The sequence below is a fragment of the Bufo gargarizans genome, chromosome 2, assembly GCF_014858855.1.
Source record: "Bufo gargarizans isolate SCDJY-AF-19 chromosome 2, ASM1485885v1, whole genome shotgun sequence".
NCBI lineage: Eukaryota > Metazoa > Chordata > Amphibia > Anura > Bufonidae > Bufo > Bufo gargarizans.
The window spans coordinates 535,029,838-535,174,016 of record NC_058081.1 but is presented as its reverse complement, the minus strand read 5'-3'; the positions used below and the strand labels follow the sequence as shown (position 1 = coordinate 535,174,016).

The window sequence follows — 144,179 nt, the reverse complement described above, 5'->3', positions numbered from 1 at the left end:
TGTATATAATTCCACATGTGTTAATTCATAGTTTTGATGCCTTCAGTGTGAATCTACAATTTTCATAGTCATGAAAATATAGAAAACTCTTTGAATGAGAAGGTGTGTCCAAACTTTTGGTCTGTACTGTATGTCATTTCCCATCAAAAAATGACTTGCTGGTTGAATAAAAGAAACTCAGTTGTTAAACAAACACCCTTTTGGGCACAAAAAATTTAGTTTGCAGCCTTTGATGCAGATGTCATTGTGAGATACACCCTTAATACATTTGGGTTACATTCAGAGATTTTAAATACCGCCATTTGGTGCACCAATATTGAATTCAGGTCTACACTGGTTCAGGCCATGTGAGATACACCCTCTACATACAGGGGTTTAATTCAGGGATTTGAAATACAGCCATTTTGGACAAATAAATATTTGGGCCTACACTGGTTCAGGGCCTGTAAGATACTCCCTGTACATACAGGGGTTTGATTCAGGCATTTGAAATACAGCCATTTGAAATACAGCCATTTTGGGCAAAGAAATATTTACTTCAGGCCAACACTGGTTCAGACCGTCTGAGATACCCCCTCTACATACAGGGGTTTGATTCAGGCATTTGAAATACAGCCATTTTGGGCAAATAAATATTTACTTCAGGCCTACACTGGTTCAGGCCCTGTGAGATACTCCCTCTGCATACAGGAGTTTGATTCAGGGTTTTGAAATACAGCAATTTGAAATACAGCCATTTTGTTCAAAGAAATATTTACTTCAGGCCTACACTGGTTCAGGCCCTGTGAGATACTCCCTCTACATACAGGGATTTGATTCAGGGATTTGAAATACAGCCATTTTGGGCAAAGAAATATTTACTTCAGGCATACACTGGTTCAGACGGTGAGAGATACCCCCTCTACATACAGGGGTTTGAATCAGGCATTTGAAATACAGCCATTTTGGGCAAATAAATATTTACTTCAGGCCTACACTGGTTCAGACCGTGTGAGATACCCCCTCTACATACAGGGGTTTAAATCAGGCATTTGAAATACAGCCATTTTGGGCAGATAAATATTTACTTTAGGCCTACACTGGTTCAGGCCCTGTGAGATACTCCCTCTGCATACAGTGGTTTGATTCAGGGTTTTGAAATATAGCCATTTGAAATACAGCTATCTTGTTCAAAGAAATATTTACTTCAGGCCTACACTGGTTCAGGCACTGTGAGATACCCCTTCTACATACAGGGGTTTGAATCAGGCATTTGAAATACAGCCATTTGAAATACAGCCATTTGGGGCAAATAAATATTTACTTCAGGCCTACACTGGTTCAGGCCCTGTGAGATACTCCCTCTACATACAGGGGTTTGATTCAGGGATTTGAAATACAGCCATTTGAAATACAGCCATTTTGTGCAAAGAAATATTTACTTCAGGCCTACACTGGTTCAGACCGTGTGAGATACCCCCTCTACATACAGGGGATTGAATCAGGCATTTGAAATACAGCCATTTTGGGCAAAGAAATATTTACTTCAGACCTACACTGGTTCAGGCTCTGTGAGATACTCCCTCTACATACAGGGGTTTGATTCAGGGATTTGAAATACAGCCATTTGAAATACAGCCAATAATTTTGGGCAAAGAAATATTTACTTTAGGCCTACACTGGTTCAGACCGTGTGAGATACCTCCTCTATATACAGGGGTTTGAATCAGGCATTTGAAATACAGCAATTATGGGCAAATAAAAATTTACCTCAGGCCTACACTGGTTCAGGCCCTGTGAGATACTTCCTCTAAATACAGGGGTTTAATTCAGGGATTTGAAATACAGCCATTTGAAATACAGCCATTTTGGGCAAATAAATATTTAATTTAGGCCTACACTGGTTCAGACCATGTGAGATACACCCTTTACATACTGTTGTTCTATTCTACTAATTATTAAACACCTATTTAGGGCAAGATACTAAATTTGAAAAATATGAGGAGAGCGTCAAATAAGGGAAGTGGCCCAGGTCGTGGTGCTGCTGGTGGAGCTCCTGTTGCAGGGAGAGGACGTGGTCGATCTGTGCCAGCTACACGCACAAGTGAAACCCCTTCCTCAGGTGCGAGTAGGCGACAAAACCTGCAGCGGAATTTGGTCGGGCCTAATGCTGCTCTATGAATGGTGAGGCCTCAACAAGTACAGGCGATAGTAGATTGGGTTGCTGACAGTGGATCCAGTTCCTTTACATTGTCTCCCACCCAGTCTCCTGCTGAAAGACCACAGTTTGCACCTGCAGCCGATGTCCTTCAGTATTTCACCTCACCCGCTTGCAAATCAGCCAAGCCGTCTGAGCCCCAAGTCATGCAGCAGTCTCTTCTGCTTTTTGATGACTCTGTTAGCAGGGTTTCCCAGGGCCATCCACCTATCCCTGCCCCAGAAGTGGAAGAGATTGAGTGCACCAATGCCCAACCACTTATCTTTCAAGATGAGTACATGGGAGGACTATCGCAGCACGTCTCGGATGATGACGAAACACAGGTGCCAACTGCTGGGGCTTTCGAAAGTGTGCAGACTGACAAGGAAGGCAGGGGTGAAGACTGGGTGGAAGATGATGTAGAGGACGATGAGGTCCTCGACCCCACATGGAATCAAGGTCATGCGAGTGACCTATGTAGTTCGGAGGAAGAGGCGGTGGTCGCACAAAGCCACCAGCACAGCAGAAGAGGGAGCAGGGTGCAAAAGCGGAGCAGCCGTCCTCTAGACAGTACGCCTCCTACTGCCCACCGCAGCAAGGGACCGAGCACACCAAAGCCAGCTCCAAGGAGTTCCCTGGCGTGGTAGTTCTTCAGACAATGTGTTGACGACAAGACACGAGTGGTTTGCACGCTGTGCAATCGGAGCCTGAAGCAAGGCATAAACATTCTCAACCTGAGCACAACCTGCATGACCAGGCATCTAAGTGCAAAGCACGAGCTGCAGTGGAGTAGACACCTCAAAAAACAAGAAATGTCTCTGGTTCCTCCTGCTTCCTCTTCTGCTGCAGTCGTGGCCTCTTCATCCACCTCTGGAGTGACAGTGCCACCTGGCACCCCGAAAATAGAGGATCTGCCAGCAACACCAACACCTGGGTCACCAAGCATCTCCACAATGTCCCACGGAAGCGTTCAGCTCTCCATATCCCAAATGCAGGAGAGGAAGAGGAAGTACCCCCCTACCCACCCGCGATCCCTAGCTCTAAATGCCAGCATTTCTAAATTACTGGCCTTTGAAATGCTGTCATTCCGTCTGGTGAAGATGGATAGTTTTAAAGGCCTTATGGCGGTGGCTGTCCCACAGTACGTCATGCCCAGCCACCACTACTTTTTAAGGCGAGCCATCTCTTCCCTTCACAACCAAGTAGGGGACAAAATCAGGTGTGCACTGCGCAACCCCATCTGTGGCAAGGTGCACTTGACTACGAATACGTGGACCAGTAAGCACAGTCAGGGCCGTTATATCTCCATAACAGCACACTGGGTAAATGCATTGGAGGCTGGGCCTGAGGCGGATAGCAGTTTGGCGCATGTCCTTCCACCACTGAGGATTGCAGGGCGCTTTAGTTTGCGTCCTGTTGCTTCCTCCTCCTACTCTGCTTCTTCATCCTCTACCAGCTCCTCATCCGGTCAGCGTAACACCTTCACCAACAACTTCAGCACAGCCAGGGGTAAACGACAGCAGGCAGTTTTAAAACTTATCTGTTTGGGGGACAAACCCCACACCGCGCAGGAGCTGTGGACGGGCCTTGAACAACAGACTGATAAGTGGTTGGTGCCAGTCAGCCTCAAGCCCGGCCTGGTGGTGTGTGATAATGGGTGAAATCTCGTAGCAGCTCTGGGACTAGCCAGTTTGACGCACATCCCTTGCCTGGCGCATGTGCTGAATTTGGTGGTGCAGAGATTCCTTAAAAATTACCCCGATATGTCAGAGCTGCTGCATAAAGTGCAGGCCATCTGTGCGCGCTTTCGGCGTTCTCACTCTGCTGCTGCTCGCCTGTCAGCGCTGCAGCGTAACTTCGGCCTTCCTGCTCACCACCTCATATGCAACGTGCCCACAAGGTGGAACTCCACCTTGCACATGCTGGCCAGACTGTGCGAGCAGCAGCAGGCGATAGTGGAGTTTCAGCTGCAGCACGCATGGGTGAGTCGCTCGGCGGAACAGCACCACTTCACCACCAATAACTGGGCCTCCATGCGAGACCCGTGTTCCTTGTTGCGCTGTTTCAAGTACTCCAACATGGCCAGTTCTCATCGTTACTATCCCACTTCTATGCCTCCTTGAAAAAACGCTCCTGGCGATGATGGAAGAGGATGCGGCACAGGAGGAGGAGGGATCATTTCATAGGGTTTCCGGCCAGTCATTCCCAAGTGGCTCCGAGGGTAGGTTCCTGCACCCACAAACCCAAGATACACAATTGTCCAGTCAGGGCATAGTTCTGGAGGATGATGAGGTGGAGGATAAGAAGGCGGAGATGGAGGAGGAGGAACCATGTTCACAGCAGGGTGGCACCCAGACCAGCTCATGGCCATCACTGGTGCGTGGATGGGGGGATACAGACGATACACCTCCCACAGAGGACAGCTTTTTGTTGCCTCTGGGCAGCCTGGCACACATGAGCGATTACATGCTGCAGTGTCTCCGCAACGACCACCGAGTTGCCCACATTCTAACTTGTGCTGATTACAGGCTGGCCATGCTGCTGGATCCCCGTTACAAGGACAACGTACCGTCCTTAATTCCGTCACTGGAGCGTGATCGTAAGATGCGCACGCTGGTAGACGCGCTGCTGGTGGCATTCCCACCTGACAGCGGGGACACAGTGGAAGCACAAGGCCAAGGCAGAGGATGAGGAAGAGGTCGCAAACGCAGCTGGGGCACCGCCAGCACCTCAGAAGCCAGGATTAACATGGCCGAAATGTTGAAAAGCTTTGTCAGCACGCCACAACAACCATCTAAGCAGGATGCACACGCCTACGCTGTACTGAATGACGGGTCTGCCCCCTTCAACTTCTGGGTCTCCAAATTGGGCATATGGCCTAAGCTTGCCCTTTACGCCGTGGAGGTGCTGGCCTGCCCTGCAGCCAGTGTATTATCTGAACATGTGTTTAGCACGGCAGGGGGCGTCATCCCAGACAAGCGCAGCCGCCTGTCCACAGCCAATATGGACAAGCTCACGTTCATTAAATTGAACCAAGCATGGATCCCTCAGGACTTGTCCGTACCTTCTACAGAATCGACATGTATACCGGCACTAAGCAGCCATTGTTATACTGCAGCGCAATTGCTCTTGTTTGTATTTTGGATATTTCACACTCTTTTGGAGTGTACCTTAATTTTACAAAATTAAATTAAAACCAAAAACCTGTGTTGGCTATCTCTTCCTCCTCCACCTCTGCTTCCTCCTACTCCGCTACGTCCACCGCCTCCTTAAACTCCTACTCCATATGGAACTCCACCTCATAAATCCATTTTTTTTGTACGTGTTTTATTTTATATAATTTCACTACTTTGTCATTTACATTTTCGGGTGAAATTCACCAATTTTTGGGTGTATAGTACCACTGCTATACCTAGTAGGCAGGTTAAAAAAAAGAAAAAATTGTCATTAACATTTTCTGGTGAAATTAACCAATTTTGGGGTGTATAGTACCACTGCTATACCTAGTATGCCGGAAAAAAAATATTTTTGTCATTATCATTTTCTGGTAAAATTAACCAATTTTTGGGTGTATAGTACCACTGCAATACCTAGTATGCCGTTTAAAAAATAATAATTGTCATTAACATTTTCTGGTGAAATTAACCAATTTTTGGGTGTATAGTACCACTGCTATACCTAGTAGGCCGGTTAAAAAAATAAAATGTCATTAACATTTTTGTGTGATAGTCACCAATTTTGGGGGTTTATAGTACCACTGCTATACCTAGTATGCCAGTAAAAAAAAAAAAAATTGTCATTAACATTTTCAGGTGAAATTTACCAATTTTTATGTGTATAGTACCACTGCTATACCTAGTATAGCAGGTTAAAAAAAAATTGTCATTACCGTTTTCTGGTGAAATTAACCAATTTTTGGGTGTATAGTACCACTGCTATACCTAGTAGGCTGGTTAAAAAAATTAAATAAAATTGTCATTAACATTTTCTGGTAAAATTCACAAATTTTTGGGTGTGATGTACCACTGCTATACCTATTAGACCGGTAACAAAAAAAATAACATTTGTCAGTTACATTTTAGGGTCAATTTCACCAATTTTTGGGTGTAATATACCCCTCCTCTACCTAGTTGACAGCTTAATAAATTTCAATAATTTTTATTTTACATTTTAGGTTAACAATAAACAATTGTTTTCTGTCATAGACCCCTGCTCTACCAAGTAGACAGGTTAATTAATTTCTGTAATTTTTCTGTTGCATTCTTGAGTTGACATTATACAATTTTAGACGTGAATAAACCCCTGCTCTGCATAGGTGACAGGGAATAACATTTCTGAAATGCTTCTTTAATTGATGCGTGCCACCTCCTTTGATTCAATGCTTAAACTTAAACAAGTTGTACCACATTTAAGCTTCAATACTTTGTCCCACATTTCCGCTATACTCTTTTGGCCAGCATTTGCGCCTCAATAGCTTTTCCCACAATTCTGCTTGACTCTTTTGGCCCATATTTGGGCTTCTGTAATTTGTCCCACATTTGCGCCTCAATAGCTTTTCCCACATTTCTTCTCAATGCCAAATTTTTAAAATAAATGTATCTCTCTTAAATTTAGTCTCTTTTTCTCACGCTCCCTCTCCGGCCTCGAACCCTGATTCCCCGCCACCCGTAATCACCATGGTAGGCACATAAAAGAACATCCAAAGTTGATAGAGCAGATATCAAATCGGATCGTGAACATCACGGGGACGTGCAACATGCTGGGGCAGTAAATATGCACACGCCTACACGAACTCCAGCCCCTGCAACTTCTGGGTCTCCAAATTGGGCACATGGCCTGAGCTTGCCCTTTATACCTTCGAGGTGCTGGCCTGCCCTGCAGCCGGTGTATTGTGTGAACGTGTGTTTAGCAGGGCTGGAGGGTTATATTTCCAAATATTTTGGGTGTACCATAATTTTAAAAAAATAAAAAGAAGTGTAGGCTACCTCCTCCTCTTCCACCGCCACTTCCACCTACACCGCTGCATCCACCGCCACCTTAACCTCCTACTCCATATGGACCTGGTCCTCCTAGATCAAGATTATTCATTTTGATTTTTACATATTTTATGTTATTTTAAGTCATTTCCCTATCCACATTTGTTTGCAGAGCACTTGCCATGCTCTTAATCACATTTTGACGACGTTTGCAGCCCTCTAGCCCTTTCCATGACATTTTTACAGCCATTTAGTGCTCAAAAGTTCGGGTCCCCATTGACTTCAATGGGGTTCGGGTCAAGTTCGGGTCAAAAGTTTTCGGGTCCCGAACTCGAACTTTTTTCCGAAGTTCGGCTGAACCCGTCAAACCCGAACATCCAGGTGTCCGCTCAGCTCTAGTAGGCACCTGGAAAGACTATATCCACGTTAGGATCCAAACTCCTGAAATTGTGGCCTATCAACCATGGAAACCGGATTGGTTGTCTGTCCCAATTCTGGACAATTGTGTAACATTCCGGGATAACAATTTCCAGTGCGATGGTGATCAGTTTAACTATGATGCGACTAACGCATTGTGTGGTCTCGATTACGAGAAGCATGGATCAGAGAAGTGCCAGGTGACCCTGTCAAAAATCAAGGAGGGAAACGTGGTAAATGCCATCTTGATAAACGATAAGTGGCTTGTTAGCACTCTATTACCAGACATGACTGTCTTTTCAAATGACCACGTAATGGCGAACATCATCGCTCTGCCTTCTCGTGTCTCCATTATAAAAGTACCCCATAATTCCAGGATTATGATTGGGAATCGTACCCTATATCCTGTTTATATAGAAGATGTTGAGGGGAAGTGGAGAGTATTGATGCCTTCCAAAGTCAGAAGATTGTCATAAATCCAGACTTAAAATTTCTGCTGGATAACAAACCTAGCTATACAGTCCGTAGGGTAATCAGGAAGGACAACGTCACTATAGACACGTTACAGTATTCGCCGGCAGACAGCAATATATTATATCCCTCCATTTGGGAATGGGGGGAGATTACGTATGAGGTATATTATTTATCGTCATCCTGGGATGGTTGAGTTTGCTGACCATCCAAACAGTGCATTAGATAAGGTTCTTCAAAAAGACTTTAGGTAAACTATGGCTAAAACACCATAGACAAGGTCTACGCGCCGTGACCCATGAAGAAGACATATGAAAAGCCCCTTTGAACATCCCAAATATATTCACATTTCATGGAACATTTTGGAATGAAGGGGGATTTGTCATGCATTTTCATAAGTGTACAGTCTTGACTAAAGATATTATAGTCTAAATATCAATGCTCATTGCCTTTAAGTGTAAAGTCAGACTGAACCAGAAACTAAAATCTTTCTATAGGATTGAAATAGGCCGAGATGAGGTTATGCTGAGTTCGGTTTGGGTAAAATGTTTGTAGCGGACATAGAATGTATTGTCTCTTAAAAATTATTGTGTGCAGATGTGGTGTATCTGTTAATACTATAATGGGTCCTACAGACATGTGTCTTCATTACAATGTCATTAAGGAAAATCATGCCTTATGGGAAACATTTGGTGTGTGAATGTACCATTCATGTATGCATGATTATGTTCTATATATTTCTGTGTGGTGAATTTAGATTTGCAACATATCTTAACCAATGATTTATATAATGTGTCATTTTTGTGTAACAGTGTGTCGATATATATATGTATATATATATATATATATATATATATATATATATATATATCGTACCATGTATGTTTCATTTACTTAAAGTATTGAAGTTGTCTTCTTACTAATTGGATTTCATGAGGAGAGCTGAATGTTATTAGCCAGCCATGTGGCCAAATTAAAAGGCCCATTGTTCCATTGTCCATTATCATGAATTTAAAAAGACAGTAGAAGATAGTGACTCCAACATGTCTAGATTATGGGCAATTAAAATGTCAGGAAGAAACCCTTAATACTGATGTATATTGGAGAGGTTAAGAAGGTCATGTGAACGTATTTGGTATTTAAAATTAATGTTTGAAATTCTTATGTGGTACAACAGTGCCATCTAGAGGTAGATGGATAATAATATGTCATTTTCACCAGTATTTCGAGGGTTAAAATGACATCATTATTATCTGCATACGAATACACCCACCTTGTCTGATTGGAGATCCCTAATCTAGAAGGGGATGAGTTCTTAGATAACATGGGGTATAAAGTGTGCATTTAAAGGTTAGAGGGCACACTTCAACTACTCTCTTTAACTGACAGAACTTTCAACTAGAACTTTCAACTAACAACTTACTTCAGCAATTAAAATAGAACTACAACACAAGAAAATCTTGCTACAAAGAAACATTGGCACAGAGAAGATTGCCCATAAGAAGGATTCATTACAAAGAAACTTGGATTATTTTTTGTCTACTGGAAGAGTTTTTGAGAACTGATCACACCCGAAACCCTGTTCATCCTTGACCCGGTAACGTATATTTGTACTCACTGAATGTGGTATTAATAAGATATTCCTCTTGGCATATAGTCGAGTCCCCATACTGAGGGAACATGTAGTGTCAAACACCTCCCTAAGGCTGAGTTCACACGGGCGAGATTTCCGCGCGGGTGCAATGCAGTAGGTGAACGCATTGCACCTGCACTGAATCCTGACCCATTCATTTCAATGGGGCTGTGCACATGAGCATTTTTTTTCATGCATCACTTCTGCAATGCTTTAAAATCGCAGCATGTTCTATATTCTGCGTTTTTAACGCAGCCCTGGCTCCATAGAAGTGAATGGGGCTGCGTTAATAACGCATTGCATCTGCAAGCAAGTGCGGATGCAATGCGTTTTTCACTGATGGTTGCTAGGAGATGTTGTTTGTAAACATTCAGTTTTTTATCACGCGCGTGAAAAATGCATCAAAACGCATTGCATCCGCGCGGAAAAAACTGAACAACTAAACGCAATTGCAGCCAAAACTGACTGAACTTGCTTGCAAAATGGTGCGAGTTTAACTGAACGCACCCTGAACGCATCCGGACCAAATCTGTCACGCTCGTGTGAACTCAGCCTAATGCTAGTTGTCCTCTTAGCAAAGATGCATATTGCTAATGGGAGATTGGACATTATCTGAGTAGAGGAAAAACCCTTGGGAAATTATATTTCCATAGTATGATTGCCGAGTGGGGTATAATATCATATTAATATCATATATATTTTTGATTGGTCATAAGGAGACAGTGGATCAGTTATGCTTCCAGTATTAATCCATGTTTGTCCTTTTTATATTCAATTTTGTATGATATATATTTCATTGGTCTTCGGACAATTTTATAGCTGGTGAGAAAACAATAGTGGGTTACACCACCATCTAGTGGTGGTTTTTTGGTACTGCGTCAATTTGTCAATCCATTTATCTTATGTCTGTTTTATATTGGATTTTACTCATTTATAAAAAAAAATATTACATATATTTTTACATAAGTATCCGTCCCTTGTTTCACTGATTGCACAAAACAAATTAAGATTTCTTATCAAAGAACTTAGAGGTGATGTGTCAGCCTAGAGGATCCGATCATTTTTATATTTTCTAAGATCTTCTCTTTTATATGAAGATTCATTTTATATAGAAGATAATTCGACAGTCTTAGAGGGCGAATAATACGGTCCTCAAACAGCGATTGTCTGAAGCAGAGAGAAGATACCAGGACCACACAGAGGAGAAGCCAGCTGCTGCAGACGGGGCCAGGGCCAGGTGACCTGCGAGGGGTGGGGGTCCTTCTGCGTGCGATCTGTATTTTTCTCACACCCATCAATTGCAAAGGCTGTTATCGTCTGAAAGTATGAACAAGAATAGGACTTGCTCTGTAATTTGCAGAACAGCTGCAAAAATTCAGCCCCATAGAAATGAATGGGTCAGAAAATGGCGGTTGTGTGCATGCGCTATTTGCCTTCTTAGGCTGAGTTCACACGAGCGTGACAGATTTGGTCCGGATGCGTTCAGGGTGCGTTCAGTTAAACTCGCACCATTTTGCAAGCAAGTTCAGTCAGTTTTGGCTGCAATTGCGTTTAGTTGTTCAGTTTTTTCCGCGCGGGTGCAATGTGTTTTGATGCTTTTTTCACGCGCGTGATAAAAAACTGAAGGTTTATAAACAACATCTCCTAGCAACCATCAGTGAAAAACGCATTGCATCCGCACTTGCTTGCAGATGCAATGCGTTATTAACGCAGCCCCATTCACTTCTATGGAGCCAGGGCTGCGTTAAAAACGCAGAATATAGAACATGCTGCGATTTTAAAGCATTGCAGAAGTGATGCATGAAAAAAAACGCTCATGTACACAGCCCCATTGAAATGAATGGGTCAGGATTCAGTGCGGGTGCAATACGTTCACCTACTGCATTGCACCCGCGCGGAAATCTCGCCCGTGTGAACGCAGCCTTAGGCTGGGTTCACACGGGCGTGTCCGGATTAGGTCCGGATGCGTCCCGGTGTATTGCGGCAAACCCGCGCGATTGGGTACGCAATTGCAGTCAGTTTTGACTGCGATTGCGTTCCGATGTTCAGTGTTTATCACGCGGGTGCAATGTGTTTTGCACTCGCGTGATAAAAAACCGACTGTGGTACCCAGACCCGAACTTCTTCACAGAAGTTCAGGTTTGGGTTAGTTGTAGTGTAGATTGTATTATTTTCCCTTATAACATGGTTATAAGGGAAAATAATAGCATTCTGAATACAGAATGCTTAGTACAAGGGCAATTGAGGGTTAAAAAAATAAATTAACTCACCTTGTCCTCTTCATCGCGCAGTTCCCGGTCTGGTAGATGAGCTGTCGGCTAAAGGACCTTTGGTGACGTCAGATCACATGCTCCAATCACATGGTACATCACCGTGGTCACCAAAGGTCCTTTAGCCGACAGCTCATCAGAAGAGACCGGGAACTGCGCGATGAAGAGGACAAGGTGAGTTAATTTATTTTTTATTTTTTTAACCCTCAATTGCCCTTGTACTAAGCATTCTGTATTCAGAATGCTATTATTTTCCCTTATAACCATGTTATAAGAGAAAAAAATACAGTGAATAGACTGTCACCTAGCAACCATGAGTGAAAATCGCACCGCATCCGCACTTGCTTGCGGATGCTTGCGATTTTCACTCAGCCCCATTCATTTCTATGGGGCCTGTCCTGTGTTACAAACGCAGAATATAGAGCATGCTGCGATTTTAAAGCATTGCAGAAGTGATGCGTGAAAAAAATCGCTCATGTGCACAGCCCCATAGAAATGAATGGTGCCGGATTCAGTGCGGGTGCAATACGTTCACCTACCGCATTGCACCCGCGCGGAAATCTCGCCCGTGTGAACTCAGCCTTATAGTTCTTTACATTGATTTTGGTTTGTTTGTTTTTTAATTGTGCCTTTTATCTTGCTTACTTTTAAACCATATTTACATAAAACATGAAAACCTCTCTGCTTTCACATGGCCGAACTATTGGAGCATTTTAGCGGCTGCAACAAACGGACAACAATGGGTCAACTGAACCATGGAGTTCACCTTCTGGGGCAAGCAGGGGGGGGGGGGGGTTTCGCCAAAATGTAGCTTCGCTTGTGTTGGCAAAAATTCTTGCACCGGCCCTGGCTCCAAGCCTTCATAAGGATCAGCCTGTCAGCGCTGCAATAGAAGGGGGAGGGGGAAATACACTATTTCATTTTATTTATTCATTTTATTTATTCATGGTATCTTTCATCCTTGAGTGTGGAAGGTTGTTGAACTACAATTGTGACATCTATTTTTATAGATATGAACTATGGACTGAGCTTCAGCATATGATGCTGGAAATGATTATCTAACTTTCTGTTAATATATTTATACATACATAATAACTAGAGACCAAGCGCAATTATATATATATGTTATTATACATCCATGGAATGAATTTATATATAGGCCTAAATAAACTACAGTACATACAAACTTGGCAGATTTGGATTTTGGACACTATATTAGAACTATACATACAAGTCCATATATAAGGCTGCTAGCCAATTGGACTATATATTACATTTCTATGAAGTATGAATTATTAAATGCAGAATCTCACACATGGATTCATATTTTGCAATTTTTTTTATTTTAACTTTTTATTTTTATAATTATTCCTATTTTACTTTTATGTGTATTTTTATGTGTATTTTTATATTATATGGTATATGTACAATAACTCTATAGCTCTATATGCAAAACCAGAAGGAGGAGTGCTTACCTATTTTTAGTACATTTTTTTCTTTCAAATATACTGGGACTGGGTGGCTCAGTAAGGTGTTGAACCCTCAATATTCATTGTGCTTTTGATGTCAGCACCTCTACGCAATCTAATACACAAGTTCATACCAATATCTGTTTATTAGATTGGACTCGCTGCCATGCAGCTACCGTATATTACCGGTTTGATGTTTTCACCAGTGAAAGATACCATGAATAAATAAAATAGTGTATTTCCCACTATTTTGGGAAATACACTTTTTATTTTATTTATTCATTTTATTTATTCATGGTATCTTTCATGTGCAACTGTGGTTGCGTTACCCTATATTTTTCTGCAGTACCCATATAACTATCTACATACTGACACATATGGATTAAGCGCTGATATTAGCGAAATATACTGTACGGATTAGCACAGATATATGGATTAATGCAAATGTAAAAATATACTCATTGAATGAATATGCATACTAATCATTAATACTGTATGTTTCAACACTGAGTGCTATATTGAAACCCAGGATATTAATTCATTATAGCGGGACATGTACAGTTCAATATTTCTGATCTATACATTGTGATTTTTGTCTGTCAGTATGTGTACGCAGAATCTCAGATATGAATGAATAATGGAAGTCCACTGTGAATCCCAGGATTATTATATCTGATATTATTCTGTGACATATAGGTTTATATTTTATACCCTAAGATATCAGATACCCTATCTCTATCCATATATTTTCTAACTTTTATAATTTTTTTATTGCTTATTATTTTTTATTGTCTATATTTATTTTCTACATATTATGAACATTTATAGTGTATATGTATAAATAAATATACAGTTTTGCATGCTAAACCAGTAGGAGAAGTGCACACCTATTTCATTATTTTATCTTTTCGTCAAAATTACTGGGATTGGGTGGCTCAGTAAAATGTTGAACCCTCAAAATCCATTGTTCTTGGTGTGAGCCCCTATACGTATTTTACCAGCAATGTTTAGATGCTTTGTTCTTGTGAGCTTTCTTACATGCAAATGGGAAATTTATAACTGTCAGACACTAGTGTTCCTATAGTTGAAATTAATGTATTTATTTTCTTGTTCTTCAATTATATAAATGTTAAAAAGTATAAATCTGAAGGCGTCGGCCCGTTAAAGAGTAATGAGGGGGGAGTCGTAGAGAGCGACGAGGAGAAAGCAAAGCTGTTAAATATTTTTTTCTCCAATGTATTCACTGAGGAAAATAAACTGTCAGATGACATGCCGAATGTTGAAATAAATTCCCCATTAAAAGTGTCCTGTCAGACCCAGGAAGAAGTACAACAGCGACTTAAAAAGATTAAAATAGACAAATCGCCAGGACCGGATGGCATACACCCCCGTATCCTAAGGGAATTAAGTAATGTCATAGCCAGACCCTTATTTCTGATATTTGCAGATTCTATATTGACAGGGAATGTCCCACAGGATTGGCGCATGGTCCAAAAACAGAGCCTGGAAACTATAGGCCGGTAAGTTTAACATCTGTTGTGGGTAAACTGTTTGAAGGTTTTCTGAGAGATGCTATGTTAGAGCATCTTAACGGAAATAAGCAAATAACGCCATATCAGCATGGCTGCGTGAGGGATCGGTCATGTCAAACAAATTGAATCAGTTTCTATGAGGAGGTAAGTTCTAGACTTGACAGCGGTGAATCAATGGATGTCGTGTATCTGGACTTCTCCAAAGCATTTGACACTGTACCACATAAAAGGTTAATATATAAAATGAGAATGCTCGGACTGGGAGAAAACGTCTGTATCTGGGTAAGTAACTGGCTCAATGATAGAAAACAGAGGGTGGTTATTAATGGTACATACTCAGATTGGGTCACTGTCACTAGTGGAGTACCTCAGGGGTCAGTATTGGGCCCTATTCTCTTCAATATATGTATTAATGATCTTGTAGAAGGCTTGCATAGTAAAATATCAATTTTCGCAGATTACACTAAACTGTGTAAAGTAATTAACACTGAAGAGGACAGTATACTACTACAGAGCGATCTGGATAGATTGGAGGCTTGGGCAGATAAGTGGCAGATGAGGTTTAACACTGACAAATGTAAAGTTATGCACATGGGAAGGAATAATGCAAGTCACCCGTACTTATTAAATGGTAAAACACTCGGTAACACTGACATGGAAAAGGATCTAGGAATTTTAATAATCAGCAAACTAAGCTGCAAAAACCAGTGTCAGGCAGCTGCTGCCAAGGCCAATAAGATAATGGGTTGCATCAAAATGGGCATAGATGCCCGTGATAAGAACATAGTCCTACCACTTTACAAATCATTAGTCAGACCACACATGGAGTACTGTGTACAGTTCTGGGCTCCAGTGAACAAAGCAGACATAGCAGAGCTGGAGAGGGTACAGAGGAGGGCAACTAAAGTAATAACTGGAATGGGGCAACTACAGTACCCTAAAAGATTATCAAAATTAGAGTTATTCACTTTTGAAAAAAGACGACTGAGAGGAGATCTAATTAATATGTATAAATATATCAGGGGACAGTACAGAGATCTCTCCCATCATCTATTCATTCCCAGGACTGTGACGAGGGGACATCCTCTGCGTCTGGAGGAAAGAAGGTTTGTACACAAACATAGAAAATGATTCTTTACGGTAAGAGCAGTGAGACTATGGAACTCTCTGCCTGAGGAGGTGGTGATGGTGAGTACAATAAAGGAATTCAAGAGGGGCCTGGATGTATTTCTGGAGTGTAATAATATTACAGGATATAGCTACTAGAGAGGGGTCGTTGATCCAGGGATTTATTCTGATTGCCTGATTGGAGTCGGGAAGGAATTTTTATTCCCCTAAAGTGAGGAAAATTGGCTTCTACCTCACAGGTTTTATTTGCCTTCCTCTGGATCAACTTGCAGGATGACAGGCCGAACTGGATGGACAAATGTCTTTTTTCGGCCTTATGTACTATGTTACTATGTTTTGGTCCAGTCCATTTATTTTTTTTACATCTCCTTTAATCGGGTTGTTTCATCACATATAGCCCCTTTTACAGGCGTACTGTTACAGCTCCTAAGTAGAGTTGAGCGAACACCTGGATGTTCGGGTTCGAGAATTTCGGCCGAACTTTCCGAAAATGTTCGGGTTCGGGATCCGAACTCGACCCGAACTTCGCCCCGAACCCTAACCCCATTGAAGTCAATGGGGACCCAAACCTTTCGGCACTAAAAAGGCTGTAAAATAGCCCAGGAAAGGGCTAGAGGGCTGCAAAAGGCAGCAATATGTAGGTAAATCCCCTGCAAACAAATGTGGATAGGGAAATTAATTAAAAAATAAAATAAAAAAATTAACCAATATCAATTGGAGAGAGGTCCCATAGCAGAGAATCAGGCTTCATGTCACCCACCACTGTAATGGGCCACTGTGAGATATTTAGGTCCCAGCACCCAGACAGAGGAGAGAGGTCCCATAGCTGAGAATCAGGCTTCATGTCATAGCAGAGAATCAGGCTTCATGTCATCCACCACTGGAACAGGCCACTGTCAGATATTTTTAGGCCCCGGCACCCAGACAGAGGAGAGAGGTCCCATAGCAGAGAATCAGGCTTCATGTCATAGCAGAGAATCAGGCTTCATGTCACCCAGCACTGGAACAGGCCGCTGTCAGATATTTTTAGTCCCCGGCACCCAGGCAGAGGAGAGTGGTCCCATAGCAGAGAATCAGGCTTCATGTCACCCAGCACTGGAACAGGCCACTGTCAGATATTTTTAGGCCCCGACACCCAGACAGAGGAGAGAGGTCCCATAGCAGAGAACCAGGCTTCCTATCACCCACCACTGGAACAGGCCACTGTCAGATATTTTTAGGCCCCGGCACCCAGACAGAGGAAAGAGGTCCCATAGCAGAGAATCAGGCTTCATGTCATAGCAGTGAATCAGGCTTCATGTCACCCAGCACTGGAACAGGCCACTGTCAGATATTTTTAGGCCCCGGCACCCAGACAGAGGAGAGAGGTCCCATAGCAGAGAATCAGGCTTCAAGTCATAGCAGAGAATCAGGCTTCATGTCACCCACCTGTCATGCCCCACTCTGACCATGTGCTGAGGTCAGCCAGGATAGCAGCACGAGTTTAGTGATTGCTTTGGAGCCGTGCTGGATCCGCCTCTCTCAGGTGCACTGGGTGGGGTCTTTAGGTTAAATCGCACACTGCCCAGTGCCCTGAGCGGATTATACTGTTCATTCTGTCTGGGAAGTTTGGAGAGAAGGTTGGCTGTCTGTTCCTGCTCTCAGAGATAAGTGTCATTGCTTGTTCGGTTGCTTGTGTCTTCTTGTCCATCCAGGTTCTGTGCGAGCAGACTGCTCCTATCTCCCCACTTCACCATCTTAGGGAGTTCAGGGTTTTTGTTAGCCCAGGCTGGAGGACACTAGTACACCTACCCTCAAGGTCTACTGTGGGCTGAGCAGTGCAGGGAAAGAGGTCAGGGATAAGCTATGAGGTGACCCTTCCCCTGTCTCTCGTACAGAGCCTGGTTGGTGTGTTGTCTTTGATACTGGGTGTACGTCCGCCATGACATTATAATCCGCCAGACTGTGACGGCCATTGCTCAGCGCTTTTGTGATGGCGTCAATTGATGCACTGGTTGACCGCATGCAGGGTTTATCCCTAGAGGTTGCGGATCTGCGTAGTTCGGTCACACAGTGTCAGAAGGTGCTGGCAACAGGTACAGGTCAAATTGTTGGGGAGCCTAAAGTCGCTCTTCCTGAGAAATTTGCAGGGGGTACTGATGATTTTTTTCGCTTCAAAGAATCATGTAAGTTGTACTTTAGATTGTGCCCATTTTCTTCAGGTAATGAAGATCAGAGGGTGGGTATCATCATGTCTTTGCTTAAAGGGGACGCGCAATCCTGGGCTTTTTCTCTGCCGCCCGGTTCTCTGGCCCTCCGGTCGGTGGAGGAATTTTTTAAAGCCCTGGGATTGATTTACGATGACCCAGATCGAGTTTCGATGGCAGAATCAAAATTACGTAACTTACTACAGGGTAAACATTCTGCTGAGGTTTACTGCACAGAGTTTAGGAGGTGGGCTACTGAGTCGAGGTGGAACGACCCCGTGTTACGTAGTCAGTTTTGTCAGGGCTTATCTGAAAGATTGAAAGATGCCCTGGCTTTTCATGAATACCCAGATACTTTGGAGAATGCAATGTCTTTGGCTATACGCTTGGATAGACGTATCAGAGAGCGGTGTAAGGGTCCCTCGGTGCAGGGGATTCCTCCCGCATGTGGTTTTGTTTCACCAGCTGCCCAGGGTGATATTGCTTGTTACTCTGGGGTAGGGGAGGAACCCATGCAGTTAGGTCAGATTTCTGGCCATTCTGATAGTAGAGACTTGAAAAGTGCACAATCTATGTTTCTATTGTGGGAAGAAGGGTCATTTAATTTTTTCTTGTCCTTATGTTAAACCACAGGTAGAAGAGAAAAAGAAAAAAGAAAAGAAAACTCCCCTCACACTTGATTGTATTGTGTGGTGGAGCAGACGAGTATGCAAGCTCCCTGCAGTTCCCGTTTTCTCCTTTCAGCTATGGTGGCGCTAGAGTCCAGAAATGTGTTTGTTGATGTTTTCCTTGATTGTGGTGCTGGGGTGAATTTAATTGACTTTCTTTTTCTTCAGGACCTGGGACTAAGTACTTGCACGTTAGAGAACAAGATTCCTGTTTTTGCAATTGATTCTTCCCCTCTTTCTCAAAGGAGCCTTACTCACATTGTTCATGGTATTCATTTAAGGGTGGGTGATTCAAATGCTGAGATTATTTCTTGTTTTGTCATGAAGGATTTGTCAGCGCCAATAGTGTTGGGGTTGCCATGGTTGTCTAGACATAACCCAATTATAGACTGGCAAGCAAGACAAATCATTGGTTGGAGCAAGTTTTGTTCGGATAATTGTCTTGTCACATCTATCGCTGAAGTGTCCATTACGGCCTTGCCTCAGTATCTCTCGGATTTTTCGGATGTCTTTTCGGAGGTTGGGGCTTAGGAATTGCCCCCTCATCGATACTATGATTGTCCAGTGAATCTTATTCCGGGGGCTAAGTTGCCTAAGTCTCGACTTTACAACCTCTCTCAACCCGAGAGAGAGGCCATGCGAAAGTATGTCGCCGAGAGTTAGGGGAAGGGTCACCTTCTAGCTTATCCCTGACCTCTTTCCCTGCACTGCCAATATCGTAGTTCTTTTCTGCTGCAGATAGTATTTTCGAAAAGAAAGCACAAGGACGCCATTTGCCAGGAGACGGACCCTGAGACAGCACCGCCCCCACTCCCACCTCTGACGCATCGACTTCAACAATAAAAGGCTGAGAGACATCAGGTTGGACTAGTACAGGTGCTGAGGTAAACCTCTCTTTTAGAGAGGAAAAAGCAACTTTAGCGGCGTCAGACCATTTAGAAAAATCAGTCCCCTTCCTATTAATGTCAGTAAGCGGTTTTACAATAAGTGAATAATTTTTAATGAATTTCCTATAGAAATTCGCGAAGCCCAAGAACCGTTGTAGTGCTTTGAGGTTCTCAGGAAGATCCCAATCTAAAATTGCCTGGACCTTCCTAGGATCCATACGGAAACCTGAAGCAGATAAAAAATAACCCAGGAATTGTATTTCCTGAACGGCGAAGACACATTTTTCAATCTTAGCATATAATTCATTCGTCCGTAGGACCTGCAGTACTTGTCTGACATGCTCCTCATGTGTTCTCAGATCAGACGAATAAATTAAAATATCATCTAGGTATATTACCACAAACCTGCCGATTAGATGACTAAAAATGTCGTTAACGAAATGTTGAAAGACGGCAGGAGCATTGGTCAGACCGAAAGGCATAACTAGATTTTCATAATGCCCCTCAGGGGTGTTAAACGCTGTCTTCCACTCATCCCCCTCCTTAATACGAATCAGATTGTAGGCCCCCCTAAGATCAAGTTTGGAGAACCACCTAGCACCCGCAATCTGATTAAACAGGTCAGGAATGAGAGGAAGAGGGTATGGGTCTCGGATGGTTATCCGATTTAATTCGCGAAAATCTAAGCAAGGACGCAGGCCCCCATCTTTCTTTTTAACGAAGAAAAACCCTGCAGCCACGGGTGAAGAAGAGGGCCTGATGTGTCCCTTAGCCAAGCTCTCGGAGATATAATCTTTCATGGCTTGTCTCTCTGGACCCGAAAGATTATATAACCTGGTCTTGGGTAATTTTGCGCCGGGAATAAGGTTAACCGGGCAATCATAAGGATGATGAGGTGGTAACTTCTGACAACCCTTTTCAGAAAAAACATGCTCAAAATCCGAAATAAATGTAGGTAGGGTAGTTATGGAGGCGACTAAGCAATTGCTATTTAAGCAATTTTCTCTGCACTGCTCACTCCACTCCAATATCTCTCTGGCCTGCCAATCCACTACTGGATTGTGCGCTACCAACCAGGGAAGACCCAGCACCACCGGAGTGGGAAGCCCCTCCAGAACATAACCTGAAAGCATCTCGTAATGGTGGTCCCCTACCCGAAGGTGTATATTATGAACAATGTGGGTGAGGTTTCTCTGAGACAGGGGAGCAGAATCAATAGCGAATATGGGAATGGGTCTCTGTAACGTACAGAGAGACAAACCCAAAGTGCGGGCAAAATGGGCATCTATCAAATTTACCCCTGCTCCACTGTCTAAAAAGAAAGAAATAGTCTCCGTCTTATCACCAAAAACAATAACCGCTGGCAACACAAATTGCGATGTACTTATGGAGGAGATGTATACCCCCCGGCTGACATCCTCCACACAGCCTGGGGTTAGAAGTTTTTCTGACGGTCTTTTGTTTCTGAGGAAAGAAGGACAGACATTAATGAAATGACCCCTCTCCCCACAAAAAAAACAAACCCCACGCCTACGGCGAGCCTCAGGAGGACGGACCTGACGAGTAGTTCCTCCTAGCTGCATAGGCTCGTCTAAGTCCGTACAGACTAACTGCTGCTTGAGAGGAGTTACCAATTTCTCCGGTTCTTTCAACCTGTCCCTAAGGCGTCTCTCTATACGGATAGAAAGGGACATAACCGCATCAAGGGAAAAGGGGGTCTCATATAATGCAAGCGCATCCTTAACCCTTTCGGATAACCCAGAGCAGAACTGACTCCTGAGAGCCGGGTCGTTCCATTGGGTATCCGTAGCCCACCTACGGAATTCAGAGCAATACTCCTCTACCGGCCGTTCTCCTTGTAAGAGTCTCCGTAATCTTGATTCAGCCAGTGCTACTCGGTCAGGGTCGTCATATATGAGACCCAAGGCCCCGAAAAACTCATCCACTGACCGAAGAGCCTGGGAATCAGTAGGTAAAGAGAACGCCCAGGACTGCGGGTCCCCCTGCAGCAGGGAAATAACAACCCTCACCCGCTGATCTTCATTACCAGAGGAGTGAGGGCGCAGTTTAAAATATAACTTACAGGCCTCACGGAATGCCAAAAACTTGTCCCTTCCCCCAGAAAATCTGTCAGGGAGAGGGACCTTGGGTTCCGCAACAACCTGGTTACCAGTAGCAACCGCTGGGCTTGCGGTCAGTTGTAATTGCTGCTGTTGCTGGAGGACCGACGCCTTCAATCCTACCACCTCCAAAGACAGGCCATGAAATTGTTTGGACAGAGCAGCAATTTGATCCATACTGGATTCTAAGTAGGTAAAAAAAGAATAATAATATAAATATATATATATTTTTTTTTTTACCTACACAAAATAAGGGCCAGAGATAATGTAATGACCGGTGTCACGCACAGGGAGGAAAACAGGGAAAGCCCTGCCTAAGGGAGAGGGAAAGGTGGTGACCCCTAACTCACCTTGCCGCTGGCACCTGACTGCCCTGACGTCCCTAGACGGGTTCCTCACCCGTGCGGCGATCACGTGCCTAAACCCTGGCTTTCCCTGAAATGAGCCCTAGATAGTGAACGGGCCGGTGGGATCGCTAGTCCTCACCACTGCACTAAGAGGGAAACACCAGGGAGAGGACAGTCAAACACAGACAAACACAAACACCCAGGTGGACGACAACAACTGTCCACAAAGGTCCAACAGGGATCCGGAGGGTAGCGTTCTGAATCAACAGTCAGAGAACGCAGCCACACAGCTCCAGTGGGTCAGGATAGATGTCCAGGCAGGAAGCTCTATCTCTGGCAACCAGAGAAGTGTGAGAGAGGAATATAAGGAGGTTTGGGAGTGCTGGACAAGGAACAGCTGAGGAGAAGGAGCTACGGATCCCTGAGTGAGCCAAAAGGGTTTGCAAAGCAAACCCAGAAAGCTACCATAAGGAAAACAGCCCTATCTTAAATAGAGCGTGCAGCCAACCGCTGCGACTTCCTGACCCCGGGTATAACGGAGTCAGGCGTGGTTCTCGATACCCTCGTGACACAGGGCAGGCCAGTACCTCCAAGGGGTAGAGCGCCAGTTCGTGCCACGTGTCCAGCTTGGACACCCAGTAGTTATAAGTCACAGAGGGATCATTGAGGACGCTGACACGGTCTGCTGTGTACTTCTTCACCATCTTTCCAAATTTTTCCCTCCTTGTGACGGTAGGCCACGCATCAGGGTGAGGATACTGGCGTGGTGTCATGAAACTGTTCCAGGCTTTGGAGAGTGCTGCCCTGCCTCTGTTGGAACTGCTGTGTGTTTCCCTCGTCTCCCCTCCTCGGTTGCCCAAGGAACTACGTACTCTGCTGCCAGCGTTGTCAGCTGGAATTTTTTGGAGCAATTTTTCCACAAGGACCTTCTGGTATCGCACCATTTTACTCGTCCACAGGAATGAGATATGAGAAATAGCCAAGTGTCGAGGTTTGACTACCCAGTAATCGGTGTTGTCCAAAATGCGTAAAATGCGAGGGGCAACGGGAAAGGCAGCCTAACATAAAGTCAGCTATGTGTGCCAGAGTCCAAACAGGCAAGACTTTGCTGTCGTCATCAGGAGGATGACTCTTAATCGCCTCATCCTCTTCCTCCTCTTCTGCCCATCCATGCTGAACAGATAGAATTAAACTTCCATGGATATTACAGTCTGTAGCAGAGGCAACCGTCTCCGGCTCCTCCTCCTCCTCTACCTCATCATCATCCAATTCATGCTGAGAAGACGAACTGAGGGTGGTCTGGCTATCACCCTGTGTAATGTCTTCCCCCATTTCCACCTCTTCCACATACAAAGCGTCGGCCTTAATTGTGAGCAGCGAGCGTTTGAGTCTCTTATCCCCTGTCACAGCTCTGCAGCGGTGTGCTGATTGTCACCTCAGATCAGCTTAAAGAGGACCTTTCATCGGTCCAAACATTGCAAGATAATTATCAGACTACATACAGCGGCGCCCAGGGATCTCACTGCACTTACTATTATCCCTGGGCACCGCTCCGTTCGCCCGCTGTGTCCTCCGGTACCTTCACTGAATTGGTTCGACTAGGCAAAGTCTGCCCTGTTTCACGCTGGGCGTTCCTTCTCCCAGGCTGTAGCGCTGTCCAATCGCAGCACAGAGCTCACAGCCTGGGAGGCTTTTTTTCTTGCCGCTAGTGTGAAAGTACCCTTAGCTGACATTCCGCCAATGAACTTCTCCCCCAGCTCTGTCTTATGTTTCCAACCGAATGCCATGGACTGCATGACTTCACGCAAACTGTTTCTCTCTGTCAACTGGAAAGCAGAGAAACCTCAACCAAAATACTCTAAAAGACTAAAACCTCCACCAAATTATTTTCCACTAAAAATGACCTGTTTTCTGCTACTGTTGGCGGGTAGAATATAAAAATAATAATGAAAAATTTCCTCTCTGGCCCTCAAGTACAAATATGTATGGCCCTGCCCTTAAGAATCCAGCGATTTTCAGTTTTTTATTTTCTACTCCTGGCCTTCTCGGAGCCTTTATTTTTTTTTTACTTTTCCTTTCACATATCTTATTTCTTGATTACTTTCTAAGGGTACTTTCACACTAGAGTTAAAGTTTTCCGGTATTGAGTTCCGTCACAGGAGCTCAATACCGGAATAAAAAGGCTTCAGTTATAGGCCTCATGCACACGACCGTTTTTTTTTAAGGTCCGCAAAAACGGGATCCGTAGGTCCGCGATCCGTGACCGTTTTTTCGTCCGTGGGTCTTCCTTGTTTTTTGGAGGATCCACGGACATGAAAAACGAAAAGAAAATCTAGTCAAGTTTGCCATTGAAATGATAGGAAAAAACGGACACGGATCACGGACGCGGATGACAAGATTGTGTGCATCCGTGTTTTTTCACGGACCCATTGACTTGAATGGGTCCGTGAACCGTTGGCCGTGAAAAAAATAGGACAGGTCATATTTTTTTCACGGCCAGGAAAAACGGATCACGGATGCGGCTGCCAAACGGTGCATTTTCAGATTTTTCCACGGACCCATTGACCCATGCGTAGACCTTCAAAAATGCAACAAAAAAAATTACTGCATTTGTTTTTCCGGATGACACCGGAGAGACGGATCCGGAATTTCAATGCATTTGTAAGCCAGATCCGGATCCGGAAACAAATGCTATCTGTTTGCCTACAGATTTCCAGATCCGGCAACACAAGTGTGAAAGTACCCTAATAGCACCATTTAATAAAAAGCAATAAAATGTTGTGAGAACTGGATTTTTTTTTTTAAATGGTGTGGAATTGGAAAAAGATGCCATTCTGCAATAGTTTTATGGGGGTTTTGTACAGCGTTCCTTGTGCAGTAAAACTAACCTATTAAGTTCATTATCCACATCAGTACCATTACAGCAATACCACAATTTCACAGTTGTTCTTGTTTAAATACTTTAAAAATAAAATAATACTTTTTTTTTCCATTGCCATATTCTGACCCTCATAACTTTTTTTAATATTTACGGGCTCATTTTCTGTGGGACGACCTGTAGTTTTTATTGATACCATTTTGGAGTGTGTATGATTATGGCGGAGGAAAAAAAATTTTTTTTCCATGGTTTTTATTCAAAAGTATTAAAAGAAAAACTATATATATGAGGTATGGCTGTAATTGTATGGACCCAGAGAATGAAGATCAGTTTTACTGCATAGGGAACACCGTAAAAACCAAACACATAAACCAGACTAAGGGTTATCTGCAAATGATTCATATGTATTGTCAGTTTCAGACTGGGGTACCTAGGGTCCACCAGTAAAATGTATTTTGGGGGCCCACCGTATGGATACATTTGAATAAAATAAATAAATGAACAAGTTTTTTTTATATGAACATAGGCTGGTTGAGGTGCTGTACATTGAATATACACTCACCTAAAGAATTATTAGGAACACCTGTTCTATTTCTCATTAATGCGATTATCTAGTCAACTAATCACATGGCAGTTGCTTCAATGCATGTAGGGTTGTGGTCCTGGTCAAGACAATCTCCTGAACTCCAAACTGAATGTCAGAATGGGAAAGAAAGGTGGGCTACAACAGCAGAAGACCCCACGGGTACCACTCATCTCCACAACAAATAGGAAAAAGAGGCTACAATTTGCACGAGCTCACCAAAATTGGACTGTTGAAGACTGGAAAAATGTTGCCTGGTCTGATGAGTCTCGATTTCTGTTGAGACATTCAAATGGTCCGAATTTGGCGTAAAGAGAATGAGAACATGTATCCATCATGCCTTGTTACCACTGTGCAGGCTGCTGGTGGTGGTGTAATGGTGTGGGGGATGTTTTCTGGGCACACTTTAGGCCCCTTAGTGCCAATTGGCCATCGTTTAAATGCCACGGGCTACCTAAGCATTGTTTCTGACCATGTCCATCCCTTCATGACCACCATGTACCCATCCTCTGATGGCTACTTCCAGCAGGATAATGCACCATGTCACAAAGCTCGAATCATTTCAAATTGGTTTCTTGAACATGACAATGAGTTCACTGTACTAAAATGGCCCCCACAGTCACCAGATCTCAACCCAATAGAGCATCTTTGGGATGTGGTGGAACGGGAGCTTTGTGCCCTGTATGTGCATCCCTCAAATCTCCATCAACTGCAAGATGCTATCCTATCAAAATGGGCCAACATTTCTAAAGAATGCTATCAGCACCTTGTTGAATCAATGCCACGTAGAATTAAGGCAGTTCTGAAGGCAAAAGGGGGTCCAACACCGTATTAGTATGGTGTTCCTAATAATTCTTTAGGTGAGTGTATGAATATAGTGCAGTAAGTCTACTGTGTTATGTGCCACTTGTGCAGGGGGTGGTAGACTAGGGGCCCACTGGGGGATTCCCCTGTACCCCTGTGGGCCAGTCCGAGCCTATGTATTGTTATGTATTTTCATGTATTAACCTTTCATTAGAGCAGAGGAATAGTTGTCAGGAACAGTGTCAACCACCCTATTCCACCCCTCTTGGTAGGAGTAGACTTGTTCTACATCCTGCCAGGAGAGTGAGTTCCAGTTCAGACATAGAAGGGAGAGGAAGTACATGACAGAGCTCCTACTCATTGAAACCCTATCTGATTATCCTGTGAGACTAACACTCTAGAGAGAATCAAGAACACTGCTTCCAGAAAGCATCAGTGTGACAAGACAGCAGAGTGGTCTGCAAAACTACAGCTTTAGGCCCCATGCACACGGCCGTGTTTCACAGTAATACACTGGTATGGTCTATACCAGTGTATTACTGTACTGTGTCGGCAGCAGGGAGTGCACGGCGTCATAGCAACCAGTGACGCCGTGCGCTCCTGCTCTCAGGAGGGATCCAGGCCGCGGTTCCACGGCCCGCACACGGCCGTGTGCATGGGGCCTTACAGACACTGCTGCAGGTGAGGGACTACGGCTCAGATACCCATCACCTAAAACAATCACCAAGCCAGACAAACATCAAGCTTGTTTTTCAGATAGAACACCTTTATCCACAAGTGCCTTCTAGCACCATTAGATTGTCATCCAACCTGCCACCATACCTCCTCATCTAGTGTCAGAAACCGCATTTTGTAATTAATACTGGAGGATGTGCCACAAGCAGTGGCGTACTGCCCATATAGGCAGACCACACAGCTGCGGGCCCGTGGGAGGAGGGGGCCAAGAGCGCATGGAAGGTCACACCCCTTACATCTGGATTAGGAGTCATGCACACGAGCGGGCAGTTTTTTGCGGACTGCAAATTGTGGATTAGCAAAAAACGGATGCCGCCTGTGTGCCTTCTTCAATTTGCGGAACGGAACAGGAGGCCCCTTATAAAGATGCCTATTCTTGCATGCAAAATGGGCAAGAATAGGACATGTCTCTTAGCGGGGTCACGGAACGGAGCAACGGATGCCAACAGCACACAGAGTGCTGTCAGCATCTTTTGCGGAACCATTGAAATTAATGGTTCTGTATACAGACTGTATATGGAATCAAAATACGGCCCATATATGGAATGCAAAAAAAGCTTGCGTGCATGAGCCCTTATAGTTATATCAGGCATTGAAGCGGCCCACTTGTCTTCCGTCCCGGCCCCTGCTTTTCCTCTATTTGGGTAGGGGTGCAGGCCCCTTCATCCTCCCTCCCCTGAGGGGTTAAAATAATTTAAAAAAATCACCTCATCCACTTGATCGCGCAGCCGGCATCCTCTTATTTCTTCTTTCTGCAGGACCTGCAAAAGGACCTGCGATGACATAATCGTGCTCACCACGTGGTGAGCGTGATAACGTCATTGCGGGTCCAGCAGAAAGAAGAAAGAAGAGGATGCCGGCTGCGCGATCAAGTGGATGAGGTGATTTTTTTAAAATTATTTTTAACTATTACTAATTAAAATGTGGCTAGCTGCCAAAAGTCAATATATCTAGATGGGGACTTTCACCCAGCTATGGATACTGTGCAGCATACAGTTATAGCTGCTGTAGCTCAGTGATATATATCGAGACACTGTCCCCCATTTGTTGGAGGGTGGGGAAGTCAGGTGCGCCTTATTGAGATATAGCACCACTGCTATTAGCATTCAGTAATCCCCTGAGCCTAACATACGGCTCACCTGGGTCCCTTCTTTGAAGTGTGCTCTACAAAGAGGTTCCATCTGCTTAACAATCCCTACAAGCCAGCAGTTCCTCAGGAGTCAAGCACGGGGAAAAGAGCACCAAACAATAATGGATGTGCTGCACGCTGCTGATATTGAGCGTACAGCAATGCGTAGCCTCCGGCACTATGATGGCCGTCTCGCTGTACACTCAATATCAGCAGCGTGCAGCATCCATTATTGTTTCTTTGGTGCTCTTTTCCCCACGCTTGACTCCTAAGGAACTCCTGGCTTATGTCCAACAGAGAAACGCATCGAACAGGATGCGAGTTAGGGAATCAGTATATCTGTAGCCAGCCTCAAAGGAGGGTATAGGCATTGTTAAGCAGGTGGCACCTCTTTGTATAGCACACCTCAAAGCTGGGACCCAGGTGAGCCATATGTTAGGCTCAGGGGATTACTGAATGCTAATAGCAGTGGTGCTATATCTCAATAATATTCATATCAATGACCCTTTTGGACCCGGGATAATAATTATTATTAGGTTCGGTAGCCAAAGGCTAGATAATTCCCGTTTATGGTCTGTGTTTAAAACATAACATTTAATAAAAGCATTAAAAGTGTGGCAAAAGAGAAAGAAAAAATATTTAAAATTATATATGGCTGAACTCTGCGACAGGAGAACTTGTTATACATGACTCATATGGGGATAACCTTAGGGATTATATCTCGTGTCTCCAAGGCACACTGCGCATGTCTGGGGACTTAGATTCCACTCCTATTTTGCCAGTTCCCTACTGCGCATGAATTCTAACTTTAGCCTTCAGTGTGCTTTTGTAGGATCTCATGCGCACGCGGCCAGAGATAGATTACATTTTCCAGGTATCCTTCTGCGCATGGACGCTGGCTTTAACTCATAATGCAAAGTTCCTCTTGTTTGCTCAGGCGTCAGGACTTTGATTCATTTGATATATCCAGGATACTATGCGCATGTCTTTGGACTTTGATTTCACCTCTTATCTCAATACTTATTCCTACTAAGCATGGGTACTATCTTTTGCTTCGTTTTGCCCACATATAGCTTCAAGCGCATGCGCCGAACTTGAATTCAATTTCTCAGGTGCCAGTTATCTTCTGCACATGAGCTCTGACTTAGACTAATATTCCAAAGTTACTATTTTCCTGGGAACGGAACAATGAACATTTAATTATATCACTTGTATCCGACATGATATACGCATGTCTTTGGACTTTGTTTTTGCTTTTCTATTATCTATATCTTTGCTTCGTATGAATACTGAATTAGATGATTAGGTGAGATATAAGGTAAGATATGAAGTGTGTCCTTCTGGACTTAGGTCCTACTTCAATTGCACCAATTTCCTTCTGCACATACTCATTATCATCAGAACCTAGGTTATATCTACTAAGCCCTGGATATTTTCACAGGTATCAGTCAGTATCTTCATATAAGTGCAAACAATAGTTCACAAGGTTCCTGTATTCTACAAATATTTTCAGACTTAGGCTACTTTCACAGTTGCGTTCGGAGCGGATCCGTTTGGTATCTGCACAGACGGATCCGCTCCTATAATGCAAACGATGGTATCCGTTCAGAACGGATCCGTCTGCATTATAGTTCAGAAAAAAGTCGAAGTCTAATTGTTAGTCAGACGGATCCGTCCAGACTTTACATTGAAAGTCAATGGGGGACGGATCCGTTTGAAATTGCACCATATTGTGTCAACGTCAAACGGATCCGTCCCCATTGACTTACATTGTAAGTCTGGATGGATCCGTTTGGCTCCGCACGGCCAGGCAGACACGAAAACGCTGCAAGCAACGTTCTGGTGTCCGCCTGATGAGCGGAACGGAGGCCAAAAGGAGCCATACTGATGCATTCTGAGCGGATCTGCATCCACTCAGAATGCATTAGGGCAGTACGGATCCGCTCGGGGCCGCTTGTGAGAGCCTTCAAACGGAACTCACAAGCGGAACCCCGAACGCAAGTGTGAAAGTAGCCTTAGTTATTCCTAAATCCAGATTCATTATCACGTATTTTCAGACTTAGATATTCCAGAGTTCAGATTAGTTATCCCATGTCACTTCCGCGCATATTAGATAGATATCAGCCAATATTTTTCCTTTTTCTTTTGACACACTTTTAATGCATTTATTAAATGTTATGTTTTAAACACAGACCATAAATCGGGAATTATCTAGCCTTTGGCTACTGAACCTAATTATATCTCAATAAGGCGCATGTGACATCCCCACCCTCCAACAAATGGGGGACAGTGCCCCGATATACTGTATATCACTGAGCTATAGCAGCTATAACTGTATGCTGCACAGTATCCATAGCTGGGTGCAAGTCCCCATCTAGATATATTCACTTTTATACAGCTAGCCACATTTTAATTAGCAATAACTAATAAAGTTTTTTTGTTTTCATTTTATACCTGAGCTCTATAGATTTATAATTGGGGTTAAGCAAACCCGAACTGTAAAGTTCGGGTTCGTACTGAACTTTAGGATTTTTTGGACCCCGAACCCAAACATTTCAGTAAAAGTTCGAGTTCGGGTTCGATGTTCGACGATTTCTTGCCGCTTTTTGAAAGGCTGCAGAGCAGCCAATCAACAAGCGTTTAACTGTGTGACCTTAGAAGCCATCACAGCCATGCCTACTAATGGCATAGCTGTGATTGGCCAGAGCAGCATGTGACCCGGCCTCTATATAAGCTGGAGTCACGTAGCGCTGCACGTCACTCTGCTGTTACTAGTGTAGGGAGAGGATGCTGCTGATGATTTCAGGGAGAGAATAGGACTGAATCTGTGATTAGAACTCCAATATAACTTAGCAATCTACATACATTTAGTTGTGTAGGTGCAGTGCACAATGTTTTTACCCTGCCCTGAGCCCAGTGACAGAAAAAAATAACTTTTATCCATCTGTTAGTTAGGTGGGCGGCGGCGGCGGCCATTTTATGCAAGCTCAGTGCACCAGCACTGCATCTGAGCTTTTGTGACATTGAAATCCAATCTTGAAATTCTGAACAAATAATCTTTTTTTTTTTTTTAAACACAGTTTTTTGCCAATATACAACATCTGGTGCATTTGCAGGATTAATCAGTGTGCAATTTAAGCTAGAAATACAGTCATAATTTGCTAGGTTTTTAAAAACACCCTTTTTGTGCAAAATACACTATTTTACAGCCCTAGCTGCATCTGCACGTGTGAAATTCAATCGTTATATACAGCTTTCATATTCTGTTATAAAAAATGCTAACTTTTTTTGCAAAATACTTAATATTGCAGCCCTTGCTGCATCTGTGATTGTTAAAAACAAGTTTTAAAAATTTTAATAATTTTCTGGCTTTGAAAAAACACCAATTTTTGGCAATATCCAACATCTGCTGCCTTTGCATGATTATTGTGTGCAATTTAAGCTAGAAATACAGCCATAATTTTCTGGGTTTTTACAAACAACCTTTTTGGGCAAAATACACAATTTCACAGCCCTTGCTGCATCACCACGTGTGAAATTCAAGGGTTATATACGGCTGTCATATTCAGTTATTGAACAAGCACCCGTTTTGGTCAAAAAAGTTAATTTTGCAGCCTTTGCTGCATATGTCATTGTGAGATACACACTTTAGATACTGTGGTTCTATTCAGATATTTGCTAAACAGCCATTTTGTGCACAAAATTTAATTTCCGGTCTAGTCTGGATCAGTACATGTGAGATACACCCTTTAGATACTGTGGTTCAATTCAATAATTTGAAAATCAGCAATTTTTGGCCAAAAACTTTAATTGCGGCCTAGTCTGGATCAGTACGTGTGAGATACACCCTTTAGATACTGTGGTTATATTCATTTATTTGAAGAAAAAAAACATTTTGGGCAAAAATCTTTAATTGCGGCCTAGTCTGCATCTGTACGTGTGAAATACACCATTTAGATACTGTGGTTATATTCTTCTATTAATAAAACACCCTTTTTGGGCAAAAAACACAATTTTACAGCCCTTGCAGCATCAGCACGTCTGAAATTCAATGGTTATATACTGCTGTCATATTCTGTTATTAAACAAACAGCCATTTTGGGCCAAAAACTTTATTTTGCAGCCTTTGCTGCATATGTCATTGTGAGATACACCCTTTAGATACTGTGGTTCTATACAGATATTTGCAAAACAGCCATTTTATGCAAAAAAATTAAATTCCGACCTAGTCTGGATCAGTACGTGTGAGATACACCCTTAAGATACTGTGGTTCTATTCAATAATTTGAAAAACAGCCATTTTTGGCAAAAAACTTTAATTGCGGCCTAGTCTGGATCAGGGCGTGTGAGATACACCAATTAGCTACTGTGGTTATATTCAGTTATTTGAAAAACACCCATTTTGGGCCAAAAACTTCATTTTGCAGCCTTTGCTGCATATGTCATTGTGAGATGCACCCTTTAGATACTGTGGTTCTATACAGATATTTGCAAAACAGCCATTTTGTGCACAAATCTTAAATTCCGGTCTAGTCTGGATCAGTGCGTTTGAGATACACACTTTAGATACTGTGGTTCTATTCAATAATTTGAAAAATAGCCTTTTTGGGCCAAAAACTTTAATTGCGGCCTAGTCTGGATCAGGGCGTGTGAGATACACCCTTTAGATACTGTGGTTATATAAAAAAAATTGAAAAACAGCCATATTTGGCAAAGAACTTGAATTGCGGCCTAGCCTGCATCTACACATGTGAGATACACCCTTTAGATACTGTGTTTATATCCTTCTATTAATAAAACACCAGTTTTGGGCAAAAGACACAATTTTACCGCCCTTGCAGCATCAGCACGTGTGAAATTCAAGGGTTATATACTGCTGTCATATTCAGTTATTAAACAAAAACCCATTTTGTGCAAAAAAGTTAATTTTGCAGCCTTTGCTGCGAATGTCATTGTGAGATACACACTTTAGATACTGTGGTTATATTCAATTATTTGAAAAACAGCCATTTTGTGCACAAAATTTAATTTCCGGTCTATCTAAAGGGTGCGATACACCCTTTAGATACTGTGCTTACATTCAAAAATTTGAAAAACAGCAGTTTTTGGCAAAAAACTTTAATTGCGGCCTAGTCTGGATCAGGGCGTGTGAGATACACCCTTTAGATACTGTGCTTATATTCAGTTATTTGAAAAAAAAAAACATTTTGTGCAAAAAACTTTAATTCCGGCCTAGTCTGGATCAGGGCGTGTGAGATACACCCTTTATAAAATGTGGTTATATTCAGTTATTAAACAAACACCCATTTTGGGCAAAAATCTTTAATTGCGGCTGTAACGGATCTCCTGGCACCCCGACCGGGTACCTCCGTCGATAGATGCTCCTAGTGCTTTCCGAGGACTCCAAGCACTCCACTTGACACCGTACGCACTGCAAACCCCACGAACCGCCGAAGCTTGTTTGAGGTCTCACCGTCTCCTACCCACCCTGGACCTACGACAAGAGCTCCAGGCTCCAGTGGGTGAACCTCTCCTAAAACCAGAGAGCAGGAACAGCTCTTACAAGAGCTAGAAGTTATGCCAGGGGAGTATAGCAAATCTTCAGCGTATAGCAATGCCCCAGTGTCGATCAGTTACCCAAACACCAGCCTCAACTTGGTAAAGGGTAAAAACAGGAACGCTTTATTTGGACACACAAGCATTGATTTATACACATCTTCCAACAAGGTTACCACCCACAGGGTTTTGTAAAAACAGCCAATCACATGCATTTACAGTATTGAAACCTTCCCAGCAATTGTACACAAAATCCCCTTCCCTCTGTCTGTAATGCAATCAACAAAATACAATGAGCATTGTCTGTGACGCAATTAACTAACACACTGGCATTGTCTGAGACACAATTAACTAACACACTGGCATTGTCTGAGACGCAATCAACAAAATACAATTACCAAACGTAATGGGCTAACTTAATCACTCACAGACAGAAAACACAAATTTTTCCCAAAATACAGAAAACACCTCAAAACCCCACATATCCCCATAATGTATACTTTAGATACTGTGGTTATATTCAATTATTTGAAAAACAGCCATTTTGTGCACAAAATTTAATTTCCGGTCTATCTAAAGGGTGAGATACACCCTTTAGATACTGTGCTTATATTCAAAAATTTGAAATAAAGCAGTTTTTGGTAAAAAACTTTAATTGCGGCCTAGTCTGGATCAGGGCGTGTGAGATACACCCTTTAGATACTGTGCTTATATTCAGTTATTTGAAAAAAAAAACATTTTGTGCAAAAAACTTTAATTCCGGCCTAGTCTGGATCAGGGCGTGTGATATACACCCTTTATAAAATGTGGTTATATTCAGTTATTAAACAAACACCCATTTTGGGCAAAAATCTTTAATTGCGGCTGTAACGGATCTCCTGGCACCCCGACCGGGTACCTCCGTCGATAGATGCTCCTAGTGCTTTCCGAGGACTCCAAGCACTCCACTTGACACCGTACGCACTGCAAACCCCACGAACCGCCGAAGCTTGTTTGAGGTCTCACCGTCTCCTACCCACCCTGGACCTACGACAAGAGCTCCAGGCTCCAGTGGGTGAACCTCTCCTAAAACCAGAGAGCAGGAACAGCTCTTACAAGAGCTAGAAGTTATGCCAGGGGAGTATAGCAAATCTTCAGCGTATAGCAATGCCCCAGTGTCGATCAGTTACCCAAACACCAGCCTCAACTTGGTAAAGGGTAAAAACAGGAACTCTTTATTTGGACACACAAGCATTGATTTATACACATCTTCCAACAAGGTTACCACCCACAGGGTTTTGTAAAAACAGCCAATCACATGCATTTACAGTATTGAAACCTTCCCAGCAATTGTACACAAAATCCCCTTCCCTCTGTCTGTAATGCAATCAACAAAATACAATGAGCATTGTCTGTGACGCAATTAACTAACACACTGGCATTGTCTGAGACACAATTAACTAACACACTGGCATTGTCTGAGACGCAATCAACAAAATACAATTACCAAACGTAATGGGCTAACTTAATCACTCACAGACAGAAAACACAAATTTTTCCCAAAATACAGAAAACACCTCAAAACCCCACATATCCCCATAATGTATACTTTAGATACTGTGGTTATATTCAATTATTTGAAAAACAGCCATTTTGTGCACAAAATTTAATTTCCGGTCTATCTAAAGGGTGAGATACACCCTTTAGATACTGTGCTTATATTCAAAAATTTGAAATAAAGCAGTTTTTGGTAAAAAACTTTAATTGCGGCCTAGTCTGGATCAGGGCGTGTGAGATACACCCTTTAGATACTGTGCTTATATTCAGTTATTTGAAAAAAAAAACATTTTGTGCAAAAAACTTTAATTCCGGCCTAGTCTGGATCAGGGCGTGTGATATACACCCTTTATAAAATGTGGTTATATTCAGTTATTAAACAAACACCCATTTTGGGCAAAAATCTTTAATTGCGGCTGTAACGGATCTCCTGGCACCCCGACCGGGTACCTCCGTCGATAGATGCTCCTAGTGCTTTCCGAGGACTCCAAGCACTCCACTTGACACCGTACGCACTGCAAACCCCACGAACCGCCGAAGCTTGTTTGAGGTCTCACCGTCTCCTACCCACCCTGGACCTACGACAAGAGCTCCAGGCTCCAGTGGGTGAACCTCTCCTAAAACCAGAGAGCAGGAACAGCTCTTACAAGAGCTAGAAGTTATGCCAGGGGAGTATAGCAAATCTTCAGCGTATAGCAATGCCCCAGTGTCGATCAGTTACCCAAACACCAGCCTCAACTTGGTAAAGGGTAAAAACAGGAACTCTTTATTTGGACACACAAGCATTGATTTATACACATCTTCCAACAAGGTTACCACCCACAGGGTTTTGTAAAAACAGCCAATCACATGCATTTACAGTATTGAAACCTTCCCAGCAATTGTACACAAAATCCCCTTCCCTCTGTCTGTAATGCAATCAACAAAATACAATGAGCATTGTCTGTGACGCAATTAACTAACACACTGGCATTGTCTGAGACACAATTAACTAACACACTGGCATTGTCTGAGACGCAATCAACAAAATACAATTACCAAACGTAATGGGCTAACTTAATCACTCACAGACAGAAAACACAAATTTTTCCCAAAATACAGAAAACACCTCAAAACCCCACATATCCCCATAATGTATACTTTAGATACTGTGGTTATATTCAATTATTTGAAAAACAGCCATTTTGTGCACAAAATTTAATTTCCGGTCTATCTAAAGGGTGAGATACACCCTTTAGATACTGTGCTTATATTCAAAAATTTGAAAAACAGCAGTTTTTGGTAAAAAACTTTAATTGCGGCCTAGTCTGGATCAGGGCGTGTGAGATACACCCTTTAGATACTGTGCTTATATTCAGTTATTTGAAAAAAAAAAACATTTTGTGCAAAAAACTTTAATTCCGGCCTAGTCTGGATCAGGGCGTGTGATATACACCCTTTATAAAATGTGGTTATATTCAGTTATTAAACAAACACCCATTTTGGGCAAAAATCTTTAATTGCGGCTGTAACGGATCTCCTGGCACCCCGACCGGGTACCTCCGTCGATAGATGCTCCTAGTGCTTTCCGAGGACTCCAAGCACTCCACTTGACACCGTACGCACTGCAAACCCCACGAACCGCCGAAGCTTGTTTGAGGTCTCACCGTCTCCTACCCACCCTGGACCAACGACAAGAGCTCCAGGCTCCAGTGGGTGAACCTCTCCTAAAACCAGAGAGCAGGAACAGCTCTTACAAGAGCTAGAAGTTATGCCAGGGGAGTATAGCAAATCTTCAGCGTATAGCAATGCCCCAGTGTCGATCAGTTACCCAAACACCAGCCTCAACTTGGTAAAGGGTAAAAACAGGAACTCTTTATTTGGACACACAAGCATTGATTTATACACATCTTCCAACAAGGTTACCACCCACAGGGTTTTGTAAAAACAGCCAATCACATGCATTTACAGTATTGAAACCTTCCCAGCAATTGTACACAAAATCCCCTTCCCTCTGTCTGTAATGCAATCAACAAAATACAATGAGCATTGTCTGTGACGCAATTAACTAACACACTGGCATTGTCTGAGACACAATTAACTAACACACTGGCATTGTCTGAGACGCAATCAACAAAATACAATTACCAAACGTAATGGGCTAACTTAATCACTCACAGACAGAAATTTTTCCCAAAATACAGAAAACACCTCAAAACCCCACATATCCCCATAATGTAGCTATTTTCAGTTATTTGAAAAACACTGATTGTGGGCCAAAAACTTTATTTTGCAGCCTTTGCTGCATATGTCATTGTGAAAATGCACCCTTTAGATACTGTGGTTCTATACAGATATTTGAAAAACAGCCATTTTGTGCACAAAACTTAAATTCCGGCCTAGTCTGGATCAGTACGTGTGAGATACACCATTTAGATACTGCTGTTCTATTCAATAATTTGAAAAACAGCTATTTTGTGCAAAAAACTTTAACTGCGGCCTAGTCTGGATCAGGGCGTGTGAGATACACCCTTTAGATACTGTGGTTATATTCAGTTATTAAACAAACACCCATTTTGGGCAAAAATCTTCAATTGCGGTCTAGTCTGGATCAGGGCGTGTGAGATACACCCTTTAGATACTGTGGTTATATTCAGTTATTAAACAAACACCCAAATTGGGCAAAAAACTTTATTTTGCAGCCTTTGCTGCATATGTCATTGTGAGATGCACTCTTTAGATACTGTGGTTCTATACAGATATTTGAAAAACAGTCATTTTGTGCAAAAAAATTAAATTCCGGCCTAGTCTGGATCCGTACGTGTGAGATACACCCTTTAGATACTGCTTTTCTATTCAATAATTTGAAAAACAGCCATTTTTGGCAAAAAACTTTAATTGCGGCCTATAAAAGAAAGTGTGATATAGTGGGCACTCAATATCTGCAGTCACACACAGGGTACAACACATTTATTAAATGACATTTTATAATATTTAAATACGACTCTATAAAATCACATAAAATTTTTGCAGTATTAGAGAATGACAATTATTGTAAATTAATAAAATAAAAATTAATATCCTGCATTGGAAATTCAAAAATCAAATATCCATGTGCTCTCCTACAAGTTCGTTTAAGATATCTTCACACCGGTTAATGGTATGTAAACAATAATAAAATCCATCTGATGCCAATGTTCAATGTGCTATGTCCAAGTTATTCACTGGTACAGATTATCAGGGTGGTATTGATAAATCAGGGATCAGTTAGATGCAGTATACCAATTGTACTTACTGCTAGTAGTCCGGTCTTTTTCTATTCCTGACTGTAATGGCGTCCCACTACAGATCAGGTCATTCACCCTTCTTCTTTTGCCCGATAACGTGTGCAGGTCTGCGGCTAGTTCTGGTCTCGATTACCGCGTTGCTTGGTGGCGTTTTTCCCGATTCTGTTCAGCGTCCCACGTGTTGAAAATATCCCACGTGATCGGAGCTTGGGAGACTTCCACGTGATCTGTGCTCTGTTCCGGAGGCGGTACCAACCTCTATACGGACAATTACTCACAGATATTCCATGCAATTTTTCGCAATACTGCCAGTAGTTAAGGTGCTGTACAGTGTCTTCTTAATGTTGGGATCTCATCCGCTATCGCTATACGCGTTTCGGGGTTACGTACCCCTTCATCAGTAGCTGATTTTGCAGCCTTTGCTGCATATGTCATTGTGAGATGCACTCTTTAGATACTGTGGTTCTATACAGATATTTGAAAAACAGTCATTTTGTGCAAAAAAATTAAATTCCGGCCTAGTCTGGATCCGTACGTGTGAGATACACCCTTTAGATGCTGCTTTTCTATTCAATAATTTGAAAAACAGCAATTTTTGGCTAAAAAGTTTAATTGCGGCCTAGTCTGGATCAGGGCATATAAGATACACCCTTTAGATACTGTGGTTCCATTCAGTTATTTGAAAAACACCCATTTTAGGCAAAAATCTTTATTTGCGACCTAGTCTGGATCAAGGCGTGTGAGATACACCCTTTAAATACTGTGGTTATATTCAGTTATTTGAAAAACACCCATTTTGGGCAAAAAATCTTTAATTGCGGCCTAGTCTGCATCTACACGTGTGAGATACACCCTTTAGATACTGTGGTTATATTCTTCTATTAATAAAACACCCTTTTTGTGCAAAATACACAATTTTACCGCCCTTGCTGCATCAGCATGTGTGAAATTCAAGGGTTATATATTGCTGTCATATTCAGTTATTAAACAAAAACCCATTTTGGGAAAAAATCTTTAATTGCAGCTTAGTCTGGATCAGGGCGTGTGAGATACACCCTTTAGATAATGTGGTTATATTCCATTTAAAAAAAAAACATACTGTGGTTATATTCTGCTATTAATTAAGCACCCATTTAGGGCAAGATCCTAAATTTGAGAAATATGAGAAGAGCGTCAAATAAGGGATGTGGCCCAGGTCGTGGTGCTGCTGGTGGAGCTCCTGTTGCAGGGAGAGGACATGGTTGATCTGTGCCAGCTACACGCACAAGTGAAACCCCTTCCTCAGGTGCGAGTAGGCGACATAACCTGCAGCGGTATTTGGTTAGGCCTAATGCGCTCTATGAATGTTGAGGCCAGAACAAGTACAGGCGATAGTAGATTGGGTTGCTGACAGTGCCTCCAGTTCCTTCACATTGTCCCCCACCCAGTCTCCTGCTGAAAGATCAGAGTTGGCACCTGCAGCCGATGTCCATCAGTCTTTCAACTCACCCCCTTGCAAATCAGCCAAGCAGTCTGAGCCCAAAGTCATGCAGCAGTCTCTTCTGCTTTTTGATGACTCTGTTAGCAGGGTTTGCCAGGGCCATCCACCTATCCCTGCCCCCGAAGTGGAAGAGATTGAGTGCATCGATGCCCAACCACTTATGTTTCAAGATGAGTAAATGGGAGGACCTATCGCAGCACGTCTTGGATGATGATGATGAAACACAGGTGCCAACTGCTGGGGCTTTCGAAAGTGTGCAGACTGACAAGCAGGGCAGGGGTGAAGACTGTATGGAAGATGATGTGGAGGATGATGAGGTCCTCGACCCCACATGGAATCAAAGTCATGCGAGTGACCTGTGTCGTTCGGAGGAAGAGGCGGTGGTCGCACAGAGCCACCAGCACAGCAGAAGACAAGACACGAGTGGTTTGCACGCTGTGCAATCAGAGCCTGGAGCGAGGCATAAACGTTCTCAACCTGAACACAACCTGCATGACCAGGCATTTAAGTGCAAAGCACGAGCTGCAATGGAGTAGACACCTCAAAAACCAAGAAAGGTGTCTGGCTCCTCCTGCTTCCTCTTCTGCTGCAGTCTCAGCCTGTTCATGCACCTCTGGAGTAACAGTGCCACCTGCCACCCCGCAAACAGAGGATCTGCCAGCAACACCACCACCTAGGTCACCAAGCATTTCCACAATGCCCCACGGAAGCGTTGCGCTCTCTATCTCCCAAACACTGGAGAGGAAGAGGAAGAACCCCCTACCCACCCTCGATCCCTAGCCCTGAATGCCAGCATTTCTAAATTACTGTCCTTTGAAATGCTGTCATTCTGTCTGGTGGAGACGGATAGTTTTAAAGGCCTTTTGGCGGTGGCTGTCCCACAGTACGTCGTACCCAGCCGCCACTACTTTTCCAGGCAAGCCAACCCTTCCCTGCCCAATCAAGTAGGGGACAAAATCAGGTGTGCACTGCGCAACGCCATCTGTGGCAAGGTGCACCTCACTATAGATACGTGGACCAGTAAGCACGGTCAGGGACGTTATATCTCCATAACAGCACACTGGGTAAATGCAGTGGCGGCTGGGCCTGAGGCTGATAGCAGTTTGGTGCATGTCCTTTCACCACCGAGGATTGCTGGGCACTTCAGTTTACCTCCTGTTGCTTCCTCCTCCTACTCCGCTTCTTCATCCTCTACCTGCTCCTTATCCGGTCAGCGTAACACCTTCACCACCAACTTCAGCACAGCCAGGGGTAAACGACAGCAGCCTGTTTTAAAACGTATCTGTTTGAGGGACAAACCCCACACCACGCAGGATCCTGTGGACGGGCATTGAACAACAGACCGATGAGTGGTTGGTGCCAGTGAGCCTCAAGCCTGGCCTGGTAGTGTGCGATAACGGGCGAAATCTCCTAGCAGCCCTGGGACTAGCCGGTCTGACGCACATCCCTTGCCTAGCGCATGCGCTGAATTTGGTGGTGCAGAGATTGCTTAAAAATGACCCCGATATGTCAGAGCTGCTGCATAAAGTGCGGGCCCTCTGTGCGCGCTTTCGGCGTTCTCACCCTGCTGCTGCTCGCCTGTCAGCGCTGCAGCGTTACTTCGGCCTTCCCGCTCCCCGCCTCATATGCGACATGCCCACAAGGTGGAACTCTACCTTGCACATGCTGTGCGAGCAGCAGCAGGCGATAGTGGAGTTTCAGATGCAGCACACACGGGTGAGTCGCTCTGCGGAACAGCACCACTTCACCACCAATGACTGGGCCTCCATGCGAGACCTGTGTTCCTTGTTGCGCTGTTTCGAGTACTCCACCAACATGGCCATTGCCGATAACGCCGTTCTCAGCGTTACTATCCCACTTCTATGCCTCCTTGAAAAAACGCTGTTGGCGATGATGGAAGAGGATGTGGCACAGGAGGAGAAGGAGGAAGAAAGATCATTTTGTAGGGTTTCTGGCCAGTCATTCACAAGTGTCTCAAAAAAAATTTGCCTGTTACATTTTTGGGTGAAATTCACCAATTTTTTTGTGTAATATACCCCTCCTCTACCTAGTTGACAGCTTAATTAATTTCAATAATTTTTCTTTTACATTGTCAGGTAACAATAAACAATTGTTTTCTGTCATAGACCCCTGCTCTACCCAGTAGACAGGTTAATAGATTTCAGTAATTTCTCTGTTACATTCTTGGGTTGACATTTTACAATTTTGGACGTGAATCTCTGCATAGGTGACAGGGAATAAAATTTCAAAAAATTCTTCTTTAATTGATGCGCGCCACCTCCTTTCATTCAATGGTTAAACTTTAACAAGTTGTCCCACATTTGCGCTTTACTAATTTGTCCCACATTTGCGCTTCAAAAATTTGTCCCACATTTGCGCTTTACTAGTTTGTCCTACATTTGCGCTTCAATAATTTGTCACACATTTGTGCTTTGTTTATGTTTTATGTTGCACTGAATTTTCTGCGAAATATATATTTTTTAATTTTTTTTGAGGGGGGGGGGGGGGTCGGGGTGGCAGTGGATCTTGGGTGAGTTCCCACACTTTTTTCCCCAGGAATTGACCCCTGGAGTGGTCCCGCAGTCGGGCGGCAGTTCTGACTAGTCCTACTTTAATAGACAGACATTTAGATTCATACATTTCCTACACTGGCACAAATGCGTTGCCAGTGACCAACTGTCTGTGCTCAGTCCTACGCGTAACTGTCGCAAGTGCATGAGGAGCTGCGGATGTGGCGGGGAGGTCGGAGAGTTAATGTGGGGGTGGGAGATCCAGGGAGGGGGGCCCATAAATTTCTAGCTACCCCCCCTGTCACTAACTAAACCTTCTGGGTAGTAGTGAAAGCCAAAAACCGTTCTAGAAGAGTTTCCTGCCTGATCTGTCAGAACAGAAAAAAACAACAACAAAAACGGATCCTGTATTTTAAGCATCTGTTGCGCTAATTTTGCATCCGTTTTATCCATTTCCATCTGGGATCCGTTATTTTAGATCATGGTTTTGTTTTCCTTTTTTCTGATCCATCAGAAGAACAGAGAAATAAGGCTACTTTCACACTGGCATTTTGGCTTTCCGTTTGTGAGATCCGTTCAGGGCTCTCAAAAGTGGTCCAAAACGGATCAGTTTTGCCCTAATGCATTCTGAATGGAAAAGTATCCGCTCAGAATGCATCAGTTTGCCTCCGTTCAGTCATCATTCTGCTCTGGAGGCGGACACCAAAGCGCTGCATGCAGCGTTTTGCTGTCCGCCTGTCGAGGCGGAGCCAAACGGATCCGTCCTGGCACACAATGTAATTCAATGGAGATTGATCCGTTTTCTCTGACACAATATGGCACAATAGAAAACGGATCCATCCCCCATTGACTTTCAATTGTGTTCAAGACGGATCCGTCACAGCTATAGAAGACGTAATACAACCGGATCTATTTAGGATGGATGCATGCCGTTGTATTATTTTAACAGAAGCGTTTTTGCAGATCCATGACAGATCCGCAAAAAACGCCAGTGTGAAAGTAGCCTAAACCAAAAAAAGGTTCCCTTATTTTGAGCAGCCATTGTGCTCATTTTACATTCGCTTGCATCCGTTTTTGTCACTTCCGTTAGAGATCCATAGATTTTTTTTTTACACAAGAGAGAAAGTCTTTTAGACGAGAGAAAAAGTGGACTGAACTAAATTGACAAAAACTGATGCAAAATGAGCAAAACAGATGCTCAAAAAAAGGATCCTCTTTTTGTTTATTTTTGTTTTAATTTTTGTTCTTAAGAAAACGAAACTGTGATGTGAACCCGGCCTACTCCGCAGCTTCTTACTCTTTTTCTACTGAAGCTGACATGTTAGTGCCCTGGCCCGCTGTTGTCCATGAGAAAAGTTTTCCTTATTTTTTTTGAGGGGGGGGGGGGGTCGGGTGGCAGTGGATCTTGGGTGAGTTCCCACACTTTTTTTCCCAGGAATTGACCCCTGGAGTGGTCCCGCAGTCGGGCGGCAGTTCTGACTAGTCCTACTTTAATACACAGACATTTAGATTCATACATTTCCTACACTGGCACAAATGCGTTGCCAGTGACCAACTGTCTGTGCTCAGTCCTACGCAGTTAATGTGGGGTTGGGAGATCCAGGGAGGGGGGCCCATACATTTCTAGCTACCCCCCCTGTCACTAACTAAACCTTCTGGGTAGTAGTGAAAGCCAAAAACCGTTCTAGAAGAGTTTCCTGCCTGATCTGTCAGAACAGAAAAAAACAACAACAAAAAACGGATCCTGTATTTTAAGCATCTGTTGCGCTAATTTTGCATCCGTTTTATCCATTTCCATCTGGGATCCGTTATTTTAGATCATGGTTTTGTTTTCCTTTTTTCTGATCCATCAGAAGAACAGAGAAATAAGGCTACTTTCACACTAGCATTTTGGCTTTCCGTTTGTGAGATCCGTTCAGGGCTCTCAAAAGAGGTCCAAAACGTATCCGTTTTGCCCTAATGCATTCTGAATGGAAAAGTATCCACTCAGAATGCATCAGTTTTCCTTGTGCAGCGAGCCAGACCGCAGGGGCAACACATGAGTTACGGTGGGCCGATGGGAGTAGTAGTTCATTTACTCACGGTTAGCAGAGCCTCCCTGGGCTGGCAGTGCAGTGAAGGGGAAGACAGCACAAAATCCTCTGGGCCACTCTCTATTAAAGGGAACACCAGCCAGATGGAAACTGAGGTGCCCTTGATGGTATAGGTCAGGGATCGACAACCTGTGGCTCTCCAGCTGTTGTAAAACTACAACTCCCACTATGCCCTGCTGTAGGCTGATAGCTGTAGGCAGTCTTTGGCATTCTGGGTTGGCTATCCCTGGTATAGGTGTTTAACCCCTTAAGGACTGGGCTCATTGTCACCTTCAGGACCAGGCCATTTTTTGCAAATCTGACCAGTGTCACTTTATGTGGTGATAACTTTAAAACGCTTTGACTTATCCAGGCCATTCTGAGATTGTTTTTTCATCACATATTGTACTTTATGACACTGGTAAAATGGAGTCAAAGAAATTCATTTTTATTTCTAAAAAAAATACAAAATTTTCCAAAAATTTGAAAAAATTAGAAAATTTCCAAGTTTCAATTTCTCTACTTCTATAATACATATTAATATCTACAAAAATAGTTATTACTTTGCATTTCCCATATGTCTTCTTCATGTTAGGATCATTTTGGGAATGACATTTTATATTTGGGGGACGTTACAAGGCTTAGAAGTTTAGAATTAAATCTTGAAATTTCTCAGAAATTTTCAAAAACCAACGTTTTTCAGTTCAGGTCTGAAGTCACTTTGTGAAGCTTACATGATAGAAACCACCCAAAAACGACCCCATTCTAGAAACTACACCCCTCAAGGTATTCAAAACTGATTTTACAAACGTTGTTAACTCTTTAGGTGTTCCACAAGAATTAATGGAAAATAGAGATACAATTCCAAAATTTCACTTTTTTGGCAGATTTTCCATTTTAATATTTTTTTTTTCAGTTACAAAGCAAGGGTTAACAGCCAAACAAAATTTATTATTTATGGCCCTGATTCTGTAGTTTACAGAAACACCCCATATGTGGTCGTAAACTGCTGTACGGGCAAACGGCAGGGCGCTGAAGGAAAGGAATGCCATACGGTTTTTGGAAGGCAGATTTTGCTAGACTGTTTTTTCTTTACACCATGTCCCATTTGAAGCCCCCCTGATGCACCCCTAGAGTAGAAACTCCAAAAAAGTGACCCCATCTAAGAAACTACACCCCTCAAGGTATTCAAAACTGATTTTACATTTGTTGTTAACCCTTTAGGTGTTCCACAAGAATTAATGGAAAATGAAGCCCCCCTGATGCACCCTTAGAGTAGAAACTCCAAAAAAGTGACCCCATTTTAGAAACTACGGGATAGGGTGGAAGTTTTGTTGGTACTAGTTTAGGTTACATATGAATTTTGGTTGCTCTATATTACACTTTTTGTGAGGCAAGGTAACAAGAAATAGCTTTTTTGGCACCGTTTATTTTTTTTGTTATTTACAACATTCATCTGACAGGTTAGATCATGTGGTATTTTTATAGAGCAGGTTGTCACGGACGCGGCGATAACTAATATGTATACCATTTTTTTTATTTATGTAAGTTTTACACAATGATTTCATTTTTGAAACAAAAAAATCATGTTTTAGTGTTTCCATAGTCTAAGAGCCATAGTTTTTTCAGTTTTGGCGCGATTATCTTGGGTAAGATATGATTTTTGCGGGATGAGATGACGGTTTGATTGGTGCTATTTTGGGGTGCATATAACTTTTTGATCGCTTGCTATTACACTTTTTGTGATGTAAGGTGACAAAAAATTGTTTAGCACAGTTTTTTTTTTTTTTTTACGGTGTTCATCTGAGGGGTTAGGTCATGTAATATTATTATAGAGCTGGTCGATACGGACACGGCGAAACCTAATATGTATACTTTTTTTTTATGTTTTACACAATAATATAATTTTTGAAACAAAACAAAAATCATGTTATAGTGTCTCCATAGTCTGAGATCCATAGTTTTTTTTTTTTTGGGCCATTATTTCATGTAGGGGCTCATTTTTTGCGGTAGGAGGTGACGGTTTGATTAGTACTATTTTGGCGTACATGCGACTTTTTTGATCACTTTTATTACCTTTTTTGGTAAGTAAGATGGGCAAAATTTCAATTTCCTCATAGTTTTTTTTTTTTTTTTTATGGCGTTCACCGTGAGAGGAAAGTAACTTGACCGTTTTATAGATCAGGTCGTTACGGACGCGGCGATACCTAATATGTGTAGTGTATTTATTTATTTTTTATTCAGTGATAAATGTGTTTTTTTAATCTTTACTTTTTTCAATTTTTTTTAAGTTTTTTTGACCCAGAACCACTTGGTTCTTGAAGATCCAGTGGGTCTGATGTCTGTATAATACAGTACAGTACACTATATAGTGTATTGTACTGTATTTTACTTACATTTGATCTGAACAGATCTATGCCTTTAGCACCATGAACAGCAGGATGCCTGAAAAGGCGTCCTGTTGCCATGGGAACCTTCCCCGTCTGCCACAACTGAGCAGATGGGGAAGGAGGGGGGCTCCCTCCCTCTGTGACACCATCCTGTCTGGGGGCTGCAAAGGCACAGCAGCCCCCCGATGGGAGAGGGAGTGAGCTCCCTGACTGTTTACCCTTTCCATACCGCGGTCCGTACGGATGTCAGCCGTTTATACCAGAGTGTCCGCAATGTGCTGACACTCTGGTATACCCACTGGACGCCAATGAATATTCAAGAGGAGGCGGGCGGGGGATCGCAATCCTGCCTGCCGCATCGCCCGCCTCCCGCCCTGCCCGCACCGCCTGCAACCCCCCCTAAACCACTCACCGGCATAAAATCATTCAGGGGTGCAGGGGGGTGAATACATTTTTATTTTGGGCATTTTAAAGTTTCTGATCCCCGCGGTCCCTGACTGATCAGAAACTGCAGAAAGCGCTGCAAACCGCAGGTCTGAATTGACCTGCGGTTTTCTGCGATCGCTGATACGGGGGGGTCACATGACCCCCTTGGCGTTGTGACAGGATGCCCGCTGAATGATTTCAGCGGGCATCCTGTTCCGATTAAACCCTGCCGCACCGCAAACGCGTTTTAAACCCATTATGTACCGGTACGTCATGTGTCCTTAAGGACTCGGAAAACATGCCATACTGGTACGTCATGTGTCCTTAAGGGGTTAAGGTGCTTTGGTGGTTGGGCCTCTGAGTTCATTACGCCAGCACCGTAAGGTGCAAATGTTGAGAGTAGTAGAAAGGATGAGGAGTCAGTTGTAGTAGAAAACAGTTGAACATTTACTGAATCAATCATCTTAGGGCAGTTGTTACAGTTCATCAATACAGCAAAAGCAATAATCCAGATGTTGGTTTAACTGGAATTCCTTATAATAGGTCTGGCAATTGTCAGTTGAGGAGTTTTCCTAATGCTGTTGCTATACAGGCAAGACAAAGTTCTCTTCTTAGATAGTTCTACTTTAAGTCCAATCTCTAGCACTCAGGTACTGAATATAATGGTTTTCTTATTTTATATTGAGTAATCAAATAAGGGTGTTCTTCCTTGTGGCAGGCAAACTCTCTGCTACATTATTTCTTGCAGGATGCTTTCCTGAAATATTCAGGTTTACTATGTCCCAGAAGGCATTTAGTGAAAATGAATAATTCTGTGTGCTAATCATCCAGTTGTGTCCAGGCACCTTTAAGTTCCTCCTGGTCACTGGTGCTTGTGAAGTCCCTTGGCTAGACTCCGCTCTAATTTTCACTAGACTTGCTTTATATTTGTACATAGACTCACTTGTCTGTGCTGGGCTGCTGTGACTACTTGGTGTGTCCTCTCCAGGCTTGATCAGGGCCCAGAGGAAAGAAAGGCAGCTATATCTTGGACTGAGCCTGCTCTCCTCCTTCACACACTTCCTTCTCCTCTCTTAACTTGAATTTCAACTCTATTTCCATCCTAAGCCAGCACACCCCTGGCCATATATATTATGTGGTGCCAGCACCACATAGGGGCGAATAGATGTAATGGCAATGCTAGCCTAATATTAGGAAATACAATACATTAAACATGACAGTTAGCAGCACAAGTTTAAAGTGCCCACATATACCACATATTGAGACACTGCACTTGTTTTCAGAATCCAGTAAAAACTGTGTTAAAACAGAAATTGCAGCAACCATAGAAAGATCTGTGCAGCATGTGATCACTTCTATCAAAACTGCTTCACCAGCTCCGCCTCTCAGTTTTTGAAGCTGTAGTGAGATTGGCTGGGGCTCTTCACTCCCACTGTTACATGGGAGGGAGGGTGGTTAAATAGCAGCTAAGAGGACAGCAGCAATGCAACACAGTAAGCTGTGACACATTTCACTATGGCACTCAAGTCAGACGCCTGTGTTGTGCTGAATGATGGGCATAAAATGCCAGTGATTGGATTTGGCACCTATGCCCCAGAAACGGTGAGTGCTTATAGGGTAATGCCAGGCTTTGCTGTAGTACATTTAGATGTTTCCACACTGCTGCATATAAAAAAAAAGTTGCTGGTAGGTGGCACCAAGTGGTATTTGGGCATGGATTGCACTGATGGAACGCCACATGCTGGGTGGGGCACTCACCATACAGCAGATGGCTGGTAGTTTGTATTGATAGGTGTAATGTCATAGTAAGAATGCTGGTGACTTAAGCTGAGTTTACACTTCAGTTATTTGGTCAGTTATTTCCATCAGTTATTGTGACACAAAACAAGGTGAGGGTCAAAAACATTGAACAGGCACAGATCTTTCCCTTATACCTTATCTTTGTGTAGGCTTCTCTCCTGGTTTTGGCTCACAATAACTGATGAAAATAACTGACCAAATAACTGAAGTGTGAACTTGGCCTAAGAATGAATCGAATGTTGGATGCTGGATTACAGGGTCAGAGAGCATTTACTTCCATGCTTTTCACCCTAGGTCTGCACGAAGCATCTGCCAAAGCTAGGTCTGATCCTCCTGCCCAAATAAATCACTGTTGCTGGGCAGAACATAAATTCACTGAAACTTACTTCAGATCAGTTTCATATCTCCCAACCTTTAAAAAGCCCTAGAGGGAGGTGAAGTTCACACAGCAAAATCGGCAGCAGATTAGTAGCTGAAAACGGGTTGTTTTTGGTGGCAGATTTCTAATTTGGCGTCGGTTTTAGAGGAGTTTTTTCCAGAGTGTTAGAAGAGTATTTGGTTTCAGTTTTTCTGCTTCCCTGTTGACTTCTATGAAAACCTCACTCAAATCTGCTTCCAAGAAGTAACACGTCCCTTCTCAATTGTTTTTCAAATCAGCTACTGAACAAAACATCTACAATTTGTGCACAAGCTGGAGCCTTTAATATTGACCCCTAATGCATAATGCTGTAAATGTGCGGCATTATGCGCGGGTAATTATATGGAGCGGGCTGCTGCGCTGAACCTGCTGCATACATGGTGGAGGCTAACTGTATAATACACCATGAACCAAGCCGCAATGACCGGGATCAGCAAAACCACTCATTTAACCCTTCAGGTGATGTGTTCAATAGCAATTGCGGCATCTGTGACGTTAGGCAGAGGAATTTGCAACGCGCCGATCCCAAGGGCTCCTATTGTGTCCCAGGTGTAGTAGGAATTCCGAGTGGCGTAGTGCGGCCTAAATGTCTCTTTATGTGTCACGGTGCTCCTACCTGGATACAGCGGGACCCCAGGCTTTGTCTCCAAAGCATTAAAAAGGGGATTAATTAAGGGGTTGAAGGAAAAATAACTTTAATCCAGACCTTGTGGTGAAATTCAATGGCAGCTTTACTTGAATAAATGTTCTTCCAAACGATTGGCAGGCTTTGTCTTGATTCCAGCAGTCTTTAGCATAAACTGGCAGGCAAACCCAACTCTGCTTTCTCTCTTTCTCTGCTGTACTGACAGGCTTACTTAAATACTTTGCTTTATTTCTTTATGCTGCACTAAACTCTGCTTAAGTCTGGTTTCTGCACTTCAGGTCTGTTCTGGTATCCTTGGATGGGGTGCCGTCGACTGTTTTTCCCCTCCTAACACTTAGTAAACAACTTATTTTCAGCCGAAGAACAATTTCCTCTGGCTGCTACTTCTTTCAGATATTCTCGGCACCAACATGGAGTCTAAACCTGGAATAATCTAGAACTGCCGCCCTTCCTTCTGGTAGCAAGCAGGATTGGCCCAAATGGGGAAGAATGGAATGGTGAGTTTCATTCTGTCTAAGTATAGCTCTGCCATTTACTCTGCCACCTGCTGGTGAACCAGGCATATTACATGTAATAATTAGGAATGCACAGTGTAGAGGACCTGGACAAAAATACATAAGATGGCATTTAGGTTAGACCATAAAAGATTGTAGCATGGTGTAACACTCTGGGGTGTTACAAATGTAGCTCCCTCGGCCTTCCAATCGGAGCCCCCACAGTGAAATTGTGGGGTTCCAATCAGTTACCATAACAGCATGGAGCCTGCTGAAGATTCCCAAGCCTGTCATGGTAAACTGCCTGTAAAGCTGTGGACAAGGCACAGCTTCACAGGCAGACAATCAAAATCTCATAGACCATAATAGTTCTCTATTTTAGTCTATGGGACAAGCAATCGGAAGGACACGGGTTATAGCTCCCTGAAGGGTCTAAAAGTTATTGAGTAAAAAATAAATAAAATTCAAATCCCCAATTTTACATATAAAAATAAAGAATTTAAAAAAATAACCAGTATCGCTGCGTCTTAAAATGTCTTAACTATTAAAATCAAAAATATTTTTCCTGCATGGTGAACGCTGTAACAAAAAAGAAATAAAAGCACACAGTTCGCCATTTTTTTGGTCACTTTGTCCCTCTCAAAAAAAGTGATCCAAAAGTCATAAGTACCCCAAAATGGTATCAATAAAAATGCTGCTTGGTAAATGGAAATATTGAAAAGTTATGGCTGTCAGAAAATGGCAATTTTTTCCCCCAAAGGTTTTAATTTTTTTTTAAGTAAAAGATTAAAATAAAAAGTATACAAATTTGGTATTGCCGAAATCGCATGACCTGCAGAATAAGGACATCATGTAATTTTTACCTGAATGTCGCAATTTAAAAAATCTTGGCAGAATTTTCACCCCACAAAGAATTGAAATGGTGTCATTAAAAAGACATCTTGCCCGACAAAAATAAGCCCTCATATGCCTATGTGAACAGAAAATTTTAAGTTATGGCTCTTGGAATGTGGGGAGAAAAAATCCAAAGTACAAAAATGAAAATGGACCCAGTCTCTAAGGGGTTAAATTCAATGAGAAAACTGGGACATTCACATGACAACAGAATTTTGACTCTTCAAAATGTCACCAACACCCCCCCCCCCCTTCCCCACACACACACATCCTTTCACCAGGCAGAAGCATCCATTCTGCTTCCCATACATCTCAAGGGAGGCAGGGCTGAGGATAGTGGCGCAGCGGCTTATAACCAATGCAGATTTTTTTTTTCACACTAAGCCATGCCAAATCTTACCCACTTCCGCTTAGTGTCGCCTCAGTAGTAGTATTGCTCCCTCTAAGTGCACCTGTCTCAGTAGTGTTGCTCCCGTTAGTGCTACCTTCACAGTAGTGTTGCCATTGTATTCAACTGTATCTGGGCCCTCAGGACAAAAATACAGGTGAAATTGGGAAATGCTATAGCCCTCCCAGGACCACTGGACACCTGTTGGAATTCAGGACTTTTCTGCTTTTATAAATGGATAACACATCCACATTAATAGGAACATTTTACTGATGGTTCTCGCCTGTGTCAGATCGTATACAATCATCTCATTACCAGTTGAACTATGAAGTGGCCATTGTTGGAGCTGCTGAAGCAGTTGGAGGTGCTGAAGTATCTGGCAAGATCCATCATCCAGCTTATCTGTACTAGCTACTGTGCATATCTCCTCATCCTTTCTTCTGAGGTAGAATCAATACATTGAGAGCAAATGGGGTCTGGACAGGAGCTGCCAGGATGTTTGGAAGTTTGATGTTCAAAAGCCTGTTCAAAAGCACAGTTGCTGGTGCTCTCCATCCAACTGGTAAGCCAACATTCCAGCCAATATTTACAACCAGTGTCTATAAATGGTGATGCAGCTGTTAACTCAGTTGTCTTTCTTCTCAAGGATTCACTTGAGGGCTTTATCAAATTATTTCTCAGTGGAGAACCTCTTTAGGAGCAGGAGCTCTGTAGTGCGCTTCCTTCCTCCTTCCTATCCAGACAGGAATTCTCCTTCCTGGCAGGTAGGAGGACCAGCCCAATCCTACCAAGAGGGGAGGAACAAGGTGGTTATCCCTGTTTCTTATTAACCCTTGCCATCCACTACTTACTGGAAATAACTGACAGAAGGTAAAATACATAAAAAAATACATAACAATATAAACAATACCAAACTATTTACAAATTTGTAGTATCCCCCAGGTCTGGGCTACTACACATATACTTCAACTGCATCCATGTCCTTAGGAACCATAGTTGACTGTAATGGTGGAGCAGAGAGGCATCACCAGGTGGCACATTATACTGTGTGGGGTACTACTATTCAACAGAAAACTAACAGCCCTCCTACAGGGATAGTGGTTTCTCCCTGTCCATTTTTTAAATGGGTAGAGAAACTTGGCTTATACCTGGTGATCTAGAGCCCTTGTTCTGGGAGATATAGTGGTGGCTTTGTTTCCAGGGTATGGTGTGTGTGTGGTGTTTTTTTTTTTTTTTTTTTTGGGGGGGGGGGGGTTGTTTAGTTGCTAAATAGCATTATATGGGTTACTGGGTTATGGATCTTTGCTGTACAGCACTTCTTTTGTAAAACTGAGGCCATGTGTACAAGAGATTATTCAGATATCCCTTATGGCTAAGGCTGAACTGATTTTGTGTCCTTCTCTGTGTTGAGGAATTCAATTAACACAGAACTGTATTTGATTATGTTAAAGGGTCAGCTAGGCATTTTGTACCCCCAGGGAATGCATATGACACTAGATAAAACATACTTGGAGAAATCTTGTTATCACACCACATTTTCAACATACTCCAGAGGGGGTAGGAGCCTGGTTCATGACTGTGTACCCTTTGACTATATAGCCAGTGATATTGACAGCCTAGCAGTGTTAAAATATAAACAAACAGTTCTTGCCCTGCACGATTCAGCGCAGGGCAAGGGAGAGCATCGGAGCATGAAATACTCCAATGCTCATCACTGGGACCCGAGGGGTGAAAATAGGGATATGTCAAGGTTCTTTTTGTTCAAAAATTTCAAAAACAAAGATATTTTGCGGAAGGTGATTGAGCTGGTCATCTTCTTGGGGTGATGCCAAAGTCACAGCGGGGTTCTTCCTTTTGTTGCTGAAATAAAAAATATGATTGCAGAAACTGTATATACCTATGGAGATTTTGGGTGTCTTTGTCTGATTTCAATGCAGATCTCTATTGCTCCAAAACACAGCCCAATATGGATTAGCTCTTCCTTTGCCAAAATTATCCCGGGAGATGACAAAGGAGTAAGATTCACTGCTTACACTAGAAAAGTTGGAAGTTGCATAGCGGGCCGCAACAATTTTTTCCAATACTAAGCCACGTCGCTAACTCTGCCGATTTATACATGCCCAATCCCGCTCAATCCCCTAAATCTGTCAGAACAATAACCCACAAAAAATGGATCCTGTCTGTGGAGCATGCGCCTTCACTTGGTCAGCATTTGCTCTATAATCCATCAGTATTGCTAATGCGAAAAAAAAACCAGGAGTGGATCTTAAACAGAGATGACACATGAATGGAATATTTGCATGTCTTCTGTGTTTTGTGCCTACTCCTGCTTTTGGCTACCAAATCATAAGCCAATTCTGATGGGACCATACAGGTCTTATAGCTGTTGCACAGACAGGATCCATTGTGTGTCTCAATTTTCCTTCCTTCTGACAGATCAGAAGAAAGATCCAATAAATGATGATGTCAGCCAGGCCGAAAGGCAAAATAGTGGCCAAGTCATGGGGAGGGTGGGAACAGCATGAAAAGTCCACAGAGTGACCTATGACATATTGATGAGGTGACCACAGAGTGACCCAATGACAGAGTGTAGAGGTGGCGGCAACAGCAGCAGCATCAGGAGGATACCCCAGAGTGGCAAGGTGACATAGTGTGGAGATGGCAGCAGTAACAGGATATTACAGAATAGCAAGGTGACATAGTGTGGAGATGGCAGTAGCAGCAGCATAAGGAGACCACATAGTGGCAAGGTGACATAGTGTTGAGATGGCAGTAGCAACAGCATCAGGAGACCACAAGGTGGCAAGTTGACATAGTGTTTAGATGGCAGTAGCATCAGGAGACCACAGAGTGGCAAGATGACATAATGTGGAGATAGCAGCAGAAGGACACCACAGAGTGGCAAGGTGACATAGTCTTGAGATGGCAGTAGCAGCAGCATCATGAGACCACAGAGTGGCAAGATGACATAATGTGGAAATGACAGCAACAGCAGCAGGAGGATACCACAGAGTGGCAAGGTGACATAGTGTTGAGATGGCAGTAGCAGCAGCATCAGGAGACCACAAAGTGGCAAGGTGACATAGTGTTAAGAAGGCAGTAGCAGCAGCATCAGGAGACCACAGAGTGGCAAGATGACATAATGTGGAGATAGCAGCAGCAGAAGGATACCACAGAGTGGCAAGGTGACATAGTGTTGAGATGGCAGTAGCAGCAGCATCAGGAGACCACAGAGTGGCAAGATGACATAATGTGGAAATGACAGCAACAGCAGCAGGAGGATACCACAGAGTGGCAAGGTGACATAGTGTGGAGATTACAGTAGCAGCAGCATCAGGAGACCACAAAGTGTCAAGGTGACATAGTGTTGAGAAGGCAGTAGCAGCAGCATCAGGAGACCACAGAGTGGCAAGATGACATAATGTGGAGATAGCAGCAGCAGAAGGATACCACAGAGTGGCAAGGTGACATAGTGTTGAGATGGCAGTAGCAGCAGCATCAGGAGACCACAGAGTGGCAAGATGACATAATGTGGAAATGACAGCAAAAGCAGCAGGAGGATACCACAGAGTGGCAAGGTGACATAGTGTGGAAATAACAGCAACAGCAGCAGGAGGATACCACAGAGTGGCAAGGTGACATAGTGTTGAGAAGGCAGTAGCAGCAGCATCAGGAGACCACAAAGTGGCAAGGTGACATAGTGTTGAGAAGGCAGTAGCAGCAGCATCAGGAGACCACAGAGTGGCAAGATGACATAATGTGGAGATAGCAGCAGCAGAAGGATACCACAGAGTGGCAAGGTGACATAGTGTTGAGATGGCAGTAGCAGCAGCATCAGGAGACCACAGAGTGGCAAGATGACATAATGTGGAAATGACAGCAACAGCAGCAGGAGGATACCACAGAGTGGCAAGGTGACATAGTGTGGAAATGACAGCAACAGCAGCAGGAGGATACCACAGAGTGGCAAGGTGACATAGTGTTGAGATGGCAGTAGCAGCAGCATCAGGAGACCACAAAGTGGCAAGGTGACATAGTGTTGAGAAGGCAGTAGCAGCAGCATCAGGATACCACAGAGTGGCAAGATGACATAATGTGGAGATAGCAGCAGCAGAAGGATACCACAGAGTGGCAAGGTGACATAGTGTTGAGATGGTAGTAGCAGCAGCATCATCAGGAGACCACAGAGTGGCAAGATGACATAATGTGGAAATGACAGCAACAGCAGCAGGAGGATACCACAGAGTGGCAAGGTGACATAGTGTGGAGATTACAGTAGCAGCAGCATCAGGAGACCACAGAGTGTCAAGGTGACATAGTGTTGAGAAGGCAGTAGCAGCAGCATCAGGAGACCACAGAGTGGCAAGATGACATAATGTGGAGATAGCAGCAGCAGAAGGATACCACAGAGTGGCAAGGTGACATAGTGTTGAGATGGCAGTAGCAGCAGCATTAGGAGACCACAGAGTGGCAAGATGACATAATGTGGAAATGACAGCAACAGCAGCAGGAGGATACCACAGAGTGGCAAGGTGACATAGTGTGGAGATTACAGTAGCAGCAGCATCAGGAGACCACAGAGTGTCAAGGTGACATAGTGTTGAGATGGCAGTAGCAGCAGCATCAAGAGACCACAAAGTGGCAAGGTGACATAGTGTTGAGAATGCTGTAGCAGCAGCATCAGGAGACCACAGAGTGGCAAGATGACATAATGTGGAGATGGCATCAGCAGCAGAAAGATACTACAGAGTGGCAAGGTGACATAGTGTTGAGATGGCAGCAGAAGCAGCATCAGGAAACCACAGAGTGGCAAGGTGACATAATGTGGAAATGACAGCAACAGCAGCAGGAGGATACCACAGAGTGGGAAGGTGACATAGTGTGGAGATGGCAGCAGCATCATCATAAGACCACAGAGTGGCAAGGTGACATAATGTCGATATGGCAGCAGCAGTAGCTGCAGGAGGATACCACAGAGTGGCAAGGTGGCATAGTGTGGAGATGGCAGCAGCATCAGGAGGATGCCACAGAGTGGCAAGGTGACATAGTGTAGAGATGGCAGCAGCATCATCAGGAGACCACAGAGTGGCAAGGTAACATAATGTGGATATGGCAGCAGCAGGAGGCTACCACAGGGTGGCAAGCTAACATAATGTGGAGATGGCAGCAGCAGGAGGATGACACAGAGTGGCAAGGTGACAGTGCGGAGATGGCAGTAGCATCAGGAAACCACAGAGTGGCAATGTAACATAATGTGGAGATTGCAGCAGGAGAATATCACAGAGTGGCAAGGTGACATAGTGTGGAGATGGCAGCAGCAGCATCATCAGACCACAGAGTGTCAGGGTGATATAATGTGGATATGGCAGCATCAGTAGCAGCAGGAGGATACCACAGACTGGCAAGGTGACATAATATGGATATGGCAGCAGCAGGAGGAGGATATCACAGAGTGGCAAGGTGACATAATGTGGAGCATCAGCAGCATCAGGGGACCACAGAGTGGCAAGTTCACATAATTGTGGAGATGGCAGCAGAAGCTGCATTAGGAGACCATAAAGTGACCCGGTGACAGAGTGGGACGGTGGGTGGCAATACCAGTACCTGCTGATGAAAGTGGCTGAAAGAAGGAGCACTTGGTATCAGATGTGTGGCATCAGGTGGGTGACAGCATCAGAGTAGTAGCTGAGGCAGATAGTCAGAAGAAACTGGTATCTTTTGTCAAAGTGTTGGTGTGGCACCATGGATGATCTAGTCTGATGCATCAGTAATTGGTGGTTGGAAATCCTGGCTGATCCACACCTGATTCATCTTGACAAAGGTCAGTCTCTCCACATTTTGGGTGGACGGGCGAGATCTCCTTGGGGTAACTATGGCCCCCACCGCACTAAACATCCGCTCTGATGCCACACTACTGGCCGGGCAGGACAGCTTTTCCAGGGCAAACTCTGCTAGTTGCAGCCACAAATCCAGTTTGGCTACCCAGTAGTCCAGCGGATCTTCAATGTGGGGTGGCAGGATGCTGTCCAAGTATGCCTCCACCTGATGGTTCAGGTCCTGCTCAGGTCTACCTGCTGCTGCTGGTGATTAGTTTCCTCACTAGGCGGGTGAAGAATGCTGCTCATTAGCTACTGTAGACTCAGGCTGCTGCTTATGGAGCTGGTACTGCTCCTGCCACCCCACCCCTCCCAAGCAGCCATGGCAGTGGAATGTGATGGCCCTCCGGTCAGACCGGCGAGAGGATGGACGATAGGGCAGATAGGCAGCGGCCAACTGACTACATAGGATGTCTCTGTAGTAGTTCAGTTTGTCCTCCCTCTCGATGGGTGTAAAAATGGCCCCCATTCTGGACTGGTAGTGAGGGTCCAACAAGGTGGAGAGCCAGAAGTCATCCCTCTGCCGAATGGTGACAATTAGAGTTGAGCGAACACCTGGATGTTCGGGTTCGAGAAGTTCGGCCGAACATCCCGGAAATGTTCGGGTTCGGGATCCGAACCCGATCCGAACTTCGTCCCGAACCCGAACCCCATTGAAGTCAATGGGGACCCGAACTTTTCGGCACTAAAACGGCTGTAAAACAGCCCAGGAAAGGGCTAGAGGGCTGCAAAAGGCAGCAACATGTAGGTAAATCCCCTGCAAACAAATGTGGATAGGGAAATGAATTAAAATAAAAATTAAATAAATAAAAATTAACCAAAATCAATTGGAGAGAGGTTCCATAGCAGAGAATCTGGCTTCCCGTCACCCACCACTGGAACAGTCCATTCTCAGATATTTAGGCCCCGGCACCCAGGCAGAGGAGAGAGGTCCCGTAACAGACAATCTGGCTTCATGTCAGCAGAGAATCAGTCTTCATGTCATAGCAGAGAATCAGGCTTCACGTCAGCCACCACTGCAACAATCCATTGGCATATATTTAGGCCTAGCACACAGGCAGAGGAGAGAGGTCCCGTAACAGACAATCTGGCTTCATGTCAGCAGAGAATCAGTCTTCATATCATAGCAGAGAATCAGGCTTCACGTCAGCCACCAATGCAACAGTCCATTGTCAGATATTTAGGCCCAGCACCCAGGCAGAGGAGAGAGGTCCCGTAACAGACAATCTGGCTTCATGTCAGCAGAGAATCAGTCTGCATGTCATAGCAGAGAATGAGGCTTCACGTCAGCCACCACTGCAACAATCCATTGGCATATATTTAGGCCTAGCACACAGGCAGAGGAGAGAGGTCCCGTAACAGACAATCTGGCTTCATGTCAGCAGAGAATCAGTCTGCATGTCATAGCAGAGAATGAGGCTTCACGTCACCCACCACTGCAACAGTCCATTTTCATAAATTTAGGCCCAGCACCCAGGCAGAGGAGAGAGGTCCCGTAACAGAGGATCTGGCTTCATGTCACCAGAGAATCAGTCTGCATGTCATAGCAGAGAATCAGGCTTCACGTCAGCCACCACTGCAACAATCCATTGGCATATATTTAGGCCTAGCACACAGGCAGAGGAGAGAGGTCCCGTAACAGACAATCTGGCTTCATGTCAGCAGAGAATCAGTCTGCATGTCATAGCAGAGAATGAGGCTTCACGTCACCCACCACTGCAACAGTCCATTTTCATAAATTTAGGCCCAGCACCCAGGCAGAGGAGAGAGGTCCCGTAACAGAGGATCTGGCTTCATGTCACCAGAGAATCAGTCTGCATGTCATAGCAGAGAATCAGGCTTCACGTCAGCCACCACTGCAACAATCCATTGGCATATATTTAGGCCTAGCACACAGGCAGAGGAGAGAGGTCCCGTAACAGACAATCTGGCTTCATGTCAGCAGAGAATCAGTCTGCATGTCATAGCAGAGAATGAGGCTTCACGTCACCCACCACTGCAACAGTCCATTTTCATAAATTTAGGCCCAGCACCCAGGCAGAGGAGAGAGGTCCCGTAACAGAGGATCTGGCTTCATGTCACCAGAGAATCAGTCTGCATGTCATAGCAGAGAATCAGGCTTCACGTCAGCCACCACTGCAACAATCCATTGGCATATATTTAGGCCTAGCACACAGGCAGAGGAGAGAGGTCCCGTAACAGACAATCTGGCTTCATGTCAGCAGAGAATCAGTCTGCATGTCATAGCAGAGAATGAGGCTTCACGTCACCCACCACTGCAACAGTCCATTTTCATAAATTTAGGCCCAGCACCCAGGCAGAGGAGAGAGGTCCCGTAACAGAGGATCTGGCTTCATGTCACCAGAGAATCAGTCTGCATGTCATAGCAGAGAATCAGGCTTCACGTCAGCCACCACTGCAACAATCCATTGGCATATATTTAGGCCTAGCACACAGGCAGAGGAGAGAGGTCCCGTAACAGACAATCTGGCTTCATGTCAGCAGAGAATCAGTCTGCATGTCATAGCAGAGAATGAGGCTTCACGTCACCCACCACTGCAACAGTCCATTTTCATAAATTTAGGCCCAGCACCCAGGCAGAGGAGAGAGGTCCCGTAACAGACAATCTGGCTTCATGTCAGCAGAGAATTAGTCTGCATGTCATAGCAGAGAATCAGGCTTCACGTCAGCCACCACTGCAACAGTCCATTGGCATATATTTAGGCCCTGGCACCCAGACAGAGGAGAGGTTCATTCAACTTTGGGTAGCCTTGCAATATAATGGTAAAATGAAAATAAAAATAGGATTGAATGAGGAAGTGCCCTGGAGTCCAATAATATATGGTTATGGGGAGGTAGTTAATGTCTAATCTGGACAAGGGACGGACAGGTCCTGTGGGATCCATGCCTGGTTCATTTTTATGAACGTCAGCTTGTCCACATTGGCTGTAGACAGGCGGCTGCGTTTGTCTGTAATGACGCCCCCTGCCGTGCTGAATACACGTTCAGACAAAACGCTGGCTGCCGGGCAGGCCAGCACCTCCAAGGCATAAAAGGCTAGCTCTGGCCACGTGGACAATTTAGAGACCCAGAAGTTGAATGGGGCCGAACCATCAGTCAGTACGTGGAGGGGTGTGCACACGTACTGTTCCACCATGTTAGTGAAATGTTGCCTCCTGCTAACACGTTGCGTATCAGGTGGTGGTGCAGTTAGCTGTGGCGTGTTGACAAAAGTTTTCCACATCTCTGCCATGCTAACCCTGCCCTCAGAGGAGCTGGCCGTGACACAGCTGCCTTGGCGACCTCTTGCTCCTCCTCTGCCTTGGCCTTGGGCTTCCACTTGTTCCCCTGTGACATTTGGGAATGCTCTCAGTAGCGCGTCTACCAACGTGCGCTTGTACTCGCGCATCTTCCTATCACGCTCCAGTGCAGGAAGTAAGGTGGGCACATTGTCTTTGTAGCGTGGATCCAGCAGGGTGGCAACCCAGTAGTCCGCACAGGTTAAAATGTGGGCAACTCTGCTGTCGTTGCGCAGGCACTGCAGCATGTAGTCGCTCATGTGTGCCAGGCTGCCCAGGGGTAAGGACAAGCTGTCCTCTGTGGGAGGCGTATCGTCATCGTCCTGCCTTTCCCCCCAGCCACGCACCAGTGATGGACCCGAGCTGCGTTGGGTGCCACCCCGCTGTGACCATGCTTCATCCTCATCCTCCTCCACCTCCTCCTCATCCTCGTCCTCCTCGTCCTCCAGTAGTGGGCCCTGGCTGGCCACATTTGTACCTGGCCTCTGCTGTTGCAAAAAACCTCCCTCTGAGTCACTTCGAAGAGACTGGCCTGAAAGTGCTAAAAATGACCCCTCTTCCTCCTCCTCCTCCTCCTCCTGGGCCACCTCCTCTTCCATCATCGCCCTAAGTGTTTTCTCAAGGAGACATAGAAGTGGTATTGTAACGCTGATAACGGTGTCATCGCCACTGGCCATGTTGGTGGAGTACTCAAAACAGCGCAACAGGGCACACAGGTCTCGCATGGAGGCCCAGTCATTGGTGGTGAAGTGGTGCTGTTCTGTAGTGCGACTGACCCGTGCGTGCTGCAGCTGAAACTCCACTATGGCCTGCTGCTGCTCGCACAGTCTGTCCAGCATGTGCAAGGTGGAGTTCCACCTGGTGGGCACGTCGCATATGAGGCGGTGAGCGGGAAGGCCGAAGTTACGCTGTAGCGCAGACAGGCGAGCAGCAGCAGGATGTGAACGCCGGAAGCGCGAACAGACGGCCCGCACTTTATGCAGCAGCTCTGACATGTCGGGGTAGTTGTGAATGAACTTCTGCACCACCAAATTCAGCACATGCGCCAAGCAAGGGATGTGCGTCAAATTGGCTAGTCCCAGAGCTGCAACGAGATTTCGCCCATTATCACACACCACCAGGCCGGGCTTGAGGCTCACCGGCAGCAACCACTCGTCGGTCTGTTGTTCAATACCCCGCCACAACTCCTGTGCGGTGTGGGGCCTGTCCCCCAAACATATGAGTTTCAGAATGGCCTGCTGACGTTTACCCCGGGCTGTGCTGAAGTTGGTGGTGAAGGTGTGTGGCTGACTGGATGAGCAGGTGGAAGAAGAGGAGGAGGAAGCCGAGAAGGAGGAGGTGGCAACAGGAGGCAAAGAATGTTGCCCTGCGATCCTTGGCGGCGGAAGGACGTGCGCCAAACAGCTCTCCGCCTGGGGCCCAGCTGCCACTACATTTACCCAGTGTGCAGTTAGGGAGATATAGCGTCCCTGGCCGTGCTTACTGGTCCACGTATCTGTGGTTAGGTGGACCTTGCTACAGATGGCGTTGCGCAGTGCACACTTGATTTTATCGGATACTTGGTTGTGCAGGGAAGGCACGGCTCTCTTGGAGAAGTAGTGCCGGCTGGGAACAACATACTGTGGGACAGCAAGCGACATGAGCTGTTTGAAGCTGTCTGTGTCCACCAGCCTAAATGACAGCATTTCATAGGCCAGTAGTTTAGAAATGCTGGCATTCAGGGCCAGGGATCGAGGGTGGCTAGGTGGGAATTTACGCTTTCTATCAAATGTTTGTGAGATGGAGAGCTGAACGCTGGCGTGTGACATGGTTGAGACGCTTGGTGACGGAGGTGGTGGTGGTGGTGTTGGTGGTACATCCCCTGTTTGCTGGGCGGCAGGTGCCAACGTTCCTCCAGAGGCGGAGGAAGAGGCCGAGGCGGCAGCAGCAGAATAGGCCGAGGCGGCAGCAGCAGAAGAGGTAGCAGGGGGAGCCTGAGTGACTTCCTTGGTTTTAAGGTGTTTACTCCACTGCAGTTCATGCTTTGCATGCAGGTGCCTGGTCATGCAGGTTGTGCTCAGGTTCAGAACGTTAATGCCTCGCTTCAGGCTCTGATGGCACAGCGTGCAAACCACTCGGGTCTTGTCGTCAGCACATTGTTTGAAGAAGTGCCATGCCAGGGAACTCCTTGAAGCTGCCTTTGGGGTGCTCGGTCCCAGATGGCGGCGGTCAGTAGCAGGCGGAGTCTCTTGGCGGCGGGTGTTCTGCTTTTGCCCACTGCTCCCTCTTTTGCTACGCTGTTGGCTCGGTCTCACCACTGCCTCTTCCTCCGAACTGTGAAAGTCAGTGGCACGACCTTCATTCCATGTGGGGTCTAGGACCTCATCGTCCCCTGCATCGTCTTCCACCCAGTCTTGATCCCTGACCTCCTGTTCAGTCTGCACACTGCAGAAAGACGCAGCAGTTGGCACCTGTGTTTCGTCATCATCAGAGACATGCTGAGGTGGTATTCCCATGTCCTCATCATCAGGAAACATAAGTGGTTGTGCGTCAGTGCATTCTATGTCTTTCACCGCTGGGGAAGGGCTAGGTGGATGCCCTTGGGAAACCCTGCCAGCGGAGTCTTCAAACAGCATAAGAGACTGCTGCATAACTTGAGGCTGAGACAGTTTCCCTGGTATGCATGGGGGTGATGTGACAGACTGATGGGGTTGGTTTTTAGGCGCCATCTGTGCGCTTTCTGCAGAAGACTGGGTGGGAGATAATGTGAACGTGCTGGATCCACTGTCGGCCACCCAATTGACTAATGCCTGTACCTGCTCAGGCCTTACCATCCTTAGAACGGCATTGGGCCCCACCATATATCGCTGTAAATTCTGGCGGCTACTGGGACCTGAGGTAGTTGGTACACTAGGACGTGTGGATGTGGCAGAATGGCCACGTCCTCTCCCAGCACCAGAGGGTCCACTAACACCACCACGACCATGTCCACGTCCGCGTCCCTTACTAGATGTTTTTCTCATTGTTATGGTTCACCACAACAACAAATATATTATTTGGCCCAATGTATTGTATTCAAATTCAGCGGGATATAAATTTGAGGCCTAGTATTTAGGCGCTGGGTGACCGGTATGGATTTACTAACAGAATTAGACTTGGAAATGCACAGTAGCGTGTGTGTGAAGTTATTCTGAATGACCCTATGTGCACCTTGAATATTATATACCCTTTTTGGGATAGATTTCAAATAGCTCTGATATAGCAGGAACCACTAAATTATGAAATTGCTAAATTGGGAATTGTACTTCAACCCAGAACAAAAAATGTGCTTTGACGGACACTAAATAACTTTCCCAGCTACAACAGGACAGCGGTAACGAGAGATTTAGCGGGATATAAATTTGAGGCCTAGTATTTAGGCGCTGGGTGACCGGTATGGATTTAGTGACAGAATTAGACTTGGAAATGCACAGAAGCGTGTGTGTGAAGTTATTCTGAATGACCCTATGTGCACCTTGAATATTATATACCCTTTTTGGGATAGATTTCAAATAGCTCTGATATAGCAGGAACCACTAAATTATGAAATTGCTAAATTGGGAATTGTACTTCAACCCAGAACAAAAAATGTGCTTTGACGGACACTAAATAACTTTCCCAGCTACAACAGGACAGCGGTAACGAGAGATTTAGCGGGATATAAATTTGAGGCCTAGTATTTAGGCGCTGGGTGACCGGTATGGATTTAGTGACAGAATTAGACTTGGAAATGCACAGAAGCGTGTGTGTGAAGTTATTCTGAATGACCCTATGTGCACCTTGAATATTATATACCCTTTTTGGGATAGATTTCAAATAGCTCTGATATAGCAGGAACCACTAAATTATGAAATTGCTAAATTTGGAATTGTACTTCAACCCAGAACAAAAAATGTGCTTTGACGGACACTAAATAACTTTCCCAGCTACAACAGGACAGCGGTAACGAGAGATTTAGCGGGATATAAATTTGAGGCCTAGTATTTAGGCGCTGGGTGACCGGTATGGATTTAGTGACAGAATTAGACTTGGAAATGCACAGAAGCGTGTGTGTGAAGTTATTCTGAATGACCCTATGTGCACCTTGAATATTATATACCCTTTTTGGGATAGATTTCAAATAGCTCTGATATAGCAGGAACCACTAAATTATGAAATTGCTAAATTGGGAATTGTACTTCAACCCAGAACAAAAAATGTGCTTTGACGGACACTAAATAACTTTCCCAGCCACAACAGGACAGCGGTAACGAGAGATTTAGCGGGATATAAATTTGAGGCCTAGTATTTAGGCGCTGGGTGACCGGTATGGATTTAGTGACAGAATTAGACTTGGAAATGCACAGAAGCGTGTGTGTGAAGTTATTCTGAATGACCCTATGTGCACCTTGAATATTATATACCCTTTTTGGGATAGATTTCAAATAGCTCTGATATAGCAGGAACCACTAAATTATGAAATTGCTAAATTGGGAATTGTACTTCAACCCAGAACAAAAAATGTGCTTTGACGGACACTAAATAACTTTCCCAGCTACAACAGGACAGCGGTAACGAGAGATTTAGCGGGATATATATTTGAGGCCTAGTATTTAGGCGCTGGGTGACCGGTATGGATTTAGTGACAGAATTAGACTTGGAAATGCACAGAAGCGTGTGTGTGAAGTTATTCTGAATGACCCTATGTGCACCTTGAATATTATATACCCTTTTTGGGATAGATTTCAAATAGCTCTGATATAGCAGGAACCACTAAATTATGAAATTGCTAAATTGGGAATTGTACTTCAACCCAGAACAAAAAATGTGCTTTGACGGACACTAAATAACTTTCCCAGCTACAACAGGACAGCGGTAACGAGAGATTTAGCGGGATATAAATTTGAGGCCTAGTATTTAGGCGCTGGGTGACCGGTATGGATTTAGTGACAGAATTAGACTGGGATATGGCCAAAAAATAACCACACTATTGCTGGTTAAATGCACTTGGTGACAGGCGCAGCTTGCCCCTGATTTAGTATATGGCCAAAAAATGAACAGACTATTGCTGGTTAAATGCACTTGGTGTGACAGCTTCACCCTGATGTAGGCTTTAGCCAAAAAACAACCACACCATTGAGGGTTAAATGCACTTGGTGACAGGCGCAGCTTGCCCCTGATTTAGTATATGGCCAAAAAATGAACAGACTATTGCTGGTTAAATGCACTTAGTGTGACAGCTTCACCCTGATGTAGGCTTTAGCCAAAAAACAACCACACCATTGAGGGTTAAATGCACTTGGTGACAGGCGCAGCTTGCCCCTGATTTAGTATATGGCCAAAAAATGAACAGACTATTGCTGGTTAAATGCACTTGGTGTGACAGCTTCACCCTGATGTAGGCTTTAGCCAAAAAACAACCACACCATTGAGGGTTAAATGCACTTGGTGACAGGCGCAGCTTGCCCCTGATTTAGTATATGGCCAAAAAATGAACAGACTATTGCTGGTTAAATGCACTTGGTGTGACAGCTTCACCCTGATGTAGGCTTTAGCCAAAAAACAACCACACCATTGAGGGTTAAATGCACTTGGTCGCAGCTTGGATGCACTTGGTCGCAGCACCGCACAAGACACAAAATGGCCGCCGATCACCCCATAAAAAAGTGACTGACAAACAGTCTGGGCAGCCTAAAAACAGTGAGTGAGCATTTGAGTATCAGCAGCTCAATGATGCACAGCTGCAGATCGATCGATTAATCAAGTGAAGTCCTTTGGAGGAGTTAATCTGCCTAATCTCGCCCTACTGTCGCATCCGCAACCTCTCCCTACGCTAATCAGAGCAGAGTGACGGGCGGCGCTATGTGACTCCAGCTTAAATAGAGGCTGGGTCACATGGTGCTCTGGCCAATCACAGCCATGCCAATAGTAGGCATGGCTGTGACGGCCTCTTGGGGCAAGTAGTATGACGCTTGTTGATTGGCTGCTTTGCAGCCTTTCAAAAAGCGCCAAGAAAGCGTCACAAAAGCGCCAAGAAAGCGACGAACACCGAACCCGAACCCGGACTTTTACGAAAATGTCCGGGTTCGGGTCCGTGTCACGGACACCCCAAAATTCGGTACGAACCCGAACTATACAGTTCGAGTTCGCTCATCCCTAGTGACAATTCATCTGTCACTACGCAAGCAAGTGAGCATGCATCGGTCCTCTGTCTCGTCTTCCTCATCACCCTGTAGCTCCTCTGGCTGCTCCTGCTCCTCCTGTCCTGTCAGGGTAGGAAAATCCACGATTGCTCCAGCATTGCTCCCTCCCTCCTGCCACCAATGAGATCCCGCTGAAAAAGGTCTAATTACAGACCGAAACGTCCGGGGAAGATAATGTGTCTATAATATTTTTTCTATTCCTGGATATGCACTATATTGTATGGAAAAATAAGTGATGTTAACTTTTCCTTGATTATTAAAATAATTGAATATATTTGAACTAGAGTGCCGTAGATATTCCTACCCTTAGATGATTCCTCTATCACGAGCACCCAGACCACTACATTGGAGTGCAGATCACATATTTGTATAATTGCAGACCTCCTGTCTTGTCAGCTAAGTAGAAAAACCACCCATTTCTCTACACATTGCCTGTGCTCCAGTGTATTCCTCCTCCTTCTCCTCCTCTTCCAGTTCAGCCCCCACAGGGCTCATGTAGCCTTAAGATCTAGGTGCCACGTCTCCTGTCCTCTGACCGGCCGGGATGGGGGCCCGCTGCAGCCGTGCTAAAGAGCTATTTTTCACTGTGTATTTCACGTTCCCGCGTCACGTGACCTATACCTCCCAGGGGCCCATACATTAGCGGCTTTTTCTAGTTGGAGGTGGCTAAAAGACCTTTCATGATGTCACGACCACGTGATCCTGCGTGTTCGGAGTTAGTCTCCAGGCTGTTAAGAGGGAGGAGGTAAAGGACCTGTGTTGATGTCACGACCATGTGATCCTGTGTGGGAGGAGTCAGGTTCACAGGCTGTGCAACTGGAGGAGGTAAAGAACCTGTGATGACGTTGCGACCCTCTGATCCTGTATTGGCGAGGTCAAGCGGATCACATGATCATGTGCTGCTGTACTGGTTGGATAGTGACTAGAATAGAGTCGCTGCTGGTAGGTGTGATGTCATGCCGTGTACAGAAATGCAGGTGGAGGTATGTGTGTAGTCTCCCCCATTTTCTGTCATTAACCCCTTCACTACCAGCTCTCTGCTCTTGAATTACCTCCTATTCCTTATTAACACAAGGAGGCAGTTAAAGGGGGTTCTCTGAGAACAGACCTCCTGGGAGTATTATTTCTATACTGTGTAATAGAGTTATACCCAGATAGCAAGTAATTGTGCTGCAATTTTGAAAATGACTTGCTAAGCTTCACAAGTATGTTGCAAACTTGCAGAAAGTCTGCTTTGCAAGTCTCCAGATTAACTTGCTTTTGCAAACTTGATGCAAGTTCTCGTTAAGTTATTATGCTCTTGCTAGAGACTTTCCAAGCAAATTTACTGCAAGTTGAAAAAGTGTCAACTAGAATTTGTGCTGCAAGTGCTCTGCAAGTGTACAACTTGCCAGAGAATGTGTGCAGCAAGTTAACAAGACTTATAATTTAACCCTGCCACAAGTTTGTGGCAAGTTATCCTTGCTATCTGGGTATAAGAGGCCACATGACCCTGAGGCTGGTCCTGCTCCTGTGTGTGTCCTCCTGCCCCTTACCTCATCCTTGTGGTGGTCCCAACCCTTCTGTACCTTGCTGCCTCCATTACAGCACCCGCGTTACAGTGTGTCAGCACACAGAGAGCCCTGCATACAACCTGCTGACTCTACATCTAACAAGCTTTTCCAGGGTGAGCTCCACCTGAAACTGATCGGTTCTTTCTTTCAGCCAGATGTTCTGTGATTTCTGCGATCTGTCTACAGATGAGCTGTCGGGACCGTACTCTGTGAGAGTCTGTCCCTGTGTGTATCTCTACCTGTGTGTGTGTGTGTGTGTCTCTGTCCATGTGTGTGGGTCTCTCCCTGTGTTTGTGTCTGTCTTTCACTGTGTGTGTGTCTCCCTCTGTGTGTCACCATCACCATGCCCATAGTGTTCCTTTGTCTTGACGCAGCTGCATCAGGACATGGCAATGCATAGCACATGCTCACCAAAAACACATAATACATTTTAAACTATAGCATTAATGAAATAAAAACACAAGACCAGAAAGTGGAGATAAGCCTAGGACTGTTTATTTAAACTCAAACCAACTTTAATATATAATCATAATATTAACCATATAAAAACCATGAGCCTAGTCATAAACTAGGACTCGTTTAACCCCTTAAGGACACAGCCTTATTACACCTTAGGACCAGGCCATTTTTTGCAAATCTGACCAGTGTCACTTTAAGTGGTGATAACTTTAAAACGCTTTGACTTATCCAGGCCATTCTGAGATTGTTTTTTCGTCACATATTGTACTTCATGACACTGGTAAAATAAAGTAAAAAAATATTATTTTTTTTGCATAAAAAAATGCCAAATTTACCAAAAATTGAGAAAAATTTGCAAATTTCAAAGTTTCAGCTTCTCTACTTCTGTAATACATAGTAATACCCCTAAAAATTGTGATTAATTTACATTCCCCATATGTCTACTTCATGTTTGAATTATTTTGGGAATAATATTTTATTTTTTGGGGATGTTACAAGGCTTAGAAGCAAATCTTGAAATTTTTCAGAAATTTACAAAAACCAAATTTTTAGGGACCACTACAGCTCTGAAGTCACTTTGCGAGGCTTACATAATAGAAACCACCCAAAAATGACCCCATTCTATAAACTACACCCCTCAAGGTATTCAAAACTGATTTTACAAACTTTGTTAACCCTTTAGGTGTTGCACAAGAGTTATTGGCAAATGGGGATGAAATTTGAGAATTACTTTTTTTGGCCTAATTTTCCATTTTAACCCATTTTTTCCACTAACAAAGCAAGGGTTAACAGCCAAACAAGACTGTATCTTTATTGCCCTGACTCTGCCGTTTACAGAAACACCCCATATGTGGCCGTAAACTACTGTACGGCCACACAGCGGGGCGTAGAGTGAAAGGTGCGCCGTTTGGTTTTTGGAAGGCAGATTTTGCTGGACTGTTTTTTTGACACCATGTCCCATTTGAAGCCCCCTGATGCACCCCTAGAGTAGAAACTCCATAAAAGTGACCCCATCTAAGAAACTACACCCCTCAAGGTATACAAAACTGATTTTACAAACTTTGTTAACCCTTTAGGTGTTGCACAAGATTTAATGGAAAATAGAGATACAATTTCAAAATTTCACTTTTTTGGCAGATTTTCCATTTTAATATTTTTTTTCCAGTTACAAAGCAAGGGTTAACAGCCAAACAAAAACTCATTATTTATGGCCCTGATTCTGTAGTTTACAGAAACACCCCATATGTGGTCATAAACTGCTGTACGGGCACACTGCAGGGCGCAGAAGGAAAGGAATGCCATACGGTTTTTGGAAGGCAGATTTTGCTGGACTGTTTTTTTTACACCATGTCCCTTTTGAAGCCCCCTGATGCACCCCTAGAGTAGAAACTCATAAAAGTGACCCCATCTAAGAAACTACACCCCTCAAGGTATACAAAACTGATTTAACAAACTTTGCTAACCCTTTAGGTGTTGCACAAGATTTTATGGAAAATAGAGATACAATTTCAAAATTTCACTTTTTTGGCAGATTTTCCATTTTAATATTTTTTTCCAGTTACAAAGCAAGGGTTAACAGCCAAACAAAACTCATTATTTATGGCCCTGATTCTGTAGTTTACAGAAACACCCCATATGTGGTCGTAAACTGCTGTACGGGCACACGGCAGGGCGCAGAAGGAAAGGAATGCCATACGGTTTTTGGAAGGTAGATTTTGCTGGACTGTTTTTTTTGACACCATGTCCCATTTGAAGCCCCCCTGATGCACCCCTAGAGTAGAAACTCCAAAAAAGTGACCCCATTTTAGAAACTACGGATAGGGTGGCAGTTTTGTTGGTACTAGTTTAGGGTACATATGATTTTTGGTTGCTCTATATTACACTTTTTGTGCGGCAAGGTAACAAGAAATTGCTTTTTTGGCACCGTTTTTTTTTGTTATTTACACCATTCATCTGACAGGTTAGATCATGTGGTAATTTTATAGAGCAGGTTGTCACGGACGCGGCGATACCTAATATGTATACAATTTTTTTTATTTATGTAAGTTTTACACAATGATTTCATTTTTAAAACAAAAAATATGTTTTAGTGTCTCCATAGTCTAAGAGCCATAGTTTTTTCAATTTTTGGGTGATTATCTTAAGTAGGGTCTCATTTTATGTGGGATGAGATGACGGTTTGATTGGCACTATTTTGGGGTGCACATGACTTTTTGATTGCTTGCTATTACACTTTTTGTGACGTAAGATGACAAAAAATGGCTTTTTTTACACCGTTTTTATTTTTATTTTTTTACGGTGGTCATCTGAGGGGTTAGGTCATGTGATATTTTTATGGAGCCGGTCAATACGGACGCGGTGATACCTAATATGTATACTTTTTTTTATTTATGTAAAATCATGTTTTAGTGTTTCCATAGTCTAAGAGCCATAGTTTTTTCAGTTTTTGGGCGATTATCTTGGGTAGGGTATTATTTTTGCGGGATGAGATAACGGTTTGATTGTTACAATTTTGGCGTACATGCAACTTTTTTGATCACTTTTATTACCTTTTTTGGGAAGTAAGGTGGGCAAAATTTCAATTTTATCATAGTTTTTTATTTTTTATTTTTATGGCGTTCACCGTTCAGGTAAAGTAACATGACCGTTTTATAGATCAGGTCATTACGGACGCGGCGATACCAAACATGTGTAGGGCATTTTATTTTTTTCATTTTTAATCAGTGATAAATGTGTTTTTTGATTTTTACTTTTTTTGACCCAGACCCACTTGGTTCTTGAAGATCCAGTGGGTCTGATGTCTGTATAATACAGTACAGTACAATGTATATTGTACTGTACTGTATTTTACTTACACTTTGTCTGAACAGATCTATGCCTTCAGCACAGATCTGTTCAGAACCATGGACAGCAGGACGCCTGAGAAGGTGTCCTGTTGCCATGGGAACCTTCCCCGTCTGCTCAGTAGTGGTCAGAACTGCGCAGACGGGGAATGGTAAGGACGGGGCTTCGGGGGGCTGCCTGGGAGCTCTCTCCCTCTCCATTCGGGGGGCTGCAAAGGCACAGCAGCCCCCCGATGGGAGGGGGAGGGAGCTCCCTGAGCTGTTAACCTTTTCCATACAGCGGTCCGTACGGACCCCTGTATGGAAAGGGTTAAACGGCTGACATCGCATCACCGATGTCAGCCGTTTATACCAGGGTGCCAGCAATGTGCTGGCACCCTGGTATACCCACTAGACCCCAACGATTATTCAATGGGAGGCGGGCAGGGGATCGCGATCCCGCCTGCCGCACCTCCCGCCTCCCGCACCGCCCGCAACCCTCCGCCTGCACCTCCCACCGGGCTCAAATAACTCAGGGGTGCAGGGGGGAGGGATACAGGAACATTTTTGGAATCCTAAAGTTTCTGATCCCCGCGGTCAGGGACCGCGGGGATCAGAAACTGCAGAAATCGCAGCAAACCGCAGGTCTGAATTGACCTGCGGTTTGCCGCGATCGCCAACATGGGGGGGTCACGGGACCCCCCCGCGCATTTAGCCTAGGTGCCTGCTCAATGATTTGAGCAGGCACCTGGTTCCGATCACTTCCAGCCGCACGGCAGTGATCGAAAATACACAGGGCGTACATGTACGCCCTGTGTCCTTAAGTACCAGGGCACAAGGGCGTACCTGTACGCCCTGTGTGCTTAAGGGGTTAAACCATCAATACATAAGAGTCCATTCCATCCTGGGATGACTATATCAACCACCCACCAGGCCCGCAGAGCCTTCAAGAAGGCAGCAAGGGGCCCACCCCACCCACAGCTATCTCTACCATAGCCTGCAGGTTGAGGTTGAAAATATCATAACCGATATCCGACAAGTGTATACCATCACTGAAAAACAGGCCTGCCTCTCCACTCTCCAAATCCACATGTCTGAAGGAAAAACCCCATAATAAAGGCATAAACTTTGACATTGCACGGTTAATCCGCTTCCGGACCTTGTCTTTTAACCTTAGGGCAGGATAAACCATCCAACACCACCTGGAGATGATTTCAGAGAAAACGAGCCTCATGTCAGGGAAGAGGCGACACAGATCTGACATAGTTTTCTTTATTTAAAAAATAAACTCCATGGTGTCTCCGCCACCTACATCAATACCACCTAGATGAATAATGACAATGTCCGGATTAGGAAACACATAATGTAGGTGTAAAATTAGATCGATCAAACCTGACCAGCGAAGCCCCAAACTCCAGCCCTGCAGATCTTGACAGAATCTATAGGTAACGATAAATTTAGTCCGTAGCAGCGCTCTGCGGCCCTCCTATTCGCCCAGTGGACATAAGAATGGCCCAGAATCCATACCGTACGACCTGTAAAATCTAAAAACATATTAATCAATCAGCAAATAGGGTCTGACATACAGTTGATATCTATTACACGACCATCTCCCTATCCATCTAATGACCGACTCATTTAACTCTGCAAGAGCAGCAGAAGTTGCCGATCCAATTCGAATAGAATGGGAAGAAAAGAAATGAGCACCCAAACCAAGTCTCTCCAAACATTTAGCTAGCACTGCTCTAAACTGAAAATTTGTGTTGCCAACCCTGGGACGGATAGCCAAATATTTCAAAACCGCATTAACAGGACATATCCTTTTATCAACAATTGAACCAATTCTTAAATAATAACCCCTTACCTGCCTGATCCGTTTTAGACCTCTCAATAAAAATAGACAATATAGAACCTCTAACAGAGACATGACTCAAACTTAAACCAGACTGGTCAAAATGAGAGTACGGCTACAATTCACCAATCCTCAAGGCATCAAAGAATAACAAAGTAAAAGCTGTGCAAAACAACGAAGCTTCAAAGCTAGAAAAACAAACAGTGCTGACAACCTTACACAATTGAATCAATAATTCAGGCGAGATAGGACATCTACCATCTGGTAGATATCCAATCGATTTGTAACCTTTCACCAGACAAAATCCTAGACACTGAGCTATGTGCCAGCTTTTCTTCAAATAATTGAAGATTTTCCTAGTTTCAATGAAGGAAAATATAGATTTTATGAAAGACAGGAGACAAACATGATGCTAATATCTTTCTCTTTTTACTCCCAGCAGCAAAATAGTTAACAACTTAAACAGAGAAACATTTTTTATAAAATATATAAATGAGCCTCTAGGAGAATCCAATGAACGGACAGCAAAGGTTATATAAGGTTTAGCCCCACATAAAAACGTCCTTCTTTCTTGATGATGCGATGAAGGATAACTGGAACTTGGTACAATAAACATCCAGGGCCGTCTTTAACAAGGGGAAAAAGAGGCAGCTGCCCCGGGCCCAGTTGCTCCTGGGGGGCCCAAGGCAGCTGCCTCTTGAGCCCTGCTGGCCACTGCCCCGGGTGTCAGGCTGTCAGCTACACAGGGAGGTGCTGCCATGCCATGCCTGCCTGCCGGTGTTCTGTTAGATTTCCCTACCTCGTGAGATTTCCCTACCCTCGTCACTTCCGGCCGCACCGGACATGACGTGAGGAGGTGTACCGCTCCGTGCAGCCGCACAACAATGCGGTAGGGAAATTTCACAGCAGAGTTAGCTGGACACCGGCCGACACTGCGCATACGCTGGGAGCCTCACCAGCGGTTAGGGAAGGGGAAAAATTACGGCCCAGTGCTTTTTCCCTACCCTAACCGCTGGTGAGGCTCCCAGCGCATGCGCAGTGTCGGCCTGTGTCCAGCTGAGAACATCCATCCGATCACCATGCCTGCGCACTGGACCGTAATTTTTCCCTACCCTAGCCGCTGGTGAGGCTCCCTGCGCATGCGCAGTGTCGGCCGGTGTCCTGCTAATTCTGCTGTGAAATTTCCCTACCCCGTCGTTGTGCGGCGCGGTGCGGCACACCTCCTCACGTCATGTTCGGTGCGGCCGGAAGTGACGAGGGTAGGGAAATCTAACGGAACACCGGCACTCCAGGCAGCGAACTGTGAGAGCTGTGATTCTCTTAGGAGAAAGGACCTTGGATTACATCATCACCATGTGACCAGTAACCTAGCAATATTACTGGTCACATGGCTATGAGGTAATCAAAGGTCCTTTCTACCAGGAGTGTTGCTGCAGGAGAAGTTTTCCTTAACTGTGGAGCTTTTTTTGTGAAGATTACATCAGGAAAAGGTGACAGGGGCTGTTATGCTAATATACTGTAAGCTACTGTATACTGTGGGGTGCTGTATACGGTGGGGTGCTGTATATTGTGGTGTGCTATGCTGCTCTATTGTATACTGTGGGGTGTTGTAAATTGTGGGGTGCTGTATACTGTGGGGTGCTATTCTGCTCTACTGTATACTGTGGGGTGCTGTATACTGTGGGGGGCTGTATATTGTGGGGTGCTGTATACTGTGGGGTGCTCTACTGTATACTGTGGGGTGCTGTATACTGTATAGTTTGGGGTGCTGTATACTGTGTGGTGCTGTATATTGTGGAGTGCTCTACTGCTCCACTGTTTACTGTGGGGTGCTGTATACTGTGGGGTGCTATACTGCTCTACTGTATACTGTGAGATGCTGTGTACTGTATAGTTTAGGGTGCTGTATACTGTGAGGTGCTGTATATTGTGGGGTGCTATACTGCTCTACTGTATACTGTGAGGTGCTGTATACTGTATAGTATGGGGTGCTGTATACTGCGGTGTGCTATACTGCTCTACTGTATACTGTGGGGTGCTGTATACTGTATAGTATGGGGTTCTGTACACTATAGGGTGCTATACTGTATACTGTGGGGTGCTGTATACTATAGGGTGCTATACTGCATAATGTGGGGTGCTGTATACTATAGGGTGCTATACTGCATACTGTGGGGTGCTGTATACTATAGGGTGCTATACTGCATACTGTGGGGTGCTGTATACTATAGGGTGCTATACTGCATACTGTGGTGTGCTGTATAATATAGGGTGCTATACTGCATACTGTGGGGTGCTGTATACTATAGGGTGCTATACTGCTTGCATACTGTTGGGGGCGGTATACTTTCGGGTGCCATACTGCATACTGTGGTGTGCTAGGGTAAGCCGAGCCCCGGTCTCCTTCCTGAACTGCAGAGCGGTGCCCACTTCCAGTCTGAGCCCAGCTGCCCAGAGCACTGATTCTGAGCCGCTGGAGTCTTCAGAATTGGAAGTATTTACAGTCATTCACTGTACTCTACCAGGTGTGTGGATTTTTTTTTGTGCGTGTTGTGGTGGAGGGCGTGATTGCATGCTATGGTGTGGGAAGGCGGGATCCAGGGGGCCCAAGTCAATTTTTGCCCAGGGTCCAATCAATATTAAAGACGGCCCTGTAAACATCCGTTGTAAATAGAGTCGTTGGAAATTAAATCTGGATTTGATGATCCACCGAGAATCACACCATCTTGAATATAATCGGTGTATTAAACTAAAAGGAAAGAAAAATGTAGGTAATAAGGGTTGGGTCAATAGGGTATGATAATGTTCGTCTCCTGTATCTCATAAAATCTATATTTTCCTTTGTTGAAACTAGGAAAATCTTCAATTTTAATTCAAGACAGGAGACTCCATTATGCAAGTTCAAAGCTTAATTTTAGATATGAATGTAAAACAAAATATCACAACACTGTTACAGGTTATTAAATAATGCCATGGAAACATGAGCTTCAGGTCTAAAATAAAAGTTTTTAAAAGTTGATTCGGAAGACCAATTAGCTGTTTTAAGATGTCTGATAGAGATCCTCCAGCCAGGGGCGTACATAGAAATCACCTGGCCCCATAGCAAGCATCTGAATTGGGCCCCCTAACCCCGCCCACTACTCAACCCAGGCCTGTCCCACCTCCTGTCCTGGCTCCTCCCATGCAACACCCCCATTAAAGAATCCCTAATGCCTCCTCTATTTCCTCTCGCATGCCATGGTCTTCCTCTTGTAGGGAAGAACGGAGTGGTAGTGTAGAAGGTGGATGGGTAAGTAGTATATTCTTGTTGTTGTGAGGAAGGGCCTTTAACCACTTCAGCCCCGCTAGGTGAAACCCCCTTCATGACCAGGCCACTTTTTACACTTCGGCACTACACTATTTTCACCGTTTATCGCTCGGTCATGCAACTTACCACCCAAATGAATTTTACCTCCTTTTCTTCTCACTAATGGAGCTTTCATTTGGTGGTATTTTATTGCTGCTGACATTTTTATTTTTTTTGTTATTAATCAAAATGTAACGATTTTTTTGCAAAAAAATGACATTTTTCACTTTCAGCTGTGAAATTTTGCAAAAAAAACGACATCCATATATAAATTTTTCGCTAAATTTATAGTTCTACATGTCTTTGATAAAAAAAAAATGTTTGGGCAAAAAAAAAATGGTTTGGGTAAAAGTTATAGCATTTACAAACTATGGTACAAAAATGTGAATTTCCGCTTTTTGAAACGGCTCTGATTTTCTGAGCACCTGTCATGTTTCCTGAGGTTCTACAATGCCCAAACAGTAGAAAAACCCCACAAATGACCCCATTTCGGAAAGTAGACACCCTAAGGTATTCGCTGATGGGCATAGTGAGTTCATAGAACTTTTTATTTTTTGTCACAAGTTAGCGGAAAATGATGATGATTTTTTTTTTTTTTTTTTTTTCTTACAAAGTCTCATATTCCACTAACTTGCGACAAAAAATAAAAAATTCTAGGAACTCACCATGCCCCTCACGGAATACCTTGGGGTGTCTTCTTTCCAAAATGGGGTCACTTGTGGCGTAGTTATACTGCCCTGGCAATTTAGGGGCCCAAATGTGTGAGAAGTACTTTGCAATCAAAATCTGTAAAAAATGACCGGTGAAATCCGAAAGGTGCACTTTGGAATATGTGCCCCTTTGCCCACCTTGGCATCAAAAAAGTGTCACACATATGGTATCGCCGTACTCAGGAGAAGTTGGGGAATGTGTTTTGGGCTGTCATTTTACATATACCCATGCTGGGTGAGAGAAATATCTTGGCAAAAGACAACTTTTCCAATTTTTTTATACAAAGTTGGCATTTGACCAAGATATTTTTCTCACCCAGCATGGGTATATGTAAAATGACACCCCAAAACACATTGCCCAACTTCTCCTGAGTACGGCGATACCAGATGTGTCACACTTTTTTGCTGCCAAGGTGGGCAAAGGGGCACATATTCCAAAGTGCACCTTTCGGATTTTGCAGGGCATTTTTTACACATTTTGATTGCAAAGTTCTTCTCACACATTTGGGCCCCTAAATTGCCAGGGCAGTATAACTACCCCACAAGTGACCCCATTTTGGAAAGAAGACACCCCAAGGTATTCCGTGAGGGGCATGGCGAGTTCCTAGAATTTTTTATTTTTTGTCGCAAGTTAGTGGAATATGAGACTTTGTAAGGAAAAAAGAAAAAAAAAAGAAAAATCATCATTTTCCGCTAAATTGTGACAAAAAATAAAAAATTCTAGGAACTCGCCGTGCCCCCCACGGAATACCTTGGGGTGTCTTCTTTCCAAAATGGGGTCACTTGTGGCGTAGTTATACTGCCCTGGCAATTTAGGGGCCCAAATGTGTAAGAAGTACCTTGAAATCAAAATGTGTAAAAAATGGCCTGCGAAATCCGAAAGGTGCCCCTTTGCCCACCTTGGCTGCAAAAAAGTGTCACACATCTGGTATCGCCGTACTCAGGAGAAGTTGGGCAATGTGTTTTGGGGTGTCATTTTACATATACCCATGCTGGGTGAGAGAAATATCTTGGCAAAAGACAACTTTTCCCATTTTTTTATACAAAGTTGGCATTTGACCAAGATATTTTTCTCACCCAGCATGGGTATATGTAAAATGACACCCCAAAACACATTCCCCAACTTCTCCTGAGTACGGCGATACCACATGTGTGACACTTTTTTGCAGCCTAGATGCGCAAAGGGGCCCAAATTCCTTTTAGGAGGGCATTTTTAGACATTTGGATCCCAGACTTCTTCTCACACTTTCGGGCCCCTAAAAAGCCAGGGCAGTATAAATACCCCACATGTGACCCCACTTTGGAAAGAAGACACCCCGAGGTATTCAATGAGGGGCATGGCGAGTTCCTAGAATTTTTTTTTTTTTTGCATAAGTTAGCGGATATTGATTTTTTTTGTTTTTTTTCTCACAAAGTCTCACTTTCCGCTAACTTAGGACAAAAATTTCAATCTTTCATGGACTCAATATGCCCCTCACGGAATACTTTGGGGTGTCTTCTTTCCGAAATGGGGTCACATGTGGGGTATTTATACTGCCCTGGCTTTTTAGGGGCCCTAAAGCGTGAGAAGTCTGGAATATAAATGTCTAAAAATGTTTACGCATTTGGATTCAGTGAGGGGTATGGTGCGTCCATGTGAGATTTTATTTTTTGACACAAGTTAGTGGAATATGAGACTTTGTAAGAAAAAACAAAAACAAACAAAAAATGTCCGCTAACATGTGCCAAAAAAAATGGCTGAATGGAGCCTTACCAGGGGGGGAGTGATCAATGACAGGGGGGTGATCAATGACAGGGGGGTGATCACCCATATAGACTCCCTGATCACCCCCCTGTCATTGATCACCCCCCCTGTAAGGCTCCATTCAGACGTCCGCATGATTTTTATGGATCCATGGATCGGATCCACAGAACGCATGCGGACGTCTGAATGGAGCCTTACAGGGGGGTTATCAATGACAGGGGGTGATCAGGGTAATCAGGGTGATCACCCCCCTGTCACTGATCACCCCCCCTGTAAGGCTCCATTCAGACATCCGCATGATTTTTTACGGATCCATGGATACATGGATCGGATCCACAGAACGCATGCGGACGTCTGAATGGAGCCTTACAGGGGGGTTATCAATGACAGGGGGTGATCAGGGTAATCAGGGTGATCACCCCCCTGTCACTGATCACCCCCCCTGTCACTGATCACCCCCCCTGTAAGGCTCCATTCAGACGTCCGCATGATTTTTACGGATCCATGGATACATGGATCGGATCCGTAAAAATCATGCGGACGTCTGAATGGAGCCTGACAGGGGGGTGATCAATGACAGGGGGTGATCAGGGAGTGTATATGGGTGATCACCCGCCTGTCATTGATCACCCCCCTGTAAGGCTCCATTCAGACGTCCGCATGATTTTTACGGATCCATGGATACATGGATCGGATCCACAGAACGCATGCGGACGTCTGAATGGAGCCTTACAGGGGGGTTATCAATGACAGGGGGTGATCAGGGTAATCACCCCCCTGTCACTGATCACCCCCCCTGTAAGGCTCCATTCAGACATCCGCATGATTTTTTACGGATCCATGGATACATGGATCGGATCCACAGAACGCATGCGGACGTCTGAAAGGAGCCTTACAGGGGGGTTATCAATGACAGGGGGTGATCAGGGTAATCAGGGTGATCACCCCCCTGTCACTGATCACCCCCCCTGTAAGGCTCCATTCAGACGTCCGCATGATTTTTACGGATCCATGGATACATGGATCGGATCCGTAAAAATCATGCGGACGTCTGAATGGAGCCTGACAGGGGGGTGATCAATGACAGGGGGTGATCAGGGAGTGTATATGGGTGATCACCCGCCTGTCATTGATCACCCCCCTGTAAGGCTCCATTCAGACGTCCGCATGATTTTTACGGATCCATGGATACATGGATCGGATCCGTAAAAATCATGCGGACGTCTGAATGGAGCCTTACAGGGGGGTGATCAATGACAGGGGGGTGATCAATGACAGGGGGTGATCAGGGAGTGTATGTGGGTGATCACCCGCCTGTCATTGATCACCCCCCTGTAAGGCTCCATTCAGACGTCCGCATGATTTTTACGGATCCATGGATACATGGATCGGATCCGTAAAAATCATGCGGACGTCTGAATGGAGCCTGACAGGGCGGTGATCAATGACAGGGGGTGATCAGGGAGTGTATATGGGTGATCACCCGCCTGTCATTGATCACCCCCCTGTAAGGCTCCATTCAGACGTCCGCATGATTTTTACGGATCCATGGATACATGGATCGGATCCGTAAAAATCATGCGGACGTCTGAATGGAGCCTGACAGGGCGGTGATCAATGACAGGGGGTGATCAGGGAGTGTATATGGGTGATCACCCGCCTGTCATTGATCACCCCCCTGTAAGGCTCCATTCAGACGTCCGCATGATTTTTACGGATCCATGGATACATGGATCGGATCCGTAAAAATCATGCGGACGTCTGAACAGAGCCTGACAGGGGGGTGATCAATGACAGGGCGGTGATCAATGACAGGGGGGTGATCAGGGAGTTTATATGGGGTGATCAGGGGTTTATAAGGGGTTAATAAGTGATGGGGGGGGGGTGTAGTGTAGTGTAGTGTGGTGTTTGGTGGGACTGTACTGACCTACCTGAGTCCTCTGGTGGTCGATCCTAACAAAAGGGACCACCAGAGGACCAGGTAGGAGGTATATTAGACGCTGTTATGAAAACAGCGTCTAATATACCTGTTAGGGGTTAAAAAATTCGGATCTCCAGCCTGCCAGCGAGCGATCGCCGCTGGCAGGCTGGAGATCCACTCGCTTACCTTCTGTTCCTGTGAGCGCGCGCGGCTGTGCGCGCGCGTTCACAGGAAATCTCGCGTCTCGCGAGAAGACGCGTATATGCGTCCAGGAGGAATAAAGCAACCACCTCCCGGACGCATATACGCGTACGGCGGTCGGGAGGTGGTTAAAGAATTGTCTATTGTGGGATCCTCGGCTGGGAAACTGGCCCTTTCGTCTCCCAGCCCTTCCAAAAACAGGCCCTTGGAAGACTCGTTTTAAAGAAGTCTGGGCCTTATCAAGTGATGAAAATAGCCCCACATACTTGTTAATATCTTTAACAAAATAATCTCCGAAGAGTAACCCATCGGAGGATGGATTATTATCCGGGTCATTATGCACCGTGGCAAGGTGTGTCAATTGTGGGTCTAACCTCATAAGAATAGATCTCTTTCTTTCAGTGCATATGGTCGCATTTGTATTACCTAAGGGTCCATTCACACGTCCGTTGTTTCTTTCCTGATCTGTTCCGTTTTTTGCTGAACAGATCTGGACCAGATCTGGACCCATTCATTTTCAATGGGTCCTGAAAAAAAATCTGACATTGTGCTGTCCGTTTTTTTTCAGGACCCATTGAAAATAAATGGGTCCAGATCTGGTCCAGATCTGTTCAGCAAAAAACGGAACAGATCAGGAAACAAACAACGGACGTGTGAATAGACCCTTATAGACATATTGCCCTTTGTGACCATCCTTTTAGGACTGATAAATCCACAGGTTTGTCTGAAGTGGAAGCCTGTTCGGTCAAATCTAATATTTTTGTCAAAGGACCGACCATGTCTAGTAATCTAAATATTTAACCAAGGTTGGATCAATTTCAGGCGTATCTGAAATTTTATGTGGCAGAGTGGGTCTAGGGCATTCGGCTCGTAGTTTGTTTCTTGCAGATCTTTCTAGTGGCTTTTTGAGCCAAGAAGAAACAAATTTAGACACCTGGGGGTACCATTCTCCTGACCTGGGATGCTTAATCATTCCAGGTCAAAGAAAGGTACCCCTGATCCATCCAAAATAACGGATGAAGAAAGATTTCCTTCTTCCAGGTTTGTCTCCTCCTTTATCAGAAATGTCTACATAAGGAGATAGTATATCACTCTTAGAAGAATTATCTTCTTCACTAGAGGATTCAGGAGGGGAAGAGTTCGGCTTAACTCTTAAATAGGGATGAGCGAACTCGAACTGTATAGTTCGGGTTCGTACCGAATTTTGGGGTGTCCGTGACACGGACCCGAACCCGGACATTTTCGTAAAAGTCCGGGTTCGGGTTCGGTGTTCGTCGCTTTCTTGGCGCTTTTGTGACGCTTTCTTGGCGCTTTTTGAAAGGCTGCAAAGCAGCCAATCAACAAGCGTCATACTACTTGCCCCAAGAGGCCATCACAGCCATGCCTACTATTGGCATGGCTGTGATTGGCCAGAGCACCATGTGACCCAGCCTCTATTTAAGCTGGAGTCACATAGCGCCGCCCGTCACTCTGCTCTGATTAGCGTAGGGAGAGGTTGCGGCTGCGACAGTAGGGCGAGATTAGGCAGATTAACTCCTCCAAAGGACTTGATTAACTGATCGATCTGCAGCTGTGGATCATTGAGCTGCTGATCCTCAATTGCTCACTGTTTTTAGGCTGCCCAGACCGTTTGTCAGTCACATTTTTCTGGGGTGATCGGCGGCCATTTTGTGTCTTGTGGTGCGCCAGCACAAGCTGCGACCAAGTGCATTTAACCCTCAATGGTGTGGTTGTTTTTTGGCTAAAGCCTACATCAGGGTGAAGCTGTCACACCAAGTGCATTTAACCAGCAATAGTCTGTTCATTTTTTGGCCATATACAAAATCAGGGGCAAGCTGCGCCTGTCACCAAGTGCATTTAACCCTCAATGGTGTGGTTGTTTTTTGGCTAAAGCCTACATCAGGGTGAAGCTGTCACACCAAGTGCATTTAACCAGCAATAGTCTGTTCATTTTTTGGCCATATACAAAATCAGGGGCAAGCTGCGCCTGTCACCAAGTGCATTTAACCCTCAATGGTGTGGTTGTTTTTTGGCTAAAGCCTACATCAGGGTGAAGCTGTCACACCAAGTGCATTTAACCAGCAATAGTCTGTTCATTTTTTGGCCATATACAAAATCAGGGGCAAGCTGCGCCTGTCACCAAGTGCATTTAACCCTCAATGGTGTGGTTGTTTTTTGGCTAAAGCCTACATCAGGGTGAAGCTGTCACACCAAGTGCATTTAACCAGCAATAGTCTGTTCATTTTTTGGCCATATACTAAATCAGGGGCAAGCTGCGCCTGTCACCAAGTGCATTTAACCCTCAATGGTGTGGTTGTTTTCTGGCTAAAGCCTACATCAGGGTGAAGCTGTCACACCAAGTGCATTTAACCAGCAATAGTCTGTTTATTTTTTGGCCATATACTACATCAGGGGCAAGCTGCGCCCGTCACCAAGTGCATTTAACCCTCAGTAGTGTGGTTGGTCAAGCTGTGACACCAAGTGCATTTAACCAGCAATAGTCTGTTCATTTTTTGGCCATATACTACATCAGGGGCAAGCTGCGCCCGTCACCAAGTGCATTTAACCAGCAATAGTGTGGTTATTTTTTGGCCATATCCCAGTCTAATTCTGTCACTAAATCCATACCGGTCACCCAGCGCCTAAATACTAGGCCTCAAATTTATATCCCGCTAAATCTCTCGTTACCGCTGTCCTGTTGTAGCTGGGAAAGTTATTTAGTGTCCGTCAAAGCACATTTTTTGTTCTGGGTTGAAGTACAATTCCCAATTTAGCAATTTCATAATTTAGTGGTTTCTGCTATATCAGAGCTATTTGAAATCTATCCCTAAAAGGGTATATAATATTCAAGGTGCACATTGGGTCATTCAGAATAACTTCACACACACCCGCTACTGTGTATTTTCAAGTCTAATTCTGTCACTAAACCCATACCTGTCACCCAGCGCCTAAATACTAGGCCTCAAATTTATATCCTGCTAAATCTCTCGTTACCGCTGTCCTGTTGTAGCTGGGAAAGTTATTTAGTGTCCGTCAAAGCACATTTTTTGTTCTGGGTTGAAGTACAATTCCCAATTTAGCAATTTCATAATTTAGTGGTTTCTGCTATATCAGAGCTATTTGAAATCTATCCCTAAAAGGGTATATAATATTCAAGGTGCACATTGGGTCATTCAGAATAACTTCACACACACCCGCTACTGTGTATTTTCAAGTCTAATTCTGTCACTAAACCCATACCTGTCACCCAGCGCCTAAATACTAGGCCTCAAATTTATATCCTGCTAAATCTCTCGTTACCGCTGTCCTGTTGTAGCTGGGAAAGTTATTTAGTGTCCGTCAAAGCACATTTTTTGTTCTGGGTTGAAGTACAATTCCCAATTTAGCAATTTCATAATTTAGTGGTTTCTGCTATATCAGAGCTATTTGAAATCTATCCCTAAAAGGGTATATAATATTCAAGGTGCACATTGGGTCATTCAGAATAACTTCACACACACCCGCTACTGTGTATTTTCAAGTCTAATTCTGTCACTAAACCCATACCTGTCACCCAGCGCCTAAATACTAGGCCTCAAATTTATATCCTGCTAAATCTCTCGTTACCGCTGTCCTGTTGTAGCTGGGAAAGTTATTTAGTGTCCGTCAAAGCACATTTTTTGTTCTGGGTTGAAATACAATTCCCAATTTAGCAATTTCATAATTTAGTGGTTTCTGCTATATCAGAGCTATTTGAAATCTATCCCTAAAAGGGTAGATCATATTGAAGGTGCACATAGGGTCATTCAGAATAACTTCACACACACCCGCTACTGTGTATTTCCAAGTCTAATTCTGTCACTAAACCCATACCTGTCACCCAGCGCCTAAATACTAGGCCTCAAATTTATATCCCGCTAAATCTCTCGTTACCGCTGTCCTGTTGTAGCTGGGAAAGTTATTTAGTGTCCGTCAAAGCACATTTTTTGTTCTGGGTTGAAGTACAATTCCCAATTTAGCAATTTCATAATTTAGTGGTTTCTGCTATATCAGAGCTATTTGAAATCTATCCCTAAAAGGGTATATAATATTCAAGGTGCACATTGGGTCATTCAGAATAACTTCACACACACCCGCTACTGTGTATTTCCAAGTCTAATTCTGTCACTAAACCCATACCTGTCACCCAGCGCCTAAATACTAGGCCTCAAATTTATATCCTGCTAAATCTCTCGTTACCGCTGTACTGTTGTTGCTTGGAAAGATATTTAGTGTCCGTCAAAGCACATTTTTTGTTCTGGGTTGAAGTACAATTCCCAATTTAGCAATTTCATAATTTAGTGGTTTCTGCTATATCAGAGCTATTTGAAATCTATCCCTAAAAGGGTATATAATATTCAAGGTGCACATTGGGTCATTCAGAATAACTTCACACACACCCGCTACTGTGTATTTTCAAGTCTAATTCTGTCACTAAACCCATACCTGTCACCCAGCGCCTAAATACTAGGCCTCAAATTTATATCCTGCTAAATCTCTCGTTACCGCTGTCCTGTTGTAGCTGGGAAAGTTATTTAGTGTCCGTCAAAGCACATTTTTTGTTCTGGGTTGAAGTACAATTCCCAATTTAGCAATTTCATAATTTAGTGGTTTCTGCTATATCAGAGCTATTTGAAATCTATCCCTAAAAGGGTATATAATATTCAAGGTGCACATTGGGTCATTCAGAATAACTTCACACACACCCGCTACTGTGTATTTTCAAGTCTAATTCTGTCACTAAACCCATACCTGTCACCCAGCGCCTAAATACTAGGCCTCAAATTTATATCCTGCTAAATCTCTCGTTACCGCTGTCCTGTAGTAGCTGGGAAAGTTATTTAGTGTCCGTCAAAGCACATTTTTTGTTCTGGGTTGAAATACAATTCCCAATTTAGCAATTTCATAATTTAGTGGTTTCTGCTATATCAGAGCTATTTGAAATCTATCCCTAAAAGGGTAGATCATATTGAAGGTGCACATAGGGTCATTCAGAATAACTTCACACACACCCGCTACTGTGTATTTCCAAGTCTAATTCTGTCACTAAACCCATACCTGTCACCCAGCGCCTAAATACTAGGCCTCAAATTTATATCCCGCTAAATCTCTCGTTACCGCTGTCCTGTTGTAGCTGGGAAAGTTATTTAGTGTCCGTCAAAGCACATTTTTTGTTCTGGGTTGAAGTACAATTCCCAATTTAGCAATTTCATAATTTAGTGGTTTCTGCTATATCAGAGCTATTTGAAATCTATCCCTAAAAGGGTATATAATATTCAAGGTGCACATTGGGTCATTCAGAATAACTTCACACACACCCGCTACTGTGTATTTCCAAGTCTAATTCTGTCACTAAACCCATACCTGTCACCCAGCGCCTAAATACTAGGCCTCAAATTTATATCCTGCTAAATCTCTCGTTACCGCTGTACTGTTGTTGCTTGGAAAGATATTTAGTGTCCGTCAAAGCACATTTTTTGTTCTGGGTTGAAGTACAATTCCCAATTTAGCAATTTCATAATTTAGTGGTTTCTGCTATATCAGAGCTATTTGAAATCTATCCCTAAAAGGGTATATAATATTCAAGGTGCACATTGGGTCATTCAGAATAACTTCACACACACCCGCTACTGTGTATTTTCAAGTCTAATTCTGTCACTAAACCCATACCTGTCACCCAGCGCCTAAATACTAGGCCTCAAATTTATATCCTGCTAAATCTCTCGTTACCGCTGTCCTGTTGTAGCTGGGAAAGTTATTTAGTGTCCGTCAAAGCACATTTTTTGTTCTGGGTTGAAATACAATTCCCAATTTAGCAATTTCATAATTTAGTGGTTTCTGCTATATCAGAGCTATTTGAAATCTATCCCTAAAAGGGTAGATCATATTGAAGGTGCACATAGGGTCATTCAGAATAACTTCACACACACCCGCTACTGTGTATTTCCAAGTCTAATTCTGTCACTAAACCCATACCTGTCACCCAGCGCCTAAATACTAGGCCTCAAATTTATATCCCGCTAAATCTCTCGTTACCGCTGTCCTGTTGTAGCTGGGAAAGTTATTTAGTGTCCGTCAAAGCACATTTTTTGTTCTGGGTTGAAGTACAATTCCCAATTTAGCAATTTCATAATTTAGTGGTTTCTGCTATATCAGAGCTATTTGAAATCTATCCCTAAAAGGGTATATAATATTCAAGGTGCACATTGGGTCATTCAGAATAACTTCACACACACCCGCTACTGTGTATTTCCAAGTCTAATTCTGTCACTAAACCCATACCTGTCACCCAGCGCCTAAATACTAGGCCTCAAATTTATATCCTGCTAAATCTCTCGTTACCGCTGTCCTGTTGTAGCTGGGAAAGTTATTTAGTGTCCGTCAAAGCACATTTTTTGTTCTGGGTTGAAGTACAATTCCCAATTTAGCAATTTCATAATTTAGTGGTTTCTGCTATATCAGAGCTATTTGAAATCTATCCCTAAAAGGGTATATAATATTCAAGGTGCACATTGGGTCATTCAGAATAACTTCACACACACCCGCTACTGTGTATTTCCAAGTCTAATTCTGTCACTAAACCCATACCTGTCACCCAGCGCCTAAATACTAGGCCTCAAATTTATATCCTGCTAAATCTCTCGTTACCGCTGTACTGTTGTTGCTTGGAAAGATATTTAGTGTCCGTCAAAGCACATTTTTTGTTCTGGGTTGAAGTACAATTCCCAATTTAGCAATTTCATAATTTAGTGGTTTCTGCTATATCAGAGCTATTTGAAATCTATCCCTAAAAGGGTATATAATATTCAAGGTGCACATTGGGTCATTCAGAATAACTTCACACACACCCGCTACTGTGTATTTTCAAGTCTAATTCTGTCACTAAACCCATACCTGTCACCCAGCGCCTAAATACTAGGCCTCAAATTTATATCCTGCTAAATCTCTCGTTACCGCTGTCCTGTTGTAGCTGGGAAAGTTATTTAGTGTCCGTCAAAGCACATTTTTTGTTCTGGGTTGAAATACAATTCCCAATTTAGCAATTTCATAATTTAGTGGTTTCTGCTATATCAGAGCTATTTGAAATCTATCCCTAAAAGGGTAGATCATATTGAAGGTGCACATAGGGTCATTCAGAATAACTTCACACACACCCGCTACTGTGTATTTCCAAGTCTAATTCTGTCACTAAACCCATACCTGTCACCCAGCGCCTAAATACTAGGCCTCAAATTTATATCCCGCTAAATCTCTCGTTACCGCTGTCCTGTTGTAGCTGGGAAAGTTATTTAGTGTCCGTCAAAGCACATTTTTTGTTCTGGGTTGAAGTACAATTCCCAATTTAGCAATTTCATAATTTAGTGGTTTCTGCTATATCAGAGCTATTTGAAATCTATCCCTAAAAGGGTATATAATATTCAAGGTGCACATTGGGTCATTCAGAATAACTTCACACACACCCGCTACTGTGTATTTCCAAGTCTAATTCTGTCACTAAACCCATACCTGTCACCCAGCGCCTAAATACTAGGCCTCAAATTTATATCCTGCTAAATCTCTCGTTACCGCTGTCCTGTTGTAGCTGGGAAAGTTATTTAGTGTCCGTCAAAGCACATTTTTTGTTCTGGGTTGAAGTACAATTCCCAATTTAGCAATTTCATAATTTAGTGGTTTCTGCTATATCAGAGCTATTTGAAATCTATCCCTAAAAGGGTATATAATATTCAAGGTGCACATTGGGTCATTCAGAATAACTTCACACACACCCGCTACTGTGTATTTCCAAGTCTAATTCTGTCACTAAACCCATACCTGTCACCCAGCGCCTAAATACTAGGCCTCAAATTTATATCCTGCTAAATCTCTCGTTACCGCTGTCCTGTTGTAGCTGGGAAAGTTATTTAGTGTCCGTCAAAGCACATTTTTTGTTCTGGGTTGAAATACAATTCCCAAATTAGCAATTTCATAATTTAGTGGTTTCTGCTATATCAGAGCTATTTGAAATCTATCCCTAAAAGGGTATATAATATTCAAGGTGCACATTGGGTCATTCAGAATAACTTCACACACACCCGCTACTGTGTATTTCCAAGTCTAATTCTGTCACTAAACCCATACCTGTCACCCAGCGCCTAAATACTAGGCCTCAAATTTATATCCTGCTAAATCTCTCGTTACCGCTGTACTGTTGTTGCTTGGAAAGATATTTAGTGTCCGTCAAAGCACATTTTTTGTTCTGGGTTGAAATACAATTCCCAATTTAGCAATTTCATAATTTAGTGGTTCCTGCTATATCAGAGCTATTTGAAATCTATCCCAAAAAGGGTATATAATATTCAAGGTGCACATAGGGTCATTCAGAATAACTTCACACACACCCTCTACTGTGTATTTCCAAGTCTAATTCTGTCACTAAACCCATACCTGTCACCCAGCGCCTAAATACTAGGCCTCAAATTTATATCCTGCTAAATCTCTCGTTACCGCTGTACTGTTGTTGCTGGGCAAGATATTTAGTGTCCGTCAAAGCACATTTTTTGTTCTGGGTTGAAATACAATTCCCAATTTAGCAATTTCATAATTTAGTGGTTTCTGCTATATCAGAGCTATTTGAAATCTATCCCTAAAAGGGTATATAATATTCAAGGTGCACATTGGGTCATTCAGAATAACTTCACACACACCCGCTACTGTGTATTTCCAAGTCTAATTCTGTCACTAAACCCATACCTGTCACCCAGCGCCTAAATACTAGGCCTCAAATTTATATCCTGCTAAATCTCTCGTTACCGCTGTACTGTTGTTGCTGGGCAAGATATTTAGTGTCCGTCAAAGCACATTTTTTGTTCTGGGTTGAAATACAATTCCCAATTTAGCAATTTCATAATTTAGTGGTTTCTGCTATATCAGAGCTATTTGAAATCTATCCCTAAAAGGGTATATAATATTCAAGGTGCACATTGGGTCATTCAGAATAACTTCACACACACCCGCTACTGTGTATTTCCAAGTCTAATTCTGTCACTAAACCCATACCTGTCACCCAGCGCCTAAATACTAGGCCTCAAATTTATATCCTGCTAAATCTCTCGTTACCGCTGTACTGTTGTTGCTGGGCAAGATATTTAGTGTCCGTCAAAGCACATTTTTTGTTCTGGGTTGAAATACAATTCCCAATTTAGCAATTTCATAATTTAGTGGTTTCTGCTATATCAGAGCTATTTGAAATCTATCCCTAAAAGGGTATATAATATTCAAGGTGCACATTGGGTCATTCAGAATAACTTCACACACACCCGCTACTGTGTATTTCCAAGTCTAATTCTGTCACTAAACCCATACCTGTCACCCAGCGCCTAAATACTAGGCCTCAAATTTATATCCTGCTAAATCTCTCGTTACCGCTGTACTGTTGTTGCTGGGCAAGATATTTAGTGTCCGTCAAAGCACATTTTTTGTTCTGGGTTGAAATACAATTCCCAATTTAGCAATTTCATAATTTAGTGGTTCCTGCTATATCAGAGCTATTTGAAATCTATCCCAAAAAGGGTATATAATATTCAAGGTGCACATAGGGTCATTCAGAATAACTTCACACACACGCTTCTGTGCATTTCCAAGTCTAATTCTGTCACTAAATCCATACCGGTCACCCAGCGCCTAAATACTAGGCCTCAAATTTATATCCCGCTGAATTTGAATACAATACATTGGGCCAAATAATATATTTGTTGTTGTGGTGAACCATAACAATGAGAAAAACATCTAGTAAGGGACGCGGACGTGGACATGGTCGTGGTGGTGTTAGTGGACCCTCTGGTGCTGGGAGAGGACGTGGCCGTTCTGCCACATCCACACGTCCTAGTGTACCAACTACCTCAGGTCCCAGTAGCCGCCAGAATTTACAGCGATATATGGTGGGGCCCAATGCCGTTCTAAGGATGGTAAGGCCTGAGCAGGTACAGGCATTAGTCAATTGGGTGGCCGACAGTGGATCCAGCACGTTCACATTATCTCCCACCCAGTCTTCTGCAGAAAGCGCACAGATGGCGCCTGAAAACCAACCCCATCAGTCTGTCACATCACCCCCATGCATACCAGGGAAACTGTCTCAGCCTCAAGTTATGCAGCAGTCTCTTATGCTGTTTGAAGACTCCGCTGGCAGGGTTTCCCAAGGGCATCCACCTAGCCCTTCCCCAGCGGTGAAAGACATAGAATGCACTGACGCACAACCACTTATGTTTCCTGATGATGAGGACATGGGAATACCACCTCAGCATGTCTCTGATGATGACGAAACACAGGTGCCAACTGCTGCGTCTTTCTGCAGTGTGCAGACTGAACAGGAGGTCAGGGATCAAGACTGGGTGGAAGACGATGCAGGGGACGATGAGGTCCTAGACCCCACATGGAATGAAGGTCGTGCCACTGACTTTCACAGTTCGGAGGAAGAGGCAGTGGTGAGACCGAGCCAACAGCGTAGCAAAAGAGGGAGCAGTGGGCAAAAGCAGAACACCCGCCGCCAAGAGACTCCGCCTGCTACTGACCGCCGCCATCTGGGACCGAGCACCCCAAAGGCAGCTTCAAGGAGTTCCCTGGCATGGCACTTCTTCAAACAATGTGCTGACGACAAGACCCGAGTGGTTTGCACGCTGTGCCATCAGAGCCTGAAGCGAGGCATTAACGTTCTGAACCTGAGCACAACCTGCATGACCAGGCACCTGCATGCAAAGCATGAACTGCAGTGGAGTAAACACCTTAAAACCAAGGAAGTCACTCAGGCTCCCCCTGCTACCTCTTCTGCTGCTGCCGCCTCGGCCTATTCTGCTGCTGCCGCCTCGGCCTCTTCCTCCGCCTCTGGAGGAACGTTGGCACCTGCCGCCCAGCAAACAGGGGATGTACCACCAACACCACCACCACCACCTCCGTCACCAAGCGTCTCAACCATGTCACACGCCAGCGTTCAGCTCTCCATCTCACAAACATTTGATAGAAAGCGTAAATTCCCACCTAGCCACCCTTGATCCCTGGCCCTGAATGCCAGCATTTCTAAACTACTGGCCTATGAAATGCTGTCATTTAGGCTGGTGGACACAGACAGCTTCAAACAGCTCATGTCGCTTGCTGTCCCACAGTATGTTGTTCCCAGCCGGCACTACTTCTCCAAGAGAGCCGTGCCTTCCCTGCACAACCAAGTATCCGATAAAATCAAGTGTGCACTGCGCAACGCCATCTGTAGCAAGGTCCACCTAACCACAGATACGTGGACCAGTAAGCACGGCCAGGGACGCTATATCTCCCTAACTGCACACTGGGTAAATGTAGTGGCAGCTGGGCCCCAGGCGGAGAGCTGTTTGGCGCACGTCCTTCCGCCGCCAAGGATCGCAGGGCAACATTCTTTGCCTCCTGTTGCCACCTCCTCCTTCTCGGCTTCCTCCTCCTCTTCTTCCACCTGCTCATCCAGTCAGCCACACACCTTCACCACCAACTTCAGCACAGCCCGGGGTAAACGTCAGCAGGCCATTCTGAAACTCATATGTTTGGGGGACAGGCCCCACACCGCACAGGAGTTGTGGCGGGGTATTGAACAACAGACCGACGAGTGGTTGCTGCCGGTGAGCCTCAAGCCCGGCCTGGTGGTGTGTGATAATGGGCGAAATCTCGTTGCAGCTCTGGGACTAGCCAATTTGACGCACATCCCTTGCTTGGCGCATGTGCTGAATTTGGTGGTGCAGAAGTTCATTCACAACTACCCCGACATGTCAGAGCTGCTGCATAAAGTGCGGGCCGTCTGTTCGCGCTTCCGGCGTTCACATCCTGCCGCTGCTCGCCTGTCTGCGCTACAGCGTAACTTCGGCCTTCCCGCTCACCGCCTCATATGCGACGTGCCCACCAGGTGGAACTCCACCTTGCACATGCTGGACAGACTGTGCGAGCAGCAGCAGGCCATAGTGGAGTTTCAGCTGCAGCACGCACGGGTCAGTCGCACTACAGAACAGCACCACTTCACCACCAATGACTGGGCCTCCATGCGAGACCTGTGTGCCCTGTTGCGCTGTTTCGAGTACTCCACCAACATGGCCAGTGGCGATGACACCGTTATCAGCGTTACAATACCACTTCTATGTCTCCTTTGAGAAAACACTTAGGGCGATGATGGAAGAGGAGGTGGCCCAGGAGGAGGAGGAGGAGGAAGAGGGGTCATTTTTAGCACTTTCAGGCCAGTCTCTTCGAAGTGACTCAGAGGGAGGTTTTTGGCAACAGCAGAGGCCAGGTACAAATGTGGCCAGCCAGGGCCCACTACTGGAGGACGAGGAGGACGAGGATGAGGAGGAGGTGGAGGAGGATGAGGATGAAGCATGGTCACAGCGGGGTGGCACCCAACGCAGCTCGGGTCCATCACTGGTGCGTGGCTGGGGGGAAAGGCAGGACGATGACGATACGCCTCCCACAGAGGACAGCTTGTCCTTACCCCTGGGCAGCCTGGCACACATGAGCGACTACATGCTGCAGTGCCTGCGCAACGACAGCAGAGTTGCCCACATTTTAACCTGTGCGGACTACTGGGTTGCCACCCTGCTGGATCCACGCTACAAAGACAATGTGCCCACCTTACTTCCTGCACTGGAGCGTGATAGGAAGATGCGCGAGTACAAGCGCACGTTGGTAGACGCGCTACTGAGAGCATTCCCAAATGTCACAGGGGAACAAGTGGAAGCCCAAGGCCAAGGCAGAGGAGGAGCAAGAGGTCGCCAAGGCAGCTGTGTCACGGCCAGCTCCTCTGAGGGCAGGGTTAGCATGGCAGAGATGTGGAAAACTTTTGTCAACACGCCACAGCTAACTGCACCACCACCTGATACGCAACGTGTTAGCAGGAGGCAACATTTCACTAACATGGTGGAACAGTACGTGTGCACACCCCTCCACGTACTGACTGATGGTTCGGCCCCATTCAACTTCTGGGTCTCTAAATTGTCCACGTGGCCAGAGCTAGCCTTTTATGCCTTGGAGGTGCTGGCCTGCCCGGCAGCCAGCGTTTTGTCTGAACGTGTATTCAGCACGGCAGGGGGCGTCATTACAGACAAACGCAGCCGCCTGTCTACAGCCAATGTGGACAAGCTGACGTTCATAAAAATGAACCAGGCATGGATCCCACAGGACCTGTCCGTCCCTTGTCCAGATTAGACATTAACTACCTCCCCATAACCATATATTATTGGACTCCAGGGCACTTCCTCATTCAATCCTATTTTTATTTTCATTTTACCATTATATTGCAAGGCTACCCAAAGTTGAATGAACCTCTCCTCTGCCTGTGTGCTAGGCCTAAATATATGCCAATGGATTGTTGCAGTGGTGGCTGACGTGAAGCCTCATTCTCTGCTATGACATGCAGACTGATTCTCTGGTGACATGAAGCCAGATTGTCTGTTACGGGACCTCTCTCCTCTGCCTGGGTGCTGGGCCTGAATTTATGACAATGGACTGTTGCAGTGGTGGCTGACGTGAAGCCTGATTCTCTATGACATGCAGACTGATTCTCTGCTGACATGAAGCCAGATCCTCTGTTACGGGACCTCTCTCCTCTGCCTGGGTGCTGGGCCTAAATTTATGAAAATGGACTGTTGCAGTGGTGGGTGACGTGAAGCCTCATTCTCTGCTATGACATGCAGACTGATTCTCTGCTGACATGAAGCCAGATTGTCTGTTACGGGACCTCTCTCCTCTGCCTGGGTGCTGGGCCTAAATATCTGACAATGGACTGTTGCATTGGTGGCTGACGTGAAGCCTGATTCTCTGCTATGATATGAAGACTGATTCTCTGCTGACATGAAGCCAGATTGTCTGTTACGGGACCTCTCTCCTCTGCCTGTGTGCTAGGCCTAAATATATGCCAATGGATTGTTGCAGTGGTGGCTGACGTGAAGCCTGATTCTCTGCTATGACATGCAGACTGATTCTCTGGTGACATGAAGCCAGATCCTCTGTTACGGGACCTCTCTCCTCTGCCTGGGTGCTGGGCCTAAATTTATGAAAATGGACTGTTGCAGTGGTGGGTGACGTGAAGCCTGATTCTCTGCTATGACATGCAGACTGATTCTCTGGTGACATGAAGCCAGATCCTCTGTTACGGGACCTCTCTCCTCTGCCTGGGTGCTGGGCCTAAATTTATGAAAATGGACTGTTGCAGTGGTGGGTGACGTGAAGCCTCATTCTCTGCTATGACATGCAGACTGATTCTCTGCTGACATGAAGCCAGATCGTCTGTTACGGGACCTCTCTCCTCTGCCTGGGTGCTGGGCCTAAATTTATGAAAATGGACTCTTACAGTGGTGGGTGACGTGAAGCCTGATTCTCTGCTATGACATGAAGACTGATTCTCTGCTGACATGAAGCCAGATCCTCTGTTACGGGACCTCTCTCCTCTGCCTGGGTGCTGGGCCTAAATATCTGACAATGGACTGTTGCATTGGTGGCTGACGTGAAGCCTGATTCTCTGCTATGATATGAAGACTGATTCTCTGCTGACATGAAGCCAGATTGTCTGTTACGGGACCTCTCTCCTCTGCCTGTGTGCTAGGCCTAAATATATGCCAATGGATTGTTGCAGTGGTGGCTGACGTGAAGCCTGATTCTCTGCTATGACATGCAGACTGATTCTCTGGTGACATGAAGCCAGATTGTCTGTTACGGGACCTCTCTCCTCTGCCTGGGTGCTGGGCCTAAATTTATGAAAATGGACTGTTGCAGTGGTGGGTGACGTGAAGCCTCATTCTCTGCTATGACATGCAGACTGATTCTCTGCTGACATGAAGCCAGATTGTCTGTTACGGGACCTCTCTCCTCTGCCTGGGTGCTGGGCCTAAATATCTGACAATGGACTGTTGCATTGGTGGCTGACGTGAAGCCTGATTCTCTGCTATGATATGAAGACTGATTCTCTGCTGACATGAAGCCAGATTGTCTGTTACGGGACCTCTCTCCTCTGCCTGTGTGCTAGGCCTAAATATATGCCAATGGATTGTTGCAGTGGTGGCTGACGTGAAGCCTGATTCTCTGCTATGACATGCAGACTGATTCTCTGGTGACATGAAGCCAGATCCTCTGTTACGGGACCTCTCTCCTCTGCCTGGGTGCTGGGCCTAAATTTATGAAAATGGACTGTTGCAGTGGTGGGTGACGTGAAGCCTGATTCTCTGCTATGACATGCAGACTGATTCTCTGGTGACATGAAGCCAGATCCTCTGTTACGGGACCTCTCTCCTCTGCCTGGGTGCTGGGCCTAAATTTATGAAAATGGACTGTTGCAGTGGTGGGTGACGTGAAGCCTCATTCTCTGCTATGACATGCAGACTGATTCTCTGCTGACATGAAGCCAGATTGTCTGTTACGGGACCTCTCTCCTCTGCCTGGGTGCTGGGCCTGAATTTATGACAATGGACTGTTGCAGTGGTGGCTGACGTGAAGCCTGATTCTCTGCTATGATATGAAGACTGATTCTCTGCTGACATGAAGCCAGATTGTCTGTTACGGGACCTCTCTCCTCTGCCTGGGTGCCGGGGCCTAAATATCTGAGAATGGACTGTTCCAGTGGTGGGTAACGGGAAGCCAGATTCTCTGCTATGATATGAAGACTGATTCTCTGCTGACATGAAGCCAGATTGTCTGTTACGGGACCTCTCTCCTCTGCCTGGGTGCTGGGCCTAAATTTATGAAAATGGACTCTTACAGTGGTGGGTGACGTGAAGCCTGATTCTCTGCTATGACATGAAGACTGATTCTCTGCTGACATGAAGCCAGATTGTCTGTTACGGGACCTCTCTCCTCTGCCTGGGTGCCGGGGCCTAAATATCTGAGAATGGACTGTTCCAGTGGTGGGTGACGGGAAGCCAGATTCTCTGCTATGGAACCTCTCTCCAATTGATTTTGGTTAATTTTTATTTATTTAATTTTTATTTTAATTAATTTCCCTATCCACATTTGTTTGCAGGGGATTTACCTACATGTTGCTGCCTTTTGCAGCCCTCTAGCCCTTTCCTGGGCTGTTTTACAGCCGTTTTAGTGCCGAAAAGTTCGGGTCCCCATTGACTTCAATGGGGTTCGGGTTCGGGACGAAGTTCGGATCGGGTTCGGATCCCGAACCCGAACATTTCCGGGATGTTCGGCCGAACTTCTCGAACCCGAACATCCAGGTGTTCGCTCAACTCTACTCTTAAAGCCTTAGATGCCCGCTTTGTGACGTCAACCTCAGGGGCAGAGAGTGCAACATTAACTGCTTTAGCATTGGTTATAGTGCTTTTTGAAAAAGCTCTTGATTTTTCCTGATCCCAATTATCATGTATTTTTTGTAGCTTTTTAGGAGTGGGATCGGTAGAAAATTGCCTTTTAAAGGCTATTTTACCCCTCTTAAAACCATCCGCAAGGCGGGAAGATGTTTCCTCTGTAGACCAGAATTGGTTGGACGGGGTAACAGGGTCATTTGGTTTTTGCGAGGTTTGTGCATTAGTCATAGCCATGGTCACGGATTGTGTAATGATATTTTGCAATGACAACATGGCTGTGTCGACTGCACATTGTACAGATCTAGAAACTGCTTCATTGACCGTGGATTGGAGGAGATGTTCCTCCACAATAAATGAACCTGGGGTTCCAGGAATATTTTTATGATTTTCAGCAGACATGTTGGCTGACAATATATATATAAAACCAATTAAGGAAAATGCTGAAATTGTAAAGGATTGTAAAATGTCACAATATACACCAATATAAAGAAATTGTAATGAAGAACAGTATATGTAAAGGATATTATGAAAACTATCACTAGGTGGCAGCAGAGGATAAGGAATGAAAGGAGCGACAGAAGATATCTCTGAATGAGGAGAAAAGGGCACGCAGGCTGATGACCAGCCGCACATGCGCACTAGGGGTCGGGTGCTGAGGTAAAATGAAAGTAAACTGTGACAGTGCTACTACAGGTAAGTTAGCATAGAGGAAAGAAGCGGTGCAAATGCAAAGTAGGCAATAAATCTAATTAGGGGGAACTGAAAGCAGGAGAAACACATTAACATGTGAGTGTACCCAAATTTTTATGAAAAATAATCGCATGCAGCATAGCGTTTTGACAAACAAGTGGCAACATACATTGCCCACAACCATATAGAAGAATAAATAATCAATATAAGAAATATTTATAATAAGTATATATAAAATAATATAACTATATTTATATGACAAAAGAACTTTGATACATATCTTTCTGGGAGAAGCAAGAAAGAAGGATGTTTTTATGTGGGGCTAAACCTTATATAACCTTTGCTGTCCGTTCATTGGATACTCCTAGAGGCTCATGTACATATTTTAGAAAAAATGTTTCTCTATTTAAGTTGTTAACTATTTTGCTGCTGGGAGTAAAAAGAGAAAGATATTAGCATAATGGAGTCTTCTGTCTTGAATTAAAATTTCAAACAAAATGACAAGGCTATAGACTCGTCTAATAGCAAAGGCGATAAGGATAAACCAGTTGCAAAACGATCCCAGCGTAACCAGGCTGACATATAACTTCTCTACGTTGAAGCTGCCACTGAACGGCTCAACAAATTCAGCGCTAAGACCAAATCAACCCCCACAGGTGCTCTGGACAAGGAGTCCCGCAAACATCTGTCGATGGAGCCAAACCGCGAAAACGATCCATCTGAAAACGAGACAAGGCGTTAGCAATGTCATTGTCACAACCAGGAAAATGGACTGCCTTAATCCAAAATTTAATTTTAAACAAAGTAACACTAGGTGTCTTAAGAGCTTCACCACCAATGGGCTTTTAGATGACAAGCAGTTTACAGCAAATAACACCCCTTTATTGTCTGTATGCAAACGAATCCATCTATTCTGAAAAAATCTTCCCCACAAAGCCAATGCTACCACTACCGGGAAAAGCTCCAACAAAACCAGATTCATCAATACAACATTCGCAACCCAGGATTCATGCCAAGCAGCAGCACACCAATGCCTGTCCCGGTATGCACCAAAACCAACAGTACCTGCCGCATCCGTGAACAAATTTAACTGAGCAGCATCCATAAATTCCTCTTGCCACATAGACTTACCATTAAATTCCTGCAGAAAACTCAACCAAACCAACAAGTCATCCCTGATATCCCTATTTATGGACACATGCAAACAAGGATTACGTACTCCAGCGACTCTCAAAGATAATTGCCTGCAGAAAATACGCCCCATAGGCATTACTCTGCAAAAAAATGCTAACAAACCCATTACTCTGCAACAAAATGCTAACAAACCTAACAACAATTGCACCTCTTTGACAGTGACACTATGACGAGACAAAAAAACTTTAATCCCTAAAGCTGCCTTCAAAATCTTCTCCCTAGGTAATCTACATTCGCCAAGACCAACGTTAATAACTATTCCTAAAAATTCGAAACTAGAAGGTAAAACAGTTTTTTCAAAAGCAAGGGGAACACCGAAATCTGCGCAAACTGAATAAAAACATTCTAACAACTGAGAACAAACCGGAGAATCAACAGGACTAACAAACAGAAAATCGTTTAAATAATGAACAACACCGCCCTTCATTGCACGCACTGAAACTACCCAATCAAGAAAGGAAGGTAGAGAACGCTTCAAAATAAAAACAGGATATAGAACAACCCATAGGCAGACATTTGTCAAAATAAAACGAACCCTGAAAGCTAAATCCTAAAGAATTAAAAGCTGCTGGATGAATTATCAATCTCATCATTCAATGACTGACCAAATAGATAAGACAAATGATGAATTGTCCTGAAAGAATTAGGCTCTTTCTTCGGCACCACCCCAAGAGGAGATAAACAAAAATCCTCAAAAGGTGGCACCTCAAAAGGACCTGCCACTCTGCCCAACTCAATTTCCTTCTGTAACTTAGCCGCAACCACTTGAGGCAGCTGCTGAACAGAAGGCAAATTCCTAACCATTGGACAACCATGACCAGAGAATGCAGGCAAAACAAAACCTTCAGAAAATCCTGCAACCAATAAATCAGCTATCTGACGATTTGGGAACCTGCTTAACCAAGGCAGCATTCTCGATAATTTTACCGGCATCCATGCTTTTGGAAAGCAAATCCTTTGCCGTCGGCTGCGAAGGCAAATTAGCCTTCATAACGCATCTGGACATAGGGTGACTTGAGCCACAGAAGGCACACTCATGCTTATATTTACAACTGGCAGGCCATTTGCACTGCGACTCATTGTAAGCAAAGCACAAGCCACATTTCATTGCATTACCTGACACATATACTTTATGATTAACCGCTGGTGGTCTCTGGGGAACCAAAAGATTGAGCCATAAGCCCACATCCTTGGTGCCCCACTGCAAATGAGGATACACCGCCAATTTCTGACAGAAATTCTCATCATATTTAACCTACCCAAAACCGCCAAAACTCTTGTAAGCCTCCAAAACAATATCAACATGTTGAAACAATCCTGAACATTTCTCGGGATGTTTCTCACCAAGAACACTCACCAAAATCAGGGCAACGGAGCGAGGCGCAGACGTAGCGCAGTGATAGCTGACTGAGGGGGAAGTAGCAGACCAGGATAGGGTTAATTTACATGGGAAGGGGGGGTGGAGTGCGGCCGGGGAGGAGTAAGGGGTGGTGCGTCAGTTTCGCGGGCCGTTTATATGTTGGGTAGAGGGGGTGGGGCAGCACCGGAGGTCATTATTGTATGGTGAATTGCGGTGCGCAGGCGAGCGTATAGAGCATGGCGAGCATGGCGTCGTTGGAGGAATTGCTGGTGGCAGTGCGGGCGGCGGCGGAATGGCACGGTTCTGAGTGGCTGGTCAGTAGTCAGCAGGCGGCTGGGGGGGCACCTGCTGTGCCTCCGACGGTTGCGGGGGTGAGAGTAAGGGCTAGGCGGTCGGTGCTGCCGGAGCGCTTGAGCCCGGAGGTGTCCCCTCGGGCGCGGCGTCGGCTTAGGAGCCCCGCTGGGAACCCTCCGCCGGCGAAGGCTGGGGCGGGCGGTTCTGCCGGCCGTTGCAGCGGGAGGACTGCAGCGCAGCGTGGTGCGGTCGCATGCGATTTGCGCAGCGGCGGTCGGTCGCGGTCGCCGGTTAGAGTGCCAGGGAGCGGGGTTGGCGGTGCTGTTGGTCGGGGCCCAGAGCGCGTGGCCGGGCGTAGTAGCAGAGCCCGGGTGTCTGGCGGTGGTCGTCTGAGGAGCGGTCGGGAGGACGCGGCTTCACTTACCTCAGGTGAGGGCCGGGTGGCGGGTACTTCCATTCGGACGCGGCGGGAGTCATCGCGGCTGGTGCTGGCGGTGGGCGGCGGTGAGGAGGCCAGAGGTGTAGAAGTTGCGGCTGCACGCTCTGCTCGTGTGGGCTCGGCGGCGGTTGAATCAGCCAGGAGTGTGCCGGCAGCGTCGCGATCTCGATCTGTAGGCCGGCGGCTGGGGTCTACTGCGCAGCTGCAAAGTGCTAGGAGTGGACTATCGCCACCTGCTGGTGGGTCTGATGTGCCAGGCAGTGTTATTCAGAGGGAGACGTTGGCTGGGGGCCTGGGCCTTGCTCCATCCCCAGTGCAGCAGGTGGACACTGTTACGGAGAGGGGTGCATGTGCGGCTCACGGTGGGACACCCGTGGAGCAGGAATTTAGTGACATTGAAGTGGATAGCGACCGTGATGTGCGGCTGCCGGGAGGTGGGCCTGCTCGCGGGGATGTGATCGGGTCGCAGCCACGCCATTTGGATCATGGCGGGGGTTTTCTGGAGGAACCGGCCCTAGAAGATGGAGAAGTTAGCCAGGAGGCTTGGGAGATCGAGGGCCGGATAGACGATGCAGTCGGCGCATGTCCCTCTACGTCCAGGATGTCGGTGGAATCGTCGCTGAGAGGTGCTACGGTGCGGTCGGCGGCTGCTGGGAGGACGCCCCAGGGACAGCCAGATGAGAGGATGTCGGAGCGAGGTTTTGTAGTGGGCGTGGGGGGGGTGCAGTCTGGTGAGGACGGGTCAGCGCGGGAGTTATTGGCGGGTATGTGGACTTTGTTGTCTCGTTGGAAGTCTGGGGAGGTGTCGTCTCCGGCTGCAGTATGGGCAGTATGGGCTGCAGTATGGGGACGGTGAGCGTTCATGCGCGGCTGGTGTGGGGGGCTCTCCTGCAGTTGTGGCGGGGACGGCGGGGGTCGCCGGGAGTGGAGGTAGTCAGGGTACTAGGGAGGAGGTCAGGCTGGCGGACGCTGCTAAGGGTGAAGTTTATGTGTGCTTCGAGGGGCCGTTGGGGGCTCATTTGAAGGCTGAGGTCAGGGAGAAGATTTGGAAGGACGAGTATGTGGAGATATTCTCGTTGCTTCCGTTGGACAGGTTTCAATTGGATAGGGTGAAGCCGGAGGAGAATAAGAAGGAGGAGGAGGAGAAGCGGAGATACAGGCTGATTCCTCGTACCTTTTTGAATTGGTTGCAGGCCTTTGCTATTCTGGCTAGTGTGGTGGGCGAAAAGGCGCCGGAGCATTGTTCTGCTCTTTTTTGCTATATGGACGCTATAGGTGAGGCGTATCGGACGTATGGAGGGGTGGCGTGGCTCAGGTATGATGAGCAGTTTCAGCAGCGGAAGGCGGTCAGGCCTAGCATTAGGTGGGATCATAAGGACATAGGTCTTTGGATGCGTTTGATGGCGGCGCCAAAAGGGGTGAGCCAGCCCTTTCGTGGGGCGGCCGGGGGTTCCTCGGCGTCAGAGACAGCAGAGGGGGTCAGGAGAGGTTGTTGCTGGCAGTTCAATGAGGGTCACTGCAAGTACCTGTCGGAATGTCGGTTCAAACATGAGTGCTCCGGTTGTGGCGGAGCCCACAGCTTTGCGCGGTGTTTCAAGCGTGGTAGAGGGAAGGGATTTGAGGCTGCGCAGAAGAGGGGTGACCCCGGTGAGGGTGGACGTGATGGGCCCCTTTCTAGAGACGTATCCAAATAGGGAGGCGGCAGCGTTATTGTTGGCGGGGTTTCGGGATGGCTTTAGGATTCCGTGTTCGGCGGTTGGAGTGGGGGTGGTGGTGCGTAATTTGTCTTCGGCATTGCAGCGGCCGGAGGTGGTTTCCGAAAAAATTGCGAAGGAAGTGTCAGCCGGGAGGATTGCGGGCCCTTTTCTCGATTGTCCGTTGCCGGATTTGTGGGTTTCGCCTTTGGGTCTGGTCCCGAAGAAGGAGCCTGGCAAATTTCGGCTTATTCATAACTTGTCTTACCCGGCGGGGTGTTCTGTGAACGATGGGATTGACGATGAGCTATGCTCTGTGTCTTATACGTCGTTTGATGAGGCAATTCGGTGGGTGCGCCGTTTTGGGCAGGGTGCATTGTTAGCGAAGACGGATATTGAGGCGGCGTTCCGCTTGCTGCCTATTCACCCGGATAGCTTTCGTTTGCTTGGTTTTAAATGGGAGGGACAGTTTTTCGTGGATTGTTGCTTGCCTATGGGATGTGCGATCTCGTGTTCGTTGTTCGAAACGTTTAGTTCTTTTTTGGAATGGGTGGTGCGGCAGGAGGCGGGATGGAGTTCTGTGCTGCATTACCTTGATGATTTTTTGTTTTTAGGGCCGGCGGGTTCCAGGGTGTGTTCGGTTTTGTTGCATACCATGGAGCGGGTGTCTGCGAGTTTTGGGGTTCCATTGGCGCGTGAGAAAACGGAGGGTCCGGCTACAATGGTGAAGTTCTTGGGTATTGAGATTGACAGCGTTGCTATGGAGTGTCGGTTGCCTTTGGATAAGGTGGAGGACTTGCGTCGTGAGGTGGGTTTGCTGCGGAATGCTAGGAAGGCGCAGCTTAGGTGGGTACAGTCCGTTTTGGGTAAGTTGAATTTTGCCTGTAGGATTTTGCCTATGGGTCGGGTTTTTTGTAGGCGTTTGTCTATGGCCACCGCGGGTGTGAAGGCCCCGTTTCATTTTGTGCGGTTGTCGGCGGAGGTGCGTGCGGATTTGGAGGTGTGGGAGAGTTTTTTGAGGGATTTTAATGGCCGTTCAGTGTGGATGGGGTCGCCCGTTTTTAATGTGGATTTGGAGTTGTTTACGGACGCGTCTGGGTCGTGTGGTTATGGGGCTTTTTGTCAGGGGCAGTGGAGCGCGGGTGCTTGGCCGGAGGAGTGGAGGGTTGCCGGTTTCCTTGGGAACATGGCTTTGTTGGAATTGTTCCCTATTGTTTTGGCTACTGAGTTGTGGGGGGATTTGTTGAGGAATAAGCGGGTGCGTTTTTGTTGTGACAATTTAGGGGTGGTGCAGGCGGTGAATAGTCAGTCGGCAAATTCGCCCCCTGTGGTGCGGTTACTTTGTCTTTTGGTTTTGAACGGTTTGAAGTTGAATGCGTGTTTTGTAGCGGTTCATGTACCTGGGGTTGATAATTCCATCACTGATGCTCTTTCTCGTTTCCAGTGGGATCGTTTTCGCAGCTTGGTTCCGGGCGCGGAGGTGTCGGGTCTGCTGTGTCCTCAGTGGCTCTGGAGCGTGGCCTTGGGGTCTCGTTAGATCTGGTGCAACGGTCCGTGAGTAGCAGTACGTGGTCGGCTTATTCTTCTGTGTGGTCGCAGTGGGAACGTTTAATTGAGCAGGTGGGGGGTTGCAGAGGGGTGGGGGATTTTCATTCGTTGCTTGTTTATTTTGTGGGAATGTCGTTTAGCGATGGTCTGTCTTTTTCTGTGGCTGCTAAGAGGGTGGCGGCTGTAGCTTTTTGGTTGCGTATGAGGGGTTTGGCCGATGTGTCCCGGAGTTTTTTGGTGAGACAGGCGTTGAAGGGGTATCGTCGCAGTGTGGTGAGGAAGGATTCCCGTCGTCCGGTTTCTTTTCGGATTCTGCAGTTGTTATGGGATCGGGCAGGGTGCGTGTGTGAGTCTTGGTATGAGGTGTGTTTGTTTAGAGCAGCCTTTTCCTTGGCTTTCTTTGGGGCCTTTCGGGTTTCTGAGCTGGTGGCGGCTAGTCGTGTGCGTGGGGGTGGCTTGTTGCGGGAGGATGTGAGTGTTTATGAAGGGGGCTTGCGTTGTGTTTTGCGTAAGTCAAAAACGGACCAGGTTGGCAGGGGGGTGTGCATTGTGTTGCGGTCTCTGCCCGGTTCGGTGGTGTGTCCAGTTCGTTGTTTGGAGGATTTTTTGGTGCTTCGGCTGAGTGGGGGGGAGGTGTTGTTGGTCCATGCGGATGGCTCGATTTTGTCGCGTTACCAGTTTGTGGCGGTTTTTCGGAAGTGTTTGACAGCGGCGGGTTATGTGGCGAGTGAGTTTGCGTCACATTCATTTCGGATCGGCGCGGCGACGGAGGCCGCTAGATGGGGTTTGGGTGAGGATGTTATTATGCGGATTGGCCGGTGGGAGTCTGCGTGTTTTCGTTCATATATTCGTCCGCACATGTTGTGATATTGGTGTGTAGGGGGGGGGGGGTGGTTTGTTTGTCGGTGAATCGTTCATTGCCTGTTGTGGTCACCGTTTGTTTCTTTTGTGTGTTTACAGGTTTGCGTTCTTGCTTGGCGTGGATTTTCGTCATTCTTACGTGTACTGGGGGGCGTTGAGAGCAGATGTGCGGAGGAGCGGTTGGCAGTTAGGTTTTCAGCCGGGGGCAAGTTGCAGGTCCGGTGGATTGGTTTGCGGGGTATGTTGTGGGGGCACGTGTTGCCTGAATTCCATGCTTTTGCCTCCTTGGACAGGTGCCCAGACATTGTGGTTTTGCATGTGGGTGGGAATGACTTAGGTGTTCGCCGCTCGAGAGACGTCATTAGGGACATCAAATTGGATTTGTTGCGGTTGATGGAAGAGTTCCCGGATTTGTTGGTCGTGTGGTCGGAGGTGGTAGCAAGGAGTTCGTGGCGTTTTGCGAGGTCTGTGGACCGCATCAACAAGGCTCGGGCAAAATTGAACAAGGAGGTGGGGCGCTTCGTTCGGCGGCAGGGTGGTTTTGTGGTTCGTCACAGGGAGTTGGAGGTGGCTTTGCCTCAATTCCTCAGGTCGGATGGGGTGCATCTTAATGAGATCGGCATGGACTTGTGGGCATTGGGGCTGCAGGAGGGTTTGGAGTCAGCATTCAGGGTGTGGCGGGACGTCCATAGGTGAGGTGTCTCCTATGTGCGTCGGTGGCAGGTAACGGGGGGTCCTGGAAGGCAATACTATGTTTAGTAGGTGCATGACACGTTGGAGCATGCATCCATGTGGTTCGGTAAGCTGAAAGATGGGGGCTCCTGTTGGGCTAAAAAGGCCTACAGGGGTAGAGGAATATATGGTTTTTGGAGGATTTGGTGCCCTTGGGTCGGCGAGTGCGGCCGAGGGTAAGGAGGAAGATGTGTGGCGTGAAGATCGCAGCTTGCTAGGGTTGCCTTCTAGGATCCTACCGCAGAAGTAAAATGTTATCACATTGTATTGATATGTTTGGATTTATTTGTTGATATTTATTAATGTATGGTTTAAAAATGATGTTCGAATATTAGTGCTGTTTTAATAAACGGCTGCTATGGGCTTTTCCACCAAGAATTACGGACTACGTGTTTTATTGGGATAGGGGTTAATGGTGTGGGGTATGAGGGGTCTGAGAATATCTTACCTCCTCAAGTCATCAGGGCAACGGAGCGAGGCGCAGACGTAGCGCAGTGATAGCTGACTGAGGGGGAAGTAGCAGACCAGGATAGGGTTAATTTACATGGGAAGGGGGGGTGGAGTGCAGCTGGGGAGGAGTAAGGGGTGGTGCGTCAGTTTCGCGGGCCGTTTATATGTTGGGTAGAAGGGGTGGGGCGGCACCGGAGGTCATTATTGTATGGTGAATTGCCCACCCTCCCGCCCTGGTTTGGAGTTATGTGTTTGCAATTTTTTCATAGCAGGGGGCAGGTAACGGGGGGTCCTGGAAGGCAATACTATGTTTAGTAGGTGCATGACACGTTGGAGCATGCATCCATGTGGTTCGGTAAGCTGAAAGATGGGGGCTCCTGTTGGGCTAAAAAGGCCTACAGGGGTAGAGGAATATATGGTTTTTGGAGGATTTGGTGCCCTTGGGTCGGCGAGTGCGGCCGAGGGTAAGGAGGAAGATGTGTGGAGTGAAGATCGCAGCTTGCTAGGGTTGCCTTCTAGGATCCTACCGCAGAAGTAAAATGTTATCACATTGTATTGATATGTTTGTATTTATTTGTTGATATTTATTAATGTATGGTTTAAAAATGATGTTCGAATATTAGTGCTGTTTTAATAAACGGGTGCTATGGCCTTTTCCACCAAGAATTACGGACTACGTGTTTTATTGGGATAGGGGTTAATGGTGTGGGGTATGAGGGGTCTGAGAATATCTTACCTCCTCAAGTCATACAAAAAGCCTGCGACCAATTATTAAATCAGCGAGGAATAGGACGGCGCCTATCCTCCTCAGATCTCTCCTCCCTGCATTCCACTTTAGAAACAAATTCCTTATACGCAGGGAGCAGAGATAAAGCATCAACATATTCACCATTCCAAATTTTTTATTTTACCATTGATGACACATGAAAACCCAAAGGGGAAATATTACATGGTAAAACTTCTTTAAAACAATTTTCATTAACCCCTTTAGATTTGTCTAACAACGGCAAACACTGAGGAACTGATAAAAGTTCCAAAACACTGTCAGCGTCACCCTCACCCTCAGCTGCAAACCAAGCAGAAGCTACATTATAAAATATAGGCTCAGAAACAGAAGGCCGGGGGGGGGGGGGGTAAAGGATGAGTAATTAACCCCCCCAAGGAAGACAAAATCTTAGACAAAGATTAAATGACTGGGTCCAGCTGTGTAGCAGTACACTCACCCGATTGGAGACCTGGTCCAGGCTGAGGTGCTGCAGCAGCTGCCGGTGTTGGGGTCCCTGTGCGATCCACCGGACATCCCAACTCCCTGCATCCTGTGTCTTCCAGCATTTCCTTCTCTACTGCAACCCACAGGAAAGAGTCTGCGGGGGGGCGGGGGGTAGAAACGAAATGACTTGAAATGGTCCTCCCGACAGACGAAAGCGCTGGGCATCCTGGTCCAGATGAACCGCGACGTCCTCTCGCGATGCCAATGTCTCCACGCTCATCAACTTGTGTATGCGTACTGGCCCACGGCGGTTCCAATCTCAGGCACGTCCGGGCTCCGCAACAGGTCAGCCTCCAGAACAGCAGTAGCCGGCACTTCGCGGACATCTTCAGCCGACAGCAAGGAGGGGAAAGCAGGCACCGGACAAGGCTCCACCGCAGAGGGCACCGGAGGGCTCAGCTGGCGAAGGCACTCACGTAAGTTCTTCAAGTAGGGACTCCATAGTAGGCACAATCAAAAAGGCCATGGCCAGTGTCCAGGAACAACTGGTCCAGGCTTCCCGGGCAGGTGCGGCAAACAGGCAAACCAACCCGTGGAACCCGGACATTTATAGCCCCCATCCCCACTAATCCACCAATGATTTACTGTCACCAGGGCTCGGGGAAACTTCGCCCAATCCCTGCGACATTATAGGTCATCAAGATGACCAATTAAGAACATCACTGGGCATAATTCAAATTCTGCCCAGTGATCCTCACAGAAGAGCGGGAAAAGATTCCCTCCAAAACCTCAGTCTAAAAATAGCCTCTAATCACTGGGCAGAAAACTGACTAACCTAAAACACAGGCTATGCAGGTATTGCCATGTGTACCCCTCCATAATGTCCGGGGTACTTCCATTCTGTGCGGGGCAAGAAGAAGAAGAAGGAAGAGGAGGCAGCGCCGCCAGCATGGAGTCCATGGGAGAGACACAGGGAGGCACAATAAGGACGTAGGTAACACTACCACATTATGAGCACTAGTGTTATCTGTAGTTTTACAAAGGACTGCAGGTAACACTACCACATTATCAGGACTAGTGTTATCTGTGTTTTTTCATAGGACTGCAGGTAACACTACCACATTATCAGGACTAGTGTTATCTGTGTATCTCGCAACACAAGCTCCTCCACCACTCTCCTCATCACTACTTGCCCACCTAGCGGAGAAAGCGGCAGATGTCTCCTCCAGATCTTAGCTGGGCAGTAGCTGCTGACTGTCCTCTAGTAGCTCTTCCTCGCTGAAAAGTGTAGCTGACCCCACAGCATATAGTACTTCTTGCAGTGAGGGAACAGAAAAGGGCAGAGGTATGTTGAGGACAGGTGAGATGACAGGTGAGGGCACAGGGCATGCTCCTGGTCCATGACAGCTAAGGGTTGTGTCTGACAAACCCACCGAATGTTGGCTGGGGGTGTCTGATGTCACTTGGGATGACGTGGATGACCGAGTTAACCAATTAAGAACCGCTGGGTTGCTAGTCAAGACACAACAACTAGATGGCACCGGGAGCTCAGGCCTCTCGCTGCGACTCCTGCTGCCATGCCCCCTTACTCTGCAGCGACCTAGGCTTGCGCCAGAAACATTTAGGCCTCTGCTACTCCTCTGTGCATGGCCTGACATATTGTACTTGTAGCTGAACTAAACAAATTGAACGAGGCCACTAAACGCTTTCACCACAATTAACTGCAGAAGTGAAGTGCGTTTATATTTTTCTTGTACTACTGAAATATGCCCCTATACTCTTTCACCAGAAATAACTGCAACAGTGTAGTGCGTATATATATATTTTTTTTATTGTAATACGCCCCTATACGCTTTCAACAGAAATAACTGCAGAAGGGAACTGGGAATATATTTTTCATGTTGGACTGAAATAGGCCACTATACTCTTTGACCAGAATTAACTGCAGAAATGCACTGAGAATAGAGTTGCAAGAAAAAGTATGTGAAACCTTTGGAATGATATGGATTTCTGCACAAATTGGTCATAAAATGTGACCTGATGAACAATAGACAATCACAGTCTGCTTAAACTAATAACACACAAAGAATTAACTTTCCGCTAACTTGTGCCAAAAAAAAAAAAATCTTCTATGAACTCGCCATGCCCCTCACGAAATACCTTGGGGTGTCTTCTTTCCAAAATGGGGTCACTTGTGGGGTATTTATACTGCCCTGGCATTTTAGGGGCCCAAAAGCGTGAGAAGTAGTTTGGAATCCAAATGCGTAAAAAATGCCCTGTGAAATCCTAAAGGTACTCATTGGAATTTGGGCCCCTTTGTGCACCTAGGCTGAAAAAAAGTGTCACACATGTGGTATCGCCGTACTCAGAAGAAGTAGGGCAATGTGTTTTGGAGTGTATTTTTACATATACACATGCTGGGTGAGAGAAATATCTCTGTAAATTGACAACTTTGTATAATTTTTTTTTTAAAGTTGGCATTTACAGAGATATTTCTCACACACAGGATGGGTATGTGTGAAAAGACACCCCAAAACACATTGCCCTACTTCTCCTGAGTACGGCGATACCACATGTGTGACACTTTTTTGCAGCCTAGGTGCGCAAAGGGGCCCAAATTCCAACGAGTACCTTTTAGGAGGGCATTTTTAGACATTTGGATTCCAGACTTCTTCTCACACTTTAGGGCCCCTAAAATGCCAGGGCAGTATAAATACCCTATATGTGACCCCATTTTGGAAAGAAGACACCCCAAGGTATTCTGTGAGGGGCATGGCGAGTACATAGAAGATTTTTTTTTGGGCACAAGTTAGCGGAAATTGATTTATTTATTTTTTCTCACAAAGTCTCCCTTTCCGCTTACTTGGGAGAAAAAGTTAAATCTTTCATGGACTCAATATGCCCCTCAGCGAATACCTTGGGGAGTCTTCTTTCCAAAATGGGGTCATTTGTGGGGTGTTTGTACTGCACTAACATTTGAGGGTCTCCACAATCATTACATGTATAGCCCGCATTAAGAGTTTCTGCTATTCTCCTTCTATTGAGCATACGGATAATGAGCCTCTGGGCTGAAAGAAAAAATGAACGTCACAGATTTATTCATTTGCATCGATCAATGTGGATGAAAAAATCTCTGCCATAAAATGAGCAAAAAAAAAAAAAAGAGGGGAAAGGCGTCTGCCAGGACATAGGAGCTCTGCCCAACATCCAAACCCACTCAGCTCGTATGCCCTGGCAAACCCGATTTCTCCATTCACATCAATCAATGTGGATGAATAAATCATTGCCGGAATTATTTTTTATACAAAGTGTTTGCCAAAGTAAAGGAGAAATCTCGTCTTGCAGCGCCGCATACACCGACTTTTGTGTAATCTGCCACAGCGCAATGCTTCTGTCAGAATGCACATCAGTGCTTCAGCTGGTTGATCGCTTGGTCCACCTAGAAGTTTTTTGTTTTTTTTTATACCTTTAGAGGATAAATCTCTCCTTCCCCATGGGACAATGTGCAAAGCGCAAATCGCCCAGAGATGTGGCGAAGTACATTATGCACTTTGTCCCAGGTGAAAGGAGAGGTTTGTGGCATCTCTGTGTAAAAGGGCCCTAAGACCCCTGTGTGCCTGTCCTGTGTCACGCAATCCCTACACTAATAGTGTACCTGTGTGTTGTACTTGCGGAAACACTCCCCTATGCATAGGGCAGGCTGGTCAGGACAGTCAGGACAAAAAACGGTGGTGTCACGCCTCATTCCAGCCCTGCTACAGACACGACATATTTTTCTTGGGGAACGGTGAGTTGGGGTACCAGGATAGACACTCGGGAAGTGTCTGACATGTAGCCGGCTCACTACATCAGGGACTTGGGGCACGGACCCTCCTGGATACAGGAGTTCCGAAATGATCTCTTCCTGGAATTTTAGGAAGGATCCTGTTCTCCCAGCCTTACTGTAGAGAACAAAACTATTATAGACAGCCAATTTAATTAAATAAACAGACACCTTCTTATACCAGCATCTGGTGCGGTGGGACACTAAATAGGGAGCCAACATCTGGTCATTGAAGTCCACCCCTCCATGTGAAGGGGTGGACTGTCATGTCTGCGTGAATGGTGGACAGAAGGTAAACGTCCCTCTTGTCCCTCCACTTCACCGCGAGCAGTTCTTGGTCACACAAGGCAGCCCTCTCCCCAGTGCAAGTCGGGTATTAATGAGCCGTTGGGGAAAGCCCCGGCGACTAGGTCGCGCGGTCCCACAGCATTGAATTCCGACTAGATGTAAGTGCCGAAAGAGGGCCACACTTGTGTAAAAATTGTCCACATATAAGTGGTACCCCTTGTGGAGTAAGGGTGACGCCAAGTCCCAGACAATCTTGCCACTGCTCCCCAGGTAGTCAGGGCATCCGACCGGCTCCAGTTTTGAGTCTTTTCCCTTATATATGATATGTATAGCCTGTGGCCCTTTCACAGAGCTTATACAGTTTGACCCCATACCGGGCGCGCTTGCTGGGGATGTACTGTTTGATGCCAAGGCGCCCGGTAAAATGTACTAGGGACTCGTCTATGCAGATGTTCTGATTGGGGGTATATGCATCTCCAAATCTGGATGACAAATGGTCTATGAGGGGCTGAATTTTGTGGAGCCGGTCATAAGCAGGGTGACCTCTTGGATGACAGGTTTTGTTGTCAGCGAAACGTGCCCTGGACATTGCAGCAGAGAACATGGGCATGTAATGTATTGGGCCTTTAGACCAATAGGACCGCAATACATTTTTTTTAGTTAAACCCATGCTGAGGATAAGGCCCAAAAATATTTTAAATTCGGAAACTGTGACTGGTTTCCACCGGAAAGGCTGGGCATAGAAGCTTTCCGGATTGGCGGTTATATAGTCTGTGGCGTAGCGGTTGGTTTCTGTCACAACTAAGTCATAGAGATCCGCGGTGAAGAACAGCTCAAAAAACTGAAGGGCCGATCCTAAATGAGCTGTCTCCATGCGAACTCCAGACTGGGCGGTGAAAGGGGGCAATACGGGTGCGGCGGAAGCAGGGGATTGCCAATTAGGGTTTGCCAGCACCTCTGGGATACTAAGGGCTCTACGGGCCTGTGAACGTGGCTGCGACAGGGGAGTTAATCTGTACTAGCTTGAACTGCCCTTCTGGGGCTCGCCACTTCACCAGGGAATACGGCAGTGCTGGTAGAAGGTCCAGGATGTGCTGTGCTGCTGGTGTATGCCACACCATAAAAAAGATCAGCGCTAGCACCACTCTGCTGCAAATGAGGCTCATCACGCGGGGTATGCAGAACACTGACATGGGATCGGGTACGCCTGACCATAGCAGGGACCTCAACCTCGTCATCTTCACTAACGGTTAGAGTGCCACTGCTGTGTACAGGTTCATATTCTGAACCACTGGATTCCGCGGGTGAGGCGTCCCCATCGCTTTCATCCATCACGGCCAGAATCCTGTAGGCCTCTTTAGCGGAATAACCCTTGTTTGACATTTTGGGCTAACTAAATTTAGGGGGTATTCCTCTGAGACTACCCAGGAAAAAGAGCAAACTAGTAAAAAGGAGTGCTTGCGAAGTAAAGCTGTGATCGCTAATAAAGATCCCAAAAGTTCAAAAGTGATCTTTATAGCGGCGCAGCGATTTAACAGTGTTTTTGCAGTGATCATAAAAAAAATATTCTGTCACTGCGGTGGGGCGGACTGAACACAAGTGTGCGCACAAGATCAGGCCTGATCGGGCGAACACTGCGTTTTTTGTAGAGTCTAAGGTGACCCTAATGTACTAGTGCTGATTAGCGACAGCGATGACGCTAATCAGCGACTAATCAGTGACTGCGGTGCCGAGGGCTGGGCGCTAACTACCTAACAAGTAGCTAACTACCTGGCGGTGATGAGGGACCCTTACAGGGGGGTGATCAATGATAGGGGGGTGATCTGGGAGTCTAGATGGGGTGATCAGGGGTTAATAAGTGACAGGGGAGGGTGTGTAGTGTATGTGTGGTGATTGGTGCTACTTACAGAGCTGCCTGTGTCCTCTGGTGGTCGATCCAAGCAAAAGGGACCACCAGAGGACCAGGTAGCAGGTATATCAGACGCTATTTACAAAATAGCGTCTAATATACTAATTTCATTGGATCTTTTAAAAATCTATAGCCTGCCAGCCAATGATCTCTGCCGGCAGGCTGTAGTTAAACTTGTTCCCATGGCTCTGACGTGAACGCGCTATGCGTCATCGAGACCTGAGAGCACCACCGTCCTGACGCCGATCGGCATTAGTGTGACCGGAGGTGGTTAATAACTGTTTGAACCTCCTTTGGCTGCAACAACTTCAACCAAACGTTTCCTGTAGTTGCAGATCAGACGTGCACAATGCTCAGGAGCAATCCTTGACTATTCCTATTTACGGAACTGTTTCAGTTCAGCAATATTCTTGGGATGTCTGGTGTGAATCGCTTTCTTGAGGTCATGCCTTAGCACCTCAATCGGATTGAGGTCAGGACTCTGACTGGGCCACTCCAGAAGGCGTATTTTCTTCTGTTTAAGCTTAAACTCTGTTTCTGTTTGTATGCTTTACGTCGTTGTCCTGTTGCAACACCCATCTTCTGTTGAGCTTCAGCTGGTGTACAGATGGCCTTAAGTTCTACTGCAAAATGTCTTGATAAACTTGGGAATTAATTTTTCCTTTGATGATAGCAATCCGTGCAGGCCCTGACGCAGCAAAGCAGCCCCAAACCATGATGCCCCCACCACCATACTTCACAGTTGGGATAAGGTTTTGATGTTGGTGTGCAGTGCCTCTTTTTCTCCACACATAGTTATGGCCGGACTGGGGGGCAGAGCCTTTAGGGGAGGCCATCATGACGGAGGGTTTGGTTCAGGGAGACCCCGTGTAGTGGGTGATGGGCTGGGTTTAAGGGGGGGAGGGTTTCGAGGGGCTCTGGAAAGGGGGGATTGGGTGGTTTAAGTGTAAGAGGAGTGGTCAAGGGGTTAAATAGTTGGATCCAGGAGAGGAAAGGGGCCATTTTGAGTTGTGGGAAAAGAGCTCCCACCCACCCTCCCTATGTTTAAGGAGATAGAGGGGGGAGAGGTCCGGGGAGAAGGGATGCATAGGGAGGCTTTAGGTGTCACGGTAGCTGTGGCGGGGGGAGTTCCTTGAAGTTGGTTATATTCACAGAGGAGGATGCTGGGAGGGCTCCATGATTGGGGCTGGACTCCCAGTGGTGGCGGATTTAAAAGGGGCCATTCCGTGGTGCTTCTGAGATGGTGGGCAACGGCTGGAGGCAAGATGGCTCACCCGGTCGGGTATTTGCAGTTGTTTGGGGCTTCAAGGACCTCCCCTCGGAGGGAATTGTTATTTAATATATTATGTTTTGTATGTTAATAAAAAAAACGGCTGCTGTGGCCGATTTATTCCAAACCCAGTGTCTGAGTTTTCATTAAGGAATGTTGGGGATAGAACACTGGGGGGAGGTAAGTTATCGAGGGAATGGGGGGAAGGGGGGAAGTTGAGGAATAGGGGAGGGTTACAGGGGTCGGACGCAGGGCCGGCTCCAGGTTCATGTGGGCCCTTGGGCGATAAATCCCAGTGGGCCCCCATGAGGCATTTTTTTACATTGACATGTCCCCCTGTGGCTCCTACACGGTATAATGACCCCCAGTGGCCCCTATACAGTATAATGACTACTAGTGGCCCTTCACACAGTATAATGACTACTAGTGGCCCTTCACACAGTATAATGAACCCCCAATTCCCCCCCCCCTGTATTATGACCACCTGTGGCCCTGCATTCAGAATAATAACCCCCAGTCGCACCCATTCAGAATAATGACCCCCAGTAGCCCCCACTGGGGGAATACTGTATGGAGGGGGCTCTGGGGGTCATTATACTAAATGGGGGACACTGGGGGTCATTATACTATGTAAAGGGCCCTCACAGTATAATGACCCCACAGTGACCCTCCATTTAGAATAATGACCCCCAATCGCCCCCACACTGGGGGTTATACTGTATGGAGGGGGCACGAGGGGTTATTATATTTAATGGGGGCTCTGGTGGTCATTATGCTAAATGGAGGGTCAATGGGGATCATTATACTAAATGGGGGGCACTGGAAGTCATTATACTGTGTAAGGGGCCCTCACAGTGTGGTGAATGACCCCCCAGTGGCCCCCTCACATACCTATCATTGCAGGGGAGCTGGTGGTCCTGTCATTCACTAACCGCAGCTCCCTGCGCTCTTTCTCTCCTCCGGCCCACTGCAGCAGTGAGCCAGGCCTGGAGGAGAGAAGGAGATGTGCAGTGATGTAGCTAGAACTGACAGGGCCCCACAGCAAATTTTAGTACGCCCCTCTCCCCCCCATCACGTTTTTCCTATCGGTTTGATGTATACAAATGTGCAGCACTCCACGTTTTTGTATCCTGCAGAGTCAAGTAAAAAATGCATACGTTAACGTATATGTTTTTTTACAATGGAACTGTATGGTGAACGGACGCCACTGTACGGCATCAGTCTGAGGCATCTGTTAACGCATATATTTTTGGTATACATTAAATGGATGGCACAAATGGGATGTGAACCCAGCCCCAGTGTCAGAATAAGCCCCAGTACACAGCGGAGCAGCGTGGCGGAGAGGGAGGCCGCCATGTACTGACAGAGCGCTGCCTGGTCCTGGTGGTCAGGGGTGAGGACTGTGTTTCCCAAGGATCATTTTCTACTGGGAAATACAGGGCACAGTATAATACACTAGAATCTATATAATATAAAGATATTAGCCCTACCCCCAAATAATAATACAATTAGGGGGTCATTTATTATATAGAAATACGTCTATGTTAGGCTACTTTCACACTAGCGTTCGGGGCTCCGCTTGTGAGTTCCGTTTGAAGGCTCTCACAAGCGGCCCCAAACGGATCCGTCCAGCCCTAATGCATTCTGAGTGAACGCGGATCCGCTCAGAATGTATCAGTATGGCTCCGTCTGTCCTCAGCTCCTCTCAGCAGGCGGACACCCGAACGCTGCTTGAAGCGTTTGGGTGTCCGCCTGGCCGTGCGGAGGCAAACGGATCCGTCCAGACTTACAATGTAGGTCAATGGGGACGGATCCGTTTGAAGTTGACACAATATGGCTCAATTTTCAAATGGATCCGTCCCCCATTGACTTTCAATGTAAAGTCTTAACGGATCCGTTTGCATCATCATGCAAACGTATCCGTTCTGAACGGATGTAAGCGTTTGCATTATAGGTGCGGATCCGTCTGTGCAGATACCAGACGGATCCGCACCTAAACGCAGGTGTGAAAGTAGCCTTAGGCGTATTTCTGACACAGATTGTGGCACAAAGGTCCTTAGCACCACAATCTGTATCTTTTCCCGCTCATGCCAGGTCTAAAAAAGGATGGCGTGGGCAGGGAAGGGGATACAGTTATGGCCATGCAGTTATTGGATACCACCGCCATATAGTGATAACACCGCCATACAATGATAAAACCGGACCGGATAAAAGGGTATAAGAGGGCACAGTACAGGGAATGACTACGGGCACTGCACAGGGTGTGGTAAGAGGGCAGAATGCAGGGTATAAGTGGGCACAGTACGGGGTGGGGGGCACAGTCACATGACCCTGTGACGTTAGAAGGTCCTTATGGTGAATGCTGTTCAGATGCCACCATAATGAGAGGCAGAGGAGTGAGACAGGGGCCCTGGATGGACAGGAGGGGTGGACACAGCAAGTAGGTTGAAGGGGCTCTGAGGGGGATTCATACAAGAAGTAGGGGCAGGAGGTCTGTGCAGGGCAGCAACAGGAGATAGGGGGTGAAACAGGAGCTCTGGATACATGAGGGAGGAAAGGAGACAGCAGGGGCCCCATGAGGATAAGATAGGACAGGATATGGGGGGGGGGGGGCAGGTATCATGGAGGCAAACTGCTTAATGAAACAGTAATACAACTAAATAGAATGAAGCAGCAGCCGATCGGAGAGTCCCCCCCCCCCCTTCTGTCCCACAGACAAGAAACAGTCACAGTGCAGACTGCAGACTCACTCACAGCTCCAGCCCTCCGGTCTCTCTCCTCAGGCAGCATGTTTCCTGTGTAGAGGGGGCGTGTTCTGAGTCTCTGCAGCTCAGAGGGCCCCACCAAAGGGGTACTGCGTAACTGAAATGACAGCAGTGAGAGCTCCCATCTGTATTGATGGAAGTGCTCATAGCAGCTCAGTGGGCCCCCCCCAGGAGCATTGGGCCCCGGCACTTGCCCGGGGATGCCGGGTTATGACGCCGGCCCTGGTCGGACGGTAAGTAACCAATACCACCGTCAAGTGTTGTGTGTTTCTTCCAAACAACTCTACTTTGGTTTCATCTGTCCACAAAATATTTTGCCAGTACTGTGGAAAATCCAGGTGCTCTTGTGCAAACTGTAAATGTGCAGCAATGTTTTTTTTTGGACAGCTGTGGCTTCCTCTGTGGTATTCTCCCATGAAATCCATTCTTGTTTAGTGTTTTACGTATTGTAGATTGGCTAATAGGGATGTTAGCATATGCCAGAGACTTTTGTAAGTCTTTAGCTAACACTCTAGGATTCTTCTTCACCTCATTGAGCAGTCTGCGCTGTGCTCTTGCAGTCATCTTTACAGGACGGCCACTCCTAGGGAGAGTAGCAGCAGTGCTGAACTTTCTCCATTTATAGACAATTTGTCTTACCGTGGACTGATGAACAGCGAGGCTTTTGGAGATACTTTTATAACCCTTTCCAGCTTTATGCAAGTCAACAATTCTTAATCGTAGGTCTTCTATTTTGTGCAAGGCATCATTCACATCAGGCAATGCTTCTTGTGAAAAGCAAACCCAGAACTGGTATATGTTTTTTATAGGGCAGGGCAGCTGTAACCAACACCTCCAATCTCATCTCATTGATTGGACTCCAGTTGGCTGACACCTCACTCCAATTACCTCTTGGAGATGTCATTAGTCTAGGGGTTCACATACTTTTTCCACCTGCACTGTGAATGTTTGCATGGTGTGTTCAATAAAAACATGGTAACATTTAATTCTTTGTGTGTTATTAAGTTTAACACCTTAAGGACCCGGCTCATTTTCACATTTTTCACCTTAAGGACCAGGCCATTTTTTGCAAATCTGACCAGTGTCACTTTAAGTGATGATAACTTTAAAACGCTTTAACTTATCCAGGCCATTCTGAGATTGTTTTTTCAGCACATATTGTACTTCATGACACTGGTAAAATGAAGTTAAATAAATACATTTTGATTTATAAAAAAATACCAAATTTACCAAAAATTTGTAAAAAATTGCAAATTTCCAAGTTTCAATGTCTCTATTTCTATAATACATAGTAATACCTCCAAACATATTTATTACTTTACATTCCCCATATGTCTACTTCATGTTTGCATAATTTTGGGAATGATATTTTATATTTTGGGGATGTTACAAGACTTAGAAGTTTGGAAGCAAATCTTGAAATTGTTCTGAACTTTTCAAAAACCCAATTTTTAGGGACCAGTTCAGGTCTGAAGTCACTTTGTGAGGCTTATATAATAGAAACCACCCAAAAATGACATCATTCTAGAAACTACACCCCTCAAGGTATTCAAAACTGATTTTACAAACTTTTTTAACCCTTTAGGTGTTCCACAAGAATTAATGGAAAATACAGATACAATTTTTGGCATATTTTCCATTTTAATAATTTTTTTTCCAGTTACAAAGCAACGGTTAACAGCCAAACAAAACTCATTATTTATGGCCCTGATTCTGTAGTTTACAGAAACGCCCCATATGTGGTCGTAAACCACTGTACGGGCACACGGTAGGACACAGAAGGAAAGGAATGCCATACGGTTTTGGAAAGGCAGATTTTGCTAGACAGTTTTTTTTGGACACCATGTCCCATTTGAAGCCCCCCTGATGCACCCCTAGAGTAGAAACTCCATAAGAGTGACTCCATCTAAGAAACTACACCCCTCAAGGTATTCAAAACTGATTTTACAAACATTGTTAACCCTTTGGGTGTTCCACAAGAGTTATTGGCAAATAGAGATGACATTTCAGAATTTCAATTTTTGGGCAAATTTTCCATTTTACTATTTTTTTCCAGTTACAAAGCAAGGGTTAACAGCCAAACAAAACTAATTATTTATGGCCCTGATTCTGTAGTTTACAGAAACACCCGATATGTGGTCGTAAACTGCTGTACGGGCACACGGCAGGGCGCAGAAGGAAAGGAATGCCATACGGTTTTTGGAAGGCAGATTTTGCTAGACAGTTTTGTTGGACACCATGTCCCATTTGAAGCCCCCCTGATGCACCCCTAGAGTAAAAACTCCAAAAAAGTGACCCCATTTTAGAAACTACGGGATAGGGTGGAAGTTTTGTTGGTACTAGTTTAGGGTACATATGATTTTTGGTTGCTCTATATTACACTTTTTGTGAGGCAAGGTAACAAGAAATAGCTTTTTTGGCACCGTTATTTTTTTGTTATTTACAACATTCATCTGACAGGTTAGATCATGTGGTATTTTTATAGAGCAGGTTGTCACGGACGCGGCGATACCTAATATATATACATTTTTTTTATTTATGTAAGTTTTACACAATGATTTCATTTTTGAAACAAAAAAAATATGTTTTAGTGTCTCCATAGTCTGAGAGCCATAGTTTTTTCAGTTTTTGGGCGAATATCTAAAGTAGGGTCTCATTTTTTGTGGGATGAGATGACGGTTTTATTGGCACTATTTTGGGGTGCATATGACTTTTTGATTGCTTGCTATTACACTTTTTGTGACATAAGATGACAAAAAATGGCTTTTTTTACACCGTTTTTATTTTTATTTTTTTACGGTGTTCACCTGAGGGGTTAGGTCATGTGATATTTTTATAGAGCCGGTCGATACGGACGCGGCGATACCTAACATGTATACTTTTTTCTTATTTATGTAAGTTTTACACAATGATTTCATTTTTGAAACAAAAAAAATCATGTTTTAGTGTTTCCATAGTCTAAGAGCCATAGTTTTTTCAGTTTTTGGGACATTATCTTGGGTAGGGTATGATTTTTGCGGGATGAGATGATGGTTTGATTGGCGCTATTTTGGGGTGCATATGACTTTTTGATCGCTTGCTATTACACTTTTTGTGATGTAAGGTGCCAAAAAATTGTTTATTTAGCACAGATTTTATTTTTTATTTTTTACGGTGTTCATCTGAGGGGTTAGCTCATGTGATATTATTATAGAGCTGGTCGATACGGACGCGGCGATACCTAATATGTATACTTTTTTATTTATGTAAGTTTTACACAATAATATCATTTTTGAAAGGACGCAAGCCACCAACCGTCCTAGTTAAACCAAAATAAAAGCATACAGCAGCTTTTGTTAAAGTCACACAAAAAATAAAATAAAATACACTGTGCGCCTTTGCAGGAGCCGTGCCCCAATGACTCTTTAGTGGAACAAAAGGAGGACATGGAGGCAGTGGAAATAAAGTAGGTCAGAAAAAGCAAAAAAAATTGTTAATTTTAAGCCATGTTGTGGCAGTGCAAACATATGCTTTTGAATCACTTTTGTTAGCTGTAGAATGACTGTGCCTCACTTTTGGGCTCAGTTCACACTCCACACAGGTAAAAAACACAGAGGTGCAGATCTGGTCAGGATACCTTATCTGCGAGTAATATTGGCTCCTGATTTTGTCTTACCATACAGTAACTGCTGGTACCTGTCACCGGGATTTTGTGTATATAGCTGAGGACATGGGTTTCTAGATGGCCGCTAGCACATCCGCAATATCCAGTCCCCATAGCTCTATGTGCTTTTACTGTGTAAAAAAAAAACATTTGATACATATGCAAATTAACCTGAGATGAGTCCTGTCCCTGACTCATCTCAGGGACAGGACTAATCTCAGGTTAATTTGCATATGTATCAAATCGTTTTTTTACACAATAAAAGCACACGGAGCTATGGGGACTGGGTATTGCGGATGTGCTAGCGGCCATCTAGCAACCCATGTCCTCAGCTCTATACACAAAATCCCGATGACAGGTTCTCTTTAACTCAGTCTTACAGATCAATGTTAGCATCAGGTATAATGTACTTAATTGTGCAGTGGCCCCGGATTCTAATATTCAATGGGGTGTCCACATTGATTGATAGATAACCTGTTCTGTTAGCCACTGATTCTACTATAGTGGGAAAGAGCCGTCTCATGTTACACTTATACAAGTAGTGGCCCCATGACAGAGTGGAGAGGGTGTCAGCAGTAAGTTTGTGTTGACGTCACTTATATTTTTTCTCTCCTGAACAACCCCCCCTCCCCACCAAAGAAAATAAGTATCCTGTCTTTTGAGCATCCGCCTTTACATGGTCAGTAATTGATAAGCATTTGTAAGGCAAAAACAGGAGTGGGTCCAAAACAGATGACATGTGATGGAAATATTTGTATGTCTTCTGTGTTTTGGACCCACTTCTGCTTTTGGCTTCAAAGTCATGATGAAATCCTAATGCAAAATACTGACAGTGGTTCTGATGCGTTTTCCATTTTTTTGTTTCTTCAGTATATTGGGCAGACTAGATGGGCCAAATAGTTATTATCTGCCGACACATTCTATGTTTTCCGACAGACCAGAAGAAGGGTAAAATAACTGGTGATGTAAAAAAAAAAAAAACAGGGACACTAGTGGCCCAGTCAGAGTGGTGAGTATGGCAACAGCAAGAGGAGTCAACACAGTGGTTTAGTCACAGAGTGGGGAGGTGTGGGGGGGGGGGGGGAGCAGTGGAAGTAACAGCATGGGGTGGAATACACACCCCTGAGCTGCCAGTCTGAAGAGAATCTGGCAAAGCAACTGGAGTAAGGAGCAGAGGAGCTCTGGATCCATGTGAGGTACAGGTATCCGCAACATAGATGTGAACAAAGCATTGTTAGATAGATTGTCAAGTACTATATTATGTATGACTTATTTTTACAGCCATCATAGCATAAGCCTTTTAAAGGTGTTTGCACATGTATATATTATTTGAGAGAATTTTTTTTTTATGGGCATTTTTTAAACTGGACAACCCCTCTAATGATCATGATTGCATATTCTTATGTGCAGTACACAAAAGAACAGGCAGAGGAGAGCACCAAGGTGGCTATTGAGGCTGGATATCGCCACATCGACGGTGCCTTTATCTATGGGAATGAGGCTGAAGTTGGCAAAGCCATTAGATCAAAGATTGCTGATGGAACGGTGAAGCGAGAAGACATTTTTTACACTGGAAAGGTAACCACATTTGCATTTTGTACAATCAAATTTTTCCAACTTTGCCCATCTTCTCATTAAAGGGGTAAGGGGTTGTGCAGGATATATATATATAGTTGACCTATCGTCAGGATAGGTCATCAATATCAGATTGGTGGTGGTCCAACACCTGGTACCCCCACTAATCAGCTATTGATTACCTATCCTAATAGGTCATCAATATATATGGCCTGCACAACCCCTTTAACATAGCCATTAGGTGGCAGCACTCAGTTAAGACAGGCTTGTTTTTAATTTATTTCTGCAGCTCTGGAATAATAGCCATGCTCCTGAGAGAGTCCGACCTGCCCTGGAACATTCTCTTAAGGATTTGGGGCTGGATTACATGGATCTATTCCTTATCCACACACCCGTGGAGTTTAAGGTTTGTCCAACTACGGGTTTTCTATTCTAATAGTTTTTCAGTTTTTTTGTCTTTTATCATTTAGTGTTAAGTAATGCTGTGTTCACATTTGCATTGGAAAGTCTGTCATAAATTCCATCCGAATTGATGCAACATTATTCTTTGCATCAATACAATGGATACCACAATGGAACCCTGATGAAATCAGCTGTAACCAGTGGCGTAACTAGAAATGACTAGGCCCCCCAGCAAATTTTTGACTGAGCCCCCCAGACAACTTTCACAACTCCCTCCTCCCTGTGAAACCCCTACTCCTGTGGCTAGTCAAGATCTCCCTTTCAGACCAGGCTCAGCTGCCACTCCGTCTTTTAGTCTTCCTCCTGGGTGGGCCCATTCTGAGTTCAGGCCCCAAAGCAGCCCCTTCCCCAGCTTCCACTATAGCTACGCCCCTGACTGTAACACAGTGGTGTCCATTTTACGGTATCCGCAACATAGATGTGAACAAAGCCTAACGTGGCAGATCTTTTGCTCTGCTTACCTTGTACTCAACAGTTAGATGATTATCTTGTTCATATTCCAATCTCATTCAGAGCAGTGCAGAATGCTTCCTATATAAACTGAACCAGCAGGGAGTTTAAAGGTCCAAGTGGAAATGTGTGAAAGAATAAAGCTACTTTATGTTCTAACAGCGATCAGGCACTTAAAAACTAGAAAAAATCCAAATTCAGTTGTGTGGCTCTAGAGCCATAAAGTGTAAGCCCTCCAAGCTGGAGTGGCTGTTTTCTACTGCTACATCTGGTATATATATTTTTTCATCTCCCTTTTTCAAACCAAAGCATTTTCTCATCCCTGTTCGTAGAAACCAGACATAAAAAAGATGCAAATTTTGGCACTCTGTTCACCACTTTTCCAAAAAGTAGGCGGTGCAGGACCATATCTAGTAGGCCCAACCAAGTTATTATAATTTGTTCCAGGAAACCCGCTGGCATAGATTTCAGTTCAAAGACCTGCAGAGATGCACCACAAATATTGCGTGCCTTAATTATTAAGAACACTACTGAATGGGCCCTAGTAGAGACCCTCGGGAGGTAAAACCTCAATGAACACCCGGTCACAAAACCGAAAATCCCTGTAGGGGTACTACTTATTGAAAATAAAAGGTATAACTTCATTAGATCAATTTAAAACATGGTCTTTGATGAACCATAACCCCACAAACATTTAAAACTATCAGGTGATAGTGCTGATATACTAAGTTGCTATTAATACTGAACCCCTCAACAATGTAGCAAGGAGGGGAGAGGAGGAGTGGGAGGAGGGTAAACGGTTGTAACCTTATGTATGCAGTTACAATTTTTGCCTCAGGCTGCACAAACTCTATGTGCTCCTCTGCCCCTGACCACTAAGCACTGAGGAAAGGGAGGTCCAAGCTGAACTCTTCCACCAGGCCCCATGAGCCGTTAGCTACACCCCAGTCCCCTACACTAAAAATAGATTGGTAAGACTATGTTCACTTCACTGTTTAGCTTTCTGTTCTTCTGATCTGTCGATAAGGGTCACTGTGTAGTCCCAGCTTTGTGCCTCTGGAGTAGTGATGGACAAACAGCGGCCGGGACAGTTCGCAAACGAGAACACGCATTCGCGATCAAATGTTTGGGAACCGTGCGTTCGTGGCAAACCTGAAAAACCTTCAGATCATATTTGCAGCCACCAAATACTTACTAGAAGTGCACCAGTCCCACAACATGGACAGTGACATACCAGAAGGGGATCATTGGCAAAAATTCCCACAAAAAATATGTATTTTAATCAGGGGCCATTTTTATGTGTCTTAAAGGGAAACTCTCAAAAATGTACCCTGCTGGAGCCTAGAAATTTTTTATTTTAGGCCACGGAAGTACAGGCCCCAAAAATTAGGCATTCACCTGACAGAAAAGAACTTGTGATGATGTGGCTGGAGGTACCCGTACATTAGGCGGTCACTGGATAAAATTTTATACTGTAGGCCACTGAAGTACACGCCCGAAAAATTCGGCAGTCACCTGACAGAAAAGAACTTGTGATTATGGGGCTGGAGGTACATTAGGCAGTCACTGGCTAAAAATTTTACTGTAGGCCAGTACAGGCCCGAAAAATTAGACATTCACCTGACAGAAAAGAACGTGTGATTATGTGGCTGGAGGTACATTAGGCAGTCACTGGCTAAAAATTTTACTGTAGGCCACTGGAGTACAGGCCCAAAAAATTAGGCATTCACCTGACAGAAAAGAACTTGTGATTATGGGGCTGAAGGTACATTAGGCGGTCACTGGATACAATTTTTACTGTAGGCCACTGGAGTAAAGGCCCCAAAAATTAGGCATTCACCTGACAGAAAAGGCCTATATATATACATAAGACAAGAACCATTCTTTGTTCAAGTGGTAGCAAATATGTGTGGGCTGGCATGAGGAAATTCAAATACACGTGGCCGTGACAGGTTTTGAATTCCTCCGAGATCCATGCCTCATTCATTTTTATAAATGTGAGGTAGTCCACACTGTCGTGAGCTAGGCGAGTGCGCTTATCGGTCACAATCCCCCCTGCTGCGCTGAACGTCCTTTCGGACAGGACACCCGACGAGGGGCAAGCCAAGAGTTCCATGGCAAATTGCCAGCTCTGGCCACAGGTCAAGCCTGCACACTCAGTAGTCCAGGGGTTCCTCGCTTCTCAGAGCGTCCACATCGTCCATTAACCCGATATATTAGAACACCTGTCGGTATAGGCGTTCCCTGAGGCTGCATTCCAGAGGGCGGCTGTCGATTCGTTGGCTACAAGAATGATCTCATATCCGAAGTGACCAACACATCTTCAAACCACCCTCTTCTTGCAGGTGCGGTAGGATTGGTACCACACCTGATTCGCTGTGGGTGGAAATTCCTCTGCCAGCGCCCGCAACAGCAGAATGCAGCATCTCTCGCAGCAAGGCCTAAAAATGCTGCATTCTGCCAGCCCTCTGTGATGCTGATAAAATGTCCTCCATTTTGTGTTTGTACCGGGGGTGTAAGTACCTTGCCATCCAGTACAGGTCCTTGCCCTTTATGCTTTTCATACGGGGGTCCCTATTCAAACACTGGAGCATGAAGAACTCCATTTGCACTAAATTAGAAGCGGTGGAGCGCCATGGCTCCTGCTCATCACCCAGGACAATGGTCACGAACCTTTTTTGCACCAAGGACCAGTTTCATGCAAGACAATTTTCCCAGGGACCGGGTGGGGGTGGAGGGTAGGGGCGGGGCTTAGGGGGTGGGCGGGGCTGACTGATTCACACGCATAACAAAACACAAGGTGTATATTAAAATATATAACACTATATAACGACTAAATAAACTATGGTCTCTGCTGCACTGGTCTCTGCTGCACTGTACCGTATTTTTCACCCTATAAGATGCACCTAGTTTTAGAGGAGAACAATAAGAAACAAATATTTTTCATTACACCTCAGGTCAGACCAGCAATCAGACCCCCAATGTTAATCAGACCTCAGATCAGCCCCCCAAACCTTTAGCCATCTATCAGCCCCCAATGTCAGCCATAAACCCCCCCAATGTCAGCCATAAACCTCCCCAATGTCAGCCATAAACCTCCCCAATGTCAGCCATAAACCCCCCAATGTCAGCCATAAGCCCCCCCATTAGCCCCTCATGTCAGCCATAAGCCCCCATTAGCCCCTCATGTCAGCCATAAGCCCCCCATTAGCCCCTCATGTCAGCCATAAGTCCCCCATTAGCCCCTCGTGTCAGCCATAAGTCCCCCATTAGCCCCTTGTGTCAGCCATAAGCCCCCATTAGCCCCTCGTGTCAGCCATAAGCCCCCCATTAGCCCCTCGTGTCAGCCATAAGCCCCCATTAGCCCCTCATGTCAGCCATAAGCCCCCCATTAGCCCCTCATGTCAGCCATAAGCCCCCCATTAGCCCCTCATGTCAGCCATAAGCCCCCATTAGCCCCTCATGTCAGCCATAAGCCCCCCATTAGCCCCTCATGTCAGCCATAAGTCCCCCATTAGCCCCTCATGTCAGCCATAAGCCCCCCATTAGCCCCTCATGTCAGCCATAAACCCCCCATTAGCCCCTCATGTCAGCCATAAGCCCCCCATTAGCCCCTCATGTCAGCCATAAGTCCCCCATTAGCTCCTCATGTCAGCCATAAGCCCCCATTAGCCCCTCATGTCAGCCATAAGCCCCCATTAGCCCCTCGTGTCACCCATAAGTCCCCCATTAGCCCCTCGTGTCAGCCATAAGTCCCCCATTAGCCCCTCGTGTCAGCCATAAGTCCCCCATTAGCCCCTCGTGTCAGCCATAAGTCCCCCATTAGCCCCTCGTGTCAGCCATAAGTCCCCCATTAGCCCCTCGTGTCAGCCATAAGCCCCCATTAGCCCCTCATGTCAGCCATAAGCCCCCATTAGCCCCTCATGTCAGCCATAAGCCCCCCATTAGCCCCTCATGTCAGCCATAAGTCCCCCATTAGCCCCTCATGTCAGCCATAAGCCCCCCATTAGCCCCTCATGTCAGCCATAAGTCCCCCATTAGCCCCTCATGTCAGCCATAAGCCCCCATTAGCCCCTCATGTCAGCCATAAGCCCCCATTAGCCCCTCATGTCAGCCATAAGCCCCCCATTAGCCCCTTATGTCAGCCATAAGTCCCCCATTAGCCCCTCATGTCAGCCATAAGCCCCCATTAGCCACTCATGTCAGCCATAAGCCCCCATTAGCCCCTCATGTCAGCCATAAGTCCCCCATTAGCCCCTCATGTCAGCCATAAGCCCCCATTAGCCCCTCATGTCAGCCATAAGCCCCCATTAGCCCCACATGTCAGCCATAAGCCCCCCATTAGCCCCTCATGTCAGCCATAAGTCCCCCATTAGCCCCTCATGTCAGCCATAAGCCCCCATTAGCCACTCATGTCAGCCATAAGCCCCCATTAGCCCCTCATGTCAGCCATAAGCCCCCCATTAGCCCCTCATGTCAGCCATAAGCCCCCATTAGCCCCTCATGTCAGCCATAAGCCCTCATTAGCCCCTCATGTCAGCCATAAGCCCCTATTAGCCCCTCATGTCAGCCATAAGCCCCCTATTAGCCTACTCATGTCTGCCCCATGTCCCCCAGGTCAGCCATCAGCCCCCAGTGCAAATAAAATAAAACACTTACCTCTCCTGCTCCTGGTCACCATCGCAATCCTCTTCATTCTTCATTCTGCTGTCGGCTGGCTGTGTATAGCGGCGCACAGTGTGAGGTCACAGAGAGACCTCACGCTGTGCGCAGCCCTGCACAGACGATAGCCGAGCCGAGGACCAGGAAGTGGTGAGTACAGATCCTTCACCGCTTCCTGGTCCTTCTGTACTAATGAAGCGCTTACATAATGGAAGCGTTTCATTAGTACAGCATTAAAGACTGCCCTGATCGCCGCGGCCCGGCAAACCATCTTCCAGGGCCCGGTCCTGGGCCGCGGCCCGGCGGCTGGGGAGTGCTGACCCAGGAGAATATCATCCTCGGTCGCCACCCCCCAGCCCCGGATAACACCAGGGATCCCCGAAAAGTTTAAAGTCCCCCTCGAAGCCTGCTCTTCTTGCTCTTCCTCCTCCTCCCCCCAGCCAACATCCTCCTCTGACTCCTCTTCAGACTCCTGCTGACTTGTCCCAGTTGGAGTAGCCCCCCCTGGGAATTCATTCAGCATTGTCACCTCATCTTCCAGCTCCTGCTCCTCGACAGCTTGATCAATGACACGATGCAATGCACGCTCCAGAAAGAAGGCTTAAGGTACGATGTCACTGATGGTGCCCTGGCTGCAACTGACCAGTTTGGTGATCTCATCAAATGGCTGCAGAAGTCTACATGCATCGCGCATGAGCAGCCACTGGCGTGGTGAATAAAACCAAGCTCTCAGAACCTGTCCTGCTGCAGAGTTCGTACAGGTAGTCAACTGCTGGAGCAGCCTATCAAGCATATACATGGTGGAGTTCCAGCACGTCGGGCTGTCACAAATCAGATGTCTGATGGGCAGGTGGTGTCGCCGCTGAACTTCAGCAAGGCGAGCCATGGCCGTGTAAGATCTTCTAAATTGGCCAGACATTTTCCTGGCCTGCCGCAAGACGTCCTGGACCCCAAGGTATTTGGCAATGAATGGCTGCACGACTAAGTTCAGGACATGTGCTATACACGGCACGTGTGTCATTTTGCCCTGTATCAGCACACTCAAAAGATTGGCACCGTTGTCGCACACCACCTGTCAAATTGAGCGGGGTCAGTCACTGATCGGCCTGTGACTGCAGAGCTGAAAGCAGTGCAGGACCGGTGTGGCTCTTGGCTTCCAGGCACAACAGCCGCAGCACAGCATGGCAACGTCTCTCCTGGCAGGTCAAATAGGTTCTGGGGAGCTTGGGGGGGTGCAGCGGAAGAGGCGGTAGCAGTGGAAAAGGAGGAGTCAGCCGAGGAGGAGACCGAGGATGAAGTAGGAGGAGGAGAGGAAGAGGCAGACCTGCATGCAATCCTTGGCGGTAACACCAAATCCACATGGGAGCCACGGGTTACATGCTTGATGGCCGTCAGAAGCTTCATCCAGTGGGCAGTAAAAGTTATGTACCTTCCCTGCCCGTGTTTGCCAGACCACGTGTCTGTGGTCAGATGTATCTTGGCACCGACACTGTGTGCCAGAGATATATTCACTTGCCACTGAACGTGGCCATATAGCTCTAGGATGCCCTTCTGGGAGAAATATTTCCTTCCGGGGACCTTCCATTGCTGTGTGCCAGTGGCCACAAATTTTCTAAAGGCCTCCGAGTCCACCAGTTTTTATGGCAGTAGTTGGCGGGCTAGAAGTTCCGACAAGCCAGAGGTCAGCCATTGGGCAAGAGGGTTATCCAGCATCAGCAACTTTTTACGTTCGAACATTTGGGCCACGGAAGACTGCCTCCTGCCAGATGAACGTGACGACAGCACGATTGAAGGTGGAGTGGAGGACAAATGGGAGGAGAGAGGAGAAGGAGAAGACGCAGGACATGGAGTGCTGGGAGTGTGGCTTTGTGGGTTCTGACGGCATTGCTCCCACTGGGGTCGGTGATGGGAGGCCAGGTGCCTTCTTAAGGCGGTCGTCCCTAGATGAGTGTTGGGCTTAGTGCAACTTATGCGTTGACAGCACAGGCTGCAGATAGCAACATTATTGTCAGCAGCTGACACCTTAAAAAAAGCCCACACTGCGGAGCCATGTGCCGGTGTCCAGAGAGCGCCAGAAGTGACCATGCATGGTGGATGGCTCGCTCCAGATACATTAGCAGTCTGCTTTTTGCATCCTGTGCCCTGCGAGCGCTGCCTGCTTCTCCTCCTTCTCTTCCATCTCTGCTGCTCCGTCTCTCCCTCTGATCTCCCCTCCTCTTCCTCTCTTGTGGGCACCCACGTGACTTCCATCGACACATCATCATCGTCACCTTCACCACCACTGACATTTGAGATCTCGGAGTAGGCAGCAACAGCGGGGACCTCACTCCTAGGGCTGATCTGGGTACTATCATCAGACCGCTTGGTGGCGGCCGTTGCTACCTCCTCTACCTCATCCGATGTCAAGAATGGCTGCACATCGGTAAGGTCTGGGAATGGATAAATAATTCCTCTGACTCGAGTGGAGGGGCTATGGTGGTGGTGGTGTATTTGGGGGTGCACACAGCAGAGAGTGAGGAGCGTGCAGATACAGAGGATGAGGAGGGTGCAGAAGCGGAAAGCTGAGTGAGCCACTCAACCAACTCTGGTGCACCCTTTGAAATAATCGCATGTGCCTTCTCCAACTTCCCACTTAGGATCCGGCCTGGTGCACCTGCCCGACCCCTACTACCCCTGTTGAATGGCCTGCCTTTTCCTCTGCCTGTCACTTTCAAAATAACCCTGTGCCTAAGTCCCTAGAGAAGAGCAGTATTTGTGGAAGCAGGTATATCGCAGGCCTCAATCAATATTTGGTGGAAACAGGTATATTGAACCCCTTAAAGGGAACCTGTCACCTCCTAAATGCATATAAACCCGCCAGCAGTACCTCAGGCTAGCCCGCAGTGTGATACTAATCATACTTTTCACCCTGCAGTCCGATGCTGCATAAGGTCAGAAAACAATGTTTTATCCTTTAATTGGTATTTTGTGGAAGCAGGTATATCACAGGCCTCAATAAAGAACAAAACAAAAAGGAAAGAATGGTGCAGTCGCACCTTACCCCGGTACTGCTCGACAACGTAAACTACAACTTGTAGTATATCACAGGCCTCAATCAATATTTGATGGAAACAGGTATATCGAACCCCTTAATCATTATTTTGTGAAAGCAGGTATATCACACCCCTCAATTGATATTTTTTGGAAGCAGGTATATCAAACCCCTTAATCAGTATTTTGTGGTAGCAGGTATATCGCAGGCCTCAATCAGTATTTTGTGGAAACAGGTATATCGAACCCCTTAATCAGTATTTTGTGGAAGCAGGTATATCACACTCCTCAGTTATTTTTTTTACCACAACAGTTATATCACACCACCCTGTTTATTTGGGGCAATAGGTATATCGCAGTCATCAATTAGTATTTTGTGGAAGAAGGTATATCACACCCCTCAATCCGTTTTTTGGGGGGCAATAGGTATATCACACCCGTTGCAAATAGTTGTTCCAATAGCGCTTGTCCCTCTATATAGCTGCAGTATCACAGCAGAACCACACACAACTGCTGCATAATACAAATGCACTATAATATACCTATCAATAGCACATCTATACCAGTTTTAAAAAGGACGTTTGTGGCCCTATTAGCTAGCATTTGGTGTCCCTAACAGCCTGTCCTTGCTCCACAAAGCAACCTCTCTACACTGACAAAACACAGAATGTAAAATGGCTGCCAGATTGGGTTCTGTTATAGGGTGGTGGTGTGTCCATGTCCCACCTGATGGATGTGTCATGGGTGAAATTTCGGCGCAATGCAAAAGAATATGGCGCCGGCGGACCTCGCCATATGTTCGGTGAATCGCAAACGCGCAAAGTTCCCCGCAAAACGACCACCGGGCGAACCCCAAGGCCATCTCTACTCTGGAGCTACGGGACTTCTTCCAGTATCAAATGCCTGATCACCAGAAGAGTGCAAGGTAGCTTTATCCGTTAAGCTTGTGGCGCTAAAGTGGTTTCTGTTCCTTGAAGTGCCTGTTGGGATAATTTTGGACACGTACAGTAATTTGTGGTACATATATTTGGAAATTGGTGAGCTAGCGATAAAGAAGCCTAAATGTGGCTTTGGTTTTGGTTAGAAAGACCTAATGAACACTGTACTTATTAGTGATGAGCGAGCACCAAAGTATTCGGGTGTTCGGCCTGATCACATTGCTATATTCGTGTGCTTGGCCAAGCACCCGAGTATAATGGAAGTCAATGAGAGACAACCAGGCACTCCCTGCTCGGAAGAGAAGAGGGTGTCTGATTCATAAAAAAAAAGTTAGAAATTGATGGAAACCCCATCAAAATGGTTTGGAAACAGCATTAAGAGGATAGCTAGATGCGTCTTAGACTCTTATTATGTACAATATACAACCACACAAAGGCTGTATGCCAAAAGCCAGGTATATGCAAGTCATCAATCTATCCATTAAACAGAGGACAGGCTTAGTCAGCATATCTTACAATGGCAGCCTTGTGCACTATGAGACATCCCAAACCAGCTCTAATCTGACTGAGAACCAATAAACCTCAAAGTTATTTTGCATCTGTTGGATGGCTTGGGTGGACCTGCACACCTAGATCAATATCATTAGGGCGACGAAAAGTTTTCCGATTGCCCTAACATAATATTCAATAACCTTTTTATACAGTTTTGTCATGTAAAAACTAATTTGCATAAACATGGGCATATGGGAAAGACATGCAAATAAGCAGAATCTGGCTTGTTTTCCAGACTATGAAAACCAGTAGATGGCGCTATTGCTTTATGAACAGTGCCCTCTATTGGTTTAACAGTCTTATGACAAGACAAATATTCTTGTCAGAAGACTATGAAACCAATAGAGGGCGCTGTTCATAACTCAATAGCACCCTCTATTGGTTTCATAGGCTTCTGACAAGAATATTAGACTGAGTATTATGACGAGCTTATTAGTGTAGCCTTTTGCATGGAAAATTCGCGATTTAGAATATTTGCGATCTACACTAGGATGATATCTGACACTGGGAAAGCTGGGTAATAACTTGTGATCTACACTGAGCTATTACCCAGCTTTTCCAGTGTCAGATATTATTACTGACTAACTACATAATTATTACATAATAGTCATATATTGCTATATATTTGTTTTTTAGAATATTACGAATATTCTAAAAAACGAATATATAGCAATATAGCGATCATTATGTAATAATTATGTAGTAAGTCAGTGATAATATCTGACACTGGAAAAGCTGGGTACTAACTCAGTTAGATCGCAAGTTATTACCCAGCTTTCCCAGTGTCAGATTTTATCACTGAGTTATTACCCAGCTTCCCCGTGTCAGATATCATCCTAGTGTAGATCGCGAAGATCCTAATTGCAAATTTTCCATGCAAAAGGCTACACTAATAGGCTTGTCATAATACTCAGTCTAATATTCTTGTCAGAAGACTATGAAACCAATAGAGGGCGTTATTGAGTTATGAACAGCGGTCTCTATTGGTTTCATAGTCTTCTGACAAGAATATTTGTCTTGTCATAAGACTGTGAAACCAATAGAGGGCGCTGTTCATAACTCGATAGCGCCCTCTAGTCTTCTGACAAGAATATTTGTCTTATAAAAAGAAAATGGCTGCACACCATTATACATACAAACAATAGAGCTAAGAAATGGGGGTCATTCTAAATAAAAGTGGTACAATACCGATTATAAATATGTTAATGGAAGCTCTTAGCGCACATATTTGCTCAAACATGTGTCAGGCCCATCTACCAGGCGTCAAGGTGGCTTCCGCAGATGGGTCCCTAACACTAAATATAGAACATTTGTCTTGTCATAAGACTTTGAAACTAATAGAGGGCACTGTTCATAACTCAATAGCACCATCTATTGGTTTTCATAGTCTTATGACAGCTGAAAAATAAGGCAGATTCTGCTCATTTGCATGTCTTTCCCATATGCCCATGTTTATGCAAATGAGTTTTTACATGACAAAACTGTATAGAAAAGTTATTGAATATTATGTTAGGGCAATCGGAAAACTTTTTGTCGCCTTAATGATATTTATCTAGGTGTGCAGGTCCACCCAAGCCATCAAACAGATGTAAAATAACTTTGAGGTTTACTGGTTCTCAGTCTGATCAGAGTTGGTTTGTAATATCTCATAGTGCACAAGGCTGCCATGGTAAGGTATGCTGGCTGTTATCTGTCGGATGGCTGGCTTGCTGGCTAGCTTTTGGCATATAGTCTTTGTGCAGTTGTCTATTGTATGTAGTACATAATAAGAGTCTAAGATGCATCCAGCTATCCTCTTAATGCTGTTGCCAAATCTTTTGATGGGGTTTCCACCAATTTCTAACCTTTTTTTAAAAAAACAGACACCCTCTTCTCTTTCGAGCAGGGGGTGCCTGGGGTTCTCCCATTGACTTCCATTATATAAAATTGTATTCGAGCACCCGAATTATTCGGCTGAGTACTTGGATCTGCCGAGCATAGCGATGCTCAAGCCGAACAGAAGTTTGGCAGAGCATGCTCGCTCATCACTATACGTTATGGTTAAAGTCCTTCCCGACAGCCATTTTGCTTTCAGAGATGGCACTCACTCAGGAGGGGATCGGGCACCATAACTAGTGGGTGAGTGCTGGGTTGCACAGCAGACGCTTGCCAGCAGTGTCTTTGATTGGAGTCAACTCTGAACCCAACTATTCCCTTCCCTAATTTTTAATTAAAGTGGTTATCCAATTTCTCAAACCCCCCTCACATGTTATGGGCCCCTCACCGGTAATATACTTACTCCACTCCTGTCGCTACTCCAGGTCCCAGCACCGCCACTGCTGCTTCTCCCTGGACATGGATGAAAACATGGGAGCAGCCAATGGCAGGCGGGGTTGGAGCGAGCCTCCCTAGTATCGCGGGTGACGCTAGGGAGGCTAGTCCCCGCCTGCTAGATGTTTTCATCCGTGTGCAGGGAGAAGCAGCAGCGGCACTGCGGGGACCAGGAGCGGAGCGGGAAGCAGGGTAAGTATATTACCGGTGAGGGGCCCGACACATGTGAGGGGGTTTGAGAAATTAGATAACGCCTTTAAGTGAACAAAGTCATGCATATCAATAAAAACTAGATATACCTGCTAAAAAAAGACCCCCATGGAGGGAAATATAAAGTTATGGGAGTCAGAATATGGCAATACATAGCAATTTATTTGGTATTGCTTTAATTATATTGACCCGCAAAGTAAAGGTAACATTTTTACCACAAGGTGGGGGGCGCCCCCCCCCCCCCCCCCAGTTCTACTCCATTAATAATCCTTTTGCCAGTTTCAATGAATGCAATATTAAATGGAAATTTTAATTATACTGCTATATGAATAGAAGAAAAAAAGTTAACGTCTGAGGGGCAGGGTGGTATAAAATTGAGAAAATGAAAATTGAGTACATCAGAAAGGCATTAAATGTACAGTAAATGTGAAAATGCCTTTTTTTTCCCCATCAGCCTGGAGATGATCCTGTACCCAAGGATGAAAATGGAAAATTGATTTTTCATAACACAGATATTCGGGAAACGTGGAAGGTAATTTATGATACCTCTATTTGTAAAGGGGCTCTAGACCAATTACCACTACCCCTTCAAGATTTTAGGCACACGCTATGCAACTGTCTGCTCAGTAAAGGTTTTGTGTGTGTTGTTTTTTGTTTACATCATATAAGAAACACACATGAAAGAAAACTATGTAAACACACATGCCGTCACTGATTATCATCATGTCAGAACATATGGAAGGTCATGAAGGTAAATATGAAGGGTGCTCTACTCACAATTTCCAATCCAATTTCGATTTCCGAAGTGAACTGTATGCTAGTTGCTTCTCATATTGGCATGAAATATTGATTGTAGAGATTACCTCGCATATCGTCAGAGAAGTGGACTCCTTCCAGTGTCTGACCACCAATAGTTTTGCAATAACCAAAGTATGTGCCAAAATCGATTGTATGGCCAAGTGGAACGTGTCTCTATATCAGGGAAGAGTAGTAATAGCCCAGGGATGGGTGGTATCTGCCTATGAGTGGCATTCAATAGTGAAAAAACCTCTATCAGAAATGTGAGAGTACAGGGCACTCCCACTGCAAATGGAAGAGTGTACCCCTCTGACCACACAGTCTCCAGCAACATGGAGAGGTTGTCGGGGACATTACGTGCAACCAACTAGTACCACCATAAGAGGGTTTTCATGGCAGCCCCACAGTAGTTAACACAGTGAAATGTTGTGGGAGGAAAATAAACCGCCGTAGTAATGGGGTAGACTGTTCCCAAGACCGAATCGACTTAGGCTACTTTCACACTAGTGGCAGCCTTCTCCGGCAGGCTGTTCCGCAGGTGAACAGCCTGCCGGATCCATGCTGCCGCTAGTGCATGCATTCCGCCGGGGGTCCGCTCTGGCCCTATTGACTATAATGGGGGTGGGCTGGAGTTCCTGCGGCAGTACGGCAAACATGCCGAATGTAACGTTACTTTCACATCTGTGTTTTTGTTGTCCGGTTTTGAGATATGGCATGGGATCTCAAAATCACAGCACAATGCATCCGTTTGAATAATTCAACTGGCTGCATCTGTAATGGATCCGGTTGTATATATTATTAATTCAATGGATGCCGTATCCAACACCATTGACTTACATGGTTTTTGGTGCACACAAATGCTGCTTGTAGCAATTTTGTGTCCGGCATGGGAACACAACAAACTGAAACGGAATGCATTCTTGTGCACTCCGTTTCTGTTTGTTCAGTTTTGTCCCCATTGATAATGAATGGGGACAAAACTGAAGCGTTGTGCTGCAGTTTTGAGAGCCTGTACCAGATCTCAAAACCGGACAGCACAACACAGATGTTAAAGTAGTCTTAGAGGCTTAGAAGGCAGAACCCAACAATAAAGCTTTAAGGTTGCGTCAGGGTATTTAACTTTGCTCAAAATGTACTTAGTGTCTGGTTATTTCTAGGCTATGGAAGCGTGCAAAGATGCTGGGCTTGTTCGATCCATCGGCGTCTCCAATTTTAACTGCAGTCAATTGGAACTAATTCTCAGCATGTCAGGACTGAAGTACAAACCAGTGTGCAACCAGGTAACTAATATGTATTGCCCTTTAAAATTAAGGCATTCACCTTTTTAAATTTATAATCTTGAGTCATTTTTTTATTCATGCATACATTTCTTGGTTCTGTCTGTTCATTGGAAAGCTAAGTGAGAGCCCTTTCAAGAGCTGCAATGATGACCCTATTGATTGTCACTCAACACAACTTGACAAGATAATGTGTTTAATCTGTTTATACAGGTGGAATGTCACATATACCTCAATCAGAGCAAATTAAAGGATTTCTGCAAGTCTCATGACATTGTGCTGGTTGGATATGCTGTACTGGGATCAAGCAGATATCCGAACAGGTAAAAACTAGTATACTGGTTTACTATCCTACATGGTAATACCACACCCTGTGTTGAAGAATATAACTACTATTGTACATAGAAGAAGTATTAGACTTTACTGGGACATTACTATAGTACTGTTCTATATATACAAGAATTAATGGGGTCATTTTTTAAGACCAGCTTTTTAGACTCCGGTCTTAATAAACCCTGCGGTGGAGCCGCCGAAGTTAAGAGGTCAAGGCCTCTACATAACTTCAGCACATCCACTGCCAGTCCAAATGAAAGCCAACTTCCCTGCTGGCTCAATTTTGGACTTTTTTTTCCCATGCCTAAAACGGGCGTAGAAAAGGATAAATGAGATGGGCCTACCAGTCCTTCCCCTTCCCTGCCCACACCATGGCCCCTTTTCTTTAGACTTTGTGTGACCGGGGAAAAGTGGCAGATTGTAGTGTAAATAACCTTTGTCCTGCTATCTGAAACATATATACACCAGAAAAATGGTCCCCTAAGTGTATAACAACTATAATACTTATTCAGCAAAAAATATTGAAACAAATAATGATAAAAGGTGAATTCTTTTTTTATTTTATTTTTTGTTAGGTTTAATCAGAATGCTCCCAAAGTGCTTGAAGATCCCATTTTAAACGCAATAGCTAAGAAGCTGAACCGCACCCCGGCACAGGTGGCCTTGCGATATCTGCTACAGAAGGGAGTGGTAGTCCTTGCAAAAAGCTTCAGCCCTGAGAGGATCAAACAGAACTTCCAGGTAAATTAGGCAAAAAATAAAAATAAATCAATGGATGTTGCTAATTTTGACCACCAGGTTACATCTTAAAGCCCTATTAGATTGCATGATTCTCGGCCGAATAATCGGGCACAAGTGTTCGTATAAGCAAGCAGCTGATCAGCTTATGAATGAGCAAATGGATATCTTCTCCCTGTGATGAGAAAGGAACGACTGCTGGGGAAATCAATCACTAACTGATCTGTTCACCCATCTAAAGCTCCGAGAAGGCCGTGGCGCTGCTGCGAGCACCGGTACCTTCTCAAACAGTTGTTCAGCGGGGTTCCCAAGTGGCGGACCCCCAGCAATCAAATATTGATCACCTATAAAGAAAATAGTTCATCAGTCAAAACTTTTAACAGACTCCTTTAATTGAATTTTCCTTTTTCTCTTACAGATTTTTGACTTTGAATTAAGTGATGAAGACCTAAAAACACTTGATGGAGTCAATCAAAACATGCGTTACCTGATACTCAAGTTGTAAGTGTCTTTCATTACATTAAAGGGGTTGGCTTTTTCCTGCCCTGTGGAAGAAAGATAGTGCTTACCCACCCTTCTCTCTACCAATGCTGCCGTCTCCTCTAAACTCGCACATGCTACATGCTCTTACACTCAGGTCCCGACCAGATGTCTTCCCTTCGGTTCCTGTTCAGCTTCATAATAGTAAATGCAGCTAACCAGGAAGAGAATAAGTCTGGTCAGGTCCTGAGTCAGAGCATGTAGATGGGCTATTTAGGTGCAAGGTGTGCACTAGAGAGAGGGAGAGCTATCTGGGGAGATTGTTAGGGCTCATGCACAAGACTGTATGTATTTTGTGGTCCGCAAAAAATAGGGATGGAATGGAAAAACTGGCCCCTAATAGAACAGTCCTATCCTTGTCCATAATGCGGACAATAGTAGGACATGTTCTATACTTTTGCGGAACGGCCATACGGAAACAGAATGCACAGTCACTTAATTTTTTTGCGGACCCATTGAAATAAATTGTTCCACATAGGGTCCACAAAAAAACCGGAACGGACACTGAAAGAAAATACATTCGTGTCCATGAGCACTTACTATTGATGGCTAACCTCCAAGAGGACATTTGCTCTTCTAAGGTACCCGTAAAGCATGTTAATGTCATTTAGTTGGTAGTAAGCCACTTGTATAGTCAGGGAAGCATATGTTTAGATAGCGCCTAGCTGGGCAGTGTCTGACTTATGCTTTGGGCCCGAATATAAAGGCTATATGTGTAATTTGTGCAAAAATATAAAGACCAGAAGAAGCCTTGTTTGAAATTGACTTCTGTGCCACTGTCTGATAGCATCAATTCCATTTTGCCTAACATTACAAAACTAATTCTCAGTAACATATAATGCTATTTATAGTTATTCTTTTTTTCCCCCCCAGGTGGAAAGAACACCCTAACTATCCATATAATGATGAGTATTAAGAATACTGGACAAGTCTCCTGGATCCAGCCTATAAATGTTGACATTTTATCTCCCTAGTCCAGGAGATACAAAACGCCGTTCACCACAGTTTTTTTTATGGGAGACATAATTAATATGATTTTTGGTTGCCAAACACGAAAATTACATTGGCTATGAAAGATTGGTATTTGTTTTGGAAATTATAGGGGGAGGGGGAGAACACAGGGCATTTGTCAATATTTACGCCACTACTGAAGCATGAAAGTCACAAACTAATGTGGCAGGAAAAGGGGTGGAGATTAGTGAAAGGGGGCAGAGCCTACCATGGCCCACCGGATTTACTATAACTTACACCAGAAAGTGGCATAAGTTATAGCTTAAGTTTATACCAGTCCTTGGTTGGAGTAGATTTGAATATCGGGAGCAGAGAGGGCCAGAGATTTGTCTAATTTATTAAGTGGCATCTGCCTCTTAATAAACTAGGCGAAGCACACTCCAGCATACAGGGTTTTAGAAAACTGGTGTATGGGAACGGCCGTCTTGATAAATCTCCCCCACGGAGTATAAAGAGATTTTCTGTTTTGGCTATGTAAATAATTACATTAATATCTGTGGGTTTTTTAAATTTAATTTTTTTATAGCACTAAAGCGATTTAACATACTTTTGTTTATTGTTTCCTCTTATCAGAAGTCATTTTGATATATGGGATGTATGGGTTATGGTCCCAGGGGCGGGCCTAGAAGATGCGGTGTGACCTCTGGGGCCAGGGCAGGAAGTGGCATAGCTTATTCTTGATCTCTGTACACAGCGTTCATCCAGCAGGAAATGGTTAATGGGGAAAACATCTGAATGGGAATAAAGGATAAGCTGCTTCAGGGGCATTCTGCAGCCCATTTTCTCATATGCCAATAAAAGTCCACCTACAGGCTGATGAAGCCTTCTTTTGCTGTTTAAACAGCCTTCAAACTTACTATTGTTTTCAGAGTTTTCGTTTTTTTTTACCTTTTCCCTCTGTAATTTCCAAACAAGGACCAATCTCAGTTTCAATGTCATTTTGGATTCAGCACCACACAATTTTGTAAAATTACGTAATTCTGTCTGATACAAAAAGCTTCTTAATTTTAGTACAACAGACTATTCAATATTTTTTTTAAAAGGGAATCTGTAATTAGTTTTGAAATTGCTAAACTGCTGACAGCACTAGGCTGGGGCTGGAGAGAGCAGTAAAAATGTACCTTTTGCACAGCTTTTAATCTTGGGGCTCAGGAGGAGGAGCTTCACAGTGTGGTCCTGTCAACAATGAGCTGCTTTACAGCCCGTCTCTTGCTCTGAGTGCCAGATGTAGTGATCTTTAGGGTGGATGCTACAGCTGACACTCAGAGTAGAGGGGAGGAGCTATAAAGCGGCTCAATGCAAAAGCTCTTGGCAGTGAAGCTCCGCCTATAGTGCACTTAAAAGGTTTTTCCTGTATTTTTATTATTGATGGCCTATCCTAAGCACAGGGCCTCAATGTGAAATTAGCAGTGCTTTACCGAACTGGTAACTGCAGCCTTCAAAAAAATAAAATAAATTACTAGAGCAGAATATTCACACTGTTGATGAGACGTTCCACAAAAGGTATGTTTGCACTATTGCCTCCAGCTTCTTCCTAGTGCTGTCAGTAGTTTTGCATGGTTAAAACCGCTGACTGATTCCAAGATTGAGTTCAGATGCAAAATCTGCATGTGTAGACTTTGCTATGGAATCTACTACATGTGGATAGGGTTTTATAGCCCTATGCATGTGTTTTGTATTTTAAATTGGTATGAAGTCCACACCACAATTCTGCAGTGTCTTAACTCTGCCTAATGTACGACATTATTCTGTATATTACAGTAAGACATGACAAATTACCTTGACTATTGCACTTCGGTTGGGAGGGGCATCTGTTTGAAACTTTTGCAAAAATTTCTTCCATAAAAGAAATAGAACACTGACCTTAACTGACTGTTATTTTAGTCTTTCACCCCCAACAAATGGCTGAGAACCAGTAGCGGCAGCAATTGTAGTACCCATTGAGCTGCCCGAGCTTTTTAAACCGCCTAAACTACCGATCAAAAGCTTTGCAAAAAGTAAATATTTAGTTATTCTTGACAAAACACAGTTGAAGTCCATCAAATAACGACTTGACACATCGGACAAAGAGGGCTACAAATGCATTTTGAAGCTCTATGCAATACTTTTTGGTCTACGGTATGCCAAGTTGGCCAGGGGTTCAGATTACAGCAAGACAATGACCCAAACTATACTTCTCCGTTATGTCAGAAATACATTACAAGACAACAATAGGCAGGGCAGTAGGCTTTAAAGAATGGAATGGCCTGCACAGTTTCCTGACTTAAACCCCATTGAGCTTGTTTGGGATGAACTGGACAGAAGGGTGATGGCAAAACAAGCTACACGTTCATCACATTTGGGGCAACTTCTGCAACGATGTCAGGCAGAACAATATCAGAATGCTACTATAAAAAGAATGCCTCAATGGTGTTCAACTGTTGTATCTGCAAGAGGGAGTCAAAAATGTATATACAGTTTTGTCGCGCAATTATTCCAAAATTTATCGTAAGTTTTTTAAAATTCTATGCTTTAATTTAAAAATACGTTTGAGACATTAAATTGTGCAAATATC

General features: G+C 45.1%; 1 protein-coding gene across 2 annotated transcripts; it reads left to right on the top strand.

Moving 5' to 3' along the window:
- The first annotated feature begins 49,131 nt into the window (after nt 1–49,131).
- On the top strand, nt 49,132–143,488 carry LOC122928561 (aldo-keto reductase family 1 member C1-like). Of its 2 annotated transcripts, XM_044281530.1 has the most exons (10): nt 49,132–49,247; nt 50,903–51,006; nt 124,150–124,317; nt 124,604–124,720; nt 137,383–137,460; nt 138,884–139,006; nt 139,217–139,326; nt 139,912–140,077; nt 140,493–140,575; nt 141,488–143,488. In XM_044281530.1, exons 2-10 carry the CDS (start codon nt 50,989–50,991, stop codon nt 141,528–141,530), a joined length of 906 nt encoding a protein of 301 aa, XP_044137465.1. In that variant the 5' UTR covers nt 49,132–49,247; nt 50,903–50,988; the 3' UTR covers nt 141,531–143,488. The 2 variants fall into 2 exon arrangements, with proteins under 2 accessions (XP_044137465.1, XP_044137464.1); XM_044281529.1 differs by lacking the exon at nt 50,903–51,006 and having other exon boundaries at nt 49,150–49,247.
- Nucleotides 143,489–144,179: the final 691 nt, after the last annotated feature.

Coding starts and splice junctions, on each gene's coding strand:
- LOC122928561 (XM_044281529.1), top strand. CDS start 49,161: ATGGCACTCAAGTCAGACGCCTGTGTTGTGCTGAATGATGGGCATAAA. Junction 139,327..139,911: donor TCAAGCAGATATCCGAACAG/GTAAAAACTAGT, acceptor ATTTTTTGTTAG/GTTTAATCAGAATGCTCCCA. Junction 140,576..141,487: donor CGTTACCTGATACTCAAGTT/GTAAGTGTCTTT, acceptor TTTCCCCCCCAG/GTGGAAAGAACACCCTAACT.